Here is a 144,179-nt window from a genome sequence, read left to right as displayed (position 1 = left end):
AGTATCCATAAATATAATACTTATAGTTATCATAGTTAACTAATCATGCAAGGCCCTGTTAAAACTATAACAATGGAGCTTGTTTTATAAGCTTACGATGTCAAATATAAAATCTCAGTCTTTAAGGTTACTAATACCTGTGGTTCTAAAACAACAAACAAACAAAAACAGATGACCTCAGTTAAACCTCACTTGGAATTATAAGTTACAGTCATACCTGTATCTGTGTATGAGCATGTGATTTTGTATGCGCGTGCTGCCTTGCGCTGGAGCCCCCTCATTGGGCGGCAACAGGGCTGAGGTAACATCACACGTTTTCTTTTTTTTCTTCCTTTCTTTTCTCTTTTTTTTTGATAATATATATAGCTGGAAATAAAAAGCTCTCATAACTACTGTGGTTTTAAGTGTTGCCAGGTCAACCTACCCACTCTACACTCAACAGCACTGGGATGGGATGGGTTGAGCAGGGGAAGAGGTAAGAGAGGAGAAGTGGGAATAATCGAAAGAATTTGGGGAGCGAAAGAGTGAGGACAGGCGCATGGTTTCGTGGTAGGGTGGGGGTACGACGAGGAAGGAAGGGGTTGAGCGGAAGAGGAAGGAATGAGGTGAGGGGTGGGGAGAAATGAAAAGCAAAAGCCAAGCTGACAAAAGAGTAGAACTAAAGAGGAGACAGTCGAAGCATTGAGGACATCACGATGATGAAGGGGGAACAGAGGATGATGAAGGCTAAGGTGAGCTGGGTGACGATCGGTGTTTTGGCTCCTTTTGCTCTTTAACCCCAGCACTCCACCCTGCGCTGCAACCATCAGACCCTCTATCCTCTTATTCTACATGAGAGATAAAGTGTGTGTCTGTGTGCAATCGTTCATGCGTATCACTGTGCGTGTGTCTGTGTGTGTTTGCGCTGGCCTGGCCTGCCAGCTGCCAGTGTGTAGCACTCAATCCAGCAAAGGCGAAGCCTAATTACAGACGCACGGCTACAGATTTAGCCGGCATGCTAACCATAACGGAGGAGGCAGCAGGGAGGGGATCACTTGGAAAAGTCACGGCTGGACGGGAGCTTCACAAGAGCGGACCACAGGGACAAGGGAGGGGGGGTACTCTATTTCAGGATCTGGTGCTCTCATTATTTATCATAGCAGAAGTCTCGGCAAGAAGAGGCAACCTACAATTGACTACACGCATGGGAACAAATTGGCACAAACCGAGCGACACCCCAAGCCCCCACCCCGCCCCAAATCCCTCCCACCCAGATCATTTATGCTTCCATCTACAAGCTGCGTCCAAACCGTCCTGCACACAGTTGCAGTGTGTGTGACGGACAGTTTGTGAGACCAGGGAAGGTTGGCAGTTAAACTCTGAGCTCACCCACGACTCTACCACTTCCACCCACAGTGTCCTCTATACAGCTGCTCTCACTGAGCCAAACTCACACTTCATCCTCATCCCTCTCTCTTTTTCTCTCTGTGCTTCTATCGCTTTCTAGCTCCCTCCCTCATCCATCATCCATCCATCCATCCACCCATCCATCCAGCTCTTCCTTTTAATGCCTAATCTTCCCTCCCTCCAACATCCTTTCTCTGCACTTGTTACTCTCTACCCACCTCTTTCAGCGTGTTCATTTTTATGCAATCTCTTCACACTGTTAAGTTTTTTGCTTACTATTTTAAACTTTTGGACCTTGACACAGCCTACAGATCCCATATAAGGTCTCGGCATCAGAAAAATGAGTTCACATGTGGACGGAGCTCCATTTGACGGTCTTCTTGGGCCTCCTTAAAGATGCCAGCCTTTACTGACATGAGCTGAAGGTTGAGAAGGGTCACGAAACACAGCTGAGTATAGTAAAGGTTTGGCAGTGTATAGAAAGAGGTGACTATACATCCAGAAATGTAAGGTTGCAATTACATTCTCAAACTATTTGCATGTTACAGTACGTTGAGATAGAATTATCAAAATTCATATTTAGCATCCTATTTTTTGCACTCATATAATTACTGTATAAATAATCTATCAGCCATTAGTACAAAAAGATGACTCACTGATGAAAAGTCATCCACAAGAACAGAGGAGTTGACTCACACAACAACAGCACATACTCAAAACCAAGTCGGTGTCTGTGCTCTGTTTATCAAGGATTGGTTGTCATGCTCAGTCTTTCATTGACAAAAAACCAAAAAAACGCTCTTACAGTCACATTTTTCGGAGACTCTCCATACTCACTCTGCTGACAAACCTTCAGCACTTCCCGTCAGCTTCATAATAAATGTCCGTGATGTAGCGGCTGTCCTCCTGAAGCTGCCAAACAGAATTGACAAAATTGGCTCTTTTTTGGATATGGCAAGAACAATTGCGCTGCTAGAGGTGGATGCCAATTTTGTTGTGTGCCCTTAAAGCAATTTTCATCATCTAAAAATAGGCTTCATTCCCCTTAAAACTGCACACACACACACAAAAATAATAATTCAAACACATAGAGGCAGAATTTCAGGTTTGCATGAGTCAAATGAAACATTTTGCCCAATTTAAAAAGGTGCTTATGGGTTCAATATCAATATCTAATGCAATGTTTGGTGCAATTTGAAACCTTGTTGCGTACACCTTTAAACAACAGTTCAGTCACCCCTAGGCAAATTAGCTTCTGCTGATATTTGCAGAGAAGAGAGGAAAACACAATAAAAAAAATAAAATGGATTTGAAAAAAGAAAATTAGTCTTTGTTCAAATGTTAATGAACTGTCACATTTTGTTTCATAAACACATAAAACGGTACTACTTTTTCTGAACTTTATCACCTGTATCTACTTTTTAAGGATTGTTGAACTGGCTTACCCACTGAGTCTTACAACCCTGTGATTAGCTGCCACATGCATCGCGCCACTAAGCAACAAACTGAACACCTGATGATCTAAAAATGAACTTAACCCTACAAAGCAGGGAATAACAGTAAAAAGACATCAAAACACTTTGAGCATACAGTTTCCATTGTCTAAAGCGTTTAAGGGGACCTGCAGAAATCAAGCAAAGATCAGACAAGAAAACTTTCAGATTGAAGCTTGTGCCTGCTAGACAGAAAGGCAACCCCCCTCCCAACCACCACCACCTCCTCCTCTGCGCAGAATCAGCGGGATGGTTCAGCCACCGCAGGGTGGTGGTGCACATTTCCACTGTGCAGCCCTGATGCACAAACAGGGTCTGCACAGAAGAGTAATACCTGCTAAGTCAGCACAAAAGTCATACCGCAAAAGGCTAAAGTGCACCTCTGGTAAGAGAAAGGACATGTATGGTTAGATCTTAGACATTGTGTGTATGCAAAAAGTCCTAAAAGTACATCTGAAAAGAGGGAATCACAAATGAATAAAAAATTAATATGGGATTGTTGCAAATGGTGATATCTGGAAGGAAAGCAGATTATTAATTACTGGTAAACGGTAAACAGAAGAAAGGTATCCGGTTATATATCTGCTTCTTTGCGACTGTGGATGATGGTTCTCTGGCTTTTTAACAGTACACATAATGGTAGTGAGCAATCATTCATTTGATTAATTCTACAAGTGCCTCTCCTGACATTTGAAAATATCTGTTGTGGAAAAAAAAATAGGTCTGCGCATATATTTAAGTGACACACTTTTAAGTCACACACCACAGTTCTTATAGTAAATGACTTGAGTTGCAAGTGGTGCTATGCAAAATACAAGGTGGGCAAAACTGTGCCCACAAGCAAACACATAACCAGAAAAGCTGACAAACATAAAAACACAGAAATGTGTTTTTCGCACACACAAACAGATAGATAGATAGATAGATAGATAGATAGATAGATAGATAGATAGATAGATAGATAGATAGATAGATAGATAGATAGATAGATAGATAGATAGATAGATAGATAGATAGATAGATAGATAGATACATACATACATACATACATACATACATACATACATACATACATACATACATACATACATACATACATAGGTCTTAACCCCAAAACTCACCTTAAAAAGCACCGCCTACCATTTTGAGCTTTGCCATGTCAGCAGTGTGGTATGGGAAATGAGGAGTGGGTGGGTGGGTGACCTGACGACCTATCAACAACTCGCTCAGGGCCCACCACACACCATCAGCATCTCCCTGCACTCAGCTCCAGCTCAATCGATCGCCCTCATTTTTGTATGTGCAGAAGGAAAAGCAACTGTTTTACAGTTGTGTTGCAAGACGTCTGTGAACTGGGGGAGGTGGAAAGGAAACTGCATCGCAGATGGTTGTTGTGTTTCTTGAACACTCAGTTTATTCACCTTCTGGGCTTGTTATCAGTCTTACGTGGTAGTTTTAGGAAGGACATGACATGAGCTTATGGCTGGTTAGAGTTAATAGATTTAACCTTATGTCTAACATGATTGACAGGGTTTTAAAACCACCTTTTTGCATTTGAATTGTGTTTTGTTTTGTATCCACTGGGCTTCAGATGTGATTTCACTTTGAACATGCACTTCACATGTGTGTGTTTGTCTTGCCAGCATGCATGCTAAGAGTATCTCTTAGCTTCATCCACGGCTCCGCATCAGAGCAAACAAGTAGCCTTTGTGAGATTGGACATCTTCACACAAACACTAAGTTGTGCACACTGAACATACATCAGCTATTGTCATCTTTACATTTAGCTCAATGTGTGTAGAGGAAAGATAGTATAGTAAGTACAGCTTGTGCTTAACTGTAAGACTGCAACTATTTATCAAGGTTATGAAACCCTCAAAGAGACGTAGCCAGAGGAGAATCTATCTCTCTTTCTTTCACTGTTCAAGGTCAAAATGAACTTTTTTTTCCTTTTTTTTTTTGCGGTGGACAATGTAAAAGAACCTAGGCAGGTCATAAGTCCATTTTAGGGCTCGAACAGGCATGCAATTGAAATCAATCAAAGTAGCCATCTGAGATTCCTGAAGATATCAGCCGGTGATCACAGACGTCATGCCCTGACAGTCAGGTAGCTTGGCAGTTCGACAGATGGTGCTGGTATTTCACTCTTGCTAATCACACATGTCACACTCAGCAGGGCGGTTCAGTGTTTACAGAGATGATCTGTCAACCAGCGCACTGGAGTTTAGTCTCTTCGAGCCTTTTCTTTGACTGTAACAAGAGCAGAAAAGCATGGTAAGAAAAAAAAGAATAAGGTTCCCATAAGCTTAAATTATGTACAGTATATTGCGCTGTTATGCCGAGTTTGACCAGTGAATAGGTAGGGCTGAGCAGATTTCTCAGTGTTGCGTGATAATGGAGCCAGATGTGGTTGGGTGCTTGGTCTTAACAAGATTCTTGGTGAGATTGAGCAGATGTGTTTCACCATCCTTAAAACTTAAGCTCGAAATAAACAAGCCTAACATTATCCCATTTACTTCCAAATAAAATTAAAATGATAAAAGACTACATCCTCAGAGCGAGCACAGGACCACTGCCTTGGCCCACCCAAATGCTATTAATTACACCTGTGTTTACTCAGCAGTGACATGATATTCTGTTGGGGAACCTTAGTTCCTGGCAGTCATGTGGATGTTACTTTTTGTACCACCCACCTAAACATAAACCAAGCACCGCCTCAGTGGCGACGGTAATCCCCGATGGCAGCAGCCTTCCCCAGTAGAATAATACCCCCTTACACACTACAAAAACTGCTCAGGAACAGCTCAGGGAACACAATAAAGAGCCTAAGGCACTGATTATTCCTCTATGTTTTTCCCCCCTTCCACACTGTCCATCTTATTTTGGGAACATGACATGATGAATATCACAGCAGTGCATATATCGTATAAGTGTTTCCTGGATTCTCTGAACGTTTTAGTGATATTATCTACCACAGATGATGAAATCTGCATACTCTCTGCTTTAAAAACAAAAAAAAAAATCGTATTTGCCCCACAGTCCTTCTTAGAGTAGGGTGTCACCTTAATAGTTAGTTAAAAATTAAAGAATTAGCCTTTAAGGGACGCTCCTGTTATACCCGATCATATTAGCAGTAAGCCTAATTAGTTGTAATGCTTTCCACCAATTGCATTTTTAAAAAAAGAAATTATTATTTTTATTATTTTGGCCTTATACAAGTTTTTCCTTCTTTATAAAAATGGCATATTCTTGCATTCAGATTTAAATTAGGTTTTACAACACATCCAAGCCTTTATGAAACTGGGTTTGTTCTTGTGAAGTACTCCTACACATTTACTCAATGGGGCACTAAAATAAAGAAAAATGGTCTCCTTCTTATGTATTTGAGATAAACACACACTGAACAAGATCGTGAGAGCTACGCTTGGTAGAAGAAGTGTCAAAGTAAAATCAATACTTCCCCCCCACAGTAACTGAGGTCAGGGCTGGCTTGTATCAGGTATGAAAATCTTGAAAAACAACGTGAAAAGCGAGGTTCGTCTTTTTTTCATGACTGTGGCTTCGGACAATTCAGATAATGTTGTTATCTCAGCAAGGCAAACGGTGCTTGTGCACATTTAAGGGGACGGATGCGTGTGAAGTGTTCATTGGTTTTTTTGGGGTTTTTTTGATTTTTTGATTTTCAGTGCTGAATCTGCAAGACAAAAGGAAGGGAGTATCACTTTTTTTTTAGAGTGAACAAAAACCGTTTCTTTCAGAATTATTATTACAAATGTTATTGCTATATAAAAAGCATGAAAATGTTTAAGTAAAATGATTTATTCTTGGTTTAGTAACGGTTTTTAAAACCACGCGAATAACTTTAACCGCGTTAGATCGGTGAAAATGACTGCACCCGAAAAAATGAGTAGTAGAGAGATATACTGGTTGAATCACGACGTGAGAAAAGCACTCGATCTTTTTATGTGTGTGCGTGTATGAGAAAGTGAAGAAAGCAGAGAACAGGAAGAGGCTGAGGACAAAGGAAGGAAGGAAGGGGCATCATGGGAAAGGGCTGTGGCTGCTGTGTGCAGCTGACTGCTGTACTTTGTCTTGGAGAGTCATGCCAGGGTTAAAAAACGAGCTGGTGATGAGATAATAAGTGATTGGGAAAGTTGAGACTGGGATGCATGACTGCGCCATGTTAAAGACTTTGTCATATATCTACCAGATCAACCAAAGCAGCTGTCTTTTCTCTTGCTACCTATGAATTTTGGTGACACGTTATCATATAAACCACTGAACTGGATTACAGGCAGAGGAAGCCTGAAGAAAGTAGGCTTTCACAATTGATAAGTTACATAAACCACACGATACTTCAGCAGTGCAGTTATGTGCAAGATTCACTTTTATTTACTTTATGCAAACATTTGGATTTTTAAATTACTTTATAGTTCAGGCCATTACATTTAAACCATAGTATCAGTTATTGCACAGTTTATTTAGTGTTTTGGAGAGAAAAAAATCGCAATGATGTGTGTCTATCAAATATGATACATTAGGTTGTAGGGGTTAATCCTGGGGATAAAATTAAGAAAACTGTTACCATATAATAATAATAAACATTATTATTATAGTCTTTATAAATGCAATCTGTTTAATATAATATGTTTTTATATGTTCTCAATTAAAATGTATTTTTTTAATAATAATATAATAAAATGATAAGCCAACCTTTTTGAAATAAATTTTGCAGATGATATTCTGACAGTTTTATGTATATAATAGTTACTGTGTGGTTAATTGGCAACTCTAAAATGCCCGTAGGTGTAAATGGTTGTCGGCCGAGTCCCTGCTTGGCAATCTATCCCGGGTGTACCCCACGTTTTGCTCGTTTTCAGCAGGGAGCAGCACCTCTAAATGATAAAGGGGGAGTGATTTTATTAACCGTTAAATCACTGAAATAAACAACATTCATTGGTCATTGTTGTTACTAGTCTATTATTTATAGCTGCAGTATACATAACATACATGCAGGTACCTTGTGTTCTCATATCCTTGTCTTCCTCTTCTTATATCTTCACAGCCAGTACATGCCATAAGTGAAAGGGAGCTGCCTATAAGTGACCTTGAAATCAAACAACCTGTAAAGACTATGAGCATGTTGTAATGTAAATACACTTAATTCAAGCGGTTTAAAAAGTTGGCTGTGCAGTTTTGTCCATACGTTTCACTGTAACACACATTTCCTCTTTACCTGCTGTGACCATTGGTGCTGTATTGTGTGGCGCCAACAAGCACTAATCAGCTTACCTCCTTGGGCATCAGTCTCTGGCCGACGGCACAAAAGGCCACGCTGGGACCACCAAAATCCTTCCTTGGGACTTTCACTACCTTATTAAATATCACAAACACACTCACACGCGTACACACATAAACACACACACAAACATCCTGCTATACCCACACACTCACATTTTGGGATTGCATCAATTGGATCTAAACTCTGGATTTGGGTCATTTTGGTAAGTGAATCCCATTTGTCCTCAGCTCACAAAAAAACACTCATAATAGAGAAAAGGCAATACAAGATCTTCAGATGACTCCAAAGGTTATGAGTGAATGACTTACTAAAAGTCACCTTTTCCCCTCTGCACAGGTGGAAGTGCAAGCATGCACATTGGTTTGCCAGTTTTAGAACGTGAAGGAAATTGTCTGATGCACGAGAGACCTCCTTACCTCTTTACCAGACTCGCAGAGTCGTCAGTTTGGGTAATGAAACCACAACATGTTTCACTGCCTCTCCTAAACTTTAAAAGTCTAACTGTAAATGTGACAAGATCATTGCACAAACGATAAAGTTAAATGGGCGTATACAAACACAAGCTCTGCTAGTTATGGAGTGATTTATCCTGCATAAAATGCCAAAGCATTCATCAGAAAGTAACCGCTGCAGGTTTTTCTTTGTCTATTTTTTTAAATAAAAAACTAAGATAGTGCTTCTTCCTCTTCCACGAAGATCAGTCTAATAATCTGATTTTTTTTTTGCAGTGTGTGGCATTTTTCTACATGAATGGAAAGGGCCCAAGTTTTCTGGGTCAGGCCTGTGAGTAGACCATATCAGACCATTATGAAATGGGCCTTTAGACTTTGCGTCTGAGTCACAAACTGATGGCAAAGATGCATATGCAAATGATGACCCCTTTAGATTAGAAAATCTCTACTGTGCATTGTGTCTGTGAAGATATGTGCATTTCCCTTATTGTTTGATCCTTTAGTGGGGTAGTAGTTTTTCAGGTAAACTGAAATTAAATATCAAAGGTATCCAAATGTGAGAGTTTCTTTCTTCCTTTCATCAGTTCCATGATGTGCAGACTTACAGCATTCAATTACTTAAAATCACATTACACTATAAATACAAAAATACTATAAATACGCATACTAGAATAATATAGCGTACGAATAATAACATGAATTAAAAGAATTTCTAAAAGTATAAATAATTGTGAAATTAGAGTAAAATTAATAAAAAAAATGACTGCACCTTATTTACCTTAAACCAGCTTCTAACCTTGACTGTTAACATCTGTAATTAATTTGATTTGTGTTTGATTTGTTTGATGCTCTTTATACCATCACTGTGCATAATGCATTTTTATATCATTAATGTTGATTTAACCAGAAAGTGAAACTCATTAACCTAGCATGTTTTTTCAATGGGCTGTCTGATCATATTTTAATTTAGGCAGATAAAATACAACTTTAAAAACACAGGGGATTTTATAGTAATCTACCATTCTTTGTTAACACTTACTGACCTTCTGATTAGTTAATGACCTGCTCTACCTCCTGCGCTAAAGCAACCCCATAGCGATCATTAGTTTACTGCAATAACTATTCAGTATTCAAACCTATATTGAATTAATGAGTTAGTGAACTTTTAGCTCTATTCCAGTGATTTGGTCAAATTTGTCAGGCACAGAGCAACAAAATAAACACATAAAAAAGCTGCTGTGTTCTGGAGTAGTGGACAACATCATGGAGAATCCCCAGCAACAGCTTATTGCCGCAGTTTATGTACACTGCACATCTACGGTAATCTCTTGAATCATATTTGACATTGCAAAGCTTGGCTGGCTACAGGGAGGCAATTAGCTCAAACCTGCACTGTTCACCTAATAGTTGGGTCAGATCGAGGTTGGATCGCGTTCTCGGAACAAATGAACCGCTCTGGAGTTAATCTGGAACCTTTTGTTCTGCACCTGGGTGCGATTACCATGCTAACATCTGCAGAAACCAACTGCGCCAAAGGGGGAAATGAACGAGAGTTTGATTTAAATAAAATAAACAGCACAGGTGTGAAAACAATCTCAATCTAGCTGCCAGTACCTAAGCGATAACAGGGACATTCAGACAGTGCAGAAGTTGTATCCACACATGTCCAGAAAACAGTTTTATGGAAAACGATGCATTCACTATTCCTGCTGTTTACAAGGATTCTTATTTAACCATAACTTGGAGATATCGATTAAGATGGTCTCACATGTCTGATGACATTTCACTGGTTGCCATGGTGCACATGAAGCTACAGTGTGATCAGTGTTATTGCCATGGTGACAGAATTTCCCCTTTGTGTCCTGCAGGATCAGACTACATTGTAGGCTGCTGATAAGTGTGTGTGAGTGTGAGAGTCTTCCTGCAGGTGCAGTGCACATGCAGCAGCACACAATTTATCCAGTTTCGCTTTACTGTTTCCATGTTCTCATCCCTCTACCCTGCAGTTCAGCCCTCCCCTTCCAAAGTCTTTCCTGTCCGCCTGAGAAGCAGAGACATGCCCTGGTAGCGCTGACCTCACCCACAGACCCCAAGGAGTTGCTGTCCATTACTGTTTCACAGTCAAGCCAGTTATCCCTGCATGCACTAAAATAGCACTGGCTATTTGCCTTCACATCCACTCCCTATTAGTAGTCACATTAGCTCCCACCACTGTCATTGTTTTATAAGAGGGCTGGGTGTAGAGTGCCGTGCAAAAGGTAAAAAACCAAACAGGAAGATAAAGGTTTGATGGCGCTGATTTTTTTGCAGGTTATGACTCTGATTTTTTTCTTTATTTGATATTAAACTAACCTTTGAAAACCACTGGATTATATTTATGTAAGTGAAACCATGTGAGAAGCCTCTGGGAGTCACAGCCCAAACACAGCTAGCTTTTTTTTCCTGAGTGGATGTTACATTTAATAATCTTCTTTTACTTTTAATCTGAAATGGAAGCAGCAGCTGTCAGATAAATGGAACAAGTAAAATGTAACATAAAGTAGCAAAGATGAAAATAAATGCACGGACTGAAGAAGTAGCTAGAATGAGTAATGAAACGTTTCTCCGACTCAAAATACTCGGTTGCTGAGGAACAGAATCAACTTTTTGGTATTTCCTTGCCTGGACTATTGCGCACACGTAAAGTCATAAACCCTCAGCATTGTACCTAAGTACAAGTGTTTGAATAAGAATAACTAGTTACTTTTAACCTTCTGTGAAATTTTTCAAGTCAATAATTGTGAACAAATGACACAGTTGAACAAGGTCACCTCTCAGTTCGACTGAATGCATTTTGACATAAGTGGTGGAGAGGAGGATGACATGAAGTGACATCGAGGAAAAGAACTCTACAGGATTTGTCAGGCCCTTACTAAACAAGGTGAAAACTGTAATTGGAAAAGTGCTTTAAATGTTTATGTAGTATTAGACTCTTTGACATCTGTAGACATGTGGGGCTAAATGTGTGTATTTAGCATTTAATAAAGTGACAATTCTGCAAAGAAATGAGTCTCACAAGGAGGAGGAGCAGCCAGAGTTTTATTACTAAATCCCCTTGAAGGATTTAGGAGAGCACAGGTATAGGTTAACTCACAGATTCACAAAAACAATCACTCAGAGCCTTCCAATTTAAAAATGTAATAAAATAAATAAGTAAATATTTCACATTAATTAACCTACTTCAGTAAAAAGACAAGTGTCACTTATATTCATTATTATTCATAAATCATTTAAACAGGTTGCTTAAACAGGTCATTTAAACAATGAACTTTTTCTTAAGAGTGTACAAAAACACATAAATTCTATATGTTCAGTAATGAAGAAACACATGTACGATTGTATAGTATAGGAAAATGTAGGTTCTTATTTTTTGGAGGGTTTTCCATTTTTGTGCAGCAAAGTGTAGATCGGTATGAGCAAGAGGTACAGCCTGTTTTTGTATAAACATGAAGATTTTCCTCTTAAATTTTCTTGACTGATATATATGAGTCTTATAAGTGAGACTAGATGGCGACTGTCTCGTAAACCCGGTCACTAAAATGTGTTCCCTGACCATTTGACGAGAGGTAGCAGAAGATTGCTTTATGTTGCTACAGGAAATTGGTCAAAGACAGGTATACAGCACTAGTAGATCGCCAAAGTCACTTGTAGTTTGTATTTGCCGATTTGCCTGCAAATGCTTGCCAACTTAGCTTGCTAAGCAGTGAAACTGTAAAGCGTTTGACACAAAATGGAAACAGAGACAATTTGGCTTTACAGTAAAAGCTGCACATTTTGAAACATGTCGGTTTCAGCGGTAAGGCACAATTTTCACTTAGAAGGTAAATGTCCTGCATTTCAGCTTTGCATCTTACTAACCACTTAGTGATTAGTTAGCCTGAGTTTAAAGACAAACTTCAGGCGACTGCAGCAACCTGCTGGCAACCAAGAGGTTTTTGATCCAGCTCACCCCTTTGTGACAGATTTCGCCCAGCAACAACCAGCAACCATTTGCCAACTGTTTGAAGAATACGCATGGACACTGTCAGGGCTAAAGACTCATGTTGATTCTTTACTTGCACAAGTGCAGAGTTATGTACCTCAGTCCAAAATAATACTAGGAGGTCTAATTGCTTGTGTTGCTTATTGAAGAGAAGGTGACTGGAGTCTGTGCGTTTAAAGTAGTAAAGGATCTTAAAAATACTGGCATACAGATATGCTAATAAAGATCCTAGTTTAGTTCATTTGCAATTAGAATTCAAATGAAACCAGCGAGAAAGGTTAGAGGGAAGTGAGACAGGCTGCAATACATAGCATACACGTACACATTTTTCTAAGTAGGTGAAAGACAAAAGGATCGAGCACCAGTGGCTCAGTTTTTAACAGTGTACTGTATTTTAAGTTAATGTAGTGGAGTCAAAAGTTCATATTAAAATGTACTAGAGTGGAGTACCTTTAAATTGTTGCTAAAAGTACAGCAGCTGCTGTAAGTAGACATAACGTGGTTACTGTCACGGTCAAAAAAGAATTGGTTGATGGAAGAGAACAATAGCTTTGGTTCAACTTGTTTTAATGCCGCGAGAATGAAGTTCAGCTTTAGGATAATAACCCACACACATTCACAAGATGTCTTACTAAATGTGGCATCACATTTTCAGTGCCATGTACACGGAAAGAGCAGATAAAAAATCAACAGTTTATTTTAAGAGCAAACAAAGAAAGAGCCTAGCAGCGAGAAAGGACAGGGAGATCAAACAACACAAAGGAGAAAACACCACCTACAGCAACTTCACAAGTGATTGTATTAAACTCTCCTTTCATACCTTTTCGACATGTTTAAAAGATCATGTCAGGTTAGCAACAGATGTGTCCCATTCTGTTCTCATCATAACAGACTGAGTCTGATTGATTTATCTGCTGTACTTTTAATAAGATTTTTGTATTTTTTAACATAATCTGTTTGTAATAATCTCTGTTGCCACGACTTTTTTCTTCATTATCTTTTAACTTTACTTTTCTTGCTTTGAGCTGTTGTAACAAGTAAATTTCCCCAGCGTGGGATCAATAAAGTCTTATCTCATCTTATCTTAACATAATTTTTGCTACAGCTATGCCAGGCTTTGGATGGCACTTTTGAAACTCACTGATACCCACTTTGCAGTAACTCACTGATAACTGCGTCAACGCGCTGACTGTCTTACTCATGGCAGAAACGTGGCAAACACCTACTGAGACATATATAATGATTTGATACTGAACCATTAGAAGCTGAGTGGGCCTAATGACAAATGCAGGAGGGAAATTTTGCTGCAGTTGGTGGGCCTTCTACATCATTCATTGTGAGCCCCGCTCCTCAAACTCTACTAAAATCAATTGAACCAAAACTGTTTATGCATTCACTCCTTATACTCAGTGGCACATTACGTTCTGCAATGCAAATAAGGGTGCTGGTAATGAAGCTTATACAGTGTGAAAAGGCCAATTATTCTAGTATGTGGTGGCTGGGACAAGAGTGTGCTTAGGCTCCCTCCAGGCTAAAGACAGAACCTAGTAAACACCTCATCACCTGATGAGACACACACACACACACACACACACACATATATATATATAGTGCAGAAGAGCCTCATGACTATTGTGAAACGTGCAAAGACACCCTGCAATAAAAGGCGCACATAAACGAGTGCAGGGGGATGCATTAAAAAGCATATGTAGATGATTGCATGTAAACATAAACAGAAAACTACATCCAAGAGGTATAAGAAGGTGCACATGCATCAGATCAGCATCGAAACACTGTATACAGAAAATAATAATAAGTATCTGCATATTTGCAAGCGCAACCTTGCCAGTGGATGAGATGGGAGGAGAGGACAGGGAGTGGAAAAACGTGAGGTGAAGATCACGGCTTTGTGGTTTTTTTTAATAATTATTATTTCAAGCATTTGCTGCTCACTTGTTGTTTGTTTCATGCATATGCTTACAAAATGTGTGTTTGTGTGTGTGTGTAGCGTAAGAACAACATAGAACTGAGAAAAGTGAAGCATGGCGGAAATAAGAGCAAATCGAGGAGACGGGGAAAAGGGGGCAGACGGCAGAGGAGAAAACAGGAGAGGCGTGCAGCAGGAGGCCACTTGTGTCACCAGTTGCAGAGGGTCATGGAGGGGGAGGTGAAAATTAAAACACGCAGGCGGCGTCTTGCACCTCAGCCCATGCCCTCGTTGGTGTCAGTGGCCTGTAGATGAATGTGTGTGTGTGCAGGATGGGTTCTTGGGGTGGGGGTGGGGGAATGGGTTAATGGGTGAGGGATATCTCAGAGGTGCAGAAATGAGCAGGTGAGTCACAGGTGTAGCCGCACGCTGCATATTTCAAGAGTCTCATCACAGTGCAGTAGGGGCACCTGAGCGTGGGGCGCGCCATGTGCCTCCCTGCTCGTCAGACAAATTATTCTGATGTCTCATTGTGTAGAGCAGGGAGTGTGGATTAGAAGAGGCGAGACCTGTTAGTTGGGTTGACAGAAAAGTGTGCGAAGTAAAGTAGTTAGTCATACTCGGAATGGTTTCGGAGAAGAAGCCGCATTTACCTGTTAATGTGCCAGTGCTGTGTTCTTAAAGCGGGGATGGGAGACGTGTTTGGAGTTCAAATGACCTATAATATTCTATAGGATGTACATAATAGTAAATGGTGAACGGGTGTGTTACTAGATGGATTTGTATAAGCAAGATTGTCACTGTGCTGGTATAGTTTCTATTTTAGGTACATAAGTTCACAGCCAGTGTAGGTACACAGTACATGGTTGGTGTAGTCATGAAGGTAAATAATGTTAGTGCGTAATGCTCTATATTTTCTCACCCTCAGTGGTTGCCAACTTGAGTAAGTAGCCAGCCAGTTAGCGAAAAGTTTTCAGCCCACAGGTGGAGGCTATTCCCTCAGCAGTGATGGCAATGTCAGTGCTATTTAGCTAGCTAACAGGTACACATTTATGCTTTCACGCACGGGGTCTTTAATTTAAAAAAGTAATATACTACATATTACTGGTTACTTTTCTTAAAAGTAATGTAGTACATTACTTAATTACTTGCTGGGTTAAGTTACATTACTTTCTTGTTACTCTATAAAATGACCTGGAACAACTGTCTTATAATTCGTAATAACTAGTTAGCAATACAAACCATCCATCCATTCGCTTATCCTTTTCAGGGTTGCGGGGGAGCCTATCCCAACTATCTTAGGGCAAGAGGCAGGGTACACCCTGGACAGGTCACCAGTCTGTCGCAGGGCTAACACATAGACAAAGACAACCATTTGCACTCACATTTGTTCCCACATTCACACCTATGGGCAATTTAGAGTTTCCAATTAACCTGTCCCCCCTACCTGCATGTCTTTGGACTTTGGGAGGAAGCCGGAGGACCTGGGGAGAACCCACACAAACACGGGGAGAACATGCAAACTCCACACAGAAAGACTGTGCCACCGCGCAGCCCAGCAATACAAACCTTAGGCTATAATCCCAAACACCAACATAAGTCCCTATTTTGACGAGGACACATACATTTTTATATATGACCCGCTCATCACAGCTTTTGTTACCTGAAGAAGTTTGGACTCTGGCTGCTATGATGAGGTCGGCATTCACTTAGCTTTAAAATCACAATGAGATTTTAGCTAGCTTGGCGTTAGCATCCTGTCTATACCGATGCTTTGCAAAGAGTGAAAGTTGTGTCAGCAGTACAATCCAGTTGTTGCTGTCCTGGACATTTGCATTTCACCATCACGTTTGTCCTGCACACAGACTGAAATCAGCTGATTGCAGCGCAGTTGCACAAAAACAAAAAAGCACGTCTCTGTTTGATATTTTTCAGCGTGCAGAGAACTGAAGAGGTTTTGTGACGCAAGTGACGACATAATTGTAATTTAAATGTAATTACATAATTTAGTATAATACGTTACTTTATCGCGTTAATGAAAAATGGTTGTGGGGAAAGTTTTAGGAGTTTATTGGTACAAACTTTGTTTTTCTTCCTTTTTTTCACAGAAAGAAAGATCTTTATCATTATTGGTATTGTCATTTCCAAAAAGTGCGAAACTTGCTGTGTTTGATTTAGGACGCTAACGCTAACCTATCAAAATTCCCACAATAGACAAGAAAGCACATGTGTATAATCTTCAAACGGAAGTATGCAAATTCAGACACAGCACTTCCCTGCACCAGATTAGCTACCCACACGCTTTTTGACTCTCACTGGGTTGTGGTGGTGATTTAAATTTTACGTAGCATGTGGATTGTGTTTGTAGCACAGGTCTAGCGCTGCTGGAGTGTACCGGATTGCCTAGCATTCTCCACCACATTTTTTCTCCATGAAAGGAAATAATTTCTTTTTCTTTTGGCCTGTCAAAATGAAATTCACTGCTGAGTCAGAATAACACGCAAGAAAATGGTCCACCTTAAGTGAGTAGTAGTGATTTTTTTTTGTCAATAATTAACTAGAAAAAGAAAAGGCAGCAAAAAAAAAAAAAAAGAAATAAAAAAAACTTTATGTATTTGTTTGGGGTTTTTGTCGGGGGATGTGGTTAACACAATAAAAGTTCATTTAAGCTAATATGTTATATACAGTTATTTATGGCTTTGACATCTGGTTAATAATTTAGATTTTACTGAAGCTGGTGAGAAAACCAAATAACTTCATGATCTATTAATGAAGCCAGTGTAAATTTTTATCATGCACTTAGTTAATGGAATTACCTCTTGAGTACCTCTAAATCTTGAGTAATAAAAGACAGTGTATTCAGTGCATTAGCTGGGCTAGTGATTGAGATATTTTTGGTCACCTTACCTGTTTTGTTATTAACACTCATACACGATTGTTACACAGCCATTACCCCGGTACTCTTAATATGCAAAACCGACTTGATTGGGTTATGGTACAAAAACAACAGGTTTATGAAAATGCAGGGTCTTTGTTGTTGTTGCAACAATAATAAACATGCAGCTGAGGTTATGGGAGAGTCATGGGTAAAAGACATGTTGATTACAGGGTTAAAATGGAAAACAAACAGCTGTCTGCATGTTCGCTGTTTTTGAGCCACTTACCTAACTCAGTCTTCGGTGGCTGTGTGACCTCGTGTCAATATTTGCACAATGAAAGTTAACTATAATAAAATACTTTATAGTTTCAAAAATAAAAATAATAAGGTATTACTGACCAGTATGATCATGATCACAATGATTTTAGTTAATGATTGTTCTGTTTTAAGAATTGTTTAGTTGTGCCATAGAATATCTTCATTTTCTACCTAAGACATCAGCAGGGTAAAAAGCTTAAAATGCTAAACATAGCATTTTAAGTTCTTGTTGCAGACAAATCTCAGTACAGCATAAAAATGAAACTTATTTTTGGCGGGTTACAATCTTCCCTTTTAGTGGCTTACATATTTTTGATCATGCATATTTTGTATGATAGTTAGGTATATCCTGTATTTTTGTATATGATGCACAAAAAAATTGCAATGCTGAAATCTGTATACCTGGAATAAGTATAAACACCATAATGGACAAAATGAGAAAATATAAATGAGTGATTTTCAAGTAAAAAGTTAAACTCTGAAAGGTTTTATGCTCAAAAAAGCAAGAAAGTAAAACTGTGAAATTCACTTCCACATATAAGAACAATAGAAACCGATTTCTGCCTTCAGTTATGTAAATAATGCAAGAAACTAAAAACATTATGTTATGAAATTATTACTGAGGAACTTCCTCCCTGTCTCTCTGACTGCGCGCCTGTTTTTTTTTTTTTTCTTTGTGTATCTGTTTCATTCACATCCTATTGCTGACCTATGTGACTCAGCATGGGTTTTTGTGGTCGTATAATCGGGATGCCCTAGCACATAAACCATAATCATCTTCCTTTCCATTTCTCAACATTAAAGGCTGCTCGTTTTTTTCTACCATGTAATAATAGGGAGCCTTCAATTCATGCCTTACAACGGCTTGTAACTTTGTACAAATCACATGCCCATCAGAAAGCTGGCGCTTCCCCGCTGGTGTTTATTTCCCTCGGTTCCTCAAAAAAATAAAAACGCTTAAACAAATTCTAAAAGATTTTTACCAATTGTTTTTTTTCAAAGTCAGTGATGTAAAATAGGCTTAAAAATCAGGTGAAACTGAAACTGCATTAACCTTGAGAACAGCATGAAAGAGAGAAACAAAGACTGTCAAGGTCAGCGTTACAGACAGGGGGGGTGACAGGAGACGAATCTCTGAGAAACTCTCCAAATAAAGCATTGAAATGGGAGGAGGGAGTAATCTCTCTGCCTCACCAGGCACTACACACACACACAGAAATACACACGCATGCACACAGACGCGTTTCCATGCAAACAACTTGGCCATGTCGGGCGGTTAGGTGGGAGGATGTAAGGGAGAGGGCTACACCCTTATGCGAAGCTTTGTTGTGTGACACATAGACAGCCCACCCTAGCATTCCCACCCCTATATTTGGCCTTGAATACAATTGCAGGTTTGAGAGTGACAAATCGGATTGGGTCAGGCAGACTCAGCTGAGGAAAAGGACGAAATTACATGAGTAGAAGGGGAAACCACTATAGCGGAGTGGTTGTTTTGCCATAGCATTAAAGAAACAAAAGGCACTATTAGTTCAATTTCAGTTTTAAGAAATTCAGATTTCATTAAAAGAATTTAAGAAATAGGGATTTGACTCTTGCTCATTGTGTGGATAGTTTTCATAAGGTGTAAAGAGGAGAGAGTTTTTCTGTCTTTATTGATCTATAGATTGGCTGTTTTTCCTGACCAGTCCACACACTGCATGCCAGGAACCACATTGCTCATCTGAAGAAAAGGGCAAAGTGTAAACATAAATAACAAGTATTAAAATAAAAGTTTCAGTTTTAACAGCTGTGGGCTTATGGTTGACTTTTCACACAATTTGTCTGAATCATCCCGAGTGCAATTTTCCTCATGCAGCAGTCGTGCAGGTGCTGTTTTTAAAAATGTATTTAATTTGATTTTTGATGCGTACCTTTGACTGTCTGGTTATGCAACCCACCCCCAGTATCACCTTCAAAATTTTTCCAAATTTCACAACTCTGTTTCTGCCTAAGATTCAAATTATTAGAACCTTTTTCTTTTTCCCATCTTTGCTTCAATCGTTAATAATTTCTCTGATCCTACCTCATTTTTGTCAAGCAAAAATATGAAACTAAACTTCATGTTCTTGTGTGTGCATAAATAGCATCTTCCCGTTTATTCTAATCAGGGCTGCAAAGGAGGCTGAGGTATATGTGAGTATTAAATACTTAAATTAAACACCAGTAATTGAGGTAGCACGTGAGTTTAAAATAAAATAACTAAAATAACACAAGAGTCGAACATACTTTTGCCATGTACTCAAAAGATAGCAATAATCCTGTTAAAGGGAGTTTTTCCTTCCCACAGTCACCAAGTGCAAGGGTTGCATTTATTGTAAGGTCTTTACCTTACAGTATCAAGTGACTTGAGGCAACTGCTGGTGTGATTTGGTGCTATATAAATAAAAATGAATTGATGGAAATGATAAAACACAAACGTAGACCTGAAGAAAATAAAAACCAGCCCTACAAGCTGAAAAGATCCATCAGTGTAACAGCCATGTTAGTCTTATCCATGTGCATATGTACTGTACAGTATGTGTGTGCTTGTGCTATGTGACTGTGTTTGTAATTATGAGTGTGAGTGTGTGTGTGTCTGTGTGTGTGTTGGTGTAATTACACAGTAGTGGACTGGTGGTGGGACAGTAAATCAACTGTAGAATGAGTTGGATTGGTCCGCTCTGCCGGCAGCACTCCTCACCCTAACCGGTCATCAGGGAGGGATACACTCTTAGAATAAATACTGTGTGCCTACAGAATGTGTGTGTGTGTGTGTGTGTGTGTGTGTGTGTGTGTGTGTGTGTGTGTGTGTGTGTGTGTGTGTGTGTGTGTGTGTGTGTGTGTGTGTGCAAGCGTGGATGTCTATATCCATCTGTGCACACAGCACATTTTCTGCTTGTTCCTGTCCACATGTGTGCACATGTTTGCTAGGGATGAAACTGTGTGCACGATGCAGTGCAGAGCATGGGCGTGTCTGTGTACGAGTGTAAATGCACGCGCACAATTTTTTGGTGGTGTGTCAGCAGAGTTCCTCACCCAAACAGTTCATGAAAAAAGAGGGACTCTTGACTGCTGCCTTTTCACCACAGCAGCCACTCGGCCAGCAGCCACACAGTTAGCTGCTATTAAAAACATTCCCCACAAACCCAGAGTGAAAGAAATATTTCAGTGCGTCACTCACAATCTAAAAACATTTCTCAAATTTTATTAGATGATCCTGCCAAAGGAAGTGGTATTAGTAATGGTGGACTTAGGGTTTTTTAGTGCGTGCGTGTGTGTGTGTGTGTGTGTGTGTGTGTGTGTGTGTGTGTGTGTGTGTGTGTGTGTGTGTGTGTGTGTGTGTGTGTGTGTGTGTGTGTGTGAGTGTGTAATCTTTAAGTTGGGCAGTTTTAGCTTTCTTTGCCCGGGTTCTGAGATGAACAACGTTTAGGTTTAAAGCAGCAACAATACAACGCACTACTGTTGTGAAAACTCCCTATTCATTTTTTGTAATTAAGTAAAAGTTCTTTGAAAGTATCATCAGAAACATGACCTGGAGCTAAAGGTAACAGAAATATTAGACGTCCAGGGAACGAGAAATTAAAAAAAAAATCTTTTAGAAATTATCACCAGTATTTAGTTTGCCAAAACAAACTTCTGGATATATATATATGAAAGGTAAAGGGTAAAGAAAAGTAAAGAAAAGAGAACATGGAAGATACAATATGATTACAGATGGCTTTGGATCAAAGACTTCTGACAGTGTTGTGTAGAGGGGGGAACCATTAGATGATGCAATATTAACTCATTAAGATAACATGTAATGCACTTTATCACCTTTTTCAACTACAATTATGTCCACAAAGTTAAACTTTGTCAATATCTGTTTTATCCAGTAAGATATAGCTATCTCATATTGTTTTGCTGCAAAATGAAATTATCAAGTATATCAACACTGTCATTAAAACCTGCCACAAACTTTGCCAAGAGACAGAGTCAGTCTGCTCTCAGTCTGCAATTGATTGGAGTCAAGTTGGCAATTGCATGCAACCTGTTTCTGATAATACAGCAATTAAGTGTAATGAAGGGTCAAAAATCACAAATATGGTGCTGTCTACATCGCCAGAAATATACATTTAACAGAAATTTACATTTACCTATTACATTCCTGTTTTATAGGATATAACCAAAATACAACCAGCTCAAGTTGTGCACATTAACAGTTCAGAAAGGTAGCAACATATTGGTAATCTGTCTGAATTTGTAAATTAGCAGTCCAAAAGTTGCACAAAGTCACTGAGAGCAATTCCAGACAGGCCAAGTCAGACAATAGCTGTTGGTTGAAAGGCTGCTTCCTATCAGGCAACCTTGCAGCCCTCTAGTATTTTCTGATTGATTTAATAAAACATCGATATTTGGTTACACCGTGCAAAATATCACAATACTTTGGTGTATTGTTTTTTCCCGCCACTCCCAGTGTTTTGGCTGAATCTGGATTCCACAAAACACATTTTTTTGCGGGATGGTCGCGTGATTGAGCCACACCAAACAGTTTTCTTATGAACTCTGTCACTCTGGGGAAAACAGTGCTTGGTGACTGAAATCTTTGCAACTGTTTACATTGAATGAACTTGTGATCTTGTTGCTTTTGAAATGATTACTTTGTGGTCTGAGACCACTCACAGTCAGTTGCTATCTTCAAAGCAACTTTGGCTCTTCAACACAGTGATAAAATGGCAAAAAATACAAACAAACAAAACCAAAACCATAATCAGTGAACTTTTGGTTTGCAATAGAAAATTGTCAAGTTAGCGATTACATGCAATCTGTTTGTGATGATACAGTGATTAACTGTGACAAATCAGCAAAAATCATAAATTTCTTGCCATCTGTTGCAAATCTGCTGCTGTCTACGTACATGGAAATTCACACAAAGCAAAACTTGCATTCAGAGTCCAGCCGGAACCTCAGAGATTTGAAACAAATTCAGAAATTCCCCCACAAATAATAACGTAGTCATTCCACTGCAAAATGGCATAGGCATTTAGCCAGAACATAACCAGTTTGCTACCAGTTGAATCAATTTTCCTACTGTAGAGAGACACGTCTCAGACAAGTTGAGCTTTCAGACAATCAGCATTTATAAATTAGATGGAAATTTACAAACCTTTAAAAACCCGTCTGAGAATGACTGCAGTCAATCTGAGTTGGACTGCAATTGTTTGGAGACAGGTTTCTTTTCCCCAGGTGACCTGTGCATTCACCTTCCAGCTGAAAGTGGTCGCCGAGATGTTGAGAGTGTTGCACCCTCAACCTCTGGGTAGCCACAACTATTTGCAGTTCATGCAATCACTGGGCAATGACTTGGCAACCACAGATTTTTCCCAGGTGCAAGGAGGTTGTTGTCCTATTTTTACTCTTGTGTGAACGAGGCATCAAATATATTTTAAATGCTCCATACAGTGAAAAGTCAATGTGGCCTCATTTAAACATGATGACTGAGTTTCTTTATCTATGTGTGCATTCGTGATGATGTTAAAACTGCCAATTCTGCCAGCACACAGAACGTGACTGACTAAAAAACTCAGAAATCTGAGATGCAGGCACGTTCCAACATGAGTCACAACCACACACACACAAACACAGACTGTCCAGATTATTGGAACTAGTGATTATTGGCAATAAACACCAATCAGCTTGCTTGCACGGTATGTCGGTGTATATGTAGATTTTCCTTTACGAAGCATGAATGTGAAACTTGGACACAGCATGCCATTTGTTCATGATGAAAAAAAAAAACCCCACACACCATTCTTCCTTCACATATGACCCATTAAGCACCATCCTTTGAAGCATGGGGGTGGTTTACTGAAGATATTTCTACACACAACAAACGTTAGTAGTTCTGATCATATCACATCTTTAGCCATTGCTACAGTGCAAAGCCCCTAACCTCTCCCCACCATGAAGACCACAGGCCAACCACACGTAAAAATACAAATACACATATACACACACGTACAAAGAGACACCCATACTCTACGTTCTGCCTCTCTAGGCCAGTCATCCGCAAAATATGGCTTCGGTTCCAAAACTGGCTCACAGACCATCTCAGTCAGGCTGCTATACAACTTACTATTCCACTTATGTGTGCTGACTAACCTTTGCTATCCAGAACTCTACATCACTGTGCGGATTCTGAGTGACGGATAAACGTCTGTCCTCTTTTCTGCATATTTCAACATCAGCGATGATGTTCAAAGTGTGGCATCATCGCTGATGCTGAAATATGCAGAAAATATATATACTAACATACATTAATATTCATAGCTTCTGCAATATTTAACTTGTGTTATTAATACAGCCCTAAAACTGTGACTAAATCTCAACCATGTTTTACAGATGGCTGCAAACACTCTCTGTTGTACCTCTCTCCTGACCTTTATCGTACACATTGATGATCATTTGAGCCAAAATTTTCAAATTTGGATTCATCATAAGACCTGTTGCCACTGGTTTTCTGTGCAGCTCTTCTGTACTTTGGCATACCTCGGCCTTTTCTTACTGCTTTCCTTCCTTAAGAATGGCTTCTTGACAGCCACTCTTCGACAGACCATCTCTGATGATGCTTTAGTGAACTAATGAACCTGCTGATGGATGTCTCAGGTGCTGTGTCAGGTCTTTGCTAGATTTTTTTCTTATTGCCTAATTAATTCTAATTTGATTCTCCACATTTCCAGTTTCCTCATTTTTTTTAAAAAGCACACTGCACACCATGCAGTCAAATTGGAACATCTAATTATACAGTTTAACACTGGTTCTTTGCTAAGTTGAGAGTTAATGTATAGATGGTCAAAGAAGAACTGGCAGATCTTCAGAAAACTACTTAAAAATATTACAAGAACGTGAGAAAATGAGGGGTAGCTCGAAACTTTTGCACATTACTATTTACAACTAAAAGGTTGTGTGTCTTTATTAACCAATCTTGCATATGCTGGTTCTCAGATTATGCTGTTCAAAGGGATTTTATTGCTAGCTGAAACAAAACACTAATCAGTGCACACACTGTAAAGAAAAGAAAATCCCTCAGTGTTAAACTCCTTGACTCAAATCTGAATTTAATTGCCTTTTAAAGACACACGTAGGCTTGTATGTGTTGCACTGACGCAGGTAAGGTTTCAAAAATAACTCTCACTTTGGTAACTAATGGCATGCAAACAAATGCCATAGCAACTCTATGATTTAACAGCTCACCTGGCTGAGTTCAACCCGCAAGTGAACCATCTGATGGAAGTGCTTGATCTATAACTTTTATTTCTCTTGTAAATAGAAAATATTCAGCCCACTTCAAGTGTCAAGTGCTATAAAACGCTTCGTTTCTGCCCATATAAAGCGAGTGTCAGAACAAATAAAACACAGGTACTGTGAAAGCATAATGTCATGTTTAAGGCAGCGACTGAGTGGGAATCACAGGATCCAACAGCTTTAAAGATGCAAAATTATTGAACAAACACTGATATTTCAATGCTTATATTTTAGTACTGGAATTAAATTTCCTGTCATTCGCTTTGTCTGTTATTTGTTACGGTAATTATTATAACAGTAATGTTGTCTGTACACTCTGGTGAATGGAGTATTAATCAGTATGCATTATGTATTATCTATATTTTATATAGTACTTGTGATCATACACACACACACAGGAAAGTGAGGAGTTTTAATTAAAAAAAAAAAAAGTCCAGAGGAGCCAGCAGTCTCTAAGCCTTGTGTGGGATGTAGTTTGGCCGGGCATGAACGCAGTATAACCAGACACCCTCCTTTTATTTTCCCCCCTTCCAGACAAGACACACACAAACACACACACACACACACACAGATGTTGTGCTTCATAATTTTAACACCCCTCTCTGACCTGAAGGCATCTCTTGTTAGCACTGTGTGTACTGTACAGTTCAGACAAGGTCAGTAAGTGGGCTGAGGTTTCTTTTTTAACACCCCTAGTTGGAGTCCTCCTGCTCAACACACACACACAAGAGGAAAAAGAGTGAATGTCAAACAATGTAGCTACATCATGCAGAGAAATATGCATGGGAAAGTAAGTTACTGTAAAGCTGCTGTTATAAAAGCTACTTTTTTATCAAAATCAGGAGACAGCGTAGCAGACCTCGCTCATATCTGCAAACAAGGGGGGAAGAGAGAGGGTGAGAGAGTCTCAACATTGGCAAAAAGCTCATCCTGATGAGTTTCTACATTTTGGGAAATCTCAAGGTTGAGATTAGGCCAAATCATTAAATACGTCTTGGTCTCAGGAAGTTGTCATGTGCACATTTAAACCGGAGTATTTCAATACTTGGCTGTAATTGCAATTCGTCGCCTTTTTTTTTCTCTTTTTTTAAAACTTTAATTTTGTCTTCAAATGGATTCAATTACCCCAGCACTTACTCATGTCCAGACAGTGTAATGCCGCTACATAAACCATAAATGACAGAGACCAGAATAGAATAAAGTGACCGTGCATTGACACGAGGGGAGATGGTATAATGAAAAATCCCCCGAAAAGTGACGCAAATGAAGAGAAACGCAGGAAACATGTCATCGGGATCTGTCACGAATGCTCAGCCTAAAAGTTGGATTTAATAGTTTTAAACAAACCCATTACACTGTGCCTGGTAGTGTCTGGGTTTTTTTTAAGTGGGTACATGAGAATAGGTCTGGGATGTTTTTATGGCTGGAAGTGCTGATATTTTTCCTCTTGAAAGCTAGCACGGAGCAATTATGCTATTCCCCCCTCGCCTCAAGACCGTGTTTTTCTTATTACTTTGATGTTTGCACCTTACAGATTGAGCAACTTTGCACATGTATCGGCATTTATCTGCTCCTCTGAGACTACACAACAACCTTGAGTAAAGAGGATACCGCCCCACCCCACACACACATACATACACACACATACACACACACACACACACACACACAGAACAAACAAACTATTTTTGAAGGTCAAAAGTATGTTTCTTCCTCCCTGCCATCTTCCAAAAACAACCCATCCTCTGGTACCCTCCCACATCTCCTTAACACCCCCATCTAAACTCCTATTCCTCCCCCCCCTCTATCCATACCTGTCACTCTCCCTCCAACCCCTGCCGCTTGTTGCATCTCTCACCTCCCCTGTTCCCCTCTCCTCCCCATTTTCTCTGCCTGGCTCTTCCACTTTCTCCTTCCACCTGCTACCCTATCCACCCCATCTCCTTCTCTGCATGCCTGTCCCCTACCTATTGCTGTCCCCGCGGCTCCCTCCGTTCCCCTCCCTCTCCGTCCTTCTCTGCTTTCTGACACTCTATGTGTCGTTGATGAACTTCCTTCTGTGTTCCATCTGCCCCTTTCCCACCTCTCCCACTCCCTTCCAGCAGACCCACCTACTCAACGGGTGCTCACCATACATGCGGGCGTGTACACACACACACATGCACGGCCCAGAGCTGTCAACGTGCTCCTCGGACACTCCGAGTTGTACTGCAGATTAACAGCAGGGGGAGTGCCAGGCTTCAGAGGACAGAATAGAGGGGAGAAGAGAGAGCAGAGCTGCCCCCTCTGCTGCTACACCTGCGGGAGGCATGATGAAGGGATGATATACAGAACACATGCACAGAGTTGTTCATTTGCAGCTTGAATAATCTCTGTTTATAGCTGATAACATTTTTTTTATTAAAAGCTGTTTTGATTGTTGTTTATGTAAAATGCCAAAAAAAGAATTCAGTGGTTTTCACCTTGTACTGTAACTAGTAGAAAACAGTGTATTTTGTATGATGCCATGGATTCTTCGGCTCCAGAATGAATTGCATTGTCAAGAAAATAACCAGCAGATAATTAAATCTTCTTCTTCTTTCAGTTGCTGCCTTTAGAGGTCGCCACAGTGGATCCAGATAAATAAAATCAACAATTGCTGATTGCAACTCAGTATTTATGAATTTGGTCTATTGGTGATTAGATCTCTAAAATAAGTATATAGTGAGGTATCAAACTCCTTCTAACCATATTTTTTTTAAAGTGCTTTGGAAAAAAATTGAAATTATGTTTATATTATTTTGCCACATAGTTGAGTACATGCCTGCCTGACACAATCTGTGTGTGTGTGTGTGTATCAAAAATACCACAGGATTGTTTATTGCAGGAATCATTTGAGATTTCATTAATATATTCCATCATTTACTTTCCGCCTCCATGTAGGTTACAGTAAATCTGTGACTTACTGCACATTTTAATAGCACTGCTCACACCACGGTCCTATGATCTGTCTGCTGCCCCCACCTGCTGGTTATAACGCTATCGTGTTTTTGTTACTCAACAAATTGAACCCCAGCCAATCGTGTGTGTGTGTGTGTGTGTGTGTGTGTGTGTGTGTGTGTGTGTGTGTGTGTGTGTGTGTGTGTGTGTGTGTGTGTTTTATTTGTCCGAGTATTCATGTGATTTTGTGTTTGCGTGCCCGCGTGTGTGTGTTTTACACAAAGAGATGTTCAGTCACTTCCACCCACTCTCTCCATCTAGTTCACAGTGATCTTTCTCCCACACCTATCTCCTGCAGCCACTCAACCCAACAATAACAGAGCAGAGCTGCAGAAGACCACTGCATCAGGGCCGCTGGCCTGATGAACCTCACAGGCTGACAGGCACAAATAATCAGCTGCCCTTTAAAGAAAAAACAAACATATATACAGTACTAACAGTTTCCTGGCTGGTGTTGTTTATATCACACCGTTGCTCTCAGAAGCCGCAGGAGGGGAGCGTCTGTGACCTTAAGAGATGTGGGGCCTGTACTGTCTAATTCCATGTTTATGGTTTTGCCTTTTATAACACACACAGACGGAGCTGCCCAGGCCACAAGCACACGGAAATATCATCATGCGCCCTCTCTGCTGCTAATTGGTGCCTTGCTACCATCCCTCTGGGGAGGATTCAGCTTTGTGCTGGGCGACCTGAGGAGCAGCTCCAGCTGCAGATTTTGCTTCTCATTCTCCCACTTAGCTAAATGTTCTGCACGACTATCAAACCCACTTCAAAATACATCTTACGAGAAACGTTTATCACAGTAAAAAGATTTAAAAGATAAACCCAAAATATACCTCCATGGATGGAACGTAACAAAGCAAATAATTAATTCATGTTCATTCACAGCTACTGATTAATTTAAACCCTTCCAATCTGCTATTTTCAGTGTTAAAGTGATGCAGACAAACTGATACGTGATCATTTTATTATTTTTAATTTAATCTAAATAATTAAATGCATATGCTTTTGTGCATTGCCATATGTTAACAGGATTTGAAATTTTTTATTCTGCACTTTGTAGCATTGCTAGGACTCACTCCACTAGTATGTAATTATACAGTGTTTGAACTGATCTGTACTCACACGCTGTTAGTGCGGCCTAAAAATAAATATAACATTACACGTGTTCAAAAATACATACAAATGATTTATCTCTTCTCTCTGTGTTCAATAAAAACAATGTTTGACTTTTTGTTCGTATTGACTTCACTGACTGACTTTCTTTTTCGAACAATTAAATTATATACCAATTTGACACTATGGTTTCCTTGGCAACAGTGCAAATTACTTTGACCAGCATTAAAAAAAAAAGCCTCAACAAAAGCCTTAAATCAAATGTTCAGTATATTCATTGATTTAACACAGACGCGGGGCTGAATTAGGTTAGATGCATAATAGAAAAAGTTTTCTCACATTCTCAGTTAGCAGACTACAGATTTCATGATGCCACTTCAAAGGTTTTGCTTTATTTTTTTCCTGAAGCACACATCTCAACGAGAAAGCTCCGGGTTTTAGCACACGTGAGAAGAAACCAGACAAAATGGTACATGTGCACGAGAGAAGCCTGCTCAACGGCATGGGTGGGAATGGAAGCCTGAATTGGCTGGAGTGCTGTGGCTGATGCTGAGAGGACAACAAAGTAATTATGGGACAGTTAAGGATATGCATAGCACTGAGAGAGTGAGTGAGAAGAAACCAGAGACTAAGAAAAGGAAGTAGCAGAAGAAGAAAGGGTCAGGAGGGGTGTAATGACCTGCTGCAATCTCCATCACGCCAATTAATTAGCCTCTGACTAGCAGCCATCTGGAACAGAGAGGGCACTTTTTCACTCGGCTGTCTGTCTACCTATCCACGCTCAGATTCATACATCCTCATTTTAACACTTTATCTATTTTTGTATTGCTTATTCTTCCATCTGTCTGTTTCCCGTATGTCTAACTATATGCAGATCTAACTGACAGTCAGACTGTTTTGGCTCTCTCCTCCAACTGTGTACCATATTGACTAAAGACCCTGATGAATCCCAGTTGTACGGGTACATATTCATAAAATGTACACATCTAACGTCACACTCAAACACACACAAAACCCTGACAAAGGAGTAGCCGACTGCTCCAGCTGCACTTTCTTCTTTTTCCACAAGGGGTCATGATTACACTAAAAAGACTCTTTCCAGTGTTTTTAGCCCTTCTCTGCAGTCATTTGTGTCTGTGTGCAGGTGCAACCAGACTGTGGGATTCTTTTGTATTTGGATGGTTTTTGCCTGGTGGTACAACAAAAGCAGATTCACATAAGATAATCAATTATGATTCCACATTCAAGCTGCATTCACACCTAAGATCCCCATAAATCAATGCTGATTGCTCAACCAATAGCAACAAGCATTCCACTGTGAAAGAGGAGCAAACATTTAGAAAGAGATGAGTAGTTCACTTTTGTTCACACACGTTTTACATCTGAGACTGGAATTTTGAAAAGGTTATGAGCACTGCAACAACAAATACAAGTAGCACAACAAACCCCCAAAAAGCTAAATAAAGACAACTTTTCAGACAATAAATAAAAGAATGTTGGTTTCTGTGACAGTCTCTCTGCGTGTCTGTTATTAAATGTGTAAGCTAGAGAGAAGACATTCAAAACAGCTTTAGTTTTTGGGATACACCTTTCAGTGATAGAAGAAAGTACAGCAGTCATTTAAATTCTCTAAAGCCTCCCTTAAGTGAAACGGATCCTTGTATAAAAATACTTCTTTATTGAGTAAAATAAATAAAAAGGTGTCAGACACCCTGAAATTGGTACAGAATCTTTAACAGGTAAAGTCACTATATTGGCTATAAGAGCTATTCAATAGTAGGGTATTGTGATTAACCTCACGCCATTAAAACACATGAAGTTCTAATTTGATCCATTTCTATGAGCCACAATCAACACAACTTCATGAAACGGCCAAAATTATCTTTTGAATATTTTTATAGGATTTGAAAAACTGATAGTTAAGAGCCTGATCAGCTGCTAGCTGCAGTTCTTCTGTTCTGTTTTGGACTAAGCAGCTGATTTATTGACAACCAGAATAACTGCAGTGTTACACTATAATACTTTGCACTGACAATAACTCTCAGGACTATCATACGACTCCTGTTCAGGTAATGAACAAATGGTGCCACTCTCTTTTGTGACACCATAATAAAAAATTTCACCAGCTTTTAAAATCACTAATACTAATGCACTAGTTTGTTAAACTGTAATAGAAATGTATCTGCACTGAGTTTATTCAGTTTGTGGTTACATTAAACGTGTATTCTGATCTCATTTAATTTATTTATGCGCTTCTAACAAGTTGAGAAACAAAAGGGGATTCTTTAGAGTATTATAATGCTTATTTACTCTTCCTTTGTTGCTTTGGTATCTTATGTAACTGTTTTTGTTGGAGGGCTGCAAAGTTTCAAAGTCCACTTCAAATTGAGTAATTCTCTCTGGCCGAAAACCGTGCCGCTCGATAGCCTGAAACACCTTTTTCTGCAGGGCTAGACTTTCTTCAGTGCTTATCTTCCTCACCGTGTGATACATTTGCATGATGCTTACCTAACAACCAAAAAGGAGAAAGCAGCAGCCTAACGGTCCCTTCTCTAACTAAAAGCTGTTCTGTTGCTCGCTGCAAGAGCAAATACAAGAGTCTTCACCCACTTCCTGCAACTGCAGAGCTAAAGTCCCTGTTTATTATATTCATTTAATGGCACCGTCCCCAAAGCAAAAGGAAAACCCTTAGTGAAGACACTATGACGAGCGAATGAGCCTAATGTCACCTTTAGCTTTGATCATTTGCCCCTGGGGCCATTTGGAACTTGTAAGGCTAAAAATCATAGTCTGTGTTGGTTAAAATCACCCGGCCTTTTTTTAACATTCCCAGAAAATGCATGTTAACAAAAGAGAACATATTTTGCCAAATTTCTCAGTTTGGATCTTGACTCAAGTAGAACAGAATCCTTCTTTCGTCTTGTTTCATTTCCAGCTCTCTGAAAGTTTAACCAAAAATTCATCAGGGTGGCTTTTTGGGTATGCTGTTGATAGACGAACAAACAACTCTGAGGAACAAAAGTTCAGCATGCAAGTACTTACAGAAATGGTTAAGCCATTATCTGAAAGCATTGTGCACTGTGTAACAAAACAGCTTTTACAGGAGTCTCTTCTGTCCCCAATCCAATTCTGGTTGAGCATGTAGGGTTGAACTTAGAACTATATAAACTGTGCGATTATCAGTTTGGGTTTTTTTTGGAGGGCAGTAATTTTAGGTGTCCGCACTGGGCCACCCGAACTAATTACAGAACAGAATTTCTTTTGGAACAGGCAAGTATTGGATTCACAAAGCAAAACAACCCACCACAGAAGAATTCAGCATGCCCAGAACTATCCCTTGCTCTTTGATTGAATCCAGCACACAACTATAAAGTACAATAGGTGACCAGTGACTTATTTTTGTGTGGGTAACTGACCACTGAGAGCGGGGGGGGGGGGGGGGGGGGGGGGGTGTGTGTGTAGCCTAGAGGAGAGTGAAATTTAGTGTTATGTAAAAAAGTAACTGGAATTTATTTTGAACAGTGTAGCATGTAAACCTTTTTTAGTGGACCGTGCTAAATAAATAATGATGTGCATAATATGGCCAATTTAAAAGATTTGTTTGTATTATTAACTAAAAAACACATCTGAAAAAAACCCAGAATGCTATTTGTATTTTTATTAACAGAATTAGGTAGTAGCAGTGACTTACCCCTGTTAGATGTGTGTATATTTTTGGATAATCAATTACCCTGGTTAAAATAATTCTGTAAAAGTAATTATATAATAATTAAAACATTTATAGGACATTTATAGGAGGTTAATGCCACTGGGGGGAAATGAATAAATGAATAAATAAAAATTAAAAATTATAAAAATTTGGTCTATTGAAAGTTCATGTTAGTTGTAAATAATTATCTGAAAATTCTGACTTAATAACTCAAAGGATTCGAGATGTTATTTCCAGATTTAACATAAGATAACATGACATAACAATTTGAAACTTTGACGTAATAACCCACAATCTTAACTTACTTGATCTTTAACTTACTTTTTTGCAGTGTTGGAACCTAGCTTCAATTGTTATATCTAAGGGCTGTAATAATTTAAGGTTTATATGTTTTCGGTAAGTAGCACAGAGATTCACTGGGTATGGAAATTGTGGATAACGATTAATGCGCTAGTAATAAACCCGTAACAATCTGTTACTTAACTACACTCTATTTCCCACAGTGCTCCGCTCTTGAGTGCACGTGTCAATGATGCCAGCAGACCGGACTGAACGTCACATTCCTGCATTCCCTTTTTCCTCAGTGTGGGACGTCGGAGTTGCCACTGGATAGCTAACCCTCTTTCCCCCTCGCTTTCTTTTAGAGAAACACACCCATGACACGGCGGATTTAATCTCTGGAGGCGATCCAAGGTTCGCCAGGAGTTCGCATTTCACTTCGGGTGAGGATTTACTTCGTTTTAAGACAACAGAAGGTGTTTTTCGGTTGGAGCGTTTCAACCGTTGTAACGAGATAACAGTTTTAAGAGATGCGCTGGATTTGCTGCGAGTTGTCTCAGTGAGTGACCTGGTTATGCTGGGATTGGTTAAGCCTCCACCAGCAGACCTGTTGATACGACAGAGGTGACGGAGACTTGTTTGAATTTGTAATTTATAGCCTTTCGGTTACTGCTCCTAAGGGCTAACGCTAGCCGGCTGGTTAGCCGCAAAGCTTGCGTCACCATTGTTACCGGCGATACGCGGGCACACGCAGACACACAGACACACACAACAGGGCGTGGAAGTGCCCCCAGATGTGGCTTTGTTACCTTAACAGGAACAATGCTGTGCAGCTGTTTTCAAAACCTCTGACATAAACGAACCGTCATGTATCGCTTCACTGACCCCGGTACACACGGTACTAGCATCACAGACAGCATGGGCGTGGTTCTAAGTGCTAAATTTAAAAAAAGAAAGCTTAAGCTATAGTGGCACAGGTTGTTAGTCTTTCTTCGGTTTCTGTAACGTTGCGTCATACTTGCTTGACAGGAATCATGGGAACAGTCGCTTAAAGCGTTAAAGTCAATCAGCTGTGCTGAGCTAGCTGCAGAGCAGCACACTGTCTCAGCTGTTGGCCCTCACAACAAAGAGTGGATCATCACAGCTGCGACTGTGGCAGGACAGAGGCAGATCAACATTTCTGTCAGATTTGGAACGTCTGTCTAAATATATTTTAACATAAACTTTAGCTCATACTCCAATGATGAATGTGTTACATGTTATTCATTAATCATGCAGTCCTTAATGAGAAAACTTGGCAGACTTAATATTTTGATCACTAGCCGACCTGACTGTTGCTCTTTAGCTCATACTTCGGTGAAGTTTGCGCATGGCATTCCTGGGATTCCAGCTGTTTAGGGACTGATTGGATCAGAGTGACTTTACTGATTTAAGGAATGTTTGCATGCTGCTACAAGTCAAAAAGCAGAGACCAAGGTAACCTTTTTTAATGCAGACTTAGAAGCTAGACCTATTTTGCATGATTGCATTATACAGGTGGTATTATTAATAGAGAATTTAAAAAAAGATTGTCTGCAGTGATGAAAGCATGTCTCTGCAGTGTATTTACCTTGTCACATTACTGTGATCACTCAGGAGACATATGCTATTTCATTAGAATGCCAAGTGGTCAGTCATGCTCAGCCACTTTCTCATTCTGTACATGTACATGTAAAGTCCACCCATTTGGTAACATTTAGCTGTTGTGAAGATAGTTCAGTCAATTATGATTTGGCCATGATCTGATAGTACATGAGCAAAGACATAATTGGTTGAGATTTGCCTACAGTTGCAGGGAATTCAAGGATATGTATGAAATTGAACTTTGATAATATGCCTATATTACTATCATCAAATAGCTGATCAAGAAAAAGAAAGATCTGATACACTATGTGCCCCACATATGCTCAATAAAGGATACTGTGGATTCTTAATACACATTGCTACAGTTAGGAAATATTAGAAATATCCATCCATTTGCTTTTTCACTTTGTGATATGTTGTGTAGTTAGATTGCTCTCACATTAATATAAAACTGAGTTTTGCTGATGTGTAAATGTGGCCTGAAAAAAAGTTTCATTCATACTAATCTAAGAGTCAGTGCACCATCATCACCCCTGTGATCTGCCATCATGGCGCATGTGAATCCTGCATTGACGTGATGAACGATCGTTATTGTGAACTCTGTCCTGGGAGACCATACAGGGACAAAAAAAGAGAAAAGACAATAATGAAAGGCTGATCTCACCAGTGATGCCAGGGTTAATTTCCATAGCAGCAGGTAACTCTTACCTCTGTGTTGTATGTCAACGTAAGCATTAGAAAAGAGCTGGTGTTTAGGTCATGATGTAGACCCGGTTCCCTGTATGTGCGTGTAGCGCTTTGAAGAATGTGGAGGAGGCACAAATATAGCAGCAATCTTACGGAGAGAGTGGGAGCTGCCTGCACAAAACTGGATCATCCTGAGTCAGGCTGTAAAGCAGAAATCTAGCCTTGTTTCAGTGGGGGCTGCTCCTCATTACATTGCTTCTCTGGAACGGATGAGTGAGTGGGAAATGAGAAAGTGAGGATAGAGTGATTACACGGTTGATGAATCAGAGAAACATACAGCAGTTCTGTGAGAGATGACGGAGCTCCAACATGTTATATACTATGGTTTTTGCAGTAAGCCATTGTGTTGCTACTAGTTGTGTTGTTTGTGTGGTTGATCTCTTTGTCATCATCTCAGCCCTGACCAATAATAGCCACAGCTCTGTTGAACACTCACCTTTGTGCCTGTCTTTTGACTTTTGGTTGCTGTTCACCTTTAAGGTCTCAGGACTGTTATCTACCCTCCATACATGTTAGGAAGCCTGTGAGCAGGTCAGCATGCCCTCATTTGTTTGTCACACCTCCACGCTCGTGTGTCCGGACAGAAGAGCATAGCAATGTGGAGCTTCAATCCCAGCAGTTCTGCAGTACTGCACATGCCCAGTCCATTCCCATTTGGTCAGTACAGGGACAAAGAGGGACAAAAGAGGACAATGAGGCTATTGTTTTAAGTATACACACACACCATTGTACCTCCCCTCTCGTGTGACATGTGCACACACTGTTAGTCTCTTCCACTGGATTCAGGTCGTTCTAATCACACACTTGTACACATAAGAGGGAAAAAATGGAATATTTTTATATTTTGTTTTATGTAACTTGTATTGCAGTGTGAAAGAACAGGTAGTATTTTATGACTTGAATAGCTCTGCTAGGAGAGTTGATCTTTGTAGAATGACTGTGTGATTTTGCAGTGGAGCGCATCTTTGTAGAAAAAAAATCTATATTTATAAAGTGCCAAAAAAGAATGACCTCTTAAGCTGATTTACATCAGTTGTTCTTTAGAGAACTTTCATGCAGTCGTTTTCAACACAACAATTCGTGGAGGAGAAACTCTTCCAGCGCTAGGGAGATGAATGAGGGCAGGATGTCAGACAAATGAACGGCATTGAGCATCCAGTTAATTTTCAGAGTTAACTGTGGGGATTAATTGCTATCAGTGTGCTCTGAAGCCATCAGCAAAGATCATCATCATCAAGTATAACTGAAGCTGAATGTCTAACCTTGAGGCTCCCTATCGCACATAAATTTATGTTTTTATATTGTTATGACTGTAACTTTTAGCTATGTAAAGGGATATTCCCCTTGTTTAGCCCTGACAATTCCCTTGTATCCATGTCATCTTTAGTAGTAACAATAATAGATCTACAAAGGCAGTTTTCTCGATTGTTGCCACCTGTTGCTCTGGTAACAGGATTTCTGCTTCTGTTTTGGTGCTGTACTTCCCGATGCCTGTCAGGGGTATCCTGAGGTTGACTACTTACCTACGTCAGGCTTACCTACGTCAGGCTTACGGAGGTTTGAGAATGCCCTTTTTTTTTGCCTTTGTATGAAAACCATAAGATGGACAAATATAGGGGATGCACTCTCTAAAGTGTGACGAATGTCTGAAAAGAAAATGAAATAGAATTTCCAGTTTCACTACCGAGACGCATTATGCAGAAAAAGTGTCGCAGGAGAAATTGTGATTGATTGGTGCCAGCCACATAATGCTTATTATTATCCCTCGGCTTTGTCAGAGAGTGGCACGCAATGTGAACAGTGACACTTTTTCAACTGCATTTTGTAGGCGATATATTTAAAGTGTTCATGTTTGCTAGGTAAGAAGACACGCTCATCCTGGTACTACCGGTTCCAGTGAATGCAAAATAAGATGCAGTATTAAAAGGATTTATTTGTCATTTACTTATAAAATAAATGAAGCACGTTGTGGAGTCCTGTATTATGATAGAAAATTGTCCATTTGTCATTACATACTGGCAGAGGTGTAAAAAATCTTTGAATCTCTGTGTCTTCAGTGACTGTTAATGTTTCATATGCACACAGGTGTTATTAGTACCCTTTGCTGACTGTAAAGCCCTTGATCCTAAGCAAAGTATGTGGTTGCTCCATTTAACCTATTTGCATACATCTATTACAGCAAGTATGTCTGCTGAATGATTAGAGTCAAAGAAGGCACGCAGCTCTTCTGCTCTCAAGAATAGACTACTCCAAATTATATTTAAGCTCAAGTGTGAGTTTCTTAAGCTGCCAGTCAGTAGTAGACCAGATTAGACGTATTACCAGCTCTCACTGCATGGGGTGAGAACATTGACTTGGATTCCCACTGGGTAGACGGGGTCTCATGTTCTGCTCTGTTTGGCTTGTGAGGATTATGGTTCTTACTGATTGGTTGTTGTGTAACCATATCAAAGGTTGCAAATCACCGAATGGTTTAGGCTTGTTTTTCTGTATTCACACAGTAGAAGCTGTGTTCTTTCCATTACAGCTGATTTCTTTTTAGTGAGTAAAATCCACGAAGAGAGTGACGCACATCACGTGAAGGAGTCCAAAAAGTCTGTTCCGCACTCTGACGCTTAAATTGAGTTTGTGCTTATGTGTTAAATTTTCATTGTAGGTACACTGAAACCAAAACCCCCCCTCCCCCAGCCACAAAAACCTACACCGAAACCTGGTGTGGTCCTCGACAGAAATGGAAGACTGGTTGGCCCGTTCAGTACCATTATTTCTTCCTTTTTGTGGATTTTCCATCTTCTTTTTCTGCTGCCAGTTTTAGAATTGACTGGAACAACTCGAAGATAAAAGCTCCATCATGGTGGTAAAGCATGGTACAGGTACAGCATGCACAGGTATAAATGCTGGGAAAGGCATCAGCCACTAGGCTATGTCATAGGCTCAACATAGATCCAGGGCACAAGTCATATTTAAGCTTTAGGAACAATAATTCAGTTTGTTCAATATCTCATTCAGTAGGCCTGGCAGTGTGTTAATTCAGCACATCAACAGGCTAACTTGTGCAGTGCATTCTCCAGAAGTTTAAGATAGTTACTAATTATATGTATGGTTTTCCAGAAAAGTTCCACTTTCCCTACAATTTAAAAGAAAATACGAGCCTGTGCATATGTTTTCATTTCATAAAATTACATTTTTGGATATGCCCATGCTTCAACGTTCCTTTTGGACCACGATTAACTTCTAAACTAGTTGTGACAGTACTCTTTCATTATTCAGACATTAATTAGACACATTGATTAGAATGTCTACAGCAAAATTGATTTTTTGTGTGTGTTTATACACCACTCCTGTTGTAAGTTTGCATATATTTGTCCATTAATTGACAAATATATGCACTCTGATTTTGGAGATACATCCAATCACGGACATGCATAGTGATGAAAGTATATCTATCGGTCCTGAAACAAAGACACAGTGTGCAGTCCAGTGCCACGCTGTGTCTGTCTGGCCAGTTTAGTATCAACATGAACACTGCTTCACTTTGGGCATCGATGCAGCTGACCTCATAGTCTGCTTTGCATTTTATAGGGTTAATGTTTCTCTGCTTGCCTGGAGGGTCACTGCCTGAGGTAACCCAGCTTCTCACCACACATTGTTACTAGGGCTGCCACAAACGATTATTTTGATAGTCGACTAGTCACCGATTATTTTTGCGATTAGTCGACTAATCAGATCATCATCCATTGGACGTAAAGCGTACAGCTTATTGCACCAGCAGCATCTGCTCTTATATAACTATCATTAGCTTACAGCTTTAAGTGTTTCAGGTCTGTGGTAACTAAAAATAAAGACAAGATGATAGTTTATTAAATTTTAATGAAATCTGCAGATTGTTTTGGTGAAGTTTAATAAACTCCTTGCTATCTAAAATATAACAGGACACCGGAGTAAATTCTCGAGCATCTCACACTTCTGATAATCAGTTGTCTGCTTGATGTTTATTCAGCTGTGTAAAAACTATAACTTTAATCTCAGCCAAACCGATTTACTCAGGAACAAATAAAATACTGAAAAAAGCCAAACAATAACATTTTTAAGTTATCTAAGTGACTTATATATGTTTAACCTGAGTAGCGAAAGACGGCGGTGGGTTTGAAAACGATTTGCCGGGAGTCCGGTGTTCTCACGGCTCTAGTGAGCCTAGCCCCCGGCTAGCTATCGAGCTAGTGGGTAACAGACATCTCCGAAAACGTCGGAGCGCTTTGAAAATATGTGGTGTCCTGATAAACTGAGCAGATATTTGAGGTTTACACAGCTACATTCTCGCCTGAAAATATGTTAAACATTTATTTTGTGACCCAGAAAGAATAATAAGAGTAATATTAAAACTAACCAGCTGCCGCCATTGTTGGAAACTGAGCAGGGCTGCGCTATGAATTCTGGGACACAGCTTCTTCTTCGTCGGAGTTTAACGGCAGCTGGCATCCTTGTACATGCAGTGCTGCCATCTTCTGTTTCAGTCCGTTATTACACTCTTAAATCCTACTACTTATTCCTGCGTCTTTTGGGATCTTACAAAGCTTCAAACGACGTGTCGACTATTAAATCAGTCGTCAACGATTTTGATAGTCAACGTAATCGTGACTAGTCGACTAATCGTGGCAGCCCTAATTGTTACTCCACTATTCATGCTGGAAAGGCTTTGTAATAAGTAATAATGTGTGTATTTTTTGGCTGATAACAAGCTGTGAGACTCTAAAACATAGAGCGGCTCAGGTAAATTGTCCCTAACCCTAACCGGAACCTGCCAGAACCACTCGGCTAATGACAATGGATAGTAATAAATTACGTGGCTTGTCTAGATTCAACTGAAAGGTTAGGAGGAGACTTTGATGTCTGCAATTGTTGTGTACTGATATGCAATTTCTTAAGCGGCTTAAGTTTAGCAGTGAAGTTTGAGGGGAAGCTGGACAGGATGGCAGGCAGTTCTTTGTTGTAACAGCTGTTAGGATTGGGGCAAAAGAGCGAAAAGATGGAGACAGGAAAGAGCAGAGGAGTTAGAGCATTGTGGGTCAGGGGACTGAAAAATGTAGTTTGAGAAGACAGAAAAGGAGAATAGAGAAAAGAGGAGAGAGTGTGTTATACTGTGATGATTCTACAAGCAAATTAATACTACATAAACAGGTAGTATAAAAAAACTCCACAGTGCAACAACCACTGCAAAAATTGCTTGAAATCTGGAGACATGGGTCAGGATATTTTATACTTTCTTACATGGTGCACACAGCTGGAATAAGTGGATTCACATGTGTTTGCACTACTGGAGATACGCTCTGTGGTGCCGGTGAGGGAGTTTGCAGGAAGCAGGACACATGAAGCCTGCTCGCTAGAGGTGAGTGTGCTGGACCGTTAACTGGACTGTTTGCACACTGGCGCAATCCAACATTACACAAACTTGTAGTAAAAAGCTGGAAAGTTTTAGACCGGCTAATGCTAAGCTTCATTGTGTTGAACACTTATCTGCTTATATGCACCTCGAATGCTTATGCACGTTTGTCTGCAAACCATTTTATACTACTTATCTTGGTCCAGGTCATATGACCCTGCTGGTCGATGCACATGCTTTTTTTGGAATGCAGTCTAAAATTTTCGCCACCCTGTAGTTCTTATCTATTTTAGAATAGCTATAGTAAGTAATTTAAACAAATAGTTGACAGTACCTGGGGTTGATGACAACTGGTGTGTTGAGTTTTTATCTAACCAAATTCCCTGCGCCAGGAGGGGAAGACATTGTTGCAAATCAGTGACTGTTTCTGTCTTGCTCGATACTTTTCTCTTCCCATCATTCTTTTACAGGTCAACCTTGGTTTCATCTATACAAAGAATTTCTTTTATCAGAAAGATCATAGCTCTTTTAGATGTTTTCTGGCACCAGTGGTTTGCACCTTGTTGCAAATCCTGTGATACATCTATCTATTTTAGAGCATTCATGACTTGGCAAGAAGCTGAGAAGTTGTTTTTCTTAGGCAAGGAAAGAATCCTTCAATCATCTGCTGTAATTACCTTCTGTAGCCTTTCAGGCTTATTGGTTTTGCTAAGCTGGCCTGTGTCTTCCCTTTCTCAGGCAATTTACCACATTGTTGATTTGGCTACGTTTTTGCAATCTCTCTGATGGGTTTAGTTTGCTTTTTTTTCACTCGCTTCAACATTTTTTTAGACGTTCATTGGGAGTTCTCGTGAAAAGATATGAAACTACCATGGCCATGAAACTGCTTGTCAGTCAATTGTTCAATGGCTAAACAGTCAACACGCTATTTTTGTAAATCTCCTCGAATTAAAGCTAAAAGTCTGCACTTCAATCACATCTTGATTGTTTGGTCAAAAATCCCCTGTGAAAAAAGTACAAAAATTATGTCATTGTCCAAAAGTTCATACATTAAATATTTCAGACAAACAGGTCAGGATACAAGGATGACGTAAGGAAAAAGTCACATTGGATGTTGTGTTAAAAATAGGCATTAGTGCCCACCCTGTAACTGTATGGATCTTCTCTACTCCCAAGTTGAAGATGTTTGTAAAGTATGCGTGTATCATAGGAGTCAGGTTAGGCGTGGATACAAAATGCAGCTTATTTAAATGTCAGAAATCTTCTCATTTCATGTGAGCGTAGATAGAAAGGCTGGACGATCATTACTAGTAAGTTAAAATGCAAGCAGGACTTCAGAATGATTTCATCATTGTCTGCATCTTTTTGTTATTTGAGAGCTCATATCGCTGATTGATCTTAGCGTGTATGGGGAAGATGAGACCTGTGTTTGGTGAATCTGAGCTGCCTTGCAATGCTATTTGTGTCCCTGACCTTGCAGAGTCAGTTCCTCTGTTTAGTCAAAGCTCTAAGATGGGCTACCAGCCTGCAGAGCATCTTTATTTGTTATTCCTCACATATACACCAAATACAGTAGTATCCTTTTCTTTGTGAAGAGCAGGTCCTTGCTTTAATCTCCTATCCTTTTCCTGCAGCCTATAAGTACAATAATAGTTTGGCTTTTTTTTACTGTTATACGTGATTGTGTTTTATGACTAAACACTTATTTTTCCCTCATGAGAAAAAATTGATTTTTAGTCAATGTAGCCATGAAACAAATCAGAACTGCAGATTTAGAGTGCTGTGTTGCAAAACACTGCTGGGTAGACTCCATTCCACAGATGCCTCACTCCTGTGATATGCAGAACAAGCTTTATATCCTGAAGTTAATGCCATTGAGATGGACCTGGTGATTTACTCATCCCCTACAGAAAGCTCATAAAGGCTGTAATAGCACTGTAGAAATTGTCATAGATAGCAAGGCAAAAAAACCCAGAAGCTATGTGTATTTTGCATCAATCAAAGGGTCAATAATTGCTGGCAGCTGTTTACCCTTAGGCAGTAATCCCACACTACATATCAAGAACAACAGTAGGACAACTGACTGGATTGTAGCCACTATCGATATGCATCTATCAACATACTGTTGCATTCACACTATTATTGATTGCAGCTCTACTTATTCAAACTGTGTTAAAAGTATTATAAGTCAACACTTTTAACTTCAGAGCTCGAGTGAATAAACAGTGCTGTAAAAAAAATTAGTTTTGATTTCTTTTGTAATTTTTATGTTTCAGATTATCAAATTTTAATATTAGACAAAGATAAGTGAAAAAAAATACTAAATGCAATTTTCCAATTATGATTTTTTTTAATCAAGAGAGAGAAGATATCCAAATCTTCCTCGCTTTGTGTGTGCCCTAAACCAGCGGTCCCCAACCTTTTTTGCGCCACAGACCGGTTTATGTCAGACAATTTTTTCACGGACCAGACTTTAAGTTGTCGCGAATAAATACAACAAAATAAAACCAGTACCGGTAACAAAAAAGGAAATGCATTCATAACACAGGGGAAAAGACCCAGGGAAAAAAATGACGATGAAAACTGCTAAAATCTCTGAAAACCATAAATTTCACACCCGAGGTTCAACTCTCGCGGCCCGGTACCAAATGACTCACGGACCGGTACCTGTCCGTGGCCAGTGTGTTGGGGGCCGCTGCCCTAAACCTAATAACTAGTTGCACCACCCTTGACAGCAAGAACTGCAATTGAGTATTTGTAATAACTGGCACTGAGTGTTTCACATCCTCGTGGAGGAATTTTGGTCCACTCTTCTTTGCAGAATAGTTTTAATTCGCTCAAGCATGAATGGCCTGTTTAAGGCCATGCCATTATTAAGCCCAGACTTTGATTAGGCATCTCTTATATAAGTTTATTATATATAAGTTAATTTACCATTAATTTTTAATGTCTGAAGTGAGTTTGCACTGTCCATGGTTCGTATACAGTGGGTCCATGTAAAATAGTGGTTTACACATTCGATTAACACATGACACATGAAAGGTTGCTGGTAGAGCAGTGGGAGACACAAATCCCTTTGGGGTTCCATGAGTAAGGGCGTCTGGCATAAAAATCTGCTAGGTCAGATATGCAGAGATACCCGCTGTGGCAACCAGCAGGGAGTATCCAAAAGTAGCAGGTTGTTACCGGTTTGGCTGAGGACATAGCGAGGGGTACAACTTGGATTGATTGGATTGTCAGATAAATTTGTTGCCTTTTTGGGCTGCATATGAGTATGAAAAGTGTTAGTTTCAGTCTTAAAATACACCAAATACCATGAAGATAACAAATGTCTCTTGAGTCAGCAATGGCAACGAAAAGGGACAGCGCAGGGAAAACTTGTAAACCTCTGTAGAACTTTACTAAAGCCAACAGTGCACCCTTTTATGGTGTGCAAGTTTGCAAACAATCTCATCATAAATGTCACAATATATTTCCAAAGCTGGATTGAACTACTAGAAAAAAAGCCCTCCATTGGTTAAAGCCACAGAATTGTTTGTCCTTCCTTAAAATGGGGTCTCAAGTCCATGTACCAAGCATGACTGCGATAGCTGTGACCCTACATCCTGTTAGGCAGCTTTCTCAGTGATTATGATTGGCAATAATTGCAGCAAGTGACATAAGATCCAGTATCGCTAAAAAATAATTAAGGAAGAACTATGCTTGATTAAAGCAAACTAATTTTACTCAGACATATGGTTTAAAAGTTAAAGGCACCAAAATGGACCCCCTTTTTAAACCCTTTAGTTGTACTGCACTGCTGGCAAGGCAGACACCATTGTTTAACAGGTTCTTGCTTTCCATATGCCCCAGCTCTCTTCCTACACTCATAAAAAGCATCCTGTCAACTTGTGCATAATCCTGCTAACAAACAAAAAGACAAACCAGAAAGCAGTAGTGAAAACAGAGTTACCTCGGCAGAGGTAACAAGTAGTGAATCACTGCATCTATACGGAGATTGGAGAAAATATGAAAGCATGCAAACATATATGTAGATATATGCATGGGTGTGCCAGGGGATGCTTGTACTTGTACATGTGTGCATGCATTCATAAACTTGCAGGTCCCGTGTTGCTGAGCACACACTTGGTTTGAGTGTGCATATTTCTGTAACCTACTAATTGCAAATCACCAGGCTAATCAAAGCCCTGGCATTAATGTATGGTGGATTATATTATTGACACGTATGGATTACAGTGCTGACTGTGAGTCAGATGTATAACATGTTGACCTGCTAGTGTTTGTGGAGATTCAGGTTACTGTCTCTCAACAACAGTTCAGAACCTGAGGTCTGATCTTCTAGTGGAGGATGTTGATGTTATTTGCTGACTGTTCTAAATTTGTTTAGAGTTGTTGTTATGCTAGCTTAATTTAGAAATGATCCTGCCTTTGTTGTACGTCTGTTTGAAAAACATTGCCCTTCATGCAGTGCAGAAATTAGTAAGATCAAATTTGATCTTGGAAAAAGAGATTGCAGAATATGTTTAGGAAATACCACTCCCCATTACTCTGGCATTAGGCAGCACTGTTGCATCATAGCCAAAACAAAGCCTTTAGACTTTATGTAGCTGACTTGTTGGCTGCAAATGCACAGGACTCCCCAGCGAGTCCCAAGGGCTCAGCAGATACCATTCTGCTTGCTCCAGCCATAAATCCTCTTTGCATGGCTGGTGATCAAGCCGTGATGTAAAGGAGCTTAGTAGCAATAGACAGACAGCCAGGAAGCTGCTTCCCTGTTGGCCGGGGGTCAGGTGATCACACAAAAACACTGACAGGAGACAGAGGGAGAGAGACGGCGAGGTAAAGGTGGGAAAACAAACTGACATTGAGAGGTGTGTGAATGGTGACAGCCAACAGGGTTTGTGGAGCAACTTTTCAAAAGTTGGATTGATAAGCTGAGTGCCTGCCTGGGCCTGCTGTAGCTCCACCTGAACACAAGTTTTCTATCTTGTGTGTTGGACAGTTTGTTGGAAGCAGGCAGTGCATGTATGGGTGTTTGCTGACAGCAGGGAGGCTGTGTACCTTCTTCAAATGTCAGGGAGTTGAGGTGGAAAAGGTAAGAAAAATGTGTTTAGCTGTTCCTGAGCTGCAAGCAGTGATTATTTTAGGTAAATCTCCCAGGGATATATTTGATCAAGTGACTCAACAGTTTGTCTGTATTGGGTCGTTGGACTGATGTCCACGCACCTCTTTGACAGTCAGTGTCTCGATATTGAAACATTTCTTATAATGACTATATAATGACTGTCAAAAAGTTGAGCTTCACTTACTCTTGTACATTTCTTAAACTTCCTTTCCCCACAGGTCACTTTCCTTCCTCCCTCCCTCCCCTTCCTCCCCCTCCACCCATCACTGCACCCGTTGCCATGGAGAGCTCTTCGGTGGCGTCTGCGTCGTCCGAGGCTGGGAGCACACGCTCGCAGGAGATAGAAGAGCTGGAGCGCTTTATCGACAGCTATGTGCTGGAGTATCAAGTGCAAGGGCTTCTGGGAGACAAGGCAGATGGAGACTTGGACTTGGACAGTAGCTGCAAGGTACCCCAGGTCAGAGCTATATCACATCAGCAGTACTGTATTTGATTATTCCAGGCCTTGGTGGTGTCTGTGGATTTTTTTTTTTATCTTCCCAAAAAAGACTGGAAGGTTTCTCTCTGTGTCAGCTGCCATTAGTGTTGTAATGAATACTGTGTAAATAGAGAGAAAGTGGAAGGGCATTCGTCAGAGATGTACCACGAAGATAGATTATTGGGTTAGGGTGGTATTTTGAGGTTAATGTCAGAGCGTTCATTGTTATGAAGGTAGCTGTCTTTTTACCTAGTTAGATTACCATGGTAACTAATGCCAAACACATAATATGGCCCGGAGCAGGTTATGTTCTGAGTTTCAGTTCGCAAATGACTGTGTGAGAGCCACATTCTCACAGGCTCTTACATTTTTGGTATGCTCTATGTGCCATATAGATTCTCTGATGAAGATATATGTTTATTCACAGTTTTCTGCAGGATCACTCTCATTTTATTTGTATGAACAGTGATTTGGCATTTAATGATTTAGGTTCTTTATAGATTGGTATCATCTAATACTGTCTCTGATTGGCCGGTTTTGCACTGAAGAAAAGTAAAATAACACATCTAATCTCAGACATTTGAAACAGAAATTTAGAAGTTCAACTTCAAATAGTGACTTGACTGATTCAGGACGGTGATTTAACTACAACATGACATAGAAGCTCAGTAGTCTTGCTCTTATATGCGAACACAACAGAATCTAACCAGTTGGCATCCAGCTGAATAGAGTTCCCCATTGCAAAGAGACACATCTCAGATGATCTCATTGAAAGAGAAAGATCGATTCCAACATGTTGGCAATCCGTCTGCATTTATGAATTAGATATATTCAATTAGTCAATTATTTGCAGGCCTTGCTTTCCACCAGGGTGACCTGTGCATGTGCCATTTGATCAACCAATGTACGGCCAATCACTGGACAACCACAGATTATTGGTTAATTAGTAGCTGTCCCTATTTTTATTGTAGTGTGACAGAACCATAATGCAAAGAAAGCATGGCAGTGTTGAACTTACATTGTAGTTCACCTTTAGCTGCTTCAGCTGCCTTGACCTAGTTTATTGGCAGCTACACAAACTATACACCAGGCTTTAAGATTTGGTCAGAAACATAATTTTGAGTCCGTTTTAAAAGCAGAACTTCAAAGTAAATTTGAATATGCTTTAATAAGACTTTAAATATGCCGTAATTGTTAACCTACCTACTTTGTTTTCTCTCTTCTTCAGTGGACAGATGACTGCAATGATAAGAAAGATGGTAGCTGGACATCATCACAAGGACGAGGCACATCTAAGCCAGTGAGTGTTTGTCTGTTCACAGCTCTATCTTTGCTAAATAGAGGTGGGGATCACCAGATACCCTGTGATATGAAATTATCACAATATATGACTCACAATACAATATTATTGCAATTTTTAACATTTTGCAAGATGCTGACCGTTGCAATAACATATAGTGGGACTTGTCATGTTTTGTCCACCGCAAATGACATTACACTTTGTCAACATCTGTTTTATCCAGTAAGATGAGATAAGTTGCCTCACTTCAATTTTTTTTGTTTGCTGGAAAATGAGCATATCGACACTGTCGCTAGCATGTGCTATAACTGTTGCTATAAGATGGAATCAGTTTGCTAACAGTCTGATATGAGTGATTGAATGGGGTCAAGTTGGCAATTACATGCAATCTGTTTCTGATAATATAACAATCAACAGTGATAAATTGTGAAAAATCACATATCTGTTTCTGTTTACCTAGACAGAAATTCACATTTACCTATTACAGTTGTATTCAGCAACCAGCTGGTAACCAGTTGAGTTGAGTATCCTTAAGTTGTGCTCATTGACAATGACTTATTCAGACTGATGGCAACACATCTGTCTGCATTTGAAAAAACCAGATTATTTGCAGACCTTTGACAGTCTCTCTAAGTCTGATTGCTCTCAGTCCAAGTCAGACTGCAACTGCTTGCAGACAGGTAGCCTCCTATCAGTCAATTGCCTTTATGCTTACCATTATGCTGAACATAATGTAATGCTGCTGTTGTGTTAATATAAAGATGTTAAATCACTAACAACCAAAATAATTTGGATGCCTAAAACAATAATACAAAAGCTTTAGTCATTGTAACACATCTCCTAGGCAAGGTCAGATGTATACCGTTGCACATAGTAGTTGCTGATCTGAAAATAGTCCTAATTTTACCCAGTGCACCCTTTCAGTCTGCTCGAGCTGCATATTGACTTACTCTCTGGTCACTGGATCACCACAATGATTAAATCACATGTTTTCCTTCTCTCTGTTCTGTACATGCTCGTCCGTTTTCTGGGCTCTGTCAGCTCTTCAGTGTATGATTGAAAGAGCTCTGTAACACCAACCTTTAGTCATTCATCTACACTTTCTACATTGAACGCATGTTCATAGTGACTGTCATGGGACACTATGACGCTAGAGCCAGTAATTAAAAAAATACTAAGTGAGTTACCAGCTAGTTAGTCTGTTAAATCTGAGTCTGTGTGTGTCGCTCTGGTGCGTTCTCACAATGCAGATTTTGGTGATTTTTTTATTGTTTTATTGTTGCTCTCCAGAGTTGACTTTTTAGCAGCATGGATTAGAATGATCTAACAAAATAAAGCAGGGTAGCTGAGGTCAATCTTTTTCCATTTTCCATGTTCAGCAGGTTTTGACATTGACTATCTAGAGCAATGGTCTAATATATATACACACACAAAGCATGAGCAAAAAGGAGGAAAAATGGAAAACCAAAAACAAAGACCATAATTTCTTTCGTTAACTCTCTCAACTCCACAGGATGAATGGGAACACAGCAGTAATGGCAGCACAGGTTCCAGGCCCAGTTCAGGGTCCAGACCTGGATCTGGCTCACGATCTGGCAGCAGGGGGCACAACAACCAGTACAAAGGTTCTGCCAAGGTACAGAAACACATGGGTTTGTCTGCTTTTGAGTTGGATTAACTTTCTGAAAGTGCCTCACTAACATGACTTTAATCAAGATGAAAGTAAATGGAAAAAAACCCTGATACCATGGTCATTTGTGCGTTCAAGCTGTCAGAACAGATTTAGATGCTTCAATGCTCCAATTTATCCTCTTTAAGGAATTTCTCCTCCTGAGAAGCCAGGTTTGTTCTCATTTGTCAGCTGGTCCAGCAAAATGAAGGCACATTAGTTACATTAGTTACTTACAGAGCAGACACCACCTTCAGTGAGTTGTATGCCTACAAAACATTAGACCAGGAACACGGGGAGCTTTGAACAGAGATCACTGCATTACACAGTACATGATAATGTAATGCCCATGACCATTTGTTTCTCTGCCACAGCAGTTAATTTTTCAGTTCCATCATGGTAAAGACTGAAAAGGTCCTGAGCCAAATTATGAAACCTTGTAGAGAGATAGAGCGTTAAAAAAGCAGGGGCAAAGGAAGAGCCAGTAAAGCTTTGGTTTACCTCAGCAGAGGAAAAGTTTGGAGGCTTCCTCATGTCCTGTTGGTTAATGTTAACATAAAATCCAGATAGGCTTAGTTTGTGCCACAGGACAAAGTCGTTTAATGAAAACACGTTAACATACATGGATTCCTTTCTTTTCTTTTCTTTTCTTTTTTTTACTGATTTCAAATCATTCACTCATTCAAATCACTGATTTCATGTTTCCACAGTTTCTGATTAAAACTTTCACATAGTTCTGGCATATTGATATACAGTCACAGCTGTTGGTCATGTTAGCCACATTAGCTGCTCAAAATCCTGAGAGAAACAATTTCCCTTTTGTTAGGGATATAACAGTAGTCAACTGGGTCTCGGTTTCAACAGCAGAATGCTTCAGAATTTTAGGCTCTAAACACTGCTAACAATGAGGGAATGTAAAGCAGGAAGCTGCTCATTCTCTACACAAGGCCTTGCTTGTTGAGGATTTTGCTTCTGGTTATGGTTGGTTATGGAGTTAAGTCACAGAAACGTCTAGGCTACAAATGAAGTCTTTCTAGAATACCTTTGGAGGAACAAATGATTTGGAGGATGCTTGTGAAAGGTTACATACAAGTTGAGTAATGTGGACATGGGATTGGTGAGAAGTATTTTGTAGTCATGCTGAAAATATTTTTTCTTCTTTTTCCTTGTGTGTTATCTAGAATGGCAACAGAGAGGGATCCTTTGACATCCTGGGGACAGACATATGGGCTGCTAACACAATGGACTCACATGGGTAGGTACCTTTCTGTTTCACACACCTGTCTGCTGGATATAGCTTTTGGATGGTCATGTGACAGACAGTAGACAGCACAGTCTCGTAGCAATTGTTTGTTCCTCTCTTTGGTACATTTTGTAATTTTGTTTGGTTACTCTTTTCACTTCTTTAAGATTTCCTCTCCACTTGTGGTCAGCGGTTGCAGTTTAGCACTTGAGCTCCATTAGTGTCCTGTTTTTAACCTGTTTTATCTTTGTAGTCCAAGACAGTAGTTTCAACATTCAGCTTGACCTTTAGCAAATCTGTTCAGCTGTCGTTCCAAACTAAGTATCTCTTCACTCAACCTTAATCACGAGGGAGAAAAAAACACATTTAAACTACATCTGAGCTACCGGAGGCTCGACTGTTTAGCCCCAGTGCTCTAAATCCTGTTACTCTTTATAAATGACGTCTCTGCGTGAATCAGCTTCTGTGTGTCCAAGAGGTTTTTCAAACAAGAGCTAGTCGTGAGACTTAAGAGCAGAGGGGGGAAAGTCAAAACGTTAGAGAAAGGAAATGAGCGAAACATAAATCAGTTAAAAGTGGAGGCAGGACTGGTTGCCATGGTAACATCTGCACAGCAGCGACTTCCGTCCACGCTGGCACAACGGAGCATGCAGTGAGTGATGCAGCCAGCATGGTGGGATGATGTAAGCAGTTTTTTCCTCACGCAGGTGGAGACGTGTTACAGGGTTAAATGTTTTACTAAAACACACTGATTCATTCAAGTGCGTGTGTGTGTGTGTGTGTGTGTGTGTGTGTGTGTGTGTGTGTGTGTGTGTGTGTGTGTGTGTGTGTGTGTGTGTGTGAAATATGGAAACATAGTGTATTATATATTGTATATCAGATGATATAATAAGAAAAACTAAGGGTCTCATTAGCAATGGTACCCTGCAAGTAGATTATAAATTATACAGTATAAAACATGCAGAAATGTGTAAATCATTTTATACACATATAGAGCCAGAGATATAGATGCATAAACAATTCACATATTTATACATCTGCATTCACACACCAGGCATTAAAAAATTACATACATTACGGTAATCAATGACAACCTGAAATATTAAGAAAAGCAAGCCATTCATTATATAAAATCTCATGTCCCCCCCCCAAGGGAACTGGTTCTTGAACACCAGTTGCTTTCGTAAGTAGAAGCTTGTGAAGTTTTATCTGGATTTAGTGAAAGTATAATTAAAGCCTTTTGAAAAGCCAAAAATAATTTGAAGGATAACTTTAAAGGATGGTGATGTAACAAGAAATCAAGAAATATCACAATGTCTCTCTATATCTTCAAAATAAAAAGGCAAATAAATCATTTCTAAGGGATTTGATTAAAAAGAAAATGTCCCACATCATTTTTAAAATGAGTTTTTGCAACTTTGTAGCAGTTTTCATGCAAGTGATCCAAATAAAGTCCAGATTATCCCACACAAGACCTGCTAAAGATCTGCATTTCCCCTCATATGCACTTATGCAGAGACTCTCCATGACTCTAACTGTTACTTTGTCTCCTCCTTGTAGAGGTGCAGGCTGGGACGTGCAGCCAGAGAAGCTGGATTTTAGCCATTTTCACAGAAAACACTTCAGAGGAACGCCAAAGCATCTGCCACACATTGACAGAGAAGGGTAAACTATACATTTATTTATGTTCAGTTATTTTGTCTCACTGGTGGAACTCAGAACAGTTTTGATTGCTCTATACCACCTTAATTTATAGCATCATACAACCTCCTGATCTCACCCTTTCTCTCTTACAGGATAATCAAAAACAAGTTTGAAGAAGATGATGGTATAGACATGAACGACATAGAAAGGTTCCTACCCCATCTTCGCTCGGTAAGTCTCTGATTTTTTTCTTGTGTGAAACTAAGCCATCCCAGTTTAGTACTGCAGTGAACAGGTGTGAGAAAGCCATTCACAGGTCACAACTTTAAGAAGCTTTAGCAATACTGTGTGATTTGCTGTTAGAGAGTGACCCCTGGTGGTTAGGTGAAGGAATAACGTGCACCAAATGGAGTTCAGAGTCAAGAGTGCTGGAGTCTGGTTTTTGATTAAATTACTATTAAACATAATTACAGGAATGATCTTTCTTGTACTAAAGGAGCAATTTGTATTGTTAATTTCTTTTTTTTTTTAAAGAAAAAAAAGGAACTTAAGGGTGCAAGATGAGTCTGTGTTATATGTATTTTCTGAGACTTGTTGATTGAAAATAAAAACTTTAGTGACATCCGCTGGTCAGATGCAGGAGTGAGCTGTAACTGTGAATAATGATGTTATATGTCCCTCTAGTGGGCAAATGTTTGCATAACATATATGCATAGATGCCCAAATGATTCACACAGAAGAGATGTGGGTTGTTGGTTTCTGAGGCAGTCGCTGTTTTAGTCAGCGTCTGATTATCTCTAACAGACTCGTGCAAAACTTAATGAGTAGGTTCACATTTTCTCCAAGTGTGTCTCAAAACAATACTTGTACCGTGATAGAAGTTATAATACTTTCTCATTTCAGTCCACAAAATACAAAAATGTATGCCTCAGTATTTCTGTGTACGTGCATTCTTTAGTTTAGTTGAAGTCCCCATGCAGTGTTTTCTCGCTTTGTAATAAGACAAAAAGGCAAATGTTGTACAAACTATACTGTCAGGTCAGTGTACAAACAACAACATAAGTTGACCCAGAGTCTTCAAGCAACTTAAAGAAGTCCAGACACTTTTCTTTCCAAGCTCCTTAGACTACCATGACCTGGATGGCTGAGAACCTTCACAGACATATTGACCCAGAGTGTTTTCCAGATCACCAAGAACCCAATAATTTGAAAAACAAGAATGAAAAGAATGAAAATATAAATAAAATCTATGAGTGTTCAAAAGAGTCAAATAAAAGAGCAATAGAAAACATTCAGGGTGAGCTGTAATAAAGCATATAATAGAGCAGAAAAAGAGCGTCCTCTAGAGATTTAAGAAATTGCCAGAACCTCCGTGACACAGAGGAAAAATGCGGAGATAAAAGATTTTTTTAAAAGAACTTCTTCAATATATTACAGATATATTGTGGACTTTAAAAACAAATAGTAAAATTTTAAAATCTATTTGAAATATCACAGATAGTGATGTGCTATTTTCATTGTACTGGTTAAACATTGATCAGCTGCATTTTAAATCATCTGCAACACAGAGAGAGAGAGAGAGACAGAGGTTTGAGGTAAAGTTGCAGCAGTCCAGCTGAAATCCTTTAGCTGCTAAACTGGCTTTAACTTAGTGATTGGTTCTCAGTTGGTAAAAGCTTCGTTTAACAGCATCCTTGATTTGATCGTTAAAACTCAAATAACTCTCCATATAAACACCATGATTTTCAACTGCAGTTTGGAAGATAAGTATCTTATCTTGATGTTTGTGGAGCGTGGGATGCCAAATCAAATAATAAGTAAAGTGAAGTCATTTTGTTGAAGTGTTTGTTTTTTTTTGCCTGCATAACAGTGATAGTGAATTTTGTATCTATGAACAATAGAGCAAGAGAGGTAGCGTGTACAATTTAAGTAAAAAAGGACCTAAAACGGATCCTTGAGGGATGCCGCAGTTAATGGAAGTTAGGAATGGCGAGCAGTTTGGACTCTAAAGGTGCCATCAAATAAGGAAATCCAGTTTAAAAATATTTAGTTTAGATCATTGTCTAAATGCAGTAAAGTCCAGAAGAGCCAAAATCAGCAGATAAAATGATATCATTATAAACTCTTAACAGGGCAAAATCTGCATCTTTCTTAAATTAGACTGAAATCTCTTAAACATATTAAAAGTATTCAAGTATGAAAAACTATGAAAAAACTTGAGAAAGGCAACTTTTTCTAAAATCTTGACAGGGAAAGTAACCTTATATATATTATAGGGTTATTCTGAGTTCCTGAACTATTGAGGAGGTTTAGCATCTTCTCTAAATGGGATCTAAGTGCCTCTTACTTACATTACTTGCAGTCTAAAGGGCAACAGCCGTGTTTCTGAACGTGACGTGTCTCACATCAACAGAGTAAAAGTCATTTTGCAGCTGGAATGCTTCTCTGTATAAGGTATTGAGCATTGTGTTTTCCAACATGATTTGTGATTCATTGAGGTGACGAGAGTTCACATTAGGTCACTCCTGTCACCTTCCTCTCTTCCTCCCCTGCTTTCTGAGCCAAAATATCCTCCATCTTTCATGGTGTTTAAGCTACAGTGTCTTCCTCTTTCCTTCCCCTCTTGGCCTTTGAGCTGAGCTGCGCCGCTCACGCAGCTTGGGCTAAGATGGATCTAGGTGAGCGATCGAGATGGCTTCCTCACTGTATCATTTCTGAGCCAAGATTGTCGTTTCCGTTCATTCAGTAAGGGCCAAAAGATAGATGGGGTCATCAGCGTTTCTGTGCTGCGATCGGGATCAGAGACGCAGAGCTGGGAATTGAGTGCCACATTTTCTGTTTTGTTTTCCCTGACATTTCTCAGCTGTTTCTGGCAATTCTCATCTTCTCCCAGTTACTCTTTCACGTTCCGATTGTGTGAATATCGAGCCCTGGCAAGCTGATCGCAAAACCATGCCCTGTGGGGTCATGCAGCTATAAAGCAAGGCCACTGATGCCCAGTTGTTTGTCATACTAACAAGGCCATTCACTGACACTCTCTTTGGTCTTGAATAGCCCTCAAGATAACAGGAAGGGTACTTAAGTCTTCCACAAGAGACCACAGTGTAAAATAAAACAAAATCAATGTAAACCTTGGTTGGAATGATAAGCACAGGGGTTTGTGTTTGAAAGTATGTACATCTTTTTGTGGCTCGTTAGATGACTAGAATTTTTGTAGTTAACTGATAACCAGCATTATTACATTAAATTACAAACTGCATACCCCACTGCGCATGGTTTTGTTACTAATAGAAAGGGAGTCGTGTTTCTTCAGTATTGTCATCGCTTTTATTGTCATGAATCTCTATTAAATAAATATATATTCTCAGCATCCTGGCTCTGTATTTATGTTTGCAGGGATCTCTCTTTTCTGCTGGTAACTTGCTGCACTTAAGCAGTGATCCTTGGTCGTAGACATGGACAGCTGAATATCCCATAGACTAGTAGTTATTCCGGTTGTACAGTACTTTTCCACTGGAAGCCTCCCTGATGAGCACGTGCATGTTGTTGCAGACAAGTCTTCCTGGTCACAATAAACTGGCAGACATGCAGACATCCTCATGGGGTATCTTGTTCACCTTCTGAGGAAAAAAGCATTTAAGCTTATGCCTTGACATGCTCACAAATAATGAAACTCTAAAAAAACATCTGTATTAGATGCCCATTCTCCTTTACGTAATATTTAGTCATCAGGGGATTTTTATTTATTTCTTTTGTCTTTGAATAGTTTCATTTTGTGCCGTTATATACGTATTTTTTCCAACATAAACATTTTTGCACCCATGGCCTTGCAGCCTGCTGACAAACCAATTTCTGACAATTCAGATTTTCATTCTAAAAACTATAATTGGCAGCATATACATTTAAAAGCTTTTCTTCAATGCAAAATTTTATTCTCATAATAAAATCTTTTAAACTTCACACTTTCTGTACACCAATCTTTACCTGATATAAGCTTCTTTTCTACTTCTACTTACTCAGTTTTGCTCGACTTGACTTGGTTTTCCGTTTGGCAGTAGTATGGGCTACCAGGTACTTTTTCAGTACCTACTTGGGTGGGGTTCAAAGCCAGTTGAGTCATGCCAAAAATGTGATGTCAACAGACAGAAGGGCACCGAGTGACATCACTGCATGAGCCATGAGAGCGACTCCTACACTAGAATCAAACCCACCATTTTTTCAACCCTGCCAATTTAGTTTGGCCAATTTTGTGTTTTCCTCAGTAAGAACTCGCTAACAGATCACAACCACACCAATCACAGTGTTGTTGATCACAGTGTTGTGTGTTTGCTAATGTGAAAACTGACTATTTTCCTGTGCTACTATGCGCATGCATGAAAAGAATGGGCTCGTAATCTGACATTGGTGATGCTGCCCAGCCAGTCACCAAGCGAGGATGCTGAAAAGTATCTGATTCCTGTCCCTGGTCGGTTGATCAGTGTGTCTTTATATATAATATCAAATATTGTGATTTGGAAGCGCACTTTTAGAGGGCATCTTCAACCAAATCTCCAAAACAAGAGAAAACTGGACTAGGGTAATGCAATATGGGGTTCTTCCTTTGCCCACACTCTACCAAAGCTGTTCTCACATACAAAAACTGGACAATGTCATGAGAATCAGGTCTAAACATAGTCTGAAGTTGTTTTTTTCTCACATGCAGCACACACAAGGTTCCACCTCCTTTGTGGAAGAAACAATTAAACCACTGATTCATAACTATTTTGGCTTAACGGGCACTTAAGAAAAAGCTGTGAGTAGACATTGCTCCTTATTATTTGTCAGTTGTTGATAGTTGTGCCATAGAAACATCACTCCTCTCAACTTCTTAGATGGTAAAATTAGCCTTGGGGGCCCACTTGGGGCTAAGATATATCAGTTTTAATTAAGAGGCAATAGAATTGCATCAAGATTAAAGGTGAAAATATAAATATGTATCACAACTTTGGTTCCCACATTCCGATCCGATTACTCCTATTATGACTCTATATATTTATCATGTGAACCCTTTGCTGCTAAACTGGCCTATTGTATAATAACTGCCTCCACGGATGGAAGGATAAATAGATAGAAAGAAATCATCAGGTATTTTTCCACTCATAATGTACTGGACTTTTCCAGAGTCATCACTTCCTGCTACTGCACGGCAGGACTACATCATCCAAAGTCCCCGTCTGCAATCCACGCTTCCTTCCAACATTCACTTCCCCTTTTTCCAGGAGCCACAATGCGCTTACAAATAGCCCTCGGACGTGGAAAACCTCTCATTTGTGCGAGGGCGTGTGAGCAACCCAGTGAGAAAGGGCTTCCTCCCTTTGCTTTAAGGTTCTGCTGCACCTCCACTGGCCTCTGTGGAATGTCATCCTGCAGTCACAATGACCTGCCTTCACGTGCAATTTCAGGTTGTAACGACAGAAGCATCCAGGGGTCAGGGAGCAAGTATTTGATTCATGCCACGTATCCAATGGATGCTGGGAAACATGAAAGGCTGTATAAAAAGAATACTTGTAATCGCCCTCACGTACAAATTCCTTCACACAAAAGCAAATAAATAAGACAGAGACAGTTAAAATAAAACAGGTATAGACAAAACATGGATGTGGCCACCGTGTCATGGACTATCATTTAATTGTTTGCCCTAAAGTATACCCTCCTTTTTCATCCTTATTGCTTGTAATGAGTACCATGTTTACCAATTGAAGATGCTCGAAACCAGCAACTGAGACCATAAACTCGTCAACAAAGTGTTTCCTGAGGTCACCGGTCAAGTGATCAGTAGGGTCATTTTCCCATTTAATGCTAACCAATCTGACTTATTCTTGCAACAACATGGCTAGCCCCCCTACTGGCCATTTGAAAGAATGCAAGCCACTTTCACATTCAGTTGACTTTTCGGACCCAGAGCCAAATTCCATACCCTAATATAGAATTTATGCAGTTGTTGTACTGTGTTGTCTTGTGACTTTTATTCTCTGTTGTTCCATATTTAATTGTGTGTAAGAAAGCAAAGTGTAAAAGTATGTGGGCGATTGTGGCTCAAGAGTTGGGAGTTCGCCTTGAAATCGGAAGGTTGCCGGTTTGAGCCCCGGCTAGGACAGTCTCGGTCGTTGTGTCCTTGGGCAAGACACTTCACCCGTTGCCTACTGGTGGTGGTCAGAGGGCCCGGTGGCGCCAGTGTCCGGCAGCCTCGCCAGTGCGCCCCAGGGTGGCTGTGGCTACAATGTAGCTTGCCATCACCAGTGTGTGAATGTGTGGATGACTGGATATGTAAAGCGCTTTGGGGTCCTTAGGGACTAGTAAAGCGCTATATAAATACAGGCCATTTATTCCTTTGGCAAAGTTTAAACATTTTCTCAGGACATGTCTACTTTTGTATGTATAGTTGTTCAACTGTTTGTTAATACAAACATTTAATCAACATGGGAGCAACTCAGTGCATTTAGGCATGTAGACACAATTGAGAGGTCCTGCCGAAGTTTAAACCGAGCCTCAGAACAGGGAAGACAGGTTATTTAAGTAAGTCTGAACATGGTGTGTTAGTTGGTCCCAGAGGGGCTGGTCTGAGTTTTTCAAAACTGCTGATTTGCTGGGATTTTCCCACGCAACCATCTCTAGTGTTTACAGAGAATAGTCTGACAAAGAGAAAATATCCAGTGACCAGCAGTTCTCTAGGCAAAAATGCCTTGTTAATGTCAGAGGTCTGACGAGAATGGCCAGACTTCGTCGGCCTGATAGGAAGGCAACAGTAACTCAAATAAACACTTGTTAAAATCAAGACATGCAGAAGAGCATTGCTGAATGCACAAAATGTCAAACCTTGAAGCAAATGGGCAACAGCAGTAGAAGATCACCCCGCAGGAGACTCTTGTCAGCTAAGAACAGAAACTGAGGCTACAGTTCACACAGGCTCACCAAAATTGGACAATAAATGGATCCATATTCCCTCATATCAACCGTTGAGGCTGGTGGTGGCAGTGTAATTGTTTGGGCAATGCTTTTTTTCTTCTTTTTTCCTTGTAGCACTTGAGCACTGTTTTAATGACACAGACTGGCCGAGTATTATTACTGAACGTGTCCACGTCTTTATGACCACTGTGTGCCCATCTTCTGATGGCCGCTTCCACCAGTTTAATGCATCATGTCACAAAGCTCAGATACTCAAACTGGTTTCTTGACCATGTTGAGGAGTTCACACTACTTAAAAGGCCTCATGTCAATATTTACCAGCATCTCTGAGAAACCTTGTTGAGCCTGTGCCATGAAGAATTAAGTTCTGAAGGCAAAAGCGGTTCAACCTGATACTAGCAAGTAGGGTATCCAATGAGTATATACTGTACTGTATTGTACAGCAGTGGGTTCACATGATAAATATGTGGTGTCATGTTTTAATATTAAGGGGTTTTTTGTGTTTGGTTCAGTAAAAAAGAAAAAAGAAAGTATTTTGCTTCTCAAAGAAAGAAACAATAAAATAAAAATAAAGGGCACCAGATAATGAGGAGAGCACTTGGGTGCAACCCGGGAGAAAAGGAGAGTGCAGCTAGTCACTGAGAAGACATCCGGTCTCTGGTCTGTGAACAAAGCCGTCCAAACGGAGAACAAAGCAGGAATCTGGAGCTGGGATATTACAGACTGGTTGGCCCCTCAGTGTGGAAGTGTACGTGCCGCAGAGCAGGACTCCGGTTATAGAATGACACTGGGGGCGGGGTGGGTTTCTTTGGTGGTCTGTGTGTCAGCTGTCAATTTGTCTGAGACGTGCAGGTCATACGCACTCATTTGCTGTTCTTTCCTGTAGTTTTAACTTAAGCTAACCTTAAACCTGTCTCCTTCATGGCATTTTTACTATCTGTTACCTCTTCTCGCTTTGTTTCCTCCAGTTTGCCTTTTCCTACTTATGACCACTACCCTTATGCTCTGCCTCCACCCTCCTTATGGTGTCCTTCACTCGTCCCCTCCATCCTTCAAATCTTGGTAGGCAGCAGAACAATATCCATAGGGTCATGGTGACCGGCAGCCCCCCTTCACGTGGTTACTTCCTGCTATTGTCTCTGGTCCTACTACCGATTGGCTCCTACACTCTATTAACCGCACACATACTGGATTAATCATCATTGTACTCTGTTCTGCTCTGGGCTCTGGCTTGGGAGAAAGACTGGAGCCATGCTTACACGCATGCATGAAAGCACAATACCATGGGAAATGTATGACCACTCACACAGAGGTATTCAATACGTCACCAGTGACTTGACCTGTTTTATCACATATGAGTGGCAGAAAGAATATGGAGTGGTGTATGCAAAAGCATAAAATATATCGTAGTGGAACGCCAAAAATTAATTGGTTCATTGATTTTAATCCCTTTTAATCAAATTTTATGGTCTTTTTTTAAAGAAACGGTGTAGCACACTCTCCATGAGTTTAGGTTTTTGTCACAGTAATTATTCCTACTCTTCATAGAGACCTTTCTCCGAGAAGTAATTTGACAGGAATTCCCAAAGCTTCACAAGTGTACTTAGTACAGTCTTCACTGAATATGTTTGCTTGTTGAACTTTAGAAGATGCATACTTTCTTGTAGACACTTAGTTAGGCTGATATGTCAGTCAATATTAGCTATTTGCCAATCTATTAGTATAAACATTTATAATTGCTAATAAATAAAACTTTAAAATTTCAAGTTTAGAAGGGGGAAATGCACTTTATCCATGTTTTGAATGTTGAGCTTGCATAGTTTATCCACCAGAGGGCAGTCTGCAAAGTATTTAGGTCATTAACATACCTGCGGACTAGCTGAGCCAATCAGAGTCAGGCAGAGTGTAAATAAATAATCCAGTCCAATAAGGACTCATGTAACAAATGGTAGAGAAATCTGTTTGTGTTTGAAAGAAAAAAATATACAACTTGATGTATCAGATTCTTAATTATTAACTATTGTTATCAGTATGGGCCGTAAAAATTAGTTGGGCTCTAGTATAAAGAGAATTGCCAAAGTTTTAATGATTTGTGTGTGTGTGTGTGTGTGTGTGTGTGTGTGTGTGTGTGTGTGTGTGTGTGTGTGTGTGTGTGTGTGTGTGTGTGTGTGTGTGTGTGTTTGTCGAAGCAATACTATAATACTTACATTGCCACGCACCTTTAGTTTCTCGTGATTAACGCATTATGTCTTTTTTTGGACGCACCTACCCCCTCGGCAGCTGCTCACAATAGGCTCTGATGAATCAAGCGTGTCAGTATGTGTAGTAATCTTTGCAATTGAGCTCACAATCATCAGACATGTGGCTCTTTTGACAGCTTGCTGTTTTACGTCAGAATTTTTTGTCCTACTGTGGTCCTCTGAGAAATAGGCTCAGCCAATTAGCGGTAACGTGGCCTTTAAAGGTTTCCTCGGGGTAAGTCTAGGGAGAGCTTTCATCTAATGCTTGTTACTTTCAGATCATCCTGGATAAACGCAGACACCAACCATATTCTTATACACAGCAGAAGTCCACTCATAAAGGCAGTGTTGTTTTAAGACAGACTTAAAAATGCCATACCTGCACTTTAATCATAATAAATTGCATTCCTGTGCGCTTATTCCTAAGGAATGAGGTAATCTTAAGTTTGTGATTACGGATTGTAAAGTTTCACTGTAAGAAGCAGCAAAATGTCTTCATAAAAATGTATATATGCTATTTGCAGGTCTTTATAAATATACTAAAAGAAACATCACACAGACACACACACAGAGTATTGGGATGTAGAGAGAACATATGATTGAAGCCTTTTTTCATTATTCTGAGAGCTGCCAAGAGCACAGCTATATGCACTTAAAACCCGCTGCAGCAGCAGTTAATTTCTATAGGGTACTACAGTTTTTCTCCCTTTTTCAGTCTCCGACACTTTGATCCTGCAGTGTTCTCCATATCCTCCAGTAGCAAGACCCCTGAGTTCTTTGATGTACCTGTCTCAGCATCTGTGGCGCTGGCCTCTGATCACTTATTAAATGAGACATGAATGTCAGGACCTCACATCTTTGCCTCTTATCACAGATCATCCTGTATACACGACCGTGGCAGCTCTAAATCTCCTCTGTCTGTACTGTTAGCATGCATCAGCTACAGACTAAGTTACATGAAAGGCAATGCGTATCATGAAACATGAAGGAAATCCTGTACTAGAGGGGTTTTATATATCTTTCATCATATAAAGTTAGTAAGTTAAAGTAATAAGAGTGCTAATAGTTTGCTTTTCGTGAATAATTTATAAAATGAAATCACTTAGTGCTGTAAAAGTCACACTGTGTGTAAAATTTCATATAGTACTGTGCAAAAGTCACCCTATATTTCTTTATACTTACATATGTTTCAGTAAATCCTAATTTTCCTATGAAAGGATACATGGAAATACAGTAAATAGGACAAAACTGTTTGTACAATTTTAGCTAACTTGAAAGTCAAAATTTGGTATGGCCTCCTTTATTCTTCAAAGCTCTTCTTTGGATGTTGGCTGCCTTTTGTTCCTTTTGTCAAGGTGATCCAACACTGCTTAATATTGTTGAGGTCTGGGCTCTGGGGAGGCCAATCCTGGTGTGCTTTTACCAATGTTTGGGATAATTGTCATAATACTTACTGTAATTTTCTTGGTGAACTCCATCTTTTGATGAGATCCCCAACATCACTGCCTGAAACACAACCCCAAGTTGGATACATGACTCCATCAGCATAGCTGCTGATTCTCAGTCCAGTTCTTGTTTCTCTTTCTTAACAATGGCTTCTGGACAGCCACCCTTCCACTGAGACCATTTCTGTTGAGGCTTTGGCAAACAGTAGATGGATGAACTGAAGAGCCAGATGCATCTCTCGGTTCTCCTATTTCTTAAGCATATGACTCAGATAATGTTCATCTGATGTAGTTTTTAAGCCTGCTAGTAACAAAGTTAAACAAAGAAACTGTTTAAAATCTACCCCCCACCCCACAAAAGACAAAAGACAAAAACTTCCAACTCTAATTTCCTTACAGACACAGAAAGGAGCGTTATTTGTTTGGTTTGGCCTGTGAATGAAACGTTGAGGAACGTTTTTGTATTTTCATTTTACGTGCCTGCTGTCTTGTATTGACAGCGGCTTTTGCTCTCAACAACCTGTCCTGTAATGCCACCCTTGGGTCAGCTTTAAATTTATTGCTTTTGGCTGAAAGCCCTTGCAACATAAATAAACTAAGAGAAACAATGGAGCGACTCAATAAGCATCATACCAGAATTGTTACAAAGCAGAAGGGAAAGGAAGACATGCATTTCATTTTCTATGCTATAGCAGACAAAGTTCTATAATCTTTATTCTCCATTTCCATTCTCCACATTTCCACCCTGTTAACATTTCTCATTTCCTTACTTTCCTTCCTTGCAACTTATACTCCTTCCATACTCATAATTGTTATGAATGGATCAACAATGGCATTTGACCTGGTACGTGACTGTTTAGGCAACTCTTTAGAAAAACTGAATCCTCTCAAATGCTACTAAGTATTAGTGGGGCCAGACCAGTGAAACTGCATGATAAATGTGTGAAATTGGAGAAACTGACATTTTTATATAGCAGACAGTTTAAAAACAGACACTTTTCTGTCATTTAATTATTTATCTGTTACTTAATTACTTTTGTGTAGTATAAGGAGAGTCTTTATCAATAGGAAAAGATGTAAAACGCATGAAAATATTGTTCAAAGTTCAAAATTTATAGTCACATTTTACAGTCACGTTTTTGGAATTTTCAGTTCAATTCAATTCAGTTTTATCCATACAGCACCAAAACACAACAACAATTGCCTCAAGGCGTTTTATTTTGTAAGGTAGCCCCTAAACTCGTTTTTTTTTTAACATATTAACTGACTTTGCACTTTATTTCAGCTACATGAAATGCTAGTCGTTGTTTAGCGTGTTATTAAGCACTAATTATCTGGACATCTGCGAGCTTTGACTTTAAACTTTGCTAGCTTGCTACCATTAGCTAATAACTAGCTAATAGCTAATAACACTCCACACTTTCATCCAAATATGGCAGCTTCTGGCTCCAAAATGACAAAATATTATGGTGGCAGCTAAAATGCTAACATCAAAACTTCAGTATGTGTAGTTCAATTTTAGATAGGTTGATCTTTTTTTCTTTTTTTTACCTCTATTACTAACATTGACAGGAATGTCGACAGGAAAGTATTAGCAAGGGGGAATGATGCAGGACATGAGAGCTATAATAGCATCCCATGTTTCATTGGTACCTAAACAAAATAGGTTTCTAAACAGGTTTTCCTTTTTTTTTTCAATTTATAATTGAGCTGGATGGAAAAAAAAACAAGCACTATCCACTAACTATAATTAATGACTACTGTGTGCCAAAGTCAGAACAAATGCGTGGCAGAGGTGCTGCTCATGTTTCAGACTGCTCCTGGTGCAGATGAACACCTGAAGGTAACAGTCTGAAGGAATCTGCGTGGTTGTTTTAGGCAGTCCTGTAACCATGTCAGCCTGTGTCTAAAGAAAATTCCAAGATGCTAATGATGACAAAGAGTTCACAACCCAACTCCAGAGTGAATTATTTACTGTGATTTATGTGCTAACCTGTGAATGTCCTTGGCATGCTACAGGACCAGACTTCCCCTGAAGGCGGACGCGCAACACCCAACCGCAAAACACAATACACGCATAAAAGAGACACCACAGTCAGGCCTGTAAAATTCAAGCTGATTTATATTTCAGCTGTTGGCACGCTGTTTGACATCTGAGACTCGATGTTGTTTTAAACTTGGAAAAACTTGAGTTTGATGGTTTACATCACCATGCTGTTTACTTTTCTACAAAATAAGGCTGCGTACTACACATGCATATCCACAACTGAAGTCTAAAACTGAAGACTGCAGGAACGATCATTGTTAGCTATTAAAATGCGTGTGTTGTGCCAGCTCTGGCTTGTTAAGGCTTCGGTTAAAACAAGTGATGAATGTTTTAAAAGGAAGCTCTGCCTTCACATTAGCAGGACTCGAGCCCTCATCACTGCCAGCCCCTTTATTGCCGACTACTTCAAGCATATAAAATCCAAATTAAAAATATTCCTCAAATTTAGCTGTCATGAGTCTGAATCCTCATTATTAGCCCTAATTGTTCAATGGACGATAAAATTAAGAGTCTGAATAAAAGACTATTGACAGTGGTGATGAAAGGGGTTAATCCTTCTTTCGTCATTTTTTGTAGCACAGCTCGTCATTCATCTCCACCAGTGTATCGTAATCTTTGAAGAGCTACATTTGTTTTAAAAAACATACAGATGTGATCAGATCCACAGATAAAAATCAGTCTCATTTTCTATCAGCTCTTGCGCAGGCAGTCCCTCCCCTCCATCCTTGTCACGTCCACAGGGCTAGCACGGCCTGCCTCGAGGTGAGAGGTCTTCTGGCTGGGGACCAGGACAGTATGGGTCCTCACTTTGATCTGCCTTAAACTGGCTGCTACCTGCAGATAGCATATTCACACATGCAGCTGCTTGAGAGGCAATTCTACATTTCTCGTTTCCTGTCTCTCGATCACGCCTCTCTTATCTGATAGAAACTACTCACATTTTTTTCTATTTTTCTATTAATAGCGCTTTCTAATGAGATCTAACTAGCAATAGGAAATGCAGCAAGTAGAGAGTTTAAGAAATATGTGGTGGTGGTGGGGTGTGTGTGTGTGTGTGTGTGTGTGTGTGTGTGTGTGTGTGTGCGCGCGTGCACTCACTGTCATCTGGTTACCATTTGAGGGCAGAATTATAGCTAATGATATCCTAGAGGAGAACTACAGTAGCTAAACATGCAACAGTTTCTCTGTTTTCCTCCCTCTCAGATCATTCCAGTGGTAAGAAGAGTTAAATTATGAGGGAACAAAGGCAGAGTCTATAATATGGGTTAGTTTGTTAGAGGCTAAAAGCATGTGTTTATTTACATTTCCAGACTCTTTGCATCTCAGATTTCCATCAGAATTCAACTATAATAATTTTGGGCTCTTCAGTTTTTCTTCTGAGTGTTTTTAGATGATGTCTGAGTTTGCAGTGCGATGCTGTACAGGTATGTTCTGTACTCTGTGTGTACTCACAGTCCTTGGAGGAAGTTTATGAAAGGCTGGCATAAGTCATTACAGGACTAAAGAATCGCTGACAAACATTTTTTGTAACACAGTTTTCTTTTCACTTTATCTCACTCTTCTGTAATATATGGAAACCAAAGCTTGGAGCTCTAAAAAGTTCTCTCTCGTGTTACTTCTAAACCAGAGTGGTCATACATATACCAACCAGAATTGGCTTGCCAGGGTATCCAGTCTAGTGCACTGACTGGATCACTTCGCAGTGTGCCAAAAAAAAACTACAGGGGAGGATGGTTTTTTTTTGTTTTGTGCACTAGAACGTATTGTGTTAGAAGTTGTTAAGAATGCATCATGTCACACGTGGTTGTCTGAACATTTAAATTCATCCAAACCGCAGGTATGAGTCATTATCAGTTTTACGGCAGTCTTACCAAAGCAAGCCAAGGAGCCATGCTGGTGCATGTCATTATAATGACAGCAGACTGAATAAAAAAAAAAAAAAAAAAAACAACAACAACAACAATTGAGACCAATTCTTAAATTGTTCTAACTTCTCGACGTCTCAGGCTGTTTATGATCTATTGTGTAAATGGATGATTCGTTAAATGTATTCCTAACATTAAAATAACGGCAGAAATGTACTGATATTTTAGTTATTTTGCATTGAATTAAAAAGTCTAAGAGTCCTGTTTCATGTCAAGGTAAACTAAAAAAAATGGGAACAAAATATTAAAAGTGCTCATGTGATCATTATCAAAAGGCATTATTGTCATTATACGGTCGATATTATCAAGTCATGAGACAAAAAAATCTTTGAGATTTAATATCGACCATATTTTTGTCATTCTTTTATGTAGAAGAAGAAAATGATGATACAGTATTATACAGCATCGACCAAAGACTGCACAGCACTCTGCCTCATGCACCTTTTTTTTAAATCCTGTCCTGTCTGGTAGCTTTTGCAATCAGAATTATGATCTGAATGCACTGTTGTGCCAAACGAGCCAGGTTCAGCTCTATAAATTCTGATTAGGCTCCTCTTGTTCAGGGTTTATCTGACTATTTCTTCATTTCTGGTCATTGTATTTAAAAGTTATTATATTATATGTGGTATACATTATGTCAATGTCTAAGGCAGGACAGGATAGAGTACAAATAGAAATACACAACGTGTCGCCAACTGCTGCACCTGTAAGGAAAAAAAAACATACAACACCTGGGACACAGAAATTCGAATGTGTGTGTGTGTGTGTGTGTGTGTGTGTGTGTGTGTGTGTGTGTGTGTGTGTGTGTGTGTGTGTGTGTGTGTGTGTGTGTGTGTCACACAATGTACTTGAAAATGAGGGTGGGAGACCTGAAACCAGGAGTACCAAGCCTCCTGCACTCACTCTTATTGCACACTGCATGTGCTAGTCCTGCCTGTAACCATGGTAACAGCGCATAATGATGATGTTTGACTGACAGGGCTGATGTTTAATGGATGGCAGACAGTCTTATGTCCTTTTCACAAGAAGTGAACTGTGTAAGTAAGACATCCAACACAGTGTGCATTGGAAATATCCATGTTAGAACTAACTGTAAAAACATACTCATGTTTCTTATTTGTTTGATTATACTTTGTCGCTTCCAATGCAGGGCACCTTGTGCTATTTATTAAAACCCTGGGAAGTGTTAAGTCTTGATTTAAACTAAAGAACATTAATAACTGTTCCTCGTCCCTCAATGAATTATTGTTTGTTTTCATATCTCTGCTGTTTTCACCTGCACAAAAGTGAGGATATCCTGCTTTCCTCTTTCCTATCACATTTTAAACAGAACATATTTGAGTTCAGTTATTGGTACAATAAAAAAAGAGGCTTATAATAGCTTTTGTCTCTCTCTTATCCATTTTTATGCAGTTTTAGACACTTGGCTTCTTTTTAATACATTTGTATGATGATTGCTGGTGCTCAACTTCTAATGATTCCAGAGTGCATAAACACACACACACACACACACACACACACACACACACACACACACACACACACACACACACACACACACACACACACACACACACACACGCACACACAATGTACTGGTCATTATTGAGTAAATTACTGAGTGTGTCTGTTTGCAGTGAATGACATGAGGCAGTGGATTTTCGCCATAGCCATCCTATTACTGTACAGTTTGTCAAAGTCATGCCTGCGAAAAACTAATCGCAATCAATAACTCTCACTCAGCTATTACTGTGGTAATAGTTCAGTCATCCTTTGGAAATGAAAAGGATGTTTGAAATCCTTGTTTGAAGCAGCCGATCAAAGAGATCTTCAAGGACAATTCTACATACTATAGGTGGATCAAACAGTTCCAGGAACTCCCTGAGGATCACTGCCCAGCAGGGAGCTCCGAAGAGAGATGGCTTATGCCTTAAAGGGATTTTTTTTTCCTGTTTTTATTTGCATGGCCAATGAGAACTCTACAGTGATGCAACAGCTATTCAGTTCAGTTTTAGGTTACTCATATAGCACCAAATTATAACAACGGTCTCATCAGGACTCTTTGCATTATAAGGTAAAGACCATACAGCACTAGAGAGAAAACCTCAACAATCAGACCTCCTCTAATGAGCAAGCACCAGTGGCGACAGTGGGAAGGAAAAAACCCATTTTAACAGGAAGAAATCGTCAACAGAACCAGGCTCGGGGAAGGGCAGTAATACACCACAGCCGGTTGGGGCGAGCTGGTGGTTGGCAAAGGAACAACAGCAGCAATGACAGGATAGAAGATATCGCCAATAGAGTGTGTATGTTATATACTCTTAATGTCCAACAGGATATTAGGATATTTTTTCTTTTTATTCTTCTTCTTGGGGCAGCGCAGTTGTACAGTGATAAGCATTGTGGCCTCACAGTAAGTGGGTTTGAATCAAATGGTGGACTGGTGCCTTTCTGAGTGCAGTTTGCATGTTCTCCCTGTGCCTGTGTGGGTTCTCTCAGCGTATTTCAGCTTCCTCCCACAGTCCAAAAACATGCAAACAAGGTTAACTGGTGATTGGCTGTAGGTGTAAATGTGAGCGTGAATGGTTGTCTGTGTTAGCCATCTGTGACAAGATCGATGGATGTTCTCCTATTTGTAACACCTAAATAGAAAAGCTTTTAACAGAAAAATATTTATGCCAAAATGTGACACTTCATTTGAAATGTAGCATATTCTAGTTTCTAAAATAGTCCCTATTTAGCATGTGGCTAAAACAAAACCCAACCCTAAATTTAGATTGGTTGCTGATGAACCAACAGATGCTAAGAGGCCTTTAAGTCCCATGGCTATGGCCCTTCCAAGGGTAAGAGAGCTGCCATTTTACAGTGCGGAGCTGCCTACCTGAAATGCTTTTTGTGGCACAGACTCACAGCCTAGCTTTTCACACACAGCATGAGTGTGGTCTTTTTCTTTCTTCTAATCCTGTTTCTTTATTTTCTTCCTACATCACCATCTCTGTGAATACTTCAAGTATCAGGCTGAGAGAAAATTGCGAGCTTCATTTCATGAATGAAATTTTCAGTGTATTTCCTCCAGCACATATAGGCTCCACTCCCGGTCCATTTCCCCCCAATTTTGTTCAATTTTAAAACCAGAAGTTGTTTGCACAGCTGATGCGGTACTGAGATTTTTAAAAATGGGTGCTGGTCTTGTGAAAAAAATATGCTTGTGTCTTATCATGTGCTAGTGAGTATGTACCTTGAAGGACAGTTTGAAAAAGATCCTGAAAACAGGTTTCTATGAACTTCGATACTTCCTCATTTCAGAAGTATCACAAGCACAAACGTGGGGGGGGGACTTCCTCCATGACTTACAAGTACTGTGGAAAAAGTTCCAGCAGTCACACAAGCCTGAATAAAAATTGTTGGTCAACTATTACTGTGAGAATTCTTGTAGCAGTACTTTAGTCATCCTGTGGAAAGGAACAAGATGTTCAACACTCTTCACTCTCTTAAAATCAAAATCATCATCAAGGACAGTTCTAACTGTAGCTGTAGACATTTGTGCACATACTAGCAACTCAAGTGTGTTTTAATGGATTATTGTTGAAGTCATGTGTATATTCTTTATGCTAGTTTTGAAAGCAGCGATGCTTACTCTTACTCTGTGATTTGTCTTGTTACAGGTCTTCCCACCCCTTCCTAACGAGGCTGAGATTGCACACACCAAAAAGCTCTTCCGACGCAGGAGGAACGACCGACGGTAAGCCTACACACACACACACACCTACCTCAGTAAGAGGAAACATTTTTCTGTGTTGGTGTCAGTGCAGTCAGGCCCATAGCCCTGACATCTCTCCCCATCCAAAGAAAAGTTGAGACAGTAATGCAGGTACCACACTCAACTGCAGATGGGGAATAAAGAAAATGCACGGAGGAGACAAGTTTCTCCTCCATTTTCAAGTTGATTAGGTCTCTATAATAAAAAAGTGCCAGCTTTTTAGTCACTCGTTTTTGTGCCTACAATGTTCAAGTAATCTCAAGTCCAAACTAGGTTTCACACTGGCACATCTACTTTAATTGTATACAATGAAATCCAATTTCACCCAAGTCTGACTTCATTGAAACCAGGTCCTTAAAAGAAGAAAAGAAAAGAAAAATCGCTCTCTCTCTCACTCTCTGCCCTGATGTCACTGGAAAACTGTTCTTCAGTTGCTAAGCGACCAGCGAAGAGAAAATATTGTGATTGTATTTGTGGTTTAAAAAGAGGAAATTGTCTCTAATTCAAATGGAAAAAAAGCACTTTTATCCTTGTTTTTAAGCTCAGAGGATAATTACTTTTGTCCAGAGCTTTTGTATTTATGTTTGATGGCCGCAGCAGCGAAGGCTTGGCAGAAAGAAAAGAACAAAAATATGGACCAACATCAGTTTGCTTGGGTTTTGGTCTATTTGTTTTTAAATGGGAAATATTAACACAAGACCATCCTGTTTTCTCGTGCACTCTGCTCCCAGGCAGCCTTACAGCTTACATGTTAGGGGAAGTTTTACATAGAGAAACTGCTGGCCTGTGTCTGGTTTATGCACAATTGTCAGGAATTTACACAACTCTCGTCTCATAAATTTGAATCTGCCGCCAACATTTGCATTCAGCCATCTGCGCCTGAATCCAACTGAAAAGGAATAACATTAAACGCGAAGAGGGATCTTGACAAGAAAACCTTGTCACAACCTTCTGTTAAATTTGCATTCATTTACATTTAACCACAATGAATTACTTGGCAAACAGGTTTCTGCTGAATGACTTGTTGATGGTGGACTCTGGAAGTGTATTCACATTTTCAAACCATAAATTTCTTTCAGTGATGAGTGCATGCTGTCAAAGGTGCCACCAGGCTACCACTAGTGCTGTGCAATCAAATTTTGGTATTGATCCAATACCATTATCAATACATGGCCAGTATTACCAATACTGATATTTTTAACCTGCAAAGGCAGCTTGTGTAAGGGAGACCAGGGTATCATACTGTATGAGATGAATTACCTTCAATTCTGAACACATTTTTGTGACCACTAAACCACTGTGATTTTCACTTTCCATACAAAGTATCGATCCTATCATGCTACTATGGGTCTGATGCCAGTGATGCTAGCTACCACCCTAAGGCATCACAGTCACACAGGCCTAGAGGCAGCCCTCTGGAAACATCTAGTTGATAGGGAAAGAAGTACACTCCCCTTTTCACAGTTTCCCTACCACTAGCTGAGTAAGTGGGGGGCGTTTGCAGACAAGTCAACATCTTCCATGCAGATTACAGGTGATTACGGGAATCTGCTAATAACCAAAGCAATCACAAAGAGCTTTTGAGGGCAGCACTTATGCCTCTTTGCTATCAATTTTACCTAGTGACAGCTGGCAACCTCTGCATACTACTCACCAACCAGACACATTTTTCCCTAACGACCTATCGTTGTCAGGGGTCTTTCCCCTAGTGACCGAGGGTTGCTGACCCGGTTGTGTTACTGGGAACTAAACTGTCTGTAAATCTTTTTTGGCCTGACCTTCTTCGGAAGTTGATTAAAAATGAATGATAAACTATGGTTTCTTTCGCCCCTCATAAATCATCTTAATTCACTGTAGTTTAACTCCATATTTTCCCCCTGGTCCTCAGTAAACAACTGCTTTACACTAAAAAGAAGCATCACACAGAAAGCAAAATGAAGCTAAGGATGAAACATGTCAAATGAGGGATGAGGCAGAGGATAAAAAGCTGGGCGGACATGAAATGGGGATCAGTAGAGCTGGAAAAGCAGGGAGCAAAAAGGAAAAAGCCGTGATTGTTCTCACAAGCCAAACATGAAAGCAAATTATTTTTTTTTTTAAACAATACAATTATTAATGAAAAAGAAAAGCTGGGAGTTGAGAGAAGAAGAGTGTGGAGTAGAGTTAAAGTGGAATGGCTAAAAGTAGGAGCAGATTTTATATGTAGAGGGTCAGGAGAATGAAAAAAAAAGTGATATGATTGGGTCATGCCAACAGAGCTACCTATTACAAAGCTAAAAGCCTTTCTACCGACATGTGGTTAGTAAGCAAAGCCAGTTAACAAAGTGAAAGGTCTTTATAAAGCTTAACATGTCTGCTCATCAAATGCATTTACCACATTTGTTTCTTTGTAAAACATGCTAATCTTTTCCTGTAATTGTGCAACTAAACACCAGCAGTCACTGTAAATGCAAACGTTGTATTTAGTGATTTATTTTGTCTAATGTCTCAACACAGCTGAGGTAGGAGAAGGAGAAAAAAAACATGAGCAAACGTGCTAAAAGCAGAAGATGTTGAAATATGGAAATAACTATTGATCATTTGACTATTTGTCCGAGGCATGCAGGCTGCGCTGAACAAAGCTCAAGAAAGAGAAACAGAGTGGGACTGAGAGATTGAGTAAAGGAAAAGTGTAGGCTGGCTGTGGCAGGAAGGAAAAGAAAGGGGAGGTAGTGCATGTGTTTCTACTTTAGTAGGCACGTCAAGCAGGGCTGAAATTAGTTGTGATTTACTGGAATGTGCTGCTTACCGCTTTCTGCTTCAAAACAGAAAAAGGGGGCAAAGAAAGAGCATAGCAGATCCTTTCTTCATCATACCTTAAAGTCTTTCTTTAAAAAAAACCCATTCTATTAATTAACAAGAAGCTTTTTACACATATTGACTTAATTTTGTCTTTGTTGGAAGAAGTGCACTTTCTCCACAGCATCACTTTAACTGTACTCATGACTAAACAAACAACAAACACTAATCGAGGATGATAAACATCCCATTTACAACACATCATAGCTGAAACCTGTTAAGTGTCATTGGAGCTGTTGAACTGAGAGTTGAAACGATTTAAAAACAGTTTGTGTGGGACTAAATGTCACCGCAATGACTAACAGTTCCGCTATCTTTATGATTTTTATGCTCTCAAATATGAGTAAACATCTGGGGCCAGAGGCATGAAATTGTGCACCAACAAAAAAATACAAAAAGAGAAAACCAGAAATGCACACTTTCTGTTAGATTTATGAAGATGAAAGTAGGCCTGGTTCCGTTTTTATACATCTCAGTTCTAGTACGAGCCTTATGTGCCCTGCTGAACTCACGATTTCATATCAGGGCTTATCCCCGCTCAGTGACTCATTAAGCCTGTGAAGTAAATGCATTGTGTGGCACTTGGCGATGTCTTTGAAGAGCTGTCATTACAAAACGACTGCGATTATTTATAGCACCTGTTTTATCGCGTGTATGCACACACTCACCGGCCACACGCTCGACGCAAATATCTAATCAGCCAATCACATGAAATCATCTCAAACTGGTTTCCTGAAAATGACAATGAGTTCACTGCACTCAGATGGCATGCACAGACTCCAGCAACTGTGTGATGCCGTCATGCCAATATGAGCCAAAGTCTCTGAGGAATGTTTCCAGCAACTTATTGAATCTGTGTCATAAAGAATTAAGGGAAAATGCAAAAGGGGTTACACCCAATACTAGCAAGTTTTAAATAATAAAGTGACCTGTGAGTGTATATGACATGTCATTTTAAGCCAACATCAGGTAAATGAGCCATACTGAATAATTGATAACCCTCCTATTAACCATAGCCAATATTTTGAGGGTTTTCCTTTTGTTTTGTTAACTAAATAGTCAAAATTATTTAATGTGAGTGATTCTCAAATTTAGAGTGATGGAAACTGCAAAATTATTTTTTTTAAAAATCATCAACATAGAATGCATTATACAGAAAATGGTGTGTGACAGACATCTGAAAGAGGTCTGCTGCTTCTTCTGCACCCACCATGAAACGCCTGCTTTACTGAGTGTAATCAATAAAAGCTCTGCATGCATGTATGCACACACGCTCAATATGCTTTGGACTTTTAAATCTCAAGACTTAGCAATGCAAATATTCAGTCAAGCAGTCGAAACCCATCTCCCCACAGTCCATTAGGCCAGCGTGTTGTGTTCTTTATGAAGCTTTGGCCCCGTTATTGACTCGTCTGGCCTCCGGGTGTCTTTCCCCTGGGCCGATCAATTGTCCAGTCTGGGTCAGCCGGTGGTTCCATGAATTCTCCATCCACATAACCGTGCACGGCAACAGTCGTGATTGATCATCAGCATCCTGCCTCCTCCAATGATCATGTCTGGCCATTAATTTCACCTTTTTAGTTACCTTAGCATTCTTTCTGTAGTTTTGTGCCTGTTGATTTTATGACCATTATCAACCTGTAGTTTTTGTTTGTTTCCCTCTTTGCCGCTTTGCTTTTCCTTCTCTTAAAACCTTCCGTTTCCTCCTTTTACGCTCTCCATTAAATCCCCCCTGCTGTTTTCTACAAACTGCTGCCACTGTACTCAACTCTTCATCCATCCTTCCAATCACCTGCACTGTGGCATCCCCATCTCTCTTGTCTGTAGAGCATTTGATCAGTTCACCCGAGACCAGTTAACCGTACTTCTGCCTACTGGCCCAGGGGGAAAGCGTCAAGTCTGCGCCAGGTTAGTGACAACATAAGAAAGATGCTCAGAACAAGACCTGAGTACAAAACGGTGGAAAGTGCATTTGATTGATTCTACTCAAGACACCCAGAGGTCAGATAATGGTGTGGTACTCACCCCCCCCCCCCCCCCCCCCCCCTTCAATCAAACACACAAATGGCTCCATATAATGAGGAGGTGGAGCCCGCCAGGCAACATCAAACACTAATTTAAACCGGTTAATACCTTCATATTACCAAACTCATCATCCTCAGACAAAAAAAAGAAGTAATTTCTCATTTCATTAGAAGCTCGGTCACGCCAGAGTCAGGTCTGTTTCCAAGTAACAAGACAGTGCGAGATGAAATTTCATCAGTGGCCCCATCCCTAATGCAAACATCTCTTTGGCATTAATATGACTGATGGGCGGTCAATCTGAGCAACGCTCTCTCTACCGCAGAGCTCACAGTCATTAAATATGATTTACATTTTATTTCATTCTCACTTTCACCCCTCATCACCAACACCAGTAGATCAGAATGGATTAGTGTTGAGCCTGAACTAACAGCTACTGTAAATATCTAATGAATCAAATCAGAGTGTGTGTGTGTGTGTGTGTGTGTGTGTGTGTGTGTGTGTGTGTGTGTGTGTGTGTGTGTGTGTGTGTGTGTGTGTGTGTGTGTGTGTGTGTGTGTCAAAGACAGACGTGTCATATTCCTCAGCTCTCTTGTCTTGCAGTGAGCAGCTTAGCAAATTAAACATCATCATTAGCACTGAAGTCCTAATCCGTAAGGCATCTGATTCTTTAGTCTTAAACCTACAGTAAATACCCCTCAGGTGTAAACTCTCTCAAAAATAGAACTGCAGGACCATCTGTTTACAGCTCAGCCTAATCAAAAATGTAAAAAATAACTTGGACACCAAAGCGGGGACTGTTAAATTGGTCGCTCACAATGACCATAAGCCAGATAATTTAGTGATTAAAATAAAGCACTGGTTAAAAAAATAAATATATTTTTTTTAAATACAGGAAAAGTTACAGGGTAATTTTTTGATGCAAAAGAAAATCATTCCTGTGAAAGAGGCGCTGTCGTTCTTTACAGAGGGAACCGCTTCAACCTCCCAGAGAGTGGAGGAGGGAGGCCGGGCGAGACATAAACCACATGAACACACGCACAAAAACGATAAATACGTTCACACAAACACTCCTTTACCGAGAGAGCTGCCAGACAGGAAAAAAAGCTAATTGTTTTTTTTATTACTGATGGAATCAATTATTTGTAGAAAAAAATTCCTTAAATATCATGCGCAAAACTCTCTCCCCAAACCATGAATATTTCAGTTTACATTGCTTTAAAACAGAGAAAGCCGATCCTCACAGGACAACCTTGATCCAGCAAATGTTGGACAACTAAGCCTTAAATCCAACATAAAGTCTGTTGTGCTTTGTAATTTATTTAGTAACTTAACAGGCTATGCCTATCAGCGTGCCACTACCAGTTAATTGAACCATTTAAGTCAGGGGTGTCAAACACGGCCCGGGGGCCAGAATTGGCCCAACAGAGACTCCAATCTGGCCCACTGGATGGTTCTGAAAAATTAGAAGGACGGTGTCAATTTTAGACATTTAACTTCGTAGGTTTTACAGAGTTTGCTGCTGACAGACCTCCTCCACAGCCATTTATACGACTTAAGTATTTAAGTAATAGATTAAAAAAAATTCAGTGAGAGAAATATTTCTGGGGTTTATTGCTTTTTTTTTTTTAAAAAAAACAATGGTTTCAAAGTTAAAAAAGGACATTTTCTGTGAATTAACAAAAACTTTCTGTTCTGTAACTTTGCACATTTATTAACTACATTTTAAGCCCAAAGAGTCACGCTGATAGATTTCTTTCAACTACAGAAGTGTAGAAAAACTAAATATAAATAAATAATATCATGAAATATCTGAGCGATTCAATGTGTAGTTAATCGTCTATACATGGACAGACAGGTGAGTGGTGTGACCCACCATGTACGCAAAATGAGTTTGACGTTCCAGATTTAAGCTATTATTTAAATTGTCCTTATGCAGCACTTTTATACTGTAACTGAACACTCTTAGTGCTTTATACAACTTGCCTCATTCACACGAGCATAATTTTTATCCTTTTTTTGTTTTGTTTTTTTAAACGCTAGTGCTTTCTATCTAACATTCATACTCCAAAGGATACATCTGAGTGCAGCTTGGTTTTAGTCTGTTGCCAAAGGATATTTGACGTGCAGACGGGAGCAGCCAGGGATCAAACCACCGACTTTCTGATTAGTAGATGACCCGCTGTACCTCCTGAGCTACAGCCGCCCCACCCCTCCACCATGACGTTTCATTGTATACGTTTTACTGGGTTCATGTACAATAGTTAAACAACCGTATAGATGCTAATTTATAATATTTGGCAACTAGCTACTGTTCATTTGCAAGTAAAGTTTGTAACCACCTACACCAATATGCTAAACATACTGATTTCATTTCCTTCATTTACAGATCACATCAGTCAAAAATTAACATTAAATTGCCTACATGGATACAGTTAGGTATATCTAAACAAATGCTTGCTAGCTGCTGCTACCCTTTGAGCTAGTTCACTGGCTGAGGCAAATAATAGGTTGCCTTCTCAGTGCCAGGGTGACTAATCCCTTGGACCATATGTCAGCGGCTTGTCAAGCCCAGAGCCAGTGCAGCAAAAGGACACAGCAATGCAGGACAGGAAAACACAGACACACTGTGCGTCCACATGTAAGCAGGCACTGGGCTTTTGATTTTCTAGATGTAGTTCAGTAGTGGTGGGTTAGTGCTTTTGTGTAGAGGTTCTCACAAGAATAATGTTTGATCTTTGTGAGAAGGTGCGTCACAGTGTCACAGAGCCGTTTAAGATATAAGGCGGCTGCCATTTCATTACACTGCACCTAAAACTTGCCCTCATTTCAGGAAACAGCAGCGGCCTCACGGCGGCGGAGGTGGCGGAGGAGGGAAGAACCAGCCTCAGTCACCGCAGCAGCAGAGGGATCAAAACCAGCAGCAGTCACCAAACCAGCAACAGCAGAGTTCAGCAGAACAGGGAGATAACAGAAACACTTGTGCCGGTCGACCCCCACGCCAATATCAAGGAGGACATGGGCAGCGCCAAGGAGGGCCCTTACATCACGGATACAGCCAGAACCGGCGTTGGCACAACAATCAGAAAGGTCAGGGGCATGGACAGACAAACACTACCGGTGATAAAGGAGTACCCCCAAGAACAACCAAAGACAAAGAGACTGAGAATGTAAAACTGGGTGACGAGCACATGAGACCTCTTCTAGACTGCAGCAGCAAGAGTCTCAGTGAGTCACCCAAATCTGACTCGACGGCAAACACGACCGCTTTCGCCGATCTGACGGCTTACAAGGAATTTCCCAACACACCGCAAAGTGGAAAGGCAAGCGAGGGCCAGTCGGAGCAGCCCAAAATCTGCCTTCTGCAGTCGTCAAAGGAGAGGCTGAGGAGGAGACTAAAGGACAAGGTACTGAAAAGCTGCTTAGTGACTGTCAGTCAGTATTAAAGCAACAAGAACCGATGTGTATATACACACACAAACACAGTCACACGACACCATTTGCTCTCATGATTACCTTAATTAAGTTCAAAAACATGGGTGCACTGTCATTATGTACACACATGGAGAAACACTTTCCTCCCTGCCTTGCTTGTCTGTTCATTTTTACAGCATTCAGGTTGAAACACACACCCAGACTGGCAGGGAGGGGAGCACATGTTCTCACTAAGGAGGTGAAGGAACTAAACCAGCATTAGCTTAACAGTTTTTGATGTTTTCCACTGTGCCCCAAACTGATGAGTTGGCCAACTGTAGCTGCCCCCCTACCCCCCCTTTTTTTTCTCCTTACAGCTAATTCATTACCACCAGGAGACCATTGATTTGACAACACGGGACTTCCCAAGATGCAGCAAGGCAGGAATTAGTAAATATACCCTCTGTGATGCCAGTGAATCAGTGAAACCAGTCTAGAAGGGAACTTTTGGTTGATGGGATGCACCGAGAAATACATCTAATGTTTGCATCATCGTTGTTTGCAATAACGTTTTTTCCTAACTGGTGACAAAACCTGGTGTATTCGCAACATTTTGCAAAACCTTGACTGGGTTACAAGTCACGCGCTTTCAGCAGGGCTACACAATCTGTTGCTTGGCAGTAGTCTGATTGCAGACGATTTTAAATCCCATATATTTTGCTACAACTCTGCGTGCACACGGCGAGATGAGCAGGGAACAGGTGGAAGGTGAATTTATTCATCTAATACGAGCAGCAGCAGGGCCTCCCGCTAGATCAGACTCAATTTTTTACTTTTTTTTTTTCCCCAATACTCGAGCCACCTGAAATCGAGTGAAATGAAACGGCCACCTTGCTGCTCATGCTGGCCTCCTCGCATCAGTTTCTGCCAGGATTCCTCTGTGGCGAGAGGGATGGGGCAGGTGGGCCCGTCCTATTTCTGGTCACCAGTTTAGGAGGTGCATCTCTGCAACCCTTTCCCTGCTTTGTTAGAATGGTAGCTGAGCAAGGGAAACACATTATAATTGTGCCATGAGTCCCCACCTTTTAAATGATAACGAACCCACTGCCTGCTTTGTTCTTTTCCCTCCTTTCACTCATACTCCTACACTTTTTTTCCCAGTGGCATTGACAGTTAACAATGGAAAACAATGTGTAACAATACAGTTAATAATACAGTTAATAGGTACAAAGGCTCAATGTAAGAAAAATGGATATACCTGTGATTTATCTCTATTTTTCTAATCAGCTTAATTATAAACATAGTTATAAACTTGCCTTTGAACCAGAACGTTATTGGAAAAGGATATAGGAAAACTGGAAATACAGTATCAGTCATACCTGCCTTGGCTCACTCTATGTCTACTGAGCCAACATAGCAATAATCGGAGCCAGGGTGGCTATCCACTTAAAATGACACCCCAGATAGTGCTCTATGTGAAAAATCTTGAGTGGTTATGAATGTAAATTAGAGTTTCTGTGACAATTTCTGTGGGAGTGTCAAGGACATTGCATGATAGAAGAGGAATGTTTCAGCAAAAAAAAAAAAAAAAAATCATCATATGACAGCTTATAAAGAAGAAAATGTTGAAAGCTGTGGCCCGTGTACGTCACTGAACTTAACTGCTGACCCTTTTTCCACTGACCAAGTCAGTCAACCCAGTACAAGAAGTGTCTGTACCCAAACATGGAACTGTCAGAGGTTATTGGGATGTGTTTCAACAAGAAATGTAACAATGACTGGCACTGAAGCCAGGACTTTTTCTCCGCTGTGAGAGAACTTAGTAAAACAGAAAAAACCCAAAACAGAAAAGTTCAATGGTGTTTAATTTCACATGAGAGATCATTACTAGTCAGAGTAATGCATCACTGTGAAACTGTACCATTTTTGAAGCATTTGCTATTTAAGCTACAAATGAGCTTTAATATGTCTGTCCACATATTCAGGACTTTAACTAGAGCAACTGTTCCCTAAGGAAAGAAACATGACGTATAAACTTCCTAAACATTCTCATTAACTCAACTTGCTTTGTCATTCATCGCAACTCATGTGTCAGATTAGCTGACATTTATTTCTCTGTAGGAACATCTGATTTGTGTTGAAATCTACTGTGCTCTGAATCTAATATCATTATCCTCACCAACCACTTACATGCATTATCCCGTCTTTCCCCTCAGGAGGAAGCATGCGTGCAGCAGTCGGGCCCCGGATCACGGAATATGGACCGACTAGTGGCGCTTCTCAACAGCATGAGGAGCAACAGCAGTGGAGTAGAGCAACAGCTGGCGTCCTTCATGGAGGAGGCGCAGTCCTCAGCCCGTTCGGAGGAAACCCTCGCTCAGGTGGTCGGCGCGATCTACTCCAAGGCCGTGTCGGACAGGAGCTTCGCGGCAACAGCTGCGAGGCTCTGCGACAAGATGGCGCTGTTCATGGTGGAGGGGACCAAGTTTAGATCGCTGCTGCTCAACATGCTGCAGGTGAGATGACAACAACGGCGTCCAAAGCTTATCCTGGCTCCTTAATGTTTTCTCTAAATACTGAAGCAGGTGTAATTTATTTATTTATTTATTTATTTTTGGGGGGGGGGGGGGGATTTTTTTTAAATAGTAACTTTTACTGAAAAAACGTTGTGTGCTAAACTGTTCTTAAAAAAACAACAGTGTTTGCAGCCATGTGCAATGAACTTGAGAGCCTGTTGCCTTTTGAAATAGCTGCTTTGAAGATGGGGATGAGGTCTGTGACCACTTGCAGTTAGTTAGTGTTTTTAAAACAACGTTGTTGCATCAAAAAAGGCAGATGGAGTCAGTCAGTAAGTCTGCAAGTGAATGGGGTGGCATTGGCAATTGTATCCAATCTGTTTGTGAGAACATGAGTAACTATGATAAACTGGTCAAAATGATAAATCTGGTAAATCTGAATTTAGATATTTTAAATCCATGTCACACTGTTGAGCTTCCAGCTAAACCATTTTTGCAGTTAATCATTAAAAATTAAGCAGAAAACAGTTTCATATTTAATTGTTTGTAGAGCAACAAAACCTCTAGTCTGAATCATTTTTTATATATTTTGGGAATAGACTAAACACTTTTAATTGATTAACCAAAACAGCATTTTCAGATGAAGCAATAATGACCCAGAAAATCTTTTGTCCAGTCTATTGCTTTAATGTTTGAATCCCCCTGACTGTACCTGCCATTTTATGCCTTGAAATGCATGAGTTATTGTAAACAAGAAGTTTAAATGAGCATTAAACATCATATTTTATACTCTATGTTTTAACACAGAGGTAGGCAACTCCAGGCCTCGAGTGTCGGTGTCCTGCAGGTTTTAGATCGCACCCTGGGTTAACACACCTGAATCAAATGATTAGTTCATTACCAGGCCTCTGGAGAACTTCAAGAAATGCTGAGGAGTCGTTTAGCCCTTTAAATCAGCTGTGATGGATCATGGACACATCTAAAACCTCCAGGACACCGGCACTCGAGGCCTGGAGTTGCCTACCCCTGTTTTAACATAATAATCTGTCATTTCAGCAGCTACTTTCAAGCTTTGCTTTTTTGAGAACGTTCAGGTGGAAGCCCACTGTGTGTGTTTGTGTGTGAGACGCCGTAAATGTCAGTGGGCACAGCAGCTAATCTAAACACCCAGGGGGGAAGAAAGAAACCCGTTCCCCCTTTTTCCTCTCCGTGTCTTCACTTAACTGCACCGTTCCAGTCTCGCACCCTCCGTGAAAACATCCCCTTCGCCGTTGCATACTTCACTCCCCCTTCCTCCTCATCCCTCATGAGCTCTGTATTCCAGAGCTGCCCCATCTTATCACCCTCCCCTCACCTAGAATGACACAGGCCACTGCCTCACTACTTCATCCTGCATAGTTCCCAAGTGCATCTCTCACCCGCCAAACTTTTCCTTTCACCCTTCGCAAACTCCTGAGAGCAGCAGACAAACTAGAAGTAGACATACAACACATCCTTGATGCCGGCAAGGACTAAATGTTAACCCATCCGCTTCTATGCCCCCCCCCCGTACTCCTACGCTCTTCTTTTTCCTCCTCCCTTGAGCTTTAGTGTTTTTCCACCTCTTCCTTTAGATGCTAAACTTGTTTTTATCCCAAATCCAGCAGCAGTGAATCTTGCCTTGATCCTTTTACACCCCCCCCCCCCTTTTTTTTTTATTCACCCCCTCTTCATCTCAGCTGTCAGGTCCCTTCTTTTCTTTTATTCCTCACTTTAAAATCCACTTCCTAGCTAGCCAGCCAGCATGCCCCCCCTCCCCCCTTGTCTTTGACATTTTGACTTTTTTTTTTTTTTGCTTTAAAACATTTTAAATGTCATAAGTGGGCTCATGAAAGCTTTAATTAATGATGCTGCTTTCAGGCCCCTGGATCTCAGTACGGGGTGGAATTACTGTGCGTCTGCTGTGGCTTTGCTTGAACATAGTCAGACTTTCTCATAATGAAATATTTAACACAGCTCAGAAGTCCCAGGGGCCCCTTTTTGTCTATTACTGTTGACACCTTTTGATATTATAATATGATATGATAATTTGCTGAATCATTTTAGTTTAATTTTGAGCGCGTGTTGCGCTTGTTTTTAAATGGGCGGAGCTTCCTGCCAAACCTCTTTACGTCTCCGTTGTTTGTGCACAGGCAGACTTTTAGTGTAGCCGTTCAGCAGCCCAACAGGCAGCAGAGCGAGCGGCTCTGATTGTTGATAAAGTTTCACTTTAATCTGCTGAATAACATCTTTACAAGTGCACATTAAGCATTAACACATATTAACCCCGGCACTTTAACAGCACCACACAGTTCACCACACTTCACTTTCAAACTAAATTAACACACTCGCATCCACTTCTGGCAGTTAAAAGAAATTTGGGAATTTTTTTAATGCATTTTCAAGCTGCTTTTTGGCTTCAAGTACGTTGAGGAACAAGGTTAATATATGTGCCACCTACCAAAAAATCCCATTAGAGAGATGGAAAAGTTGTTAATAATGATTAATGGTTCTGCCAGGAAGATGGTTAACCATCTTCACTTATGAATTTAACACCTACCTACCCACTGCCTACTTGTACTACACAGCTACTGAAGCTGGATAACCGGGAATGTTTCAGTGTGTTTTCTAAACTAACCAAGCATCCTTTTTCCACTCAGAGGGATTTTTCCTGTCGCGAGGAGCTCCAGCAGTCAGATGTGGAGCGGTGGTTGGGTTTCATCACCTTCTTGTGCGAAGTGTTTGGTACCATGAGGAGCTCCGGCGAGCCGTTCAGGGTGCTGGTGTGTCCCATCTACACTTGTCTACGAGAGGTTTGTATCTGTTTTCTTTTAGGTCACTAGCCAAAATTATCAACCCCTTTCACGCTTTTCGAATAAAAGAAAGTGCCCGGCTGCGTCTCTGTATCGTGCTTGCTCAGTTCAATACATGCACTGAATCAGAGTTTCCTGTTTTTGGCCAGACTCAGTCTAGACTCTTGAAACCACAGCTCTGTTTGGTTAGTGGTGCAAAAACAGCCAGGACACCATCAGTTCCAGTAAAATTTTGTGACCCCAGGTTCACTTCTCATCAGCTGGTCTTGCTCACTTAGACACGCTCTCTCGGTCTCCATGGAAACCATTAAGGGAAGCCGCAGCAGACGCACGGCGATACAGAAGTGGTTAATGACAAATGAAATACTGAAAGGGGAAGCAAGCGAGGTGAGGGAGGTGAGGGGAAGTGGGGGAGACTGTGGCTCAGGTTGACTGTCAACTCATGGCACAACAGGTAAAAAAGAAACCAGCAGAGAGGAAGCTTGGTTTTAATACAGGGTCTGAACGAGAGAGGAAAAACAAGGTCAGGTGTAGGAACTAGTCTGAACACTGTCCAAAAATACACATCCACAAAATAGCATCACTGCTTGGTTAGGTACACCTGTTCAACTGCTCCTTAACGCAAGTATTTAAATCAACGAATCACATGGCAACACTAAGTCAAATAACTGAATAAGGCTGTGAGGGTTAGTGTGCATTCCCTTCAATGATCGCAGTAGGCATTAACTCACAGAGGCAGACTCCACTTCTTTTGCTAGCGGCAATTTTTCTAATTCTTCATCCCACATTTAGCGGTGAGTTGAACAAACGTCCACCGCAGACACGCATTTCGGACCACATAGAATAACATGGCATTCACAGAGGGATGATGAACATGAGAATCAAAACAATTGGGATTTATAAGAAATCCATTTTAAAAAGACGGAGAATTAAAAATTGCTGTATGTGTGACAAAGTTTCATTCAGATAGGCCCACCCAATAAGGAGGAGATGGGGCAGAGACAGTCATACGTACACTACAGTCGTTATAGTAAGATTCTTTATGATATTTCCTTTGTTGTTTGTATCTTCTTAATGTGATTTTACATTAACAAATTCTATCATCTGCTGCACCACATGCAGCTGTGAGATGAAGTTCTATTTGTTGTCGGATCAGCAGAAGGAGAGTGAGGTTTGGTTGCATGAGTGAGAGGAGATAGAAGTGAACTCTATACGGAACAAAAGGATTCGTGTAATGACACTTCAAACCTCCCCGCATCTGATTTGAAAACATATCGTCCAGCCCTCAGGGAGACAAGTAATTTTTTGGCATCACTGGAGAACATTTCCTCATATTGAAATTCAAGTGGGGTAATTGGAGACCTCTGCACCCCCTTTTTTTGTTCTGTTTTTCCAGGCATTAGAAAATCTAGCCAGTGAGATCTTAGCCAAGCCCCAGATCAAGTGATGTAGTACAAAAGGAGCAACAGCCCAACAGTCGGAGCTGGTTAAACAGAGGACCTCCTCGCAGGCAAAGAGGCGTCAGCCTCCCAGCATCTATGCTGGATATTTGGTGACATTATTTTTAACTCCTACACAGTGCGTGCATTTTTCTGGTGAGGGTGGAGGGCTGGATTCTGAAATTCAGCTTTTGTTTCACTTCCATATTTCTAGTGTAGTTTGAACACACCTGGCGTCTCATTAACAAACAAAACAATCGCAAACAGTTTAAGCCATCCACACCCTGTCTGAGGGTATGCCCAGGGCTTTATCTCAGGCTTGTTAAAAGGCTCAACAGGATGACCAAGGGTGTGGACTAACCAGTCAGCAATACACACAAACACGCCTCTATAATCTACATCAGCAGTATGAAGGGAGCCCCGAGAAGACTAGAGGTCAGAAGGCGCCTGTGAACAACTTAAACACTAATAATGAGGATATATGGTGTGTGTGCGTGTGTGTGTGTGTGTGTGTGTGTGTGTGTGTGTGTGTGTGTGTGTGTGTGTGTGTGTGTTTTCAAGCCCACATAAACGGTCTAATAATCAGTTTCCTAGAGACAGTCTTCGTGACTTTGATCTGGCCACTGTTTTGATTGTCCTGTTGTAACATGCGATTGTCAGATTCTTGCTACAAGCTATGTGCAATAGGTGTTTGCATATGCACACGCACACCCGCCTTATACATGCGGTCTAAGTGTTTGCATATGCATACATATGTCCCTGCAGAGGAGACACTTCTCCAGTAAACGTAGCCTGCACAACAGGATCAGGTAACAGCAAAGGTGTGTTAGTGTTTGGGCTTAAATGCCAGCTCCTATAGCCAGAGCAAATTAATGAGTGCTGATCCCATCCATTAATAACTGACAGGCTGCTATAGCTCCAATCAAATGGAAGATTTGCCCCACACAGAACAAACTAAAAGACATAATCCTCAAGTAAAATTAAATTTAAAGCACACCTTAAAACGAATGACTTTTTTTCCAATTGACACATCCTGCCATTACAGAGCAATATTTGCATTTGTTTGAGTCCTACTTTTGACTCAAGCTCCAGGACCTGCTGTCCTGTTTTAGCTCAGTTGATCTGTGACTGCTCACCAACTAGCTGCTTTTTTTGCTAGATTAAGTGACCTGTTCTACAGCTGTGCATGCGTTGTAGCACAATTAAAATGACACGTTCATCTATCTTTTTGTCTCTTGGGCTTACTTCTTTTTTAATATGTTGCCATGGTAACAAAGGTTGGCAAAAACCCTTCAGGTCAGAACTTAATAAAAATCATATAAAAGATTTTTGACTTGGACCTTTAGCCTTGAGTTAAAGCAACATTCTTTGTGTACCAGTAATCATACACACTACCAATTATTGAATCACTTGAGTTCAACTCTGTTATTTTCAAATGAAGGGGAAAAACTGTGATGCAGTGTGGCTCATGATTCTACCCCAAAAGATCATCATGTCATCATGTGACCCATAGAAGTTGCCATCAGGATATTGGTTTGCAGTCACTCCTGGTAGACAGCATGTACATACCCTCCGGTGGTGACATCAGGACCTATTTATATGGTATCTTGGCTTCCCTCTTAGAAAGCTACCAGTAGCTGTTTACTAACTTGTTCAGTGGATTTTAACTTTTTCCCCCATTAAGATTTGACAACCTCTGTATTCTTAATGACAAGTTGACACGTCAGTATGTATTAATAAAGACGTGGTTAGACGATCATTAGAATAGTTTCCGCTCACTTCTGATGCACACTCAGTCATTTTGTTCTATGACAGAAACCACTCAGTTCAGAAGACAGCTTTCAGGGTTTTCAAGGGGGGGAAAGTTTAACAGTCTTACATTGTTAAACTCTGTATTATTGTAGGTGTTTACCTTACAGTATAAAGTGCCTTGAGGCAACTGTTGTTGGGATTTGGTGCTACATAAATAAAACTGAATTAAATTAAATTATAACAGATACCAGACAAATATGGGGCTGGTCCTGAAGCGTGAATTCCAGTTTTGTCTACTACGTCAGAATCCTTCGAGTTTGTGTGTTTTTAATAAAGCATGTTTCGCTCTGCTTCATCCCGTGCTGCAGTTATTGAAGATACAACCTTGAAGATACACTAATGCAGCGGCCCCCAACCCCCGGGCCTCGGACCGGTACCGGTCCGTGAGTCGTTTGGTACCGGGCCACGAGAGTTGAGGCTCAGGTGTGAAATGTATGGTTTTCAGGGTTTTTATCGGTTTTCAGTGTTATTTTGTTATCGTTTTTATCGTTAACTCGGTTTTCCTGGGTCTTTTCACGTGTGTTATGAATAAATCTTCTTTTTTTCGGTACCGGTACTAGTTTTATTTTGTTGTATTTATCCGCGACACCTTAAAGGCCGGTCCGTGAAAATATTGTCGGGCATAAACCGGTCCGTGGCGCAAAAAAGGTTGGGGACCTCTGCACTAATGCACATGTGAAGTCCAAACTCATTTAAGTCACTCACAGAGCCGTGTTTGGATTTATTTCTTCTCTTCAGTGCTGTGAAACAATCAAAGGGAAAAAAAATAAGACGGCTGTATTTTCTAATCCTGATGTCTTTTAAATAAAAATACTGTAAATGGAAGTCGCACAGAATCCCGGGTTTTCCCATGGCAGTAAGATTAGTTTCTTGATGATATAACCAACCAGACATCCGAGTGTTTTCAGCTTCAGCCGGAGAGACTGAGTGTTAAGCTGTCTCTCAAAAACTTTTTTTTTTTTAAATGCTGATTTTTCAGCTGGAACACACCATGTGTTACGGTGCAGCAGTGACAGGAGAGAGAAGAGAGGAAAAGCTTATTGCAACGGATAGGAAAGCCGATGATAGATGAGTATAGATTAGATCGTTATAAGTGTATTGAACAAAACTTCCTCCCTCGGTTCCCCGGGGAACTCATTATGAGCTAATCCCGCTTGTCACATAGTTCTCCTGCTCTGGAAAAGGACGGGACTTGAGTTTCCACATCAAACAGCCACACTGTCACCACACCCGTCTGAGCATACTGAGGAGCTGACGTCTGAGCAACTGTTGGACCTAAATGATAGGTGGAATACCATTAAGCTTACAGTGTGGAAATAAGAGGCCTGCTCACAGTGAATGTGGAGCATAGCATCAAATGGTGGAGGATTACTTTTTTTTTTTTTAATGTTTTTACCTCTGAGGAGTCAGACATTTGAATGACTGGTTTTGATCACAGCGTCTTTCCTAAAGCATGCATTTAAACAGGGTTTGGTTTGTCTGCTCAGTTTTAAAATGAAAACACAGTGATCGTGTTATTTAGCTCTGAAATACTGAAGTTGGGTTACTTGAGTGGGTTGGAGTCTCTATGATGCATTCTATCTAGTACTCACATATTATATCATTGCCGTTTTTATAGTGAACTTATTCATACAAAATTGTTTGTTTTAATCATTGAATAGCTTCAGAGCAACATGAGCCTTTATGGAGAGTCAGTCTGCCATTTTTTTTAAACTTCCAGTTTTAAGATGCACCAATTCCTGTGTGAAATATCGGGATTTGGCAACTTCATGCTGCTCTCTGCCCATCAGCTGGTTGCTAATTCTGTCTGTCTGCAGTCTGGTAGCATGCAGTGGGTTTAAAAAGCTTTTCTTTTCTGTTTTTTTTTAAGAGTGAGCCAACACTGCTAAGCTGTGGGACAGTATGTTAGGTAATACAGATTCAGGTGATAAACCATATAAGAGATTGAACATTTTTATATACAGTTGGCATTGAAAAACAAATTGGATTTATGGGTCGTTCTCCTGAACAAGGTGATGTCCTGTTTATTCCCTCCGTGATCTCACTTATTTTTTCCTTTACTCTGTCGCTGGACGGCGCATTGATACGTGACAGTATTTTCCTCATTTTCAAAACACGCTCCCCCCTTCCTCCATGGTACTTCCTTCCCTCCATCAGTTTAATCAAAGCAGAGCTTTGTAAACAGTGTTATGAAGACTAAGGCAGCATTAGAGTTGAGCATTTAGCCAAAGTCGCTTCTGCTGTAAACTGAACCTAGAAGCTCGTATTCTGGCATAATGTTATTCTACCTCTCTCTGCCTGCATTGTTTCAGGGGAGTATTTGTATGCCCATCTGTGCATGCGGGCCGGCATTGGTGTGTGTGTGTGTGTGTGGTAGTGGGTGGGAGGGGGCTAGCATGTTTACCCAATCCACTGTTTGTTTTTAGCCACGCTGTGTGTTTACGTGTGTGTGCTACTGCGTGTGTATGTACATTGTGCGTAAAGGAAGGCATGATGTGTGATGTTTGCTGGCAGCCTGGAAGCTCAGTGTGTTGTCTTCCAGGATTTAAAATGTTAATGTCAAAAATATTTACAATCAGGATTAGGTCCCTCCCCGTTTCTTTGTGAACTCATGAACACATTTTTCTGTTCTCTTCATCAAGTGGTTTAAATCAGTTTTTGTATGTATACAGTGCATCTTCCATCATTTCTACTGTGCTACTTCTGGAGTTGTGTTGTGCTAGTTTGCGCAGCCCTTTGCTTTGTAAGTCTTACAGTGTCTGTTCTTGTCCTTTGCAGCTGCTAGAGTCGACGGATGTTAAGGAAGACGCAGTCCTCTGCTGCTCCATGGAGGTATCAATGCATAATTACTTAAAGTCAAGTCTTCATACTCAAAAGTCAAACTGGCCCCTACAAACACAAGTGCTCGCCTATACAGACACCACAGACTGTATAGAGATTGACAGACCACGTGACTTTCGCGCATTGCATTGTAGGTACGACTGGCAGCAAAATCAAAACACTGCATCAAGCGTTAGCATTTCCAGCACCGGTAATCATTAATTCTGCGGTTTTAATCCCTACTTGCATTTTATTTGCCCCTAAAACAGTTATGTACAAAACGACGGAGAACACGGCAGGTCCGTACAAAGACAGACTTGACGAAAAGGCAAACCAAGAAAAAAAAAAAGTACGAGGAAAAAAATCAAAGGAGTGAAAAGGTTAGACCTATACGAGCATACAGAGTGGAGTAAGGACGTTAGCGTGCTGCCCAACTTTTATCACGCACATATTTATTATTATATGGTCCTAAGTGTGGGTGCATACACTCACAAAATGTTTGGTAACTTCAGATCCCTGCAACAAGCCCAGGTCCAGTTTACTTTGGTGATTTGGACTATTCCATTTCACAGCTGTTGTTAATTTTTTTTTTCTCTTTATCTCCTGTACAGGCAAACACAATCTATTTGTCTTTTCAGGTTGTAGTATTACACTACATTTTCAGATCCAGTAGAAATAAAATAAGTGTTTCGTAATTCATTCAATTTATTGTCTTTATTTATAACTGGCATTATTGTTTCATTCTATTATAGGATCTTACAAGAAACAGGCAAAATTGTAAAAATCCACTATGCTTTATTAGCTGCTTCGGTGAAAAACAAATCAACAATGCAAAAAATAATAATAATAATAATAACCATTGCAAAACAACTTACTTGAAAACAGTTATTCATCACTTGATTGCTTCAATACAACACTTTGGGCACATATATGCGGGACTTTTCGCGGCTGTTTTTATATCGCTCTCTCACTTAACCGATCAAATCTCGCTGTGGTAGCAGCTTTAAACTCGGTATGACCCAGGTTGATAGAGGGGGCCCAGTCTGGATCGCCACAGTGAACAAAGCAGCATAGTGCAACGAATTCAATTCAAATCAATATAAGACTTATTTGTAACCCTCATCAACAATTATGTTATGATAAATTACGTAATAACTACAACAGAAGCCATCAGTCGGCTCTTTGTTACTTCGGAAACATGGCTTGAACAATTTCTCTTCCACGACAGAATCCGATAAAAAACGATCTCCTTACCCGTCGGCTTCCCATGGCTGTCATGCGACCGGCTATTGCAGTTAATAATGCCATTCTTTGTTTCTTTTTATCGTTGTGTGACTGTTTTCTTATGAAAGCCTGCGTGCCCTAGTACCGCTTGCCACTCGTACCTACAATCCTTTGCGGTTTTACCCCGGAAATTACATCACATTTTCGATCTCTATACAAAAGATGGATATAGTCAGTCATTGGTTTCTGGATTTGCATATTGAAGCCTTAATTTGAGCATTTTTGCTGCGTAGTGTTTCTAAAACTGGGAAGCAAAACTATATGCTTATCAGTAGCATTATCAGTCGAAGCATAACTAAATTGTACTCTGCAGATGGATTTAACATCACGAAAGACTTGAAAGTAGCGACCACAATCATAAATTTATTAGGAAAGAATTTACTCAGGTCATAAATGTGGTATGCAGATGGCCCGTTTTCCCATAGACTTCTATACATTTGAACTTCTTGTTGCAACAAGACTAGTCGCCCCCTGCTGGCCATAAAAGAACACAGTTAAAGTACCTAATTGGCTTTGCAGTGGGTTTTTTAGACCAGAGGCTGTGTGTTTTTTAAACGAAGCTAGCAGGATGTAAACGTAAAAACACAGAAATTTAGCCCCCTGGAACAACTATCTTGCAAACTATATCAGGGGTCTTGTTATCAGGGGTGGGTGGGGTGGGGGCGAGTACAGTCTGCATCACCCATAGAGCCACAGCCTCCACATTTAATGGGAAATCTGCCAGGCAGCAATAAATCCTTTAAACGGCAGAAAGTAATACCTAGAACTAAAAGGACAGAAAGGGCTAAGGCAGGTGAGCTCTGATTGGAAAAGAGTTCCCAGATGCTCGCAAACACAATGTTTGCAGTCTTGATTACATACTGGCAGCCTCGGCATGCACACATCTCCATGGCCAGAGGGTGTGTGAACCTCTGCTTGTCTGACTGTATCCACAATAACAAGGTGCCAGACATTGTGTCTTGTTCTCAGTTAAGGACGCACACACGCACTCTTTTCTCTGACCTCCTACCTCTTTACTCCCCCACCCTCCCTTCCTTGTCTCTCCACCAGCTGCAGAGCACAGGCCGACTGCTGGAAGAGCAGCTCCCCGAGATGATGACAGAGCTCTTAGCAGCTGTCAGAGACAAGATGCTTTGTCCCGCCGAATCTCCGCTGACTCGCTCTCTGCTCATGGAGGTCATCGAACTGCATGCGCACCGTTGGAGCCCCCTGGAGGCTCTCACTACCCAGTACTACAACCGTACCATCCAAAAGCTCACCACCACTGCCTAGGTGCCAGCTCCCACAGGAGAAGAGGAGATGTGTCCTCCTCACCCCAACACAACAGATGTTTTCTGGTTATGCATTGTAATAATCTCTGTTGCCTAAAGAAGTAAATGTCGCTATTGAGCTTAACTGTAAATTCCATTATTAAAAAACAAAACGGATAAGAAAAGGTGACCACTACCACAGACAAATCATGTAAGAGCCTCCTAACAGGTAACCCAAAAAGCCAACACTACATGTGCCACATTTGGCACACATTTGAGAAGATGGTAACTGATAGGTAGTCAGTGTGGGTGTGTTCGGCCACATGGAGCCTGAGAGCTTGGCTGGCTGCTGGATAAAGGAGGGAAGAGACAAGAGAGGGGTCACGTAGCAGAGAGGAGGAGAGGGCAGCGGTCTGTCCGTGGGGAATAGAGAGATCTGTGCCCAGAGATGAATAGAGGACGGAGAGCGAAGGGGCGGGTGGGGGCCGGGGTGGTCTGTGTCAGTCTCTTCATTGTGTTCGTTTGCCACACCTCCCCTCCTCCCCTTCCCTCTTCTGTCTTTCCGTTAGCCCCCAGGGTCTGTGTGGCTGATAAAAGAGAGGAGGAGGCAGGGAGCAGACACAGTGCTGTCTGTCTGGGCTGTCTGCCCTGCCAGGCCAGGGACCAGGTCAAAGGGCCTCGCTGTGGAGCCCCCCCACAGCTCCTCCCTGCCTTTGTCTCCCCGACACCCCCCACCCAGCAGGAAGCCCTTTTGAGGAGATGAGACAGCGGGCCTGCTGGGCCAGGCTGGGTTGGGGATAAAGATCAGGCTGGCTAGAGTAGGGTGACAGATGGCTGCTTGAGCCCCTGTGAGACGACACACTCCGAGCACACCCCACTGGCACCCCAACTCCCTGTTCCCCAAGCTCAGGCCCACACAGCCAATAGAAGCAGTAGAAATATTGCAGAGGGTGGGGTGAGGGGGGAGCAGCATTAGGAAATTAAATCAGACACTGCTGTCTGATAATTCCTTTGTTTTTGTCTTGCTACGGAATGTCTCTTCTGCTGTTAAGCCGTGCACGTCTATGCTTTGTTAACCACATCATCATCATCATTATATTTTTTTTTATCATTTATTGTTTTTGGTTATCAATGTTTCATTTTGAAGTCCTGTTTCAATGGTAATATGTATGAGATATTATAGTCATAGGCCTTATTGCACAGGATCGATTTGTTTTGCACCGTTTTGAGGCGATTTGCTTTGAAAACTCAGAAAAAACAGAAGTAGGAAGTTTGAATTGGAATCAGCGTTGCAGAGTAACGGCGAATTCAAGTAGAGAGAGATCTGAGTTGAGCATAGTGAGGGATTGGAGGATGTTTTAATGGACTAGTGGCCTTGTCAATTGCCCTTTTTTTCTCTCCGTTGTTTAGGGCACAGCAGCGAGCGTGCTGAGGACTTTATCGCATCGTTGTGTTGTTGAAGGAAATATATATAAATATAAAACAACTGAAAAAGTGATGTGACAACTAAAACAAAAAAATAAGCATGGCACACAATGAAGCAGAAGTACAATGCTTCTTTACAATTTCCTCCTACGCAAGCCATTCTTTGCAGTGGATGTTTTTGCAAGTGTTTAATATCGACTGTAGTTTGGTCTTGATTTTTTTTTTCCTTTTGGAGAGAAATGACAACTATTAACCTGTGTATTTGAAGATGACAATGACGACAAGAAAAATCTTAACTGTTTGACCTCATATTAGCTAGTCATGTGTGACCCTTATTCCAGCTAACGTGTGTACTGCAATAGTCATACCAAGCCAATCACGTTTATTTGGGGGTTTTTTGTTTTTGTTTTTTTAAATGGGCTCTCTATATATAATCTGCATACGATATAATTACAAGTATTACAAAAAAACCTCTTAAATTTGGGGAATAATGCAGCAGTGATGTTACACATAGGAATACCGTGGTTGTGTGGCTACAAGTTAGCTCATCCTTTTTCATCAGGAAGTAGCTGTTCGGGAGTAATCACACACACACACACATATATATGCTTAGTTCCCACTGATTCTCTGTGGGCTGTTTTTATATTATTATTATTTTCTGTGTCTTGCATCAAGAATTAAGATCCTGTGTGGTAGAAACACACCCCAGAAGATTAGTTAGATGAGATGGGTGACAATTTTTTTTTCTTTTTTAAGCTCAGATGTTTTTTGAAGACGCATCCCAATCATCTGTACGTGTGTGTGTCTGCTTAAGAAGTGATCTGTTTTATTGTTTTGTCTTTTGTTGTTGTCTTATTTTGTTTTTAGGTTTGTATTTAAATTATATTTAGCTCATTTATATATATATATATATATATATATATATATATATATATATATATATATATATATATATATATATATATATATATATATATATATTAAAAATAAACTTTTTTTTCTTCTGGTGGGTTTTTAACACATCTGAAGCAGTGATACCTAGCTTGCTGGCAAGTGTGTAAGTTTGGAATTTCTGGAGTTTCCTTTGTGAAAAAAGAAAAGGCCATCAGTCAGTATCCATTATGCAAAGAGCGGTTCCCTCTCTCAGCAGATTGGGGCAGGTGGGGATTGCCCCCATCATCTGTGGCACCCCCTCCCCCCACCTCCAACCCCTTGTGCCCTTAGACCCCTGCGCTCGGGTCACGTGACTCACTCGACGACTGAATGAGATGCACCCTCATTTGGATTTTCTCGTGAATCTTGACAAAACGAGCGGCCCGGCCGACGCGCGGACGAGCTTTTGGGATTGACGACGGTGGGTCATCTGTGATGAGCTTTTGTTTTTGTTTTTCTAAGCAGCTGAAAAAATAAACTAATAGGAAAGAAAAGATGTGCTGGAACAAACTCTGGTGTGTGTTGGGGGTTTTTTTTCCTTCTTTTCTGTCTCGTCAATTTCTCAGTGCAGTCACATGGAAGCTGGCGTGGTATCACTAGACAAAAAAAAAAGAAAAGTCATTCAGACACGACAAAAGAAACAATGGCACACACGTGGTTGGCTCCGTCGTCAGCAGACAGACTGCGTAACTAATCGTGGCGCCGCAGTGGGTCATTTTACTAACAATTCATACGTGTGCACGCTGCAGCTCATTTACATCGTCACACATTAAGCCGAACACACTTTAGAAATTAACAGCGCCGTCTGTGTTGGTGTGCACGACTGCCACGCAGCGACCTTCATCAGTGACTCGCCTTTGCTGAGCCCCCCAACATATGCCTGGGGGCTCCACGACTTTGGCGTCCCGATGGGCGCTCTTAATGCAGAGGTTACCTCCCTGCTGAGGGCCCCGTCCCTCAAACCTATTGGATGTCCTCCAGCCCTTATCCACAGCGATCAACATAATCCCACGTGATTATTCTGAACACGTAAACACATGTGAAAGGCTGAAACGTTAGATTTCTTTGTTTTATTTCACGCAGAATCACAACACAAACAGGGCCAGTAAGGATGTTATAGATGTTCTAATCTGGCAAACAGGGAAGTGAAAACACACCAACAGCAGATGCAAGAGGGGATAGAAATGAAATACTAAAATGAGTGAATGCTCATATCATACAGGGGATGATTAATGAATAACTGACACTGATGGCCGGCACCGGTCACACTTAATTCAGCTTGGTACAGTAAGAACAGGCAGAAACACTGTAACTTTAAAGAATGAAGATTGTGTCTCTTCCTTTGTCTGTCACTGGGCCCAACACTGACTGATGAGTGAAAGAAAGGTCTGTAATCCAGAATTCGAGATGACATCTGCCCATTTTCCTATTGCTCCATAACTATTCCATAACTATTAACTCTGGGCTGGAGGTGGAAAGAAGGCTGGGTAATTACAATTTTGGTTTGCAAAGATTAAAACAACATAATTGGGGACAAAATTCTTACTGCTTTTGGGGGCTGAAGCCTATCCCAGCTGTCATACGGCGAGAGGCGGGGTACACCCTTGACAGGTTGCCAGTCTATCACAGAGCTAACACAGACACTGACACCCACATCCACACCTAGAGTCAGTTTAGTTTCACCAATTAGCCTAACCACATGCATATCTGTGGGAGGAAGCCATATTACCTGGAGAGGACCCACTCAGAAAGGCCCTAGGCTGGAGTCAAACCCGAGCCCTTCCTGTGCGGTGACGGTGCTAATCACCACACCATCCTAGATGCTAGATAAGCTATATGGAGCAAAAAAAAAAAAAAAGAAACACCCACACTTTTCTACTTCTAAAAATGTGCATATAATTAACATAATTCTGCTTTTGTTATTCACTATTCTGTTTTCCATTGTCTCATTCCGACGTATTTTTGGTTGTCAAAATCAAACTGGTTAACAACGGATCATACGTTTTGGATCAAACCGAACCATTAATCACCTTGTTTGAGAAAACCATTGGCAGGTCCTTTTAGTGTCTAAACAACCATTAGTTAAAGCCCATAAATAGAGCACACGAATAAATATAATCAAGCCTCGGGGCACCGTATGATGACTCGAGCTTTGCCGACTTTGTGCTGGCACTGAAGAATGAATGGATCCGTGTGCGTGTGTGTGCGCAGGGTGACTCACACCAGCATCGTCCATTGTGTGAGCCAGACAAAAAGCTGGCTGCATCTCTGCTGGCCTCGATGACGAACCAAAGCCGAGGAGGGAGGACACTCACTTTAAGATGACGGTTTACGAGCGCAGACGCACTCCCACAAACTTCAACACACAAGTGCCAGCACAGCTCTTTGTGGCTGCGTCTTGTATTTTTATTTATTTATTTATTTTTTAAGTTGTCTGATGGCTCACACACTGTATTTTTTTTAGACCCTTGGTGGGGTTTTTGTGTGTGCGTGTCCTCCCGTCTGCACAGCATGCGCGTTTTTGTGTTTGATCGGCGCACAGGCAAAGCCGGAGGAGAGCACTCCAGATTGTTTTCTGTGTAGTCCGAGGGCTGCAGAGGTCAAACATTGTGTAAAACAAAGTAGATTTGAAACGCGCAGAAGCATCCCCAGATGTTTTTTTTTCCTCTACTGTATGCTTTGCTGTGGGAGAAATCAATAACTGTGGGCTACCAAGTGGTTTTAGCTCGCTCTCTTGACCTTTTCCAACTCAGCAGCAGCTACTGCGCAGCAGTTTATTCCACTCTCCCAAAAAAAAACTGACTCCATCTCAACTATAATTGGATTCAGACATTTTTAACTGTGTCAACATATTCTGGAGCTAAAGTAGATACCGAGACGTTTAATGATTAATCATATCATCACTTTGTGGCTGCTGCCAAATTAAATCCTACAGTCATATCCACCTACAAATCTCTGCTGTGTGCTCTGTAAAAATACTACTCGTCCTTCACTATACACTCACCAGCCACTTCATTAGATACACCTTTCTAGTACTTTCTAGGACACCTTTTACCTTCAGATCTGCTTTAATTCTTCTTGGCATAAATTCAACAAGGTGCTGGAAACATTCTTCAGCGATTTTGGTCCATATTGATTTGAAAGCATCACAACAGCTGCTACAAATTTGTCAGCTACACCTCCATGATGCGAACTGTCTGTTTCACCACAATTCGAAACAGAAAATTCTCTCTGTTACACTGAGATCTGGTGACTGTGGTGTCCATTTGAGTACAGCAGACTCAAATGGACTCACTGCATTTGGATGCTGGAGACTGGTTGTGGTCTTAAGTTGATGCTCAAGAAAGTACTGATCACCAGCAGCCTGGCCTACTGAGGCAGTATGGAGTCATGCTTTCATGTTGTTTATGTTAAATTCTGATCCCACCATGCAAATGTTGCAACAAAAATCACGATTCATCAGACCAGGCAACCTATTGCCAATCTTCTGTTGTCCAGTAACAGTCCACGGGAACGTTAGCCTCAGTTTCCTGTTGTTAGCTGACAGCAGTAGCGCACGCTGTGGCGTTCTGCTACTGTAGCCCATCTGCTTCCAGGTTCATTGTGCATTCAGATGCTCTTCTGCACACATTAATTGCAATGAGTGGTTATTTGAGTTACTGTTGCTTTCCTATCAGGTCAAAACACTCTGGCCATTCTTCTCTGATGTGTTTTTCACAGCATTCTCTGTAAATGCTAGAGATCGTTGTGTGGGAAAATACCAGTCCGACCAGCCTGTCCTGCACCATCAACCATGCCACTTCAATCTTTCTTTCTCATTCTGAGGCTCAGTTTGAACTTCAGCAGGTCATCGTTACTATGTCTGCAGGCCTGCAATAAGAAGCTGCCATGTGTGCCACACACACACACACACACACACACACACACACACACACACGTTTAATAGTAAAATGGTGTTTTTTGAGAAAAAGTAAAAGTAAAAGGTGATCTCAGGCAGAGCGGAAACTGAAAAGCCATAATACTGTTTCCTGTACAGGCTGTGGAGGAAATGATGTCATGACCTGCTCACTTCCTGAATGAACTCTTTCAGTGGCTCTTCTGGTGAAGAACCTGCCGACTCAGCAAAATAAACAAAATATAGGTTTCTTTGGCTCTAAATGAAGTACATCCACAACTCACTGACTCATTTGCGCCAGGCTGAGATATTGGATCTATTCTGAGAAAAGAACTGGAAGTCTGCTCAAATCCACAAAGCTGCTTTGAGCTAAACACTAAAATCCTCATGCCAACATGCTTACAACACTAATAATATATCAGCCAGCCAGCACTGACCTTCCTGACTGCCTTCATATTTACTTTTTTTTTTGGCAAACAGCATTTATCACTGGCAGTGACTGATATTTATCCATTTTGTCACATCAACTAAATGGTAAATGGCCTGTATTTGTATAGCACTTTACTTAGTCCCTAAGGACCCCAAAGCGCTTTACACTACATCCACCCATTCACACACACATTCACACACAGGTGATGGCAAGCTACATAGTAGCCACAGCTACCCTGAGGAGCACTGACAGAGGCGAGGCTACTGGACTCTGGCGCCACCGGGCCCTCTGACCACCACCAGTAGGCAACAGGTGAAGTGTCCTACCCAAGGACACAATGGCCGAGACTGTCAGAGCCGGGGCTCAAACCGGCAACCTTCCGATTACAAGATGAACTGCCAACTCTTGAGCCACATTTAAAGACAGCATGAAGAAGAGTTGAAATTGTTTTTATTCCAAGTAATTGAGATGTTCGTGTATCATTGGCAAAAAAAAGGATAATGTTTCGGGCTCCTCACAGCTCCATCATGAACACCCACTATCCTTCCTCTGAACATCTCCAAACCATCTTCAGACCATGCATCAAAGCAGCTCTCACTACCATCTTGTGAACCTTCCCTTTCACTCTTGCTGCTGTCATCCTGTCACAAATCACCCCCAACCCTCATCTCCACCCAATCCGACCTGGCTGCACTCTCTTCTTCACCTCTCTTGTGCACAGTCTGTAGCTTTGGATGGTTGACCCAAGGTGTTTAAACTCATCCACCTTCTCTACCTCTGCTCCTTGCATCTTCACTGTTACACCTGTCTCCCTCTCATTCACATACATGCATTCTGTCTTGCTTCAACCACCTTTCATTCCTCTTCTCTCCAGTGCATACCTCCGCCTCTCCAGACTCTCTTCTACCCACTTCCTACAGGGAGTGGGAGTCAGAAGTTGGCACGCTGCATCCATAAACTGCACATGTACAACAAATATTAGCTAATTAAGTAACGGACTAATAAAATACAGGATTTCAATCAACAAAACTACAGTACAAGCGAACGACTCATTTAAACACAAATAAATAAATAAAATCACACTCCCCGGAGCTGTCGTAAAGCAGGAGGCCAGGCAGTAAACATGTTTTAACGCTGTGATGTTGGGCAGTTTAAATGAACTGTAGTTTTTGCCATTACCAGAATGCCTTCATGTTTTTTTCTTTTTTCCATCCAACATGTCTTTTTCATGTTGGACTATCAGGCTAAAATTTCCCCATCGGCATTCATTTGAGGATGCGATTAACTGTCACCTAAAGTGTGGAAGCAACTGGGATTGTGATAGACTGGCGCTGTTATTACAATTCATCCTAAAACTAATTTCCTGGCAGTGCCTCCAACAGATTCGACAACCTCTTGGTGGAGGAAAAGTCAGGGAATAACCCAGATAGTTGCACTTCACCCCATCAGGATCAGGAATTTCCATTAGTAGCAAACAAGTCATCGCAGTCCGTCCAGTAATTGTCGAGCTATCACAGATCGGACCAGAGTGGTTAACCAAACACCCAACAGGCTTATGTCCCAACAGCCAGACCGCAAGATGACTAATAAACACAAGACTCTGCATCATGGAAAATCCACCATCACAATCATTCTACAGAAAGTATGAAAAATAAGAAAAACACAAAGAGGGACTTAGCAATTTTAAGGATGTGCTCTGCAATACGATGAACACACATCAGCAGCCTGAGTAAGTGTGGTATGGCAATTTGAGCTCAGTGAAAAGTATAACAATGTACACAGATTAACACTGTTTTTGTTGCAGACATGTGAATCGCACGCTGTAAAGCATTTCATTCACACAAGCTTAGAGCAGCTTGCTTTTAGGGGAAGTGTGACGTCTTTGTTGTTCAGGAGCATCTGTGCCCTCACAGTGGCCTGGCTGAAAACGGAGCTGCAGCAGGCTTCTCTCACTTGCTGCCAGAGAGAGCTGATGCGACCGGTGTCAACAGATGGACTTTCATACTGGGAGAGGAGTGGTGAAGAAACACGAGGTAGAGCGGATTTTTTATTTATTTATTTTATGGAATAAACTCGCAGACTAGATAAAGATTTGCAGCAGAGCAGAGAAAATAAATGGTGGGGAATGATCAGATCATTCTATCCTTCTCTCTCTTTATCTCGCTTACAATGGTCATCTCAGCTAAATGCTTCAATTTATAAGAAGTGGCATGTGTGTGCACACGAGTGTGTGCGTGTGTGTTCGCATGTCCGTGTGACATTTCCTAACCTGACCAGACCAGCCACCCAGAAGTGTCACAAGCCGGCGTGAGCAAAGCTTCCACTGTGAGCTGCACTCAGTAACCGACCACTCGAGCAGAAATCAACACAAACACACACACACACGTGCACACTATAATTAGAGATGGTGAAGGGACACGGATAGCGTCTGCAGAACCTCTCCTGCTCACCAGAGCAGAAGTGAACACACAAACCTTGTGCACACACGCACACACACACAAACACACACTATAGCCATTGGACGTCGATGGAAGTGTCCACAGACAAGCAGTGGGAAGTAACACCTGATGTCTTTGTTGCCAGGCTCCCGCCTAGCGACTGTCAATGTGGGAACCTGCTGCGACAAGCACGACCCTGTTGCTAGGCAACCCGAACTTATGCGACAGATAGTGGCAAAGTCGTACAGCAAGAGCAAAACTGAACGATACGGGGGGGGGGGGGGGGGGAAGAAAAAGAAAAAGCGGTGTTGGATTCAGACCTCCATGAAAAGCATAAAAATGTTTTTTTTTTTAAAAAGGTCTGTGGACAGCTTATCAAAGAAGGCACTGAAGCACAACAGCAAGAAGTTTCAACTTGAGTGTGTCTTCAAGAAAACCGGTGCAGCTGTCTGCCTTTTCCTACTTTTTACAGACCTGCTTCCCTGCGTGCCAGCAGTCCTTTGATTTGTGAGGTGGCATGCAGGGCGAGGCGTGTTCCTAGTATACTGTGTGTGTAAACACACACATAAAAGAGCTCTGCGCACAGCCAAGGGATCACATGAACTCTTGTACAAGGTACTGCTCTGTCCATGGACATGCAGGCTCTACCTCAGCCTGCTCTGGCACCCCCCCCCCCCCCCCCCCCACCCTCAACACACACATACACACTCCCACACATTTCAAGTCAAGCCAAGTGTGTTTTATTGATATAACACAATTTCACAACTCACAAGTTTGCCTTTAGAGACTGCACAATACGTGTAACACCCACTGTTGTTAGGCCCGTGAGTGATATAAGGAAAAACTCCCCACCAGAAACCCTTTAACATGAAAAAATGAACTAACTACTAACATATTCCTAAAAAACAAACATAGCCCGAGTATACCTCTTCCACACAAATGCCCCAATGCACAACCCTACATGTTTGCTTTGCAGAAAGTGCATGCACTACCCCAGATTTCATCCTCTAAAACACAATAATATCCCACAGTACTGGCAGCATTTTGAGTTTCTGCACAGCAAATGCATGCCCGCAGAGCTTTTGCATGAATTCACTTATTTATGATACAGACGCACATGGGAAAAATAGTCAGTTGCTTTCCTTCTATACTGATTCAATCTCTTTGTGAGACTACAACAATACAATGTGATAAAATGGCGATAAATATTCCCATCTATTTTATATCAGTTGCAGCTTAGCCTGGCAACCAGTGGTGTTGAGTCTTCTTTTGAGAAGAGATGCATAGCTGACAGGTTGCACTCATCAGTGCAGACTGACTGACAATCTCTCTGTTTAGAAATAGATGCAATTATGTGCAAACCCCTCACTAATCTGTTTCAGTTTGACTGCAGTCGGTCCTAGTCAGACCACGATTGTTTGGAGTCACGTTGCCTCCGAACTGTGTAGTCATCTTGCAATCAAAACAAAAAAGTTGGTTGCTGCAACTACTTGCAGTTGGTCACCAACCTCAAAAGGATTCAGTGCAATCACTGGGAAACTCAGTGACTGAGTAGTAAGACTTACTGAGTTATATTAAATTTTCAGAGATTATCTGAGAACATGATTGTTCTGTTATCGTAGTCCTTGAATAATTTTCTGTTGGCTTGTCCATTAGCAGTCTAATAATTACATCATCTGCCAGTGATAGTTTAATAGTTAAATACTGCTAAATCAAACAGTTTCCTCGAGGTGCTTTATACTGAAAGGTAAACCTCGACAATAATACACAGAAAACTCAAACAAACCCCTATAAGCAAGCACTTGGCAAAAGTGGAAAAGAAAAACTCCCTTTTAACAGGAAGAAACCTCCAGCAGAACCAGGCTCAGGGAGGGGCAGGCATCTGCTGTGACCAGCTGGGGGGCTAGGGGAGGTAAACAATAATTTAGTTTAATTAAAAATAAATAAATAAATAAAAAAACTTGGAACTATTTTGGTTTTCATGTGACGTATGACCCTGAAGGTAAGCGCGTCATGGACAAAAGTAAAACAGTATGTCGGCTGTGCCACGCAATGCTCAATTACATGGGTGGGAACTACTGCGTTAGCGCAGTTAGCTCGTTAACGTAGATTTGCCGTGTTGTGGTGTTAACGTAATTTCAACGAGATTAACGCTGACAGCACTAGTGGAAACACAACGAATATGACTGCACATTTACTCCAACATCATCCTAGTGCAAAGACAAGTGGAAGCAGACAAAAACAACAAGCACGCATGCTACAAACTTTACCAGAGTCATTTAGACAGCCGTTAGCACATGATTCTCCTTATGGGGACCTGATATGTTTAATATGCTGCTGAGAATATAGCCCAGAAGAAGCGTATAGTATAGCTTTTATTTTGGAAAGAGCCATTTCTCTGTAATAAACTCTCTTTTCCAAAGATGAGTGATTTCTCAATCAGATAGATTTATTTTTTATTACTTTGTTGTTTCAGCAACATTAAATTTAAAAACTGTACTTTTGAGTTAAAATATATATTTATAATTTTAATAAATGACAAATTAAAAAAGCATGAACATTTTTTTTTGTATCGAAAAAATATCGAACCGTGACACCAAAGTATCGAACCGAACCGTGAATTTTGTGTATAGTTGCACCCCTAAGAAAGAAAGATAGATAGATGATATATATATATATATATATATACCAGGGTTCTAACTGGTCAATGTGTAACATTTACATGTATTAAGACACAAAATTTTAATATTCAAAGTCAGAATTTTTCATAGTTATTCACATAGATGACATGATCTCAACCGCATGAGACTGTGAGGGTTTATCAGGGTTTGGCCAAGTGTAAAAGCCCTTTCCAAATACAGAAAAAAAAGGTTAAGCTACTATTGCCTAATTGAGATTGTTAGTCAGTCCCCCTCTGTGAGCCAGGTATGTCACAGAGCCCACTCCAATGAACTCACAGACCCCTGCAAACTGTTCATAAAACATTACTAAAAATAACCTCCTTTATCTCCTTTTCCCTCCGGCAGACCTCCAGTCTCTTCCTGTTAAAAGGGAACTATCCTTTCCTGCTATTGCTAAGTGCTGTTCATAAAGAAAGGTCTGACCACCGGGGTTCTGCCTAATACTGTAGGGTTTTTACCTGGCAACATAGCGCCTTGAGATTTCTGGTGCTGTGAATAGGCACTGTATAAATAAAACTGAAATTGAAAAGAAAATTGAGTTCTTTTGCCAAGTTGCCAAATGGAACTTCAGTATCTCAAGTACACTCAGAAGTTGTTTTCCACAGCACGTCCACATCAATGAGTTTGACATCTGCAGATGTCTTTCATTTGTGTTCGTTTCTCTTTCTACCACTCCCATTGCTGTCATCACAAAGACAACAACTACAGTTGGGTGCACATTCAGGCATGCTCTGGTTTGCACACCAGCTCAGCTCAGACAACCTGTAAGGCTGTCAATCTAATGCTGAAGCTTGGGTTCAAAACTGCTCCAAGGCCATTTATTGGATATCTTTCTCCCAGCTTTCCTGTTGTCTCTCTCTAGCTACACAAAAACGGTAACTGTGAGGATAGTCACTAACATGTCAGGAGCTAAACGAGTTAGAAAACCTGACGTGCCCAATAATGGGCAAGGATGATTCACAGGGTTATGCATTGCCCCCCCCCTAAATATAACTGTTAGCATCCAAACTCCTTTAGTATTGGCGGTGTGAGAATATTTGTGATGTGTGAGTCAGAGTGAATTCGGCTGCTGAGTGTCGTACACCCACGAGATCCGGCAGTCGCTGTAGACTCTGTTTCTAAATGATGCTGTGTTTCAGGGTGTTACACAGGCTTTTTTTTTCCTCTGTCTTTTTTTGGATGAGTGATCAATTTAGTGAAAGTTGAATCACAGTATCTCAACAGTACTCGTTCAACCACATCCCCTTTCTCTGTTAACCGTTATGTCTTGATTTTGTTGAGCACACGCAGTACAGTACAACCCACACACAGCCTACATATCTAGGAAGACACGCTATGGCCCCTGAGATACCAGAGTGAGTCTTTGCAATGTGTCCAGCACAAAAAACAGCAACAAAAATAACAAATTACTTCTGCGTGTTCAGTGGATATTGGTTTTCATAGTCAGCCTCAATTAATTTGATCATTTCTAAGAAAAACAAAAGAAGGGGGGATAGCTAGGATGCTTGCTTTCAAATAGGAAGATGTAACACTTTTCTTGTTTTAGTCCTTTAACTGCACCAGTCAAAAAAATAAGGGATCACTTAATCACAGTGTAACACAAAATCAGTTAAACTTCAGGGATATCAAAGGCAACCCTTCCTCTTACTGATTTTTCTCTACATTTACTTTTTGCTAATGTCTGAGGCTGAAAACGGCTGAAATGCAAACTCCAAATGAGTTGATGCCCCAAGTAGAGGAGTTGAAATATCTCTGGGGCTCAGGAACTTGTCATGAGTGAGGGGAGTGTGAAGCAGGAGACTGACAACGAAGAGGGAGCTGAGAACGAACCCGCTTAGATTACTGCCTCATATCAAGATATCTGGCAAAAAATTGATGGATTGACCTGCAGCCCGCTAAGGTTGCACAGCTAGTCCGACTCCTTCACGATGCCACAGCCACACATGCAGTCACAAGAAGGTTTTCTGTGTCTCCCAGCACAATCTCAAGAGTGTATCAGAAATGGGCTGTTACACAAGGACACCTGGACAGGGCTGTAGACGGGCATCAACCCAGCGACACGGCCGGTATCTGCTCTTTTGTGCAAAGAGGAAACTGAGGAGCACTGTCAGAGCCCTAAAAAATGACCTCCGGTGGCTGCTCGTCGTGCATGTTTCCGACCAAACTGTCAGAAAGTGAGAGACGCCTCCAAGGTTCGCACTAAGAGCTGCCTGACCATTCCACAGTAGGGGTGGGACAGACTACTGATAAGCCAGTCTGACAGTCTGATCAAACTGGTCAGAAATAGGTTTCATCAAACTCAGCACTCTGAATATATTCTCCCGCAGACTGACACAGCAAAGCCAGCACTACATGGTAAAAATCGAATGAGAGAACAAACTCTCGAGGGGAACATTGCAGACAGTGTGGAGAGGGAGCTAATTACAAAGCTAATTCTTTTAATTGACACATTTTTAAATGAGTAATAATGACAACGTGCGCACACATTGACACCAAAATGGAGCGAATAAAAAAGTAATTTGTGCTTTATGCATCTTCAGAGAGATTTTTGCATTCTCTTTAATTCATCACAGAGTTGAGATACGATTATTACTGTGGGCACTGTAACATGTTAGCATTGTACTGTCAGTTAGCCAGCCTGTTTCTCCTTCTAAAATGTGACAGATTCATACCGTCAAACTGAGACTGTGCAAAACATGACAGTAATTTCCAACAACGCAGCGAGCTGAGCTGTGGCTGAGGGCCAGCAGGAGAACGGGGATCACGATCATAGAGCTCGGCTAATTCATCTAATTAACAGCACTGCTGCAAACGTATCAGCACATCACAGCATTTTTAGTTTACTTGTCCTAGTTTCCCTTTGAAGTATGCAAAACAAAGTTAAAAGTGAATTAATAACCACAAGACAATTGGCCATGGGTGAGTTATTCATTTCTTCTTTTGTCTGTTTCCATTCCAGCAGGTTAATGGCTCTGAAGTCTTTCATCTTACTGGAGACGCAACACTAAAATATGTTTTCTTTTTCTTTACTCCCTCATTTTTGTCCTCATCCCCTCTCTTTGTATCTTTGTGGTTTTTGTTCTGTTACACAGCAATAACATGATTTACACATAAATTATAAAATGGCCCACATGGTTATGAAGGTTATAAAAACTTTTAACAAGCATGACTGACATGCATATGTAATGACAAATAGAAGAAAAGTCATCATAACAGAATGCTCAAAAGCAGCTAAGCCAATAAACTGTGCTTCTGTGCAAATCATCGTCTCCCAAAGTCTCTTTGACTGAGGTGATGAGTGCAAAGTTGCCTTTTCCCAGTGGGAAATGCGCCAAGTTCAAATACACTGGAATTTCCCTTTTTTTTTTTCTTTTAACAAGTTTCTGTTGATCTCATACCACAAATCAGCTGGCAATGAGGAAAGTATAGACGCAGCTATTCGGTAGAAGAGCAAGTGGAGCTGTAGTTTGGTGCACGTTAACAAAATAATCACTATTAACCATCAACAAGGTCCGTCAGGACAAAAGAGACACTGTGGAAGAGAGCCAGAGGTTAATAATAACTAATGATTAACTGCACACAGAGTGAAGAAGAAACACTCAGTGCATCGTGGGAAGCCCCCAGCAGCCTAGGCCTATTGCAGCATAACTAAGGGTCATCTGATCCAGCCTTAAATATAAGCTTTATCACAAAGGAAACTTTTTAGCCTGATCTTAAAAGTAGAGAGGGTGTCTGTCTCCTGAATCCAAACTGGGAGCTGCTTCCACAGAAGTGTGGCCTGAAAGCTGAAGGCTCTGCTTCCCATTCTACTTTTAAATACCCTGGGAACCCCGACTAAGCCTGCAGTACAAGGGCAAAGTGCTATTGGGGCGATATGGTACTATGAGCTAATAGAAGCTTATGCCACACAGGTAAAAATCAGCTATACAGGACCTCTGAGTCTATTAGAGGGTCTGCGCTCTCAGAGACTTGGACAGTTTTCCAGACATGGCTAAGCCTAGTCCCAGACTAAAAGAAAAAATTCAATACAGAACTCCATTGAATAAAGGTTATGGTCTACAACAAGACTTAATCCATGTCTGGGAAACTGAGTACATGTTTGATCTGTCACCCTCCTGTGTTTTAAAGCTTATGTTGCATTTCCATGTAGCTTAACTCATAAAGGCTTGTGATTGCGATTTTTCCTCATTTATTTTGCACTCATCCAGTTGTCTGACAAAACAAAACATCAAAAATAATAACAATATCACAACCTAAACACTGTCTGATGAACCTGCCACATATTCTCTGCAGACGCAGGTCCAGAAAGTAGCGCTAGTCATGTGTTTCCCACACCACTTTCAGTCCAGGAGGGTCACAGTAGGAATGTTGATCTTCCATTTCAGTCTGATCTGATCAGTTTGACAAAGACGAATAAAATGGTTTCTCTTTTTCCCTTTCCTCCTGCACTAAGGCAGAGCAGACAGTTTGGTGTAATTCAGCCTGATTTTTATTCATCTTGTTTTCAGCACAGGGTCACTTGGCAGTGAAGAAATACTTCTTTTTTTTCCCTCCCTAAAACATAAGTGTATTTTCATTACCCAAGAAAAGGAACTGAGAGCAAACGAAATAACCTTTTCAGATTGTTAACCTGGCAAACGGTTTTACTCTAAAGCAGCGTTAAAATGAAATTTGTAGCGACGTGAAAATGAATTTCCTTTACAGCGACTTTATGACTCCCAGAGGTAAGAATCTATATTATTGCTTCTTTATGACAATAACAGGCACGCTTAATGAGATGAGATGCGATGCAGAGTCTATATGGCCCAGTACTCTTTATCCAGCAGTCACACTTTCATTAAATGTGTACATTTTTTGACACTGAGCCACGAGCGATATGCCAATACAATATATATGATAATTACAATGTGTGGGTTGCAGCAGCTCTTACCTATTTAAAGTCATTCATTATCACTCTGTTTCATATCTGAGCAGCTGTGTGTGTGTGTGTGTGTGTGTGTGTGTGTGTGTGTGTGTGTGTGTGTGTGTGTGTGTGTGTGTGTGTGTGTGTGTCTCTAGCCTCTACCCTACGCTAAACCCTGTAGATGGATGTAACAGCGCTGTGTGTGCCTTTGTGTGTGTCTGCACTTCAGACACGAGGCCCACAAACAAAGGACCATTCATCGTCCCATTTGGGCGATTGCGAGGGCCCTACTTGGAGACACTGGGGCTGACACTGAGATTCGTGCCACTGGGCGACACAATAGCAACATTATGTGGTGTCAGAACAGCTACACACACTTCTTGGAAGAATGATTCAAGGCTCCAAGCTCTGAATCCCAAACACACACACACACACACGTAAACAAAGCATGTGGGATATGTTTGTGAATCAGTTGCGCGTGCGATTCAAACTCTCAGAAACAAAGTAAGGCCGGGATTTGGTTTCTCAGGAGCAGTAGCCATTTACATTGATGAGTTTAAACATTCTGAAAAATGCTGCAGCTATCAAGTTTGTTCCTCTTACAAAAACTGGTGACAGGAAGCACTGATTTTCATGGCAATGACCTCCATACGACACTTTGTCTGCGCATTTTTTCTAGTCATCGTGAGTTTGTAATGGTCAGACACTGTAGGACATAATTATTGTACATCATTGTGACATCAGCATGCGTCTCCACAGACAGATTAAGACTGACTCTTCACTACAAAACATGACCATTATGTTTAGCATGTCCTGCGGCATGTGTTTTCTAGTCTTACATTATAGCCCTACATTATACATTGAGTGCACCTCTTGCACGTGTACATGTGAAAGTAAAGGTCTAAGCAAAAGGCAAGATTGTGAGCTGAGGCAAGTAAAAGTAGGCAGAAACACGGGGAATGAAGAGTTAAATGGAAAACAAAGCACAGAAAACACGACACGGGCAGGTCTGATTAATAAATAACCTCAGTCGTGATCTTCATGAGCTTCGGTGAGTCAAAAGCCGTCCTCGTGGCAGTTTAATGCGCGCTTACTTTGTGTTTTTACAGCGCAGTGTAACTTATGTGGGGAGTGACTGCTTGGCGAGCAATTAAGCTCTAGTTTGTCTTAACACTCACGTCAAAGCCAAGGGAAACACTAGAGTGTCAAAATTAACATACAGGTGTAAAAAGCTGTTTGGCCCTTTTTATTAGGTCCACAGCCTTGGCTGATCCACCCGTGTTAACACACAGGCTCGTACACTGCAAACTAACCGGCACAGGCCAAGGTCTATTTGAGTGTGCATTCACGAACCTTTTAAAGTACACATATAACAACATTTCTGACTTCAAATTGCTGAAAAATAAATGTAAATAAAGTGCCAGCGTTTTTTATTTTTCTGTGAAGGGTGCCATACTTTTGTGTTCTTATTCAAAATGTTAACTATGAAGCTATTTTTATAAGCATCTCCTTTAAATTTGATTTGCACTCTCGCACTGGTTTATATTTTAATCAAGCTCCATTACTTGGAAATACAAATCCACCCTTTAGGATTTGGAAAGGTTGCCACATGTGTCCTTGGAATATGAGAAAAGAGACCTGGAAATGCGGAACAGTATAGCCCTTCTCCACTTTCAGGAACAAGAGATTCTGCTTCTAGAAAATTAGGGATTCAGGTTTTTGCAGGTTGACTGAATTTGTGCATCATTATATTTGGATGAGAAACATTGGTCCCTTTAACGGCAGAGACAGACATAATGGACGATGGACCGCACCAGTCTACAGTCAACTTTAAAGTCTCCTTGCATTATCACCCCTCTCCTGTTTCATGTTGACAAGCAAAGCAAGAAGACCAAAAAAACCAAATGTGATGCACAAAATGAGACACACACTAGACGAACTGTTAACTTCTTCAACCCACTCCCATTCATCTTTCCCTCACACACAACACACATTCACTCACCCTTTGTTCCAGCTCTCCCTCTCCTATCTTTTTTCTTTTCCAACCCTCTCCTCCACCTCCTCCTCCCTCGCTGCCTCTCTCTATTCAACCTCTTTCCTCTCAGTCACTGCCTTTGACCTCGCTCCAGTATAAAAGCTAACCTTACACGTCAGAGAAAGGTCACTTGCACACAGGGGGAGGGTCACGGTGAGGTTGAATTCAAGCCCTGGGGCGCTGCCTATGTCCCAGAGGACTGTGGGCAATGTGACAAGGATGAGGCGGGAGGGGCTCCCACTTGACCTTAGGGGGTGTTGTTCATCTGCACACATATACAGCTGTATGCAGTCACTGTGCTGAATATACGGATCTAACATCTAGAAGATCATTCAGATACCAAGAATAAAAACCAGCAAAAAAATGAATGGGCTTTGGTTTGAATAAAGGCTTAGATTCACATCAGTGAAAAAACATTAGCACACGTTTCTCGCCCACATGGAATAAATGTGCTCGCTATATCTTCATATTATAAAGCAGCTGGTCATAACTCATTTGGATTATTCTTACTTTCTATATGCCTCACTTTTCACCATGTGTGCGCATGGGTGTCCAGTGATTGCCTCCTCCAAACTGATCTGTCTTCCTCAGAGGAGGGTGACAGGTCCCTCTGTGTCTCACAATAGAAAGACAACCCCCTCGTACGCACACACTGAGTCACACTTACCATACAGCCAGATGGGCTTGTGTCCCCCATCGCCAGACAAATTAAGTTTGGGCCTCCAGATTAATATTCAGGCAAAGCAGCGGCTCTATATAATTGAATCATGGTGCCATGAGTGTACAACAGGGGCTACTTTAGATGCAGTCACCATGTGCGCACCCACACACACAGACACACACACACACACTCCAACATCAACACTTGGCTGCCAGCTGCGCTCACTATCCTGTCTGCTGGTTGGGGACAAGACATGAATACACAATCACAGCTCTGCATGCACCACACGCTGTTTTATGGTGGGTTTTGTGTTTTTTACCTGTAGGTCTCCGCCTGCTACCTAAAACTCTATTGAAGTACACCTTCTGAAAAATACAGTAGAGACACACAAAGGTTTATATTGTTTTTTTAATGTCGGAAAAATATGTCTGTACTGTCACTAATGAAGTAAGCAGTAAAAGTTTTTTTAAAGTAGACGGTGGTGTTGATTTTTAAATTAAATTAATTTAAAAAGAGGTGATCATATATATATATTTTTTTTTTATTGTTTTGTTTAAATATTTATTTTAATATTTTCTTATCAATTGGCATAAGTGTGAAGCCTCCACTGACACCACACAATTAGAAATGGCCACGCTAAGAAAGCCTTTAAAATACATACAACTTATCTACATCTATACTTTATACGTTGCTTTTCTAGTGACATCTAACGACATCGCTATGAAATACTGAGGACAAAACAATATCTCATTCTGGTTTTCCATCATGTTTGGATGCTTTGAACGGTGTAACTGTGGCACGGGTATTAAAATGTAAAAAAAGAATTAAAAAACAACTTGATGTTAAGATTGTGTGTTTATGTTACACTAGTGCATCTCAAAAATGTAGATCATCTCGTATTTTAATTCAAAAAGATAATTTTTTATTTTCTAGACTTATTACTTGGCAAGTGAAACATTTTAAGCCATTTTTATTATTTTCTTTGTTTGCTTTTAGCTCATGAGAGGTCAGACATCTAGTATATCAAATTATTAGAATATTTCCTATGACCTGTAAATGGACTGTTTATACAGCGCTTTTCTACTACCAGAGCACTTTATGTAAAATGCCTCGTTCACCCATTCATATAAGCACTTTCTTTCTGTTCTTTCTTCTGTGCTCAAGTGCTTTCTGTCCAATGCTGACAGACATTCATACTCTCGTGGGTGCATCTGAGAGCAACCTGGGGATATTTGGCGTGCAGTCAGGGATCGAACCACCAACCTTTGTAGTCAGTAGATGACCTACTCTACCTCGTGAGCTACAACCACCAGCTCCAGAACAATGCAGAAATGTCCAACTTCTGAATTCACAACTTGGTTGCAACTCATATTAGCATAAATTACTACATCAGTGTGACAAGGAACGGAGTTGATCAGCTGGTGGCTCTGCTGAGGTTCAGCTCATCTGTATTTTGGGGTTTTTGGGAGTTTTTCTCATCATTCTATTGATAATACGTCACAGATTGCTTGTGAGGTTCAGATTAAGTAAGTTCACTGTGAGCAGGTGGAAACACTTAAGCTGCGAAAATAAATCTCTAATCTCTGGGACCTTGATTTCCAAATGAAATGCACAAAAAATGACTTCCATCAGAAAAGAGCAACAATCCAGCTCTCTTTCTTCTTAGCCCATGCAAGATCTCTGGCTTATGACTGACTCGATATTAGTAACGCTACAGTTGTAGCTTCTTTCCTGAACATGTCTGAGCGTGGTTGGTGCACTGACACCAGCCTCAGTTCCCTCATCCATTTGTTGAACCAACTTTTCCGCATTTCCAAAGTTCGAATAATCATTCAACTTAAAAAAAAAGACTTGAAATGTTCACTAAATGTCGAATGAATATGGAGTACATTTAAATCACGAAGAAAAACGTATTTCTCGCGTGTTCTTTTTGATCAGCCGTGATACTTGCTGTTCATCATTGCTAGCCAAGGATCAGGCTGCTTAGGCTAACTCCACTTATAATGCTTAACAAATTTATTTATACCACCATCCAATATAAGCTTTATGCTTAAGGTTTAAGCTCCACTGATTTTCATACTGACTGTTTTACAAAAAAGGAGAAAATAATAAAATGTGTTATTGTTTTTGATTAAGATGCCAAATTACAGTTATTTATTTGTATTGCTGAGCAGAAAAATTAATTTTAGTGGTTAAATGTTATGCTTGATTAATTTCTGTGGAGTTGTGTCAGCTCAAATTTGGCTATAAAAACATTCATTCAAGTTCTCATTTGCCAAATAAATACTACTTTTAGTTTTAAACAAGGTTTTGATGGATTTCTAAAATATGTTGTGGACTAATAAATTTATTAAGCACTGTATATGACCTGCAGCTTCAGATGATGTGCCTGCATCAAATGCTGCCATCATGTCACCTTAGTATTTAAGTATGTATAAATAAATAAACACAAAAGGTAATTTCCTTGAACCTGTGATGGTTCATGCATGTCTATACCAACCCGTTCTCACTCCCAAAGCGTAACATTTTACGCTAGGTGACAAATCGTCACCATATGTTGTGCGGGTGGAAGCCATAGGTAAATTTTTTTTAAATAAATAGTAATTAAATATTTAAGGTTCCTTTTGATGAAGATTTCTTTTTGATGAAGCATGCCTCTTGAATTCAAGTTTTATATGGTTACCGTCTTAGCACTTTAACGTAAAAGTATTGTTAGTGCTCCTTTGAGGAGGAGAATTCAATTAATCATTACCTCCAGGAGCTCACTTGGAAGAACGTTTTGTTTTTTTTAATTAGCAGAAACAATAGTGTGAAATGCAATAATTGATCAGTGGCTTTCTTCCTCCAAAAGACACGCTTTTTGGTCCCACAGGGAAGAGCAACCAGGTGCTTCAGAAAATTAATATTGGATTTCGAAGTGCAGCATGTACCTGTCAAAGCAACGATCTGACCGTGCACATCAGCCAAGCTGCAGTTTGGAGGAAACATGCACAGAAAAAGGGGGGAGATTAAAAACGTTGTGATTTTTAAATTTTTTTTTTTTAAATCACACTTTTATATACTTTGACAACATAGTTGTTGTTCCCCAAATGCATTTTTCGCACCTTTTTTTTTATTGTTTCAAAAAGGTGACAAAATATCGATCCTAATAATAGATCAAGTGCTAGCCGGCTCAACAAGCTGCTACACTGCCCACAAACACCAACACATACACAGACTCACACCTTCACAGTCTCTTTTGCTTCCTGTTCCTCTCACAGGCTGTCACCCTCACAAGTTTTGGTGCAGAGAGAGGAGGTGACATGGACAAGCGAACACACACACACACACACACACACACACACACACACACACACACACACACACACACACACACACACACACACACACACACACAAAATTCATTTCTCACCACTCTTTTGCAGTTATCCCACACGACCACCTCCTCTTCTTCGCTCCTTTCTGTCTCTCGCTCTCTCTGTTACACACAAGGTTCAGTTGTGGGTTATCTGCCACTGGCCCTGCTCATTAAATTTCATGGCGAATATCCAACATACATCCACTTTTGTCTTCATCATTTCTTTAGGGTTTTGCATCATGTAAAAAACATTATGTGCAAATAAATCTGCATTCATTCCCAGCTCTTTCCAAACACAAAATGATGAAGACTTTCTGCCAGTGAGGCGGTAATAGCACCCAATTTCTGCCTTTTTGTTAATTTCGTGACATCTCTACTGGCAAATATGAGCACAGAGGACATTCGAGAGGACTGAAGGTACCAATTAGAGTCATTTTGGCATGAATACCACCTTTACTCCTCTCACTGTTCCAACCCAGTATCAGCACACAGACATACAGTCTTTAGTTTGCAAAGGCGCTTCCACATACTTTAAGTGATTAAGTCCCTAATGGCAACAAGGCCAGACGGGTACAGTGGTATTTGGCATCCACAGCCGCTTGGATGCTGTGTGAGAACTATCACTTCCAGTGATTAAATCCCAGCACTCATCTTATCTGAAGGCAGCAGGGCAGGTAAAGTGCACTGCAGTGGCAACTGTTAATCTGAGGGAAGTGCTGCGCATTCTCAAAGAGCAACCCGGTTTATAAACACCACTTCCTGTGTGGGTGCCTTGTTGACTGAACCACACTTCACTTTGTTTCTCTCTACACTAAACTGGCTCTGTGGATTTCACAAGGCAAAACATGTTTAGTAAGTTGTAAAGGCTGTACGAGGACAAAGTGTTCACGTGGATGCCAGATACGGTTGGTTTCGTCCCAGTACGTGCAATTGCAATCTACAGCACTTGAGCACAATGTCACATAGCCAGATAGAAAAAAAACGCATCCCACGCAGTGCACTCAGCCAACACTCATCCTAATAAGATATTCACAGCTGTATCCTACAATTTACCATGGTTTATGGCAGCACACTAGTCCAGCTACTGGGGGTAGTGCACCTGCTGGTTTCAGGACAAACAACAATCAGCAGACTCAAAAATTAGAGGACATAGAAGACTGAAGCTTCTTATGGTGCATTCGCACATTCTTTGTGTAAATACATGCGTGTTGAAAAAACTACAAATGTTCGCCCCTGACAGCCAATGAGGACTACGAGTGATAGCTGGAATCACGTTACGCTAACCGTTGATTTCACTCACGTTTCTTCCTTTGCATTAGTTGAGAATGACCGAGCTAAAATCCTGTGTGACTTCCATATACAGACAGAAAAACTGGTGATAGCTAACCAACCAGATATAGCAGTGGTAGCCAAGTAAAGGAAGACGGCCAAGCTAGGCGAATGGCTTCAGCATCAACATCTAAGATCTCTGTCCAGAAGAGCCCAATCCTAGGAACAGCAAAGATACTGCACAGGCCTCTGGTGAAGGACCCAAGCTTGAAGGATAAAGACCAGTTTATTCCAGAAGAAGAAGAAGATCCAAAAGTTTTTCACTGAAGCAGAAACATTTTAACCTTCACAATTAGAATAATATTGCATTTATGACACTTGGACTGATGTTAAATATGTTTTGTTTTTTTAAAACAGTGAACTTATTTGATCCGCTCCGATCTTCCTGTAATATTACACTTAGTGTTTTTTGTAATGCATGCTACATATGTGTCGTACTATGATTTAATCATGAGGTGGCCTGTTTTCTGGCTTAAACATCATAATTATCATAGATTGTTAGTATGACTCAAGTAAACACGTGAGAGGAAAAATGTCATTGGGAAATGGTGGAGCCACATTTATGAGTTATTCATAGTAAGAGTCATTTAAGTCTTAAGTCTTAGAGAGTGATGTATAAAACCTAAATGACAGAAAATGTTTAAATTAGGGGAATAATGAAAACACTATTTCAAAAGTCTTTTATGTACACTGCTGAAAAAAAGGCCCACTTTAATCAGAGTATAGCATCGAGTCAGGTAAACTTCCAGGACACTGATGAGTTCGGTTAAGCAGCAGAGGAGGTTGTTAACCAATTTCAGCTGATTTAGTGTTCATGAAATTAACCGGTGCACTAGAGAGGCAACGTGGAGGAAACTGACAGTTTCTCCATCCTCATCTTTTCTGTCAGTTTTTTCACTAGCTTTGCATTTGGCTAGGGTCAGTATCAATACTGGACACAGAGGTTGCACAGGTAGTCCAACTCCTGCAAGACGGCACACCAATACGTGCTATTGCCAGGATTGCTGTCCATCCAGCGCAGTCTTGAGAGCATGGAGCAGATTCCAGGAGACAGGCTGTTACTGTAGGAGAGCTCGATGGGGCGGTGCAAGGTCCTTAACTCATCAGCAGGGCAGGTATTTGTTCTTTTGTGCAAGAAGGAACAGGATAAGCACTGCTCGAGCTACAAAATGACCTCCAGCAAGCCACTGGTGTGAATGTCTCTGACCACACGATGAGACAAAGACTTCATAAGGGTGGCCTGAGGGCCTGACATCCTTCACTGTGCCTTGTGCTCACTGCCCAGCACTGTGAAGCCACACTGACATTTACCAGAAAGTACCAGAATTGGCGAGTTGTGCAATCGCCTTGTGATTGAAACCGATCGCTAAAATTACTTGAGGTCAGTCGCTAAATGTTAAAAAATTCAGTCTAATTGTTCCATTAAATTTGTTTTTCTAAGGCAATACAACACATTAGCTAGTCAAATAGTTCACTTCATATTTTTATTTTTTTTAAATCTCCAAGAACAAATGTAATCAATTAAAATATGAACTACTTCAATGCTTATGCACTGACAGAAACGCTGTCTATGAGTTTGCTCGTGTTAGAATCTGCGATCTCATTTAAGAACCAGCTGTATTGTTGTAAAGTGGAGCCTACTTATTTGTTTATTATGCTGATTTTATTAAATTAACTAAATCATGGAACCATCTGAGCCCAACTTGGCGGTGTAGAGGTACGCTCCTTATCAAATTTCCAATTTCATTGTACTACTGTATGTATGACTGTGCAATGACAAAAAAAAAAGAGTTATCTTATCTTAAATAAGTATGTCTAAATGCTTTCTGGAATCTTAACACATGCATCTGTGATTTCCCAATCGTACCCCACATACGACAAGACGTTTTGCCACCTTGTCTCCTGAAATCAACAGTTACTGTCATCTATTAAGGTGTGTTGAACTCACAACATCCACAAACAGAAACAGCGAAGGAGTAAATTGATCTCAACGCCCAAAAAAGACAAAAGCCCAGAGAGCTGCTCTGTTTTCGATAAAGGATGACACACCCTTAAAGCTAAACCTTTAATCGCAGCAAAAGCACTACTAGTGACATGCTTTATGCTTTGTAATACCACACCTTTATTAACCTGTACCACAACATAGCTAATCAGGGAAACCTAGGCCTTTGAACTGCTGAAAACAACATACTGTAAGCTGCAGTGCTGGCAAGATGAAAGTCTCAGCAGCATGAATAATTAGGCCAGCAACACCCAGCTACTCTCTTTTCACAATTTAACACAAGTAGATAGGAGGTCATTGTAAAAGAGGCACAGGACAGTCTGCAGAACTGGAGAGGTGATGACGTCATGGCGACACAAACCAGGAATAGTTCATATCATTGAAGAGCAAGGGAGTGAAGAGCAGGTAAGAGAAGACCTAGATATCGCCGCCAGGCCCTGCAGCCATGTTTTTCAATGTCTGAACCACTTAGCGAATGAGAGAGACACAGAGAGAGAAAGGGCAGAGAGAGAGTGACACACCAGATATTTCATAGCCTAATGCAGCCTGGAAAGTGGCAGTTCTGTTGAAAAGCACACGAAGCCTCCAGGCAGCTTTCTGGACCTTGGTAATCTTCTTCAAATCGCATGCCTAATGCTCACTCACACCCAAACACCCATCTGAAATGTTCCCAAAAAAGAAAAAGAAAAAAAGGCTGACCGGCCGCCTGGATGGCTGGATGGCCGGATAATTGACTGGGTGAGTGAAATCAATGCTGTGAACTGGATGTGCTTTTCAGCTCCACTAACAGCACGCTGGTTCAGTAAGAGTTCAGCATGCCACAGTAAATGGTCTGGGGGGTTTGTGTGGCTCAGCTGGGAGGACACTGAATCACCGCTCTTCACATGAATCCGCTACAAAGGCTGCTCTGCTGGCGCATGTCACCGAAAAGGACTTTAGAGACGAAGAGGCGGAGTTCATGTTACACCGTCCATCATTTTGACTCAAATGAAACGTGAATAATCACTAACCATAAGGTTATTTTTCATTGTTATCATTCGCTGGAAGCAGCAGCCACTAACACACAGCTGTCACTGTGCCCGAACAGGCAAACTTATATAATGAAATTATACAATTAATTAAGACAGTACAATTAAAATATGAGTAAACCATTTACAAGCAATTACCTCAACAATAACAGTGCAAGTAGAAGTGCATTAAACTGTAGCTGCATAAGCCAGTAACACAGACAGAGACACACACACACAGCAAAAATGCACAATTAATAAAGTGCAAAATACAAAAACAACCAAAATCTCTGAATTTATGCACCAATAAAACCTAAAACATCAGTAAAATTTGTTTGGGCAAAATATTTAAAAAAAGAATAGGGGCAGTGATAGGCAAAACATGTGCAGCCTGAAGAAACTGCCTCCAGGTCATTTAAAAATCACCTTAAATGTATTCACCCAAACCAGCTTCTTAACTTTCAGTTGATTTTGCAGCTGATTCCAGGAGCTGCAAATGTGAATGCTCTTTTGCCAAATTTAGTGCAAACCTTCGGGCCAGACAGAAGGAACGAGTCGCAGGACCAGAGAAAATTATTTCCTACACTTAATAAGGGTATTCTGATAATGTCAAACGCATCCTTGTAAATAAATACATCTACTTCTCATTAACTGTTTTATTTAACTGAAGATTAAAAGCTGAAAAGCACACGATCTGAGAGAGGTATCTTAGTATGATTTTTTTCTAGAGCAATTTCTTTGCTTAAAAAGCTTTTCATCTGAATGGAAACTGTTGCATGTCAATGGCATACAATGAAGCTGTAGTTGGAAAAGAAAAAACATGCACAGCTAAAAAAAATAATGCCCCTCCAGATTTCTGCTGCATTTAGGAATAACTTGTTTTTTACCTGATACATGGCTTCCTGTGAGTTCCACCTTCATGCGTCATTTTCTTCTCTGAGATAATGAAATGAATTAATATATTAAGGGGGATTTATAATGAATATTGTTTAATACATAGGGATATTAATAACTGTATGCCTATATGTGACAATGTGATTAGCCCACATATTAAGGAGGAATGAAAGTACATGCAGGTATATATGCACATATAGGAAGATATCACCATCTGTTGCTTTGGCTTGCTCTTAGCAGCACTTGAGATTTTTTTTTTTTTTAAATCATTCAAATAAACCTAAAATAATAAATAATATAAAAAATATCCAAGTAACAGACAGTTTAAAAGATGGAGGTAAGCTTCAAAAATAGTGTTTTGGTTGATGCCATATTGGGGGTTTTTGGCATCGGAAGTAGCCTTATGAGCTAGAACTAGCTAGCCTGGTTTGCAAAACTCACAGGCACATATTGGCTAATTAGCAAGCTAATAAATTACTAGAACTTCACTCACCAAAGCTGAAGCACAGACTTCTTGAATAGTCTGTACCACATAGCAGGTCATGATATTAGCCATATAATCTAGATAACGGCTAGAAAGAGACTCTGATTGGAAAACATGTCAGTGAAAGTGGCCACACCCCTAACTCAATTATCCAAGTGGATGATTTTTATTTTTTTTAAAGAAAAAAGAAATCCCCACACTCACAGCCGCAATGAGAGAGGGGTAATAGCCATATAAGCTTAACGTGTTTTTGAACCAGGGTGTAAATATGCTGTAAAGTTGGCCATTTTAATATTTTAATATAGTGTAAGGGGTCTGACTCGCTTTTGGGTCCAACGTGAAGTGGCACCTAGGGGAGCTGCAGTTGGCTTAATTTTCCATCCCTTCACTTGGAACTCAGTGTCTCCTTGCTTTTAGGCAGCACCGATGACCACCAGTTATAGGAAAAGTCATACTAAATATAGCGATAATGAGGTGATGATCACTGCTGTGGGTGAGTGGGATGTGAAGCACTCAACCTGTGTTGACATGCATTTCCACATTTATGTATATATGATCTTTCCTTGTTGATGAAGCTTATAGTTAGTGTGAGAACAGGTGACCCTGAGCCCTCTCTTAGTTGTGCTTAAATAGCCTTAGGCTGCTGGAGAGTTTCCCATGCACTGAGCATCAGCCATTTTCACTTTCTATGTGTTTATACAGCACTACTGCATTTAACCATTAGTAATTATTAAACTCTGGAACTTTCTCCCACAGTGTGTCTTTTGTTCTGTCTCATTCCCCTCACCTCCACCTGGTCACAGCGGATGGCCACCCTTTCCTGAGCCTGGTTCCGCCCGAGGCTTCTTCCTGTTAAAAGAGAGTTTTTTCCTTCCCGCCATTACCAAGTGCTTTCTCATTGGGTGCCGTTTGTTTATTGGGGTTTCTTTCTAATATTGTAGAGTTTTCAGCTTACAATATAAAACTCCTTGAGGCGACTATTGTTGTGAATTGATGCTGTATGAATAAAACTGAAATGACTTTAATATATTTATGCCTCTGTGTTCAAAAATTCCTACCCAACAAATAAAGATCCAAACAGTTGCATGTCTGGGTGCTGAGTGGGAACACCGGCTCAGTCATGTATAAAATATGACCATGTTGAGCACTGCAATGTTCTCCCTGCACTTGGCCTCCTCTTCACATGTCAGGGCCTTTCCTCTCCGTCACATGGGCTCACTCATCATCTGCAACTATCACCGAGCGGGCAGGCTTCCACTCTTGCGCCCAGGGTACCTCCAAGACAGGCGCAATGTTTAAATCAGTCCCCAGGAAAAACTGGATCTCTTCCACTGTTTAATTCCACAGACTTTGAGGCATGCAGTTGCTAGGCAACAGTAGAAATGTGTGCCCTTCTCTGATATCCATGTTGGTTTCATTTCTGCATATGCCAGCTTTGACTCAGATCTAAGTTAAGGAGATAATTGTCATTTATAAAAATACACCCCCAAAGCATTAGGCGAGATTTCGCAAACAAACAGCTTCAAATGAAACTGTGTGTAGTTTTGATTTTCCATGTTTTTATTTATTGTACAAAGGGAGAACGCTTACACTAAAGTGTTTGAGTTGTGGCTGAAAAAGGGAGTTTTAATGAGTTCTCACTCAGAATACTGAGTTATTCAAATATACTCAACAAACACACTCAGTACTTGGTATGCTAACATGCGAAGAGCAAACAAAGTTTCACTGTGTCACGGCATCTGGAACAGCGAGAAATATTTAGCTTCAGAAAAGAAACAGCATATTTTGGCATCTCTTTAAACTAGTACATAGACACATAAAAAAAAAATCAATATTTTGTTGTGTAGCTTGTCCTTATCTTTACTGAACGAACCTTTGCTTGTAACAGACACACATCACAGAAAGCGTGTTTCAGTTCCGATGAAACAATCAGTGCACGTCTTTGTGTTTTTGTGACTGTGAAGCTAAAGAAAAACTGCATGGGATTGTGTGGCTTTTGTGTCTGCTGCTATAAAACCCTCTACTGAACATCTCCATCCCCGGGGTGTTATGTTTGTGCATGAGAGGCCATTAGAGGTGGAAACTGGAATTGAAATGACTGTGTGTGTCTGCTTTTCTTTGTTGTGTGCATTTTTCCATCTCTCTATACACTAGTATGGTATCCAATACAAAGTAAATATGGGGCCGGTATTGCTGATACTGATATTGACTCGGACGATCGAAACAAAGTATCGATCCCATCACACTACTATCAATGCTATCGATTTTTGGATCAATCTGCTCACCTCTACTACACACATGCTACACACAGACCTTCGGCACAAATGCTTGGTGGGACATAGTCAACTTGTTTTGATTAGCAGGCTTTTTTATTAGTTATGTCTTCAGTAATCCGACTTATCCAGGAATGTAGAAGTACTGATCTTCTTCCAGGTTGGACTCTTTAATGACATTTAGGCTTTTCTCTAATCCACACAGGCTCAAATATATACAAACGCTTATCATAACAAGTGCTGAAGGTCTACGGTGCATTAGTGATCACGACTGTTTAAGGGTTTTTTTTCTTCCTTTTAGGTCTCCGTCCACTTCAAAAAGAATCAAAGAATGTCTCTCTGTTGTCTTTCCAAATATTTGATAAAGCTTCACACACACAGGTAGACCTTGGACCCTTGGAGAAATTCCTCGGCCAACAGAGGCGATTTCATTACATGAACAGGATTTGCTGTGTGTTTGTGCGTGTTCATTCTGCTTTGAGGGAGAGACTGCACCAAGCCGAGGAAATACAGTGCCTTCTCATCAGTGCTGCTTTGCTAATCTCACCATGTCTGCCTTTGCTATTTAAGTTTTCATGCGCTGTGTTTGAGACATCAGTGGTTTCAGATGGTTGTTTGCAGCCAGCTGCGCTCTGTACACTCTGCTCCCACTATCTCAGTGTTTTCATCTCCTTCTCAAACAGATTTCATCTGTTTGGGCTCTTGCTCGCTTTGTGCTCTCTGTCAGCGAGACCCCAAGCAGAGAGCATCTTCTGCGTCTCCCTTTTTCTTTTTTCTTTCTGGTCCCCACAGGTAACAATGAAAATGTTTATGTACAATTATAAACTCGCAGGCCACTTTGTTAGGTACACTTTGCTAGTACTTGGTTGGACCTGCTTTTGCCTTCAGAACTGCCTTCATTCTTTGTGGCATAGACTCAAAATTACAAAGGAAATAAGCAGCCTAAAGAACAACTCCCACAGAGGGACAAAAAAAAAATCCTGAACATGAAACAGGAGAAGGAGAGTCTCTCTGTCAAGCTCACTGAAAACGGTCAGAAAGATGAGGCCTTCACAAACACATGCAGCTCTCTGGAGGACACCTTAAGGTACTAGGAGAGAGAAGGTGGAGCAAGACAAGAGAGTTTTGGAGGACGAAAACAGCTCAACAGCTCCTGGAAGTCAAGGAAGACACCAAAGTAGCCAAGGGAAGAAAAGAAAAAAGTAGAAAAGAAAGATCTGTATGGAGAGCATAAGGAGTCAAGGATAAATGCAAAGATAAAGAAAGTCGGGCAAAGAGAAGTGCAAAAAGCACTGGAAGAAGAGAAAAAGTGAATAGAAGAGGCAAATAAAGCAGCTGAAGCTGCACAGAAAGACACGGGAGTGAGAAAAAAAGCATTAGAACAGACGAAAACAGAAATAGGAAAAACAAAAATGTCGGAGCGACCCAGGACCCTGAGCAGTTATGAATTATTTTGTTATATGTATAGGTGATACTGTGCTGCTGTTCTGTGTCCACATTTCTGTATAGGCAGGTATGTGTGTGTGTGTGTGTGTGTGTTTGGCTGTAGGATGGATGTCAAGCACCTGCAGGCCTGGTGGGTGTGTCCCTGCTAGGGGACTGGCCACACCCAAAGCTCCTGCCACACACATGCTGCTGGTCAGGGCTCGTCGGGGGAGCTACTTAGGAGAGTCTTGGAGCTCCCACCGGCGCGGGACCACTGTGTGAGACTCCACGTTAGTCATCCAGTTGAGCTTAGTGTGTGTGTATGCCCGCGGTTGTATGTGTCCTGACGGCTGCTTCTATTGTATCCCCAGGAGAAGTGTGGAGCGCCAGACAGCAGCCAGCACGAGGAGTGCTGAGACACGGACTTTTCATGGAGAGACACGACACGGGAGTCAGGGGAGAGCACGGGGATTTATTGTTGTTTTTTCCATACACTGTAAATAAATGCACTGTTTACATACAGAGCTCCGCGCCTGGGTCCTCCTTCTCTACATCCAAACCGTGACGAAAAAAGAAACTGAAAGAGACAAAATTAGGATTCAACAGTCAGAACTGGAAAAATTTTGGTAAAAAAAAAAACAAACAAAAAACGATACTACTGAAAAAGAAAGAAGAAATAGACATGAAACTGCTGAGAATGAAAGAAGCAAAGAAACATCTGAAAAAAGAAAAAGAGGCAAAGAAACTGAAAGAGCAGATGAGAAGGAGAAGAACTGGAGTGGCATCTGGAGGTGCTTCTGGTGCAGCTCAACTTCCTCTTCCTCCTCCTTCACCTTACCTCTTTATATCCCCTCCACTCCCATTCTCTCTAGCTTAATTATCACCTTTTCATGTCCGTTCATTATCTTAATCAGTCTTCCACACCCTTTCCCTCTTTCACCCTCCTATGACCCTTTGGTCATTGGGATTTCTCTCTAACACTGTAGGGTCTTTTACCATCCCATTCCCTCTACCCATACTCTGCTACACCCTCTTTCAAAGAGCATTATAATAATTGCCCATCCATGCATCCACAGATGAACATAAACAGACCTCAGCTTGTAGGTGGATTTAAACCAAACACCTTTTAACTTTTAGGTGACAAAGCCAACCACTGCAACTCCACGTTGGCCTCTGTTAATAATAATAATAATCATCATTATTATAAATCATTCAAGAAAACCAAATCATATTCCTGCCTGGTTGCTGCATCTATGATTAAAGAACATTTTCTTTCACATGGTTATCAGACTCTTTTAGGATTCTTAGAATACCTCCACAACTCCAGTAAGTGTTGTTAAATGAGATATAAAAATGTTTTAGGAGACCCTGAACTTCCTTTTACTGTTAAAACATCAATAACAGTAACTGAAAATGGAAACCAAAAATGTTCCCAGTAAATATTCCCATTGCTCCATGTCTGCTACACTGGAAATTCTTTGCTTTGTTAGAGTCCAGGAAGAAGTCCATAAAGTCCATAAATCGTAATTATCCAACATCCCCAGATCTTTTTTCTTACAGTTAAGTGGAAGTTTGCACAGTGTTTGGTAAGTAATCAAATTCTCAGTGCTATATTAGAAACCGGGCTGTACTGAAAGAACATAAAACCATAAACATGAAGGGATGCATCACATGACAGAAACACCCATCAAGATAAAGACTTGTTTTTCAAAGCTTTAAAGTTTTATTTATTAATGGTTTCTATAAGAGAGATAATCAGGCAGATTCCTGTTATGGAGTCACAAAATAACTGAGTGACTTTATTGCCTGATCCAAGGTTAAACTTTCTGTAGACGAAACAGGAATTTAATCTTTAACAGTCACAATCGTCAAATGGGATGACGAGAAGCCACACGGGTAATTGCAGATGTTTGAAAATCTGACATATTCTTCTAAAATAATAATAGCTGTTATCTAATTGAAAATGTGGCATGAATTACTTTTTTCCAGTTGATCAGAAGGCCTTAATAACTTAATATGGGGATTCATCTATTAAAGCTGGTAAAACATCAACGAAATATCTTATAAAAGTATGCATGACTACCGTATGGCAAGTTGCAGAAGATTCGATTATTTTTCAGTCGTTCTAGAGCCTAATCTTTAGAGAAAAATTAGACTTGAATACAATTTATTGGGATGATAAAATAAAACAAAATGCTATTTGAGCAGTGACAGCTTCTGGAGCTATCAATTTCACAATATTTGTTTTTTTAAAATCAATGAAATAGAATTCTAAGAACCACACGAGTGTTTATACCCAGAGTGGGTATAGCAGAGCAAGGGCTGTATGTTTAGGGCAAAATTCTGTCACACATACAAATGTTGGTGAGGCGATGTATGTTGAATGTGACACGTGAAAGAAACGCAACATTGCACTGGTGTCACTGGTGCTACCGTGTGAGAAAACCTTCCTTTAGCCAATTTCCTGAAGATCTATTAAGAATTACTCACAGTCAGTACAATGTCTCAGGCAATTTATCACAATTATTTTCTCTTTTATTTCATAATTTCATAGGAAGCCTCTTTTTCGGTCACTGCTTCCTTATGATGATGATCAGTCAGTAAGATGGAGAGTAAGGATCTTTGGTCGTACGTATGCTACCATGTGTGGCTTTGTTTCTGTCACATCAAATAAAATGTGTTTCGTTTGGCATGATAATAATTTTACATCCACTGAATGTTGCTACATTAGAATAAAGCAGCAGAAACTCATCTTTCAGACACTTTAACATCTTTAGCTCTAAAGATGAACAATTATTGGCCACAGGCAGTATCAGGCATCAGACCCAAAAATCACAGTCAATAATACAAGGACATCCAAAAAGTCTTCAAAGGGTTCCGGTGAATATGGTAGGCTAGAAGACGTGCTTTCACTGTGCTCCCGCTCCCACCTGTACTTATCACAGTGTAATGCGCACTACTGTCTATATTTTTACCTAAACTAGTGACTGAGAGCTTTGGGAATACTCAGCAGTCCTAAATACGCTTTTTGGAAGTTAAATAATGTCGAAGCAGACGAAGATACAATCTCGAAAGACCACGGCCGTCGTGATGAACAATGCTAGCCAAACTGACATGCTAGTAGCAATGGGCGACCAGCCCTCGCCCCCGGTGGACACCGCAACTCTCGTCCGTGAGGTGACCGATAGCATCAGTGAGGTAATTGACCAAAAACTGTCTGCACTGTCGGGGACACTGGAGAAAATTTCGTCCTCGCTGGAAAACGTCTCCAAACGCGTCACGGAGGCAGAGCAGAGAATCTCAGATATGGAAGATGGGGTGACTGACCTCGCGGGGAGGCTGGCTGAAGCGGAGGGGAGGATTAAGGTTATGGCAAAAGGTTTGGACGACTTAGAGAACCGCAGCAGGCGCGACAATATTCGCATCATTAACCTGAAAGAAGGTGCGGAGGGTGAGAGCCCTACTCAGTTTTTTGAGGCTTGGCTGCCTGCCACACTCGGGCTGAGACACAGCTCCGCGGGTAAAGCCCGCATTAAAGTCGACCGCGCACACCGGGGCCTCGGCCCGCGGGGTGCTCACCCCAGGCCGGTGATCATCAAGCTCCACAACTCCGGAGATAAACAGCGGATTATGGCTGCAGTGAAAGCGGCCCCCGAACTCCACCACGACGGGCAGCGGATCTTCATACATCAGGATTTCTCCTACGCGATCCGTGAGAAACGACGGGGATTTAATGCTTCTTGCCGTGCCTTAATCGACAAGGGCATCCGCTTTAGGATGCGCTATCCAGCGACGCTTGTGCTGACTTACAATGGCAATGAGCACAAGTTTGAATCGCCTAAAGATGCACAAAGTTTCATCAATGCGCTGGATTAATAGATGCTTGCCCCGTACAAACTGTGGCACTGCCGGACTTAACTGGGACCGTGTCATTGGACGCCTGAGTCCGCAGCGTTTAACGCAGTTTGAGGAGGCAGAGACGGTTTAACGGGGAAAATAGCCTAATTGTTTACTCAGTCTCTAATTTTGATTCACAACTGACAGTAACCCGATTCCATTCAGGTTTGGGGAGCGGGGGCGGGGTTTTGCTTTGTTTTTTTTTTCTTTTTCTTGTCTTCTCTCTCCTTCTCTCCCGTGGAGTGAAACTTCTTTTGGCTGCACTGGGCTTGTGACACCACCCGGTGGGTGGCATTTTCATTTTTGTTTGTTTCTTGTTTGTCTGTTTTTAGTCCGTGATACCTTGACGTTTATCTTAATTCTGTTATTGTATGCAATTTGTTGTGTGGGTGAAGGTTCCTTTGCCATCTTTTTGTGATGGTTTTGTTCATGTCAGCACGGCCGGTTCAGGCCATGGGTTAAGTCTTTCACATGTCTTTTATTATGATGGCTCTTTCTGTTTGCCTTGGGTTGACGATTCTTGTCCAATGACAGATTACTTTTGCAATGAGTAACACTAAAATTATTACTCTTAATGTCAAGGGAATTAACCACGTCATTAAGAGGCGCAAGATAATTTCCTTACTCAAAAAAGATAGAGTGCAGATTGCATTACTGCAAGAGACTCACCTCACAGATTCCGAACACCTAAAACTCAAACGTGATTGGGTGGGACAAATTTATTATTCCTCCTTTAACTCTAAAAGTAGAGGCGTCGCAATATTGGTCCATAAAAATCTACCATTCACGCTACATACTATTGTAAGGGATACGGACGGACGATTTATTTTGATTACTGGGCTTCTATATGGGGAATTAATTCTATTGGGAAGTGTTTATGCACCAAATACTTTTGATAGATCGTTCTATTCAAATTTTCTGGCAAAAACCTCCCCTGTGTGTCCGAACCACGTAATAATTGGTGGGGATTTTAACTGTGGCTTGAATCCTGAAACTGATTATAATCCACCAAAATCTCAACCATCTTCAAAAATGGCAAAGGCTACAACGGACCTCTGTTCAGATCTTGGTCTCTTTGATGCTTGGAGAGTTTGTAATCCACATGTGAAGGACTTCACATTTTTCTCACGCCCCCATTTTTCCTTTTCCAGGATTGACTACATGTTTGTTTCTGGATCTGTCCTTGACAGAACTCGGGGCTGTTTGATCCGCACATGTGCGCTTTCGGACCACTCATCAGTTTCAATGGAGCTATCACCACCTTATTATGACCCTTCGTCTAGACATTGGCGGCTAAACCCAGCTCTCCTTAGTGACCCTAAATTTGTAAAGTATTTAGAAGATCAGTGGGAACTCTATCTTTCTACAAATGACTTACCGGGGGTTAGTGCTTCTACTCTATGGGAGGCGGGTAAGGCATTTCTCAGGGGCTCCGTTATCTCTTTTACCTCGGCAAAAAAGAAGAGCAACTTAGCCAAACAATTAGTGCTTGAACGCGATATCACTGACTTGGAGAGGGAGTTTAAGAAATCCTCGTCTATTTCTGTGCTTCGGAAGTTGGATGCAGCTAGATCGGCCCTGGACCAACTGTTAACTCAGAAAGCGGAAACTGCAATATTCTATGCGAAGCATAGATTATTTGAATCAGGCAACAAACCTGGACGCTTGCTCGCCCGACTTGCCCAAGGGAAACGGGGCTCTTATGCAATACCCTCTCTAAAAGATAAGGCAGGTGTCTTACAGTTTGAGGCTAAACTTATCAGCAAAATAATGAAAGAGTTCTATCAAGACTTATATTCCCCTGAGTGTCAAAATACTGTAGACGCCAGGAAACTGTTCCTTGACACTGTTAACCTCCCTATACTGTCAGAGGAAAGTCGATTGGATCTTTGCAGCCCTATCAGGGTGCAGGAGGTCTTGGATGCAATTAAATCCTTACAGAGTGGGAAGGCTCCGGGCCCTGATGGGTTTGGGCCAGAGTTTTATAAAAAAAATGGCCAAACATGTGGCGGGTCCTTTGTTGGGAATGTATACAGAATCTCTTGAGAGGGGCGTGCTTCCACCCACCCTAAACCTTGCCCATATATCCCTGATCTTAAAGAAGGATAAACCCGCGGATCTGTGTACATCCTACAGACCTATAAGTCTACTTAGTGTGGATTGTAAGATTCTGTCCAAAATTTTATCCAGACGTTTGGAGGAGGTTCTGCCGGTTCTGATAAAGCCTGACCAGACGGGATTCGTCAAGAATAGATACTCCCGCTCTAATGTCCACCGACTCATAAATGTTGCGCAGTTCTCTCAGAACACCAATTATAGGGCTCTTGCGATCTCTTTGGATGCTGAGAAAGCATTTGATCGGGTGGAGTGGGAGTATCTATTTGATGTTTTGGACAGGTTTGGTTTGGGATCTGAATTTGTCAAGTGGGTCAAACTGCTGTATGGGGCCCCAGCTGCAAGGGTCTTGGTTAATGGCTCGGTCTCGGATGTCTTCCCACTGGGTAGGGGAACGCGGCAAGGATGCCCCCTCTCTCCCCTGTTGTTTGCACTTGCTTTGGAGCCACTGGCAGAGGCTATAAGAACTGATCCTGAGATCTGTGGGGTGACCTTGTCGAATACTGAATACAGGATTTCCCTTTATGCAGATGACGTGTTGCTCTTTCTCACTAAGCCAGAAACTTCTATTCCTGCACTGACACATATCATCAACCAATTTGGCCTCTTCTCAGGGTATAAGATAAATTATGATAAATCTGAAGCTTTGCCACTGGGTGACGGGGGGAGGTGGGACGCTCCTCCTAATTTCCCTTTCAGGTGGTCGACCACGGGTTTCACATATTTAGGTATCAGGGTGTCCGCAGACACAGCGGAGTTGTACAAGTTGAACTTCAAGCCGATTGTGGCCTCAATCAAGAATGACCTCAATAGGTGGTTTGACCTCCCCCTGTCTTGGACGGGTAGAATAAGTTTAATCAAGATGAATGTGCTACCCAGAATATTATACCCCATTCAAATGTTGCCTCTCAGGATCAACAGAAAAACATTCATAGAGATTGAGGGATGTCTTTCTAAATTCATATGGCGTGGGAAGAAATCTAGACTAAAGATACAGATTTTACAACTGCCCACGGATGAGGGGGGTCAGGCACTGCCTAACTTTTTATATTACTACTGGGCTTGCCATGCACAAATAATCTCAGGGTGGTTACATTCCTTCCTTCACCGGGGCGAACCATCGGTAGATGCCTGGTGCTGTGACCCTCTCTCACCTCTTAGTCTCTTATCCACTGACCTGGCGGACCTCCCTCTTGGTGTCAGAACTAATTCCGTCTTGATGCCCACTTTAAAGGTTTGGCGTGATATTACTGCCCACGTCGGAAGAAGAGGTTTCTCTAGTGCACTGCAGCCTCTAACTAGGAATAAAGCTTTCCCCCCGGGTATTGGCATTAATATATTTGATGATTGGTATTCCAAAGGTATAAGATTTATTTGTGATCTGTTCGAAAGGGGTAGTTTTATGGCCTTTAATCAAGTTCAAGTTAAGTATAATTTACCACAGAAACACTTCTTTGGATTCCTGCAAGTAAGGCATTATGTGAACTCCCTTAAATTTCCAGCCAATCAACCAGTTTTGAACCCTGTTGAAAGCTTTCTTCTCAAAGTTAACGAGGAAATGACTACAAAAAAGAAATTTATTTCTCTTTGTTATGGGAAATTGTTGTCTTTGAACTTTATAACCACTGATAAGGCCAGGGTTCGGTGGGAAACCGACCTCGAAGCTCAGGTTGGTGCGGAAGCATGGTCCAAAACTTTCAGATCTGCCATGAAATTGTTTCCCTGTAACAGACTAAAGGAAAGCCAGTACAGAATCTTACATAGACTACAGCGTACGCCGGAGTTCCTAAATAAAATTCACCCTCAGATTTCTGCTCTTTGTGTGAAGTGCAATACGGCTGTAGGGACCTATTACCACTGCATATGGCAATGTCCTTTAATTACTAGATTTTGGAAGAATATTGCTATAGAGCTTTGCTCTATTTTCCACCGAACGATCCCACTGAACCCTATGCTGTTCGTTCTGGGTCTATCTATAGAAGGGCTCTCTCTGTCTTCTGTACAGATGCTTTTGTTAAGTAAACTTTTACATTTGGCGAGGCGATGTGTACTGTTTCAATGGATTCAGAGACGGCCTCCTACTGTTACACAGTGGTACAGAGAACTGCTCAGGGTGCTGCCGATGGAGCGCCTCAGTGCCATCATAAAGGGCAATTGTAATGCATTCTGTAGCATATGGCAGCCTCTGCTTGATCACCTACCTCATGACCTTACTGTGCTATTACATAAAGGGGACTCGCAGTTTGTTTTTAAACACACTGATTAATGTCTGTGTTTTCCCCCCCCTTTTTTTTTTTTTTTTTTTTTTTATTTATTGTTTCCCTTGACTTCGAATGTGAAACGCTTTACATATTTTGTCCCAGGCGTGTGTACTGGTAACTCATATACCTGCATTTGCTTTGTTATTTTTTTTTTTTCTTTTTTTTGTGCTTGGCTGTGCTGACTTGTTGCTGTTCGTGTTGTTCTGACAAAATCAATAAATCATCGTTTCAAAAAGTCTTCAAAATTAAAATAGGTTATGTCATAACATCTTATATAAAGTTTCACATGTATGGGAATAAAGGAGGTTTTGTCTGCCTTTTCATAGCCAAGTAAACTTGCTGGCCATGATGGTAACAGCTGAAAGGACTGATGGAGGGTGCGAGAGCTGTATGACCAGCAGAGTCAGACAGTGGTGCTTAAACTGTATCTGTTTTGTCTTGTGTATAACAGTGAGGCTATTATGCCAGGATTAAATACTGAAGGTCCAGACAGATTCAATGAGTGACTCGTAAACCAGGCTTGAAACTTCTTTACTGATATTAAGACTTCTGACCTTCCTCGGCAGAGTTTGAATCGTGGCTGTTGAGTTATCTTGTCATATGCTGTGGGAGTGTCTGGTTGGGCGTGGTCCAGGTTCCTGTCATTTGTCCCTGGGAGTGGAGTTGGCCAGCTCATCACCTGTTGTCAATCTCCGGGGCTCCACCTAGAGGGTTTTTAAGCCAGCACGGCCTGCCACTCCTCGCCAGTTCGTCCTGCTACCATCTGTGGTAAACTCGGCCTCCTCTGAGCTCTGACTCTGTATATCTGGACCTTGGGTTAATATGTTTTTGTTTCCTGTATTCTTCAGATTCTCCACCCATCGCACTCACCAGTAGTGCTGTTTTTGGTCTCCATCCTGTCCTCCCATCTGCTCGGAACCCGAGGATTATATACTCCACTTCTCCTCAGCCTGCCCTTCAGTCTGTATTCTCCATCTCTTCGAAATCTGGACCGGACTCTCCACTCTTGACCCTCTTTGGAATACACCCCTGGCAGCCTTTTCCCCGTTAAATGACTAGGGTCGCCAAGTAAGCCCAAGACTATTCACTGGCACTCCGTACCTTTGTCCCTTATTCGTTTGTTTCCCATTCAGTAACATTTCTCCCCTGTGTTTACAGAAGTTCCCGTTAGAAGTCTCCCCGTGCTCTACGCCGGTTTCTCCGCCCACGGATTTCCTTTAGTTTTCTGCGTATGGTTTTTGTTAAACCCAGTTCCGTTCACGTTTTGTTCTTTTCAATAAATTATACACAGTTCTAAGCAAATTGAGTCTGCTCTTGAGTCCACCGCATTCTCGTCCGTGACATATCTTGTATATTGAGTCAGAATATACAAGAAGAGAGAGAAAGAGGTACCTACCTCTGTTCCCAGATATTTGAAAGACTCCCCTGCTCTACCAGCTGTCCTTGGGGTTATGCATGTCGCAATTTGCCCCTACAACACTGCTCCTCTGTCTTGCCTATTACAAGCTTTAAGGTGTTTTCCATCAGTGACCTCATGTCACCAGGGCCATATCATCTGCACATTTTAAAAGAGTCATTGTCATTGAACAAATCATGCAATCACACTTCCAAACCCGTTAGAATAAATATAATTATTCTTCTCTGATTCTGACAAAGTGTGCTGAAGAAACAGAGAAATAATATTTCATCAAAGTACCAAAGGAGTACGATAATATCTGCCACAAAGAGACGGCACATGTGGTCTTTAATTAAATGCACAAAAAAAGATTTAAAATAATTTTTTTTTTTAGTTGCAGTAGTGTGACCAAAGTTCAAATGTTAGAAAAAGAAATTAATTTTAAGACATCTGTGGAAGGACTCATGTGATGAATGTGTATGAATGTGAGAGTGAATGAATAGTGGCATTGTAAAGCGCTTTGGGTGCCTTGAAAAGTGCTATATAAATCCAATCCATTATTATTATTATTATTATGAAACCAGAAACAGCGCTCACTCATATCGGTAACATTACTCTTCTTTAAAAAAGTCTGACATCACCGTGTTTGTTTTCCTTGTTCACCAGGAATTAGACCAGAAGGTCAACATCAGTTTAATCTGTGTGCTCAGTTTAGTAATAGGTTGGAGACATGGTCAGTCTAGGTTAGCTGTGGATGCAGTTTTCAATGCTGACTTTCTTCTTTTCTACTCAGTGCAAAGGCTGCAAAGTAAAAACATCAAGCCAGTCAGGCCCCTGTTGCTTCTCTACTTGCCTCTGCTGCTGCCACACTGCTGTAAAGCATTTCTTGCTTCATACCATAGAATTATTTATCTTATCTAGCTTTACAAAAACGTCGGCTTCCCTGTAACAATGGCAGAAAGGGCGGAATGAAAAACATTTTCTCAGGCTCTTTGCAGAAGGAGCCATACACATCATCACACATATAAAGCCTGTCAGCACACTTCTCTCTCTCCATCTGCGATTGTTCTCAATAACCCCTGTTGCCCAGATGAATGATGGCAGGTTACTGGATGAAAGCCAGCATCTACTCCACTCCAACTAAAAAGTCTCTCTCCAGCATTTCATTCAGTACTATTCAATATCAGGCATCGCTGCACAACCCAAAGAGTGATGTGTAAAAGAGGTGGGGAGGCTGAGATGAAAGAGCAGCGGGTTGCTCACGAATGATGAGCTCCGTTGGGTGTGACTGTGGCGATTTGGAGCGAGGTGTTTGTCGGTATGCTGTTTGAAACACAATAAAAAATGTGAAGGTTCAGAATTACCTTGTTTGATTATTTTTTTAAAAAGTAAGTTTTAAAAAATCTATAAGTAGAGGATTTGTACAAAGCAACTTCAAAGATCACTCTAAGAAATAACAATGACGTTGCAACCTTGTGATTTAATCTAAGAAACTTTGGGGAGGAACAAAAATATTTATTCTGTTGATAAAAACTATATTTATATATATATAATCCTTGATATTTACCACACAGTGCACACAGCACAACAAACCCACCAGGATTTTCTTCTCTCTCTGGTATCTTTTTATCTTGCTTAAAAAAAACAGACCCTCCCTGGCGGTATTTTTGTTTTTTTCCCTTTATCTTGATCTTCTTTTTGCCAGAGTGTCTCTCCGTCTCTCTCTGCTCCAGTGTGTTTGTTTGGAGAGTACAGCTCGCCCAGTACAACATGGAAGTACGTCAACGTTGCTGGCTCCTTCGTAGATAAGGGCAACAGGAAAAGACCTCTCATAGAGAGCAGAGACAGGAGGGGAGGAGGACGACAAAGGGCCAAAACCACTACGTTGGTGAGGAAGAAAATATAAATGGAGGGAATAGAGGAGGGATCAAGAGGTCATGCACAGTGCAATAGATCAATGACTTATTACATCATAAAGATTTTTTCTTATGTCTCCATTTACTGAATCCTGTCTTTATCATGTCTGGATGTTAAATTGTTGTAAAGTTTTATAATCTCATTAAGTCTCTTTATCAAGGAACTGCTGCTTTATAAAGATAGGAGTGGATGCTGTCATGTCACGTGAGTGTTTTGTCTTCAGTTATTTCCCGTTGTGTTGTTGATTTAGGTTCTTCAATTAAGGCTTCAGATGGGTTCGTATTGGAATTCTGGGAATGTTATTGTATGCTGATGACATTATTTAACTTGCTCTAAACAAAAAAGGAACGCCGATTCTGAAGTCTCAAATTTTAATGTGGTACGTGGTTCACGTATGCACACTGGCCACTTTATTAGTTACAACTTGCTGGTACTGGTTTGGACCAACATTTGCCTATAGAACTTGATTCTTCATCGCATAGATTTAACAAACTTGCTCAGAAATTTTGGGCCATCTTGACATGACAGCATCACACAGTTCCTGCAGACCTTTTGGCTGTACATCTATGATGAAAATATCACCATTCAGTACCTTTCAGCATTGCTATATTGGACCAAGACCCGGTGACTATGGAGGCCCTTTGATTACAATACGATTTAAATGCAGATCAACTGATATTAAGGGGTGCAAAGGAATTATCCGCCACACCATTACACCACCCCCATCCTGCACAGTTGATAGAAGGCAGGAAGGATACATGCTGTCATGTTGTTTACACAAAATACTGAACCTACCACCCACGTTGAAACTCATCAGACCATGCAACATTTTTCAAACTTCTTTTGCTCAGTTTTGGTGAAACCATGCGAACCGTAGCCACAGTTTCCCGTTCTTAGCTGACAAAGTGGCGTCCGCTGTGGTCTTCAGCTGCTGTAGCCCATCTACTTCCAGGTTTGATGTGTTGCACATTCATGTCGTGCATTCTGCATACCTCGGTTGAAACAAGTTGTTATTTAAGTTACTGTTGACCTCCCCTCAGTTCAAAGTAGTCTGTCCATTCTTCTCTGACCTCTGGCATCAACATGACACTTTTACCCAGAGAGTGTGTTACTTCTCTTCAAGGTGATTGTGAATCGAGAGTATCAAAAACATGATCTCTGAGAAATGTTTTCACAATGTTAGCTCTCACTACTGTGAATGTTGCAAAAGAAAATCTATTTAAATCTGTTATAGTAAGGTGGAGACAGACAGGTCAAACTATAGAAGCAAGGAAGTTTTTTGGCACTCCGAGGCCAATGCAAAGTAGACGGCAAATGTGTCAGTGTAGCACAAAAGAAACCAGATTTCCAACAAGTCTGTAATCAAGCATGCTTGAATAGACAAGCCTTTATCTGCAACACGTATTGTTATGGCATTGAGCGAGGAGATAAAAGCAGAAGGTGTAGCATTCATCCCGATACATTCAGTGTTTCCCTCCCTTTATACGTCTTTATCTCTTCTTACTGCTTGATTCAGGACTAACGCTTTGATCTGGTTCTTCACATAACAAGGCCCCAGGGTGGACTAACACAGCAGACACAGAACAAATTTAAATATGTGCTTGCGTATACATTTGAGTACATATATCTATTCTTAAACTATGTGTACTTTGTGTGATAAACCTATCCAGTAGGTATAGTGTAACCACAAAGCCATCTGAAACCCTGCCCCATGACTTAAGCTATAATTTGATGGTACCACCATTTTCTATTGTTCATTCAAGCTACTGCTTATTCTGCCAACTTTATTTTAACCAAATAGAAGAGGAGTGTACAACTTGAAGAGAGGGAATCCCACCAACAACTAGTGATTTGGTTATACTACTGATCTCAGTTGTGTGTCCTAGTCCACAATAAAGTTTTTGACCGGTATATGTAAACCATCCAGGCACTTTTAGTATATCCCTGCATGTATATATTCCATTGTTAGTTGGACCTCACAAATACCTTATCTAAGCATGAAGTTGACCGATTTAAGATATAGCTTGTGGGATCATTTTAAGAAAACAGACAATCCCAAGCCGGTGATCTCAAACATACCTAATCATTTGAGACATGCCAGACCCAATCAGTCTAATGCAGGGGTGTCAAACTCCAGGCCTTGAGGGCTGGTGTCCTGCAGGTTTTAGATGTGTCCTTGATCCAACACAGCTGATTCAAATGGCTAAATGACCTCCTCAACATGTCTTGAAGTTCTCCAGAAGCCTGGTAATAAACTAATAATTTGATTCAGGTGTGTTGACCCAGGGTGATATTTAAAACCTGCAGGACACCGGCCCTCGAGGCCTGGAGTTCAACACCTCTGGTCTAATGTTAGCTACTTAGCATTGCTAGTTTTAAGCTCTGTTCGATCACTCTTCATTAATGACTAAACGTACCTGTTCATTATGCTCTCAAGCACTCTGGACCGTAACTGGGCCATCGCAACATTCAAGATTCAAGATTCAAAGCGTTTATTGTCATGTGTACCAAGAAAAAGCATATCTCTGTACAATGACATTCTTTCTCTGCTGTCCACACACAGATGCCGGTTAAAATGTACAATAGATAAAATACAAATAGCATGAATAAATAAATGGAGACAAAAATGAAAAATTGAAGTATTAAATAGATTTATGTGCAAAAGCGGTATGAGCTTAATATGCTGGTTGATATGTGAGATGACCTGATGTGCAAAAATTATTGTTACTGTTAAAATAGGTCAGCTGTTTAATAACATGGCGATCTTTTTTTAGTTATTCCATTAAATTTTTGCTGCTCTGCTTGGGTTCATTGTCCTGTTGCATGACTCAGTTTCACCCAAATTTGAGGATGGCCTCACATTGGACACTCTCAATGACCGCAGACTGCCCAAATCCTGTGCCTTCAAAACAAGCCCAGATCATCACCCTTCCACCAGCACGAGGTGTTTAGACTGATATGCAAACCCATGCCATGCTGCCATGTTCTTTTTAGAGAGAAGAGGCTTTCTCCTGCCAAACCTTCCAAAGCCATACTTGTTCTGTCTTTTTCTAGCTGTACTGTCATGAACTTTCACATTTAATATGCTAACTGAGGCCCGTGGAGACTGAGATGTGGTTTCTGGGGTTTTGCACAGTCTGACCTTGGAGTGATTTGCTTGGAAGTCCACTCCTAGGAAGATTGGCATCTGTCTTGAATACTTTCCTCTCCATGGTCTTCCTCACTGTAGGATGATGGGCTTCAAATTGTTTGGAAATGGCCTTATAACCCTTGCCAGATTGATGGGCAGCAACAATCGCTTCTCTAACGTCACTGCTGATGTCTTTCCTCCTTGGCACATGTGTCAACACACACCTGAATGCTCCAGACCAGCAAACTACTACAACTTGTGTTTTCATAGAAGGGCTCACACTTGCTGATGATCAATTGCAATTGATTAGCCGCACTTGGCAGCTACTTAACCTCTTAAGTCCTATGTGTGTACTTCATTTTTCATGTACTATTTCTATAACTAGAACCTCTGCTAAACAAGTGACAATACAATGTAGCATACTATGTGTTGTTGTTCATATGGGGTGTATTTAGCTAATTCTAAGACCTGGTAACAATCAGCTTATTTTTATTATGTTTCTATACAGAAAACATTCCTTAGAATTGAAAGACAAGAGGTGTGCTTTATTTTTACACTGAAAAAATAAAATAAAAAGTCAAGAGTGTGCAATTCTCCAGAAAGGATCACTATAATTTCTCTGCTGAAGCCACTTTATCATAATGTGCTGTTTAGTTACAGTATTTGTGTTTAAATACTGCCTAAAGGTCAGGTCAATTCTGGGTGTTGAGGTTATGGAAATATCATTATCTTGATTTAACACCCAAAACATCTGCAGGGGATTAAAGAGAAATTGCTTTTTAACCTTGATAAAAGTTCTTCTATTTCCTGAATCTAACCACATGCAGCCACCACAGCATCTGCAGTAAAAGTAATCTAATTTATGCAGATTAATATCGTCTGCAACCAGTTTCTCAGAAAGTCCAGTGTGTTGAATAAATGCTGCGATTCACTGTCATAATTCACACTTGATTCTTTAAAAGTATTCCAGGAAGTATTTAAGATACTTCATGTCTCTGTTTACGGTATAGCTGTAAACAGAGACTTTTTATACGTGAATTTTAGAGGCACACAAAAAAAGGAGATACTGAATGTGGGGGGAAGGAGACTGGACGGCTTGTTCTGGCCCAGCCAATATGTCTCTTGCAGAAGGCGGTGTGTTGGTGTGGAGGGATTCCCATTCCTCTGAAGTCTGGCACTCGGTATCTGGTTACTCCTGCAGGTCTGATGATTACCCTCCACTCAAATTCCACAGCCCTCATTTACTCCAATCCACACAGGAATCTTGCAAAGTCAGCTTTACACACAGAACAAAGACACACATAAACACAAGGACCAACAACCCCGACGGCTCTCCAGTCCAATTTTAAACCAACTTTTAACTCAAAACATTCAAATATAATTACTTTTATGACCCCTTCTCTCATCCCCGTTTCCCCTTCCAGTTGTCTCCGTCACAAATTCTCTCAAGAAATGCAACACACAACACAAGAACGCAACAGTCTGGATAATGACTTCGACTGTGGGTGAGGTTTGTGTTGCCACTGCAGTGCTAACCTGGTTGTAAAATGCCATAATACTGCAATCCACATGTAGCCGTTTGTCACCTCGCACCAAACTGTAAGCAGAGCAGCAGCAATGTGGCGGTTTAGCCCTCGACCTTGTCTGCTCCCCTCCTGCTGCAAGGAATGCGGTCGCAGACAGCCGACGAGACACCGACTCAGCTGCGCGTATACCCACAGTTCCGTGTTGCTGCCACAGGACTTGGTGTTCTTTCAGAGAGACCACTTGATTTAAGACATCAGTGTTTGTGTGTTAGTGTGTGAAAAGGTCACACACTCCCTGCAGGACGTGCCTTCACCTTTGTATTTGGCAGTCATCTTGTCGCCAAACACTGCTTCCTTCCTTTTGAAAATAAATTTCCCATTGCTTTATTAAAGTCAGGTCTCTGTCAGGTAGTGTGACATCACAGTGTTGGCCTGTGGGAGAAAGGTCCAAATGGACAGAGGACAGTGCAATTCATAATCAAGAGGCAAGCTTAGGGAATGTCTCTGCTTGGTTAACGTAATTGAAAAAGGAAAGGAATACGATATTGTAGTGATCTCAAGCTTGTCCCACGGTGATATTGCGCAGATGAATTATTTCTCATAGGTTATGTTTCGAGTGTTCACTGGCATTTCTCTTGATTTATCTTGGTAATAATAAGCGCACAGCATTCAATACAAATGGGAGAGAAAGGGCATCAGAGAGAGGGATGTATGTGATGATTTAATGTTATGGCCATGTAGAGGGTATAATGTATAAAACAGGGGAATCTATGGAAGAATACAGAAATCCAAACAATCTTTATTTTGCAAAACCATCGCTAAAAGCAGACCTGCTGAGCATTTTGTACTCAAAAGGCAGATTCTGGGCGGAGTGTCACTTAGAAAGATATTAAGACGATGATTCACACAGCTGGGGAAAACAATTTAAATTGTGTTATCATTTTTGTTGTTTGCCAGTTTGATCTCTGGCAATTGCATGGCTTTTGCAGGTCTGCACTTTAAAGTCAATTTCATTTAGCGCTCTGCTCTGCCAGAAAGACGTTGCAGCTGCTTAAGTAAATGAAATCAGATACGGTGTGAGGCTTGCAATATTTGTGAAAAGCCAACAGACAGTTGAAGACGAGTCATCCTGTTTCTTTCGTCATTAAGCCTGTGATGCCTAAATCTGAAACGGCACCGGTTTTCACAGTATACCAGCTGGTTTTTGTTTTAGTTGTTCTCCATAATGTAGTACTTTGTGTTTAAGTTTTACAATGTATGCCCTAGAACACAAATCCCTATTTTTTGGTGCTTCTTTTCTCCATTTTCCAGTCATTAAAAGAATAGTTAGAACAGAAACATATTAATTAATTGAGAAAATAATATGTTAACTGCAAATCAAGGTAACAGCTAGCTACAGCCCTGTCTCAATGCAAATCTGGTGCTAATAACTTCCTAAAAATGATTGATTTTTATCTGCAATAACTGTGCAGTGATACAGAAAGAACATTTCTACTTGTGTGTGGTACAAATGTTTAACCTCCTAGGACCTGGCGTCCACATATGTGGACATCACATTTTGGGTTATTTAGACCAAAATACTCAATTTTGCTCTACAAGGGCCTGATATCCACTTACATTATACTGGTACTGTTCTATCAAAATTTTAAACGCATATCCTCATATGTGGCTCTTATTTTTCTTAAAAACAAAAATAAGGTAAAAAAATAAATAAATCTGGTAATTCTTTGTTTTTACATTCATCGGGCCCCAATCAGCCCAAATATCAAAGAGAAATTAAAAATGCATACTGTGGAAGAGTTCGGGTCTTAGGAAGTTAAAAATGAAAATGTGCTTACTGTTATCATTTTGAGGTATAACTCAGTTCCGTCTTTATTAGGTACACATGCTTGACTCCTTCTGACTCCGTCTGAGCTGGTCTGAATAGTTCAGAAACTGCCGATACTGGGATTTTCCCACAAAACCGTCTCTAGGGTTTACAGAGAATTGTATGAAAAAGAGGAACTATCTAGTAAGTGGCAGTTATCCTGGCGAAAATGTCTTGTTGATGTCAGACAGTTTCAAATGAAAGACAACAGCAACTCAGATAATCACTTATTATACCCAAGGTATGCAGAAGAGCATCTCTGAATGCACAACACAGTGGGCAACAGCAGAAGACCACATCAGGCGCCACTCCATTCAGCAAAGAACAGGAAACTGAGGCTATGATTCACACGACTCACCCAAACTGAACAACAGAAGGCGGTTTTGTCCGGTGGTCTTGATTTCTGCTGCAACATTCAGTTGTTTGGGTGAGAATTTGGGATAAACGATATCAAAGCACAGATCAACAGTTTTGGGCTGCTGGTTGTGGTGTAATGGATCTTTGCACACTTTAGGCCCCGTAATACCAACTGACTATCTTTTAAATGTCACATCCTACCCTGGTATTGTTGCTGACAACTAGGGCTGAACGATATATCGCATTTGCGATAATATCGCGACATGATCAAGTGCAATTTTCTAACCGCAAAGGCTGCGATTATACTCTGGACATGTCCAAATTCATGGGCTGCATCCTCCTGAGGCCGCATTTGTAGACCGATTACGTCACAGCGACGTGCCGAAGGCTGTCCAAATTACTACCATATCCCAGAATTCATAGCGCGGCCCAGCCAAACTCCAGTTTCCAGCAATGGCGGCCGCTACTAAGTTTTAAAATTACTCATACTAATCTTTCTGGGTCACAAAATAAACTTTTAAAATATTTTCAGGCGAGAAAGTAGTTGTGTAAACATCAAATATCTGCTCGGTTTATCA

General features: G+C 40.8%; 1 protein-coding gene across 3 annotated transcripts; it reads left to right on the top strand.

The window, feature by feature from the left end:
- The first annotated feature begins 33,442 nt into the window (after window positions 1–33,442).
- On the top strand, window positions 33,443–95,323 carry ctif (CBP80/20-dependent translation initiation factor). Of its 3 annotated transcripts, none has more exons than XM_080875445.1 (14): window positions 33,443–33,608; window positions 46,259–46,488; window positions 47,747–47,818; window positions 49,332–49,454; window positions 50,669–50,742; window positions 52,291–52,395; window positions 52,527–52,605; window positions 70,642–70,718; window positions 75,402–75,482; window positions 78,430–79,003; window positions 81,227–81,526; window positions 84,205–84,357; window positions 90,387–90,440; window positions 92,763–95,323. In XM_080875445.1, exons 2-14 carry the CDS (start codon window positions 46,321–46,323, stop codon window positions 92,982–92,984), a joined length of 2,082 nt encoding a protein of 693 aa, XP_080731571.1. In that variant the 5' UTR covers window positions 33,443–33,608; window positions 46,259–46,320; the 3' UTR covers window positions 92,985–95,323. The 3 variants fall into 3 exon arrangements, with proteins under 3 accessions (XP_080731571.1, XP_080731570.1, XP_080731572.1); XM_080875444.1 differs by having other exon boundaries at window positions 46,259–46,497; XM_080875446.1 differs by lacking the exon at window positions 75,402–75,482 and having other exon boundaries at window positions 46,259–46,497.
- Window positions 95,324–144,179: the final 48,856 nt, after the last annotated feature.

Source organism: Rhamphochromis sp. 'chilingali' (assembly GCF_963969265.1).
Source record: "Rhamphochromis sp. 'chilingali' genome assembly, chromosome: 2".
Classification (NCBI taxonomy): domain Eukaryota; kingdom Metazoa; phylum Chordata; class Actinopteri; order Cichliformes; family Cichlidae; genus Rhamphochromis; species Rhamphochromis sp. 'chilingali'.
The sequence above is the reverse complement of the archived record's forward strand: the minus strand, read 5'-3'. Positions and strand labels throughout refer to the sequence as shown.

Coding starts and splice junctions, on each gene's coding strand:
- ctif (XM_080875444.1), top strand. CDS start 46,321: ATGGAGAGCTCTTCGGTGGCGTCTGCGTCGTCCGAGGCTGGGAGCACA. Junction 70,719..75,401: donor CGCAGGAGGAACGACCGACG/GTAAGCCTACAC, acceptor TCTTGTCTGTAG/AGCATTTGATCAGTTCACCC. Junction 75,483..78,429: donor AAGCGTCAAGTCTGCGCCAG/GTTAGTGACAAC, acceptor CCCTCATTTCAG/GAAACAGCAGCGGCCTCACG.